At 38.0% G+C, this 144,179-nt stretch overlaps 1 protein-coding gene across 1 annotated transcript; it reads right to left on the reverse strand.

Annotated features, from left to right (window-relative positions):
- Positions 1–1,841: 1,841 nt before the first annotated feature.
- GREM2 (gremlin 2, DAN family BMP antagonist) lies at positions 1,842–104,613 on the reverse strand. The gene is made up of 2 exons (XM_047076438.1): positions 104,558–104,613; positions 1,842–2,349 (listed from the first exon to the last, which is right to left on the reverse strand). The coding sequence occupies exons 1-2, from the start codon at positions 104,611–104,613 to the stop codon at positions 1,842–1,844; spliced, it is 564 nt and encodes a 187-aa protein (XP_046932394.1).
- Positions 104,614–144,179: the final 39,566 nt, after the last annotated feature.

The following is a 144,179-nucleotide window of genomic DNA, read 5'->3' on the forward strand; positions in this document are numbered from 1 at the left end:
GTTCCAGCCTTCAAGGATTTCTGTTGAGTTCTGCCTCCTGATTTAGGGCTGTGTATAACCATTTCTAAAACCAATGCCCTCTTGTGCAACAGCACATTCTGCTCAGGTCTCATGGAGTTACAGAAGTGATAGAAACGAAACCCGCAGCGTAGAGGCAGGAGATGGATTCACCGTCATGCCACAACCTTGCTCTCCGGGTGAACACCTCCAGATCCCCCATCGCGGTCAAAGGTCAGGAAGCCTCAGCTCTCCGAGCAGCTTGTAGAGGGTCTCACAAACCTGGAAATGGGTTTTTCTGAGTGCCTTTGGCAACAGCACTTGAGACTGAGTGCTCGGGGGAATTACCAATGAAAGGTCTTCAAAGTGTGCTGCTTCCCGCCAATGGCATCTAATTCACATTTACAGATTCCATAAACGTTACTCACAGGGAAATCTTTGCGGGGCAATCTAGCAGAGGGACTCAACGTAAGTATAAGTTTTCAGGATGATAAATTATGTCAACTTTCTTATGCCAAGAGTTCACAACATGAAAACCTCAATGATTCATAAAAATGAAAAATGAGTTGGTCATCTTTTTGTTTTCTCAAAAATTCCATTCTTTGAAAAGGAAGCTTCTGTAGGATAGTTTAACTAGCTTTCCGTTCTATATATTTTATTTTTTATTTCCTCCTACACCACAAAGTGAATTGACTGCTTATACTTTTAAATATTTCTTTTACCAGGAAATATCTTTTGTTTAGTGTCATGGCAGTAAAATAGTATAACTTCTCACACCACATATGCATATTAAATATCATAGGGCTTTTAAGTTCCCCCTTAATGACTTCCCAGTGAGTCCCCTCCCTACACCCTTCCATCCCGATCCACTTCCTATATTGTGCTGCAATGCTTTAGGACCTTCAGTCAAATATTATTCATTGTCAAATCACAATGTAAAATCACCTGGCGTCTCCCTGCCCAATCTAAGAATAGGTGCATGACAATGAACTGCTGACTAGGCATCATTTCCGAGTGAAACACCTTGTGGGCCTGACTCAGAATAGTGCTGCAAAGCCAGAGTCCAAACACGTGAAACAATACATGGATAGGTCTATAGTGCTTTTTAACAGCTCTTTACAATACAGGTCAATTACAAAACCAGCGTTAATATGGAGACCTTTGTGTGTAATAATATTCTAATTGCAGCAATAATAGCATGCACATCAGGGTTCATCCGAGTCCACAGATGGGGGGGGTGGGGGAAGTGAGGAAGAGGTGGTGGGGGCCGGGGGTAGGGGAGAGTGTGGCCTGCTGAGCAAGGTCCCCAGGGAAGGCCATTTCATGATCCCAGTGGCTCAAGTCGTCTTCTCAGTATTGGGTTTTTAGAAGAACCTCCCTGTGTCCGGACATTGTCCAGAACCGCATGACAGCAGCGCGAGGGCAGCCCTCCCTTCCCAAGGGAACCTCTCAGCTGGAGGGCCCTGGCCCAGCGGGAGAGGCGTGAGGGCCACATCCTTCACTTCCTGGGAAGGGGGAGCCGGAGTGTAGGGTGAGGCCAGGGAAAGACTCGCTTTTCCACATGGTGGAAACATCAATGCCGGATTGGCAGGGCAGCCCCCTCGGGCCTGAAACGCAGCCCGTTGGGGACGCATAGGAGAGGCCCGCGGTCGGTCAGGAACACATCGCAGCGAAGCTCCGCTTGTGGCCCGCGCGTGTGACAAGGGCGCCGTGGGCCCCAGGAAACGTGCTTGCTGCGGAAGGGGCCGCCGGGCAGCGCGTGCGTGGGCTCAGAGGACGGGGACGCAGGCGGCGGCGGCCCAGCCAACTGGCGCGCGGGGCGAGCTGCGTCCCGCCGCAGGTGCTCACTGCTTGTCCGAGTCGCTCAGGTTCACCGACATGCACCGACACTGCTTCACCTTCTGGATCTTTTTGAGTCGGAAGGGAGGGTCCAGCCCGGGACATTCGAGCTCCACCAGGACCGAGGTGACGCGCTGGGGCTTGCAGAAGGCGCACGACTGGAAGGACTCCTCCTCCTTGCGGACGTGGCGCGGGATGTAGAAGGAGTTGCACTGGCCGTAGCAGAAGCGGTTGAGGATCGTGCGGCTGCGGCAGCCCTCCTCGCTCACCGTCTGCCGCAGCGGCTGCGTCTTGCACCAGTCACTCTTGAGGTACTTGCGCTCGGTGACCACCAGGGCCTCCTGGCTGGAGGCCAACACCTCCTTGATCTGGTGCTGCCATCTCTCCGAGTGGTTGCTGCTGCCGTCCTTGTAGGGCGAGGGGATGGCGCCCGCCGGCCGGTTCTTCCGGGCCTCCGCCACCTTCACCAGCACGGCCACCAGGCACAAGGACAGGGAGAGCTTCCAGAACATCCTGCAACGAGAGAAGAGTTAGAGGGGGCGTCTGTGGCGGGTGCTGGCGGGCAGCCGGCCTTCGTGGTTTCATGAAGAAGGGCTGCAGTCAGGTGGGGCCGCTGGAGGGGAGAGTGCAAGGACGCTGTCCTAAATACTGCCCCGCAGGCAAGACGGGGGCGAGACAGTGCCAGTACAGTTGGAACACGAACACACGGTGGACAACTACAGAAGAATTAAAAAGCAAACGTTGTCCAAAATAGCCCAAGCCAGTTTGCTGGAGCGCCGGTAATAGTCAAGAAATGTCACTGCATGTTCACTTAGTACTTGCTCAGTGCTACCCTAGGCGCATCACGCGTCTACCTCATTTGATTCTCAAAACAACAGTGGATTGGAGGTGGCATATATTAGCCCTACTTTGTAGTGAAGGCAATTGAGGCCCATAGACATTGAGTAATTTGCCCGACGTCACACAATGACTAAGAATGTCCCAGGATTTCGAGCCAGGCATCTGCCTCCAGATCGTGAGTTCAAGCCCCCTTCGGGCTCTGTGCTGACAGTTCAGAGCCTGGAGCCTGCTTGGGATCCTGTGTCCCCATCTTTCTGCCCCTCTCCAGCTTGTGCTCTCCCCAAAATTAATATTAAATAAATAAATAAGTAAATAATGAGTACTGAACTTAGGAATGGCCACAGGTTAGGAAAACCAGTATTTGCTATGAATAAAAAAATCACATTTAACATCTGCACGAAGATATCCGAGTTAATTCAAGTGAGTCATGAGTTAGTTTCTTATAGTGGAAACCACTTCCCAGTTGTGAATTAAGAAACGAAGGCTGTATTAAAACGGCCTTAGACAAGGCAATAGATTGTATCTTCCGTCTGCATATTAGGGCCTGGTGACACAAGTATGCAGGGATGGGAGCTGGAAGAAAACTTCCTTTGAAACATGTTTTGTAGAGAGCAAACTGATGTCTCTGAAGTTTAAGTCTCAGTTTCCATTGTAATATTTACATTAATACCCTCAAGGGACAGCAATACCTCTCAGTAGAGATGATTCTTATATCCCGACACAGGTCATCCTCACCATCATACTCACATGTATTCATTGCCTCCCTGGGTATTTTAGCATTTGTCATCCTCACCATCATACTCACATGTATTCATTGCCTCCCTGGGTATTTTAGCATTTGTAGAACTGCATGAGACTCTCATCCCTTTAACACGCACACCCTTTTAACATGTACAAAATGGCATGTAGTTATATGTATATAAAAATTACATAGTTGTAGAGTGTATACTAATTACATAACAGGCATAAACATCATGGCTAAAATTTATAGTAAGTATATTAACTCTCTGAAGTATTATCAACGTCTTAAATATATTTCTGCTAACAATAATAGTTGGTATTTCTTGGTGCTCAAAACCTATCACTCTTCGGGCGCCTAGGTGGCTCAGGTCATGATCTCAGGGTTCGTGAGTTGGAGCCCCGCATTGTGCTTTCCACTGTCAGCACAGAGGACAGCCCACTTCGGTTCCTGTCTCCTTTGCTCTCTACCCCTCCTCTGCTCTTGTGGGCTCTCTCTGCCTCTCCCTCAAAAATAAATAAACATTAAAAAAAACACATTGCTCTTACATTTTCCTTTCATGCATAAGCACATTTAATCATCAACATTCTACGAAATAGCTATTATTATTTCTCCCATTTTATAGATGAGGAAACTGAGGCATTGAGAGGCTTCACAACTTATCAAGATCACATGGCCAGTATGTGAAGTATTTGAATCCTGGCTCCGGGCATGCTAGCTCTAGGTGAGTATACCTATCTCATTGTTAAAAATAGTGGTGTTAAAATATCTGTGCTAAAATATTTCTTTATGTCATTATTATTAGTCTAAGTGTAAGCCACAAGAGTCTTTTGCAAATCGTCTAGCAGAGAATTCCTTCATTCATCAAGTTTTGTTGAGTATTTATTCTGGAATAAACTTCAATAAGCCTTGTGAATTCCAGCACCTCCCACAGAGACAAAGCTAAAATTCCTCCAGGGTCAGATGAGCCCTGACAAGATCTGCTGTCCCCATCGTTACCTCACGGGCCTCGTCACCTACACTGTCCCCCTTGCTCATTCTGCTCCAGCAACACTCACTCTGTTTCCAGAACATATGTGGCATTTTTCTGCTCTAAAGCCTTATGTTTTCCTTTCTCCCAGATATCTGCATGGCCTTCTCCTACAGTCTTCAAGTCTTTGCTCAATTATCGCCTCCCCAGTGAGGCCTTAATAGGTAACTTCACCATAACCCTGGCATTCATTGTCTCCTTCATCCCTGCCTTGATTTTCTCCATGGCACTTAGCATCCTATAGAATTGAATAATCTTACTGATTTTTGCATTGTCTGACTTTTCCAACTCGATTTAAGGTCCAAGAAGGAAGGACCGCCTATTTTCCATTATTATATGTCTTGCATTCAGAACAATGCCTAGTACATTATAGGTACTCAATAAATATATGCTGAAGGAACCATGAATGCCATGCATTTCATTGCCTTCAATGAGCTTGCAATTTATTTTTTTTTAATTTTTTTTAACGTTTATTTATTTTTGAGACAGAGAGAGACAGAGCATGAACGGGGGAGGGGCAGAGAGAGAGAGGGAGACACAGAATCGGAAACAGGCTCCAGGCTCCGAGCCATCAGCCCAGAGCCCGACGCGGGGCTCGAACTCACGGCCCGCGAGATCGTGACCGAGCTGAAGTCGGACGCTTAACCGACTGCGCCACCCAGGCGCCCCTGAGCTTGCAATTTAGAAGTTAGAGAAAGGCATGCAGTTGACGGTGCTATAGTTTTAGAGACACAATGGCATAGGTTTCCATGGTGGTGATCCTGGGACGGAGAACATCTGAATCACTGGGATGCTTTAGAATGTAGATTCCTCACCTCCACCCCAAAACATTCTGAATCAGTAGAGTTGAGGTGGAGTTTGAGATCTGTATTTTAAAAAAAAATGCTTTGGGTGATTTCCATTGGCACCAGTGCCCCCAGGGGGTAGGGGCACAAGGAAAGAGCATCAGTTCCTCCTGGAGAGGGAGCAGGAGATGCCCAGGAAGTAACAGGTAAATGGGTGGCTTAAATTCCAAAGAACATTCTTCCAGGCAGTGACACTGACAAGAGTGCAGAGGTAGATAAATGTAATGACAAGAGGCAAGGGAAGTAAAAACATTTAGAGCAGACCGGGGAAAAAGGGAAAGATTTTCTTTTTTTGTAAAAACATTTTGTGCAATGCAATTACTGAAATTATGAGGCCGAATTTTTAAAGGACTTTCCTCATGCCTCCTTAGTTCCAACACGAATTGTCATATTAAAATGGCCATGCTTCTAGCAGACTCATGGCAAGCAATTGAGTATTGGACTCATTCAACTTACACAGCTTATTATATTTGCAGAATGATTTGTGATCTCAATAGTCTCTTAAAAAGAAAGTATGTTGGTTCCATTTTAATAACTTCCAAAATTATTAACATTCTGAGTAAACACAACCAAAAGTTTGTAAGTCCCGGCCAGGAAAGATTTACAGAGTCACCCCTGGTCCTCCATACCTAGTTCCAGGAACAGCTTCACATGCATCTCTGATAGGCTAAAAAATGCATGCTTTCACTCAACAGGTCCTAGCTGTTGTCAGGGAGAACAGAACTAAAACATGTTCTGATCAATTTGGGGCAAAACCCCTTACAGTCACAGTATTCGATGTGATGACTAACAACATGCATTCTTTGAACACTTGGAAACATTTTCAAAACATCTGGCAATCACCCTTAGAAGTTATGCCTCATAAGAACCTAAGAAGAAAAGCAAATCTCCCATTTTCAAGACCAAGAAAAGAGGCTGATGATAGCTAGGTGACTGGGATCAGCCCAAACTCCTCTCTTTCCTTTCCTCCATCTCATATCTTTATACTCCTTCACACATAGCAACAGGAAGGTTGTCAAGGATCTGGAATCTCAGTGTCAGGACAGGTAAGTAGGCAAGAGGTATTTGCTGCAGCCACTGTTAGGCTGTATCCTCTTCACTTCAAGGGCACACTAAAGGCTGTCAGTCAGTTTTTGCTCATGGCCGATACTACAGTGGCCCTTAAGTGTGTGGGGTTCCTCAGGAGAGAACAGGCATGGCTCTTTCTTCAGTTCACTGTTTCACACACACTTGCACACACATGTCGGTGGCCCCACCAGGTCCTGAATTTAGCACTCCAGAGTCCAGCTTTGCCTTGGATCACTTTGCTACTCAGAGAAATGCATACAATTTGCCTTTCGTTGTTTGCATCGAACATCTTTCATCTTACCCTCACATCTTGTGTTTGGCTTGTCTCAGAAGAAACTCGTAAATAAATCTTGTTGGTTTTATTAACCATCCTTGCGGCCTGACAAAGTTATAAATCTGCAAGGGGTGCCAGGACCATAAATGTTGATATGCTAAGCAGCGGGGTTGGTCAAAGTAGGCTGTGGAGAGAGAGAGGTAGCAAAAGCACTTTCTTCTTTTTTTTTTTTATTTTGACTTTTAAAAAAAAATTTTAACGTTTATTTATTATTGAGAGGCAGAGAGACAGGGGAGGGGCCGAGAGATGGAGACACACAGAATCTGAAGCAGGCTTCAGGCTCCGAGCTGTCAGCACAGAGCCCGACGCTGGGCTCGAACTCACAAACCTCAAGATCATGACCTGAGCCGAAGTTGGACATTTAACCGACTGAGTCACCCAGGCGCCCCAGAAGCACTTTCTTCTTAAGTAGCACCCCCCGGGCCTGGCCTTTGTTGATATCAGAACAGGGGCTACACAGACCAGGGTAGTATGTAGGCAGCTAAAGAATAACTGGCCCCTTCTGTCAACCTTTCCTAGAAGTGTCCAGGGGTTCTACAATAAGAGCTTGAGCAATAATGCTTCCTAATTTCTAGGAAAGGCCGTGGCAGTGCTGAATCCTCCCTGCCAAAAGGTGTATGTAAGTGACCAAAGGCCAAGGGTTCAGTTAAGCTGATTAACTCACTCCCAGAGTGACCTTATTGAGTTTTAGAGGTCAAGACAGTACAGAGCTGTGCATTAGTGGAAGGTAGGATGCGGCCCGAACGTTTTCTGTGACCTGAGAATTCTAGGATATCCTTGGAAGGTTGAAGGGAAGCACCCAAGGCTGAATGTCAGCACACACATCTGAGACAAAGTTGCTCCCATGGCCCAAGTGAAAACAGAATCCAAATCAAACAGGAAACTCCAAACAAAACCCCCAACAGGGTTAGCATTTAGAGATTATTTTTGTGAGTTTTACTACTAGCACCTCAACAGCCAAATGTACTTCATCTCGACATGGATTCTTGGGCTGGGAGGCCGTGCTTGAGCTCTCCAACTAGTGGTGGATATTCCTTGGCTCAGGCCTCCTCCTCCTAGCCTAGATCGCTTGTCTGCTAAAACCACTTGCTTTCAGCAACTGTAATCTGCAGCTCACTATGGCCCGTGGGCCTACCGCAACCTGAGGTCTGTTTCTGTAAACAAGGTCACGTTGAATACACCCATGCCAATTAGCTACATTTTCTTTATGGCTGCTTTTGTGTCACAAAAACAGAGTGAGCAGTGGGGACAGAGGTGGTAGAGCCCACCAGTCAAAAATATTTACTGCCTGGCCTTTCACAGAAAAGTTTTGCCAAATCCTGTTCCAAACTTTTTCTCTCCCAATTCAGCCATTGCTTTCTTTTTATCTTTGTTCTCTTCTGCAAGAAAAGTAGCTCCGAATTTTAAAATTTCTAGCTATGAAATATTTCAAACATAGGGCAAGCTAGAACATATAATAAACTCTCTCTACCCACCACCAAGATTAAAACAATATTAATATTTCCCCTCTTTATTTTGCTATCGCTTTCAATTGCGAAAGAAATAAAGCAATATGGGTGATACTGAAGTGTTGTCCTCCTATCCTTCTACACTCATTGAAAGGACCAGCATCCTAAAGTTGGTTATATCATTCCTAGTAATGCTTTTCCATGGTTACGGGTTATGTTTTGTGTATGAGGGCATGTTTTTGTGCACATGTTTGACCTTCACATATCAAGTGTATATATATATATATATATATATATATATATATGTACTTCACATATATATAGCTATACTCTTCTTGAGCAACTTTATTTTATTTTAATTTTTAAAAATTTCTGAGCAACTTTTAAATTCAACAATAGGTGTTTGAGATTTTACACATGTAGACGTTTTTAGGAGGAATCTATTCACCTCCACTGCTGAATCTTAAATAACAGTTTATAAGTTCACCTTATTGAAGGACAGTGAGGTTGCTTCTGTTTTGTCACTATGACCAACAATGCTGCACTGAACAGTTTTATGTATGTTTATTTGTGCCCACCTGTCACAGTTTTTCTAGAGGAGACACCGAGAAATGGAGATCCTGGGTCATGGGATATGTACAACTTGAGCTTGACTAAGTTTTGCTAAGTTACTTTTCAAGTGCTTACACCAGTATTCTTTCCCCTGAGTAATATGTGAGTCCCTGCTCCTACACACACTTGCTAACACCTGGTGCTAACGATTTATTTCCTTTTGCCTATCCGAAAAATTTGAAATGATGTCTTATTATTATTTTAAGTCGCATTCTTCCAATTATAAGGGAGTTGATCACTGAGCTCAAATACTGTAGTTGTACACTGAAAGGGAGTGATTGCAACTTATTCTAAGTAAAGGAGGAAAATTAAAATTTTAGGAAAGGAAAAATAAGAAGTAGTAACTATAAATCTTCTTGTTTTGAATTTTTATTTTTTATTTATTTTTATTTTTTTAATATGAAATTTATTGTCAAATAAATCTGAACTGTCATGAGAAGAATAGGAAGTGGCTTATGATTTCAGAGCAGAATGATCAGGGAAACCCACATGACTCAGAAGTTTGAAGTCCAGGAGCACCGGGGTGGCTTTGTCAGTTAAGCGTCAGACTTTGGCTCAACAGCCCGTGAGTTCGAGTCCTGCATCGGGTTCTGTGCTGATAGCTCAGAGCCTGGAGCCTGCTTCAGATTCTGTGTCTCTCTCCATCTCTGCCCCTCCCCCGCTCACGCTCTGTCTGTCACTTTCTCTCAAAAATAAATAAAGATTAAAAAATCTTAAAAAAAAAGAAAGTTTCAAATCCAAATGGATTCATTTACTTTTCCAAGTGAAATTGCCTGAATGGAACACTGACTATCATTTTGTTCCAGGAGAAGTTTAATTTCATCTGGAAAAATTATATTATGTTTTTAAAAAAGATTTTCAACCAAAGAAGAAATGATACTATCATTACTTACTTTGACTTCTGGATAGCAAGTGTATCATTTAGGAATTTGTGATCAGGGTTCTTAATCTTTGAAAAAATTGTTGGGATGAACTCAGTCTGGGAAATGTAACACTGAGGCAAGATGGCAGCAAAGTATTAAGTTAAATAAGAAAACGGATGGGAAAGCTCTTTGAAAGCTGTAAGCTTATCCACACACGGTTGCTTTTCTCTAGAGCAGAGTCACTTGGGGATGGGAGTGAGAACATGGTTTCTGGGCCTGAGGCTGCCCATCTCATGACCTTATGTGACTCACTCCTAAGCTTCTCTGGGTTCTCCCCTGTAAAATGGTGTTAAAGGCACTTGCCACCCCCCGTTCCATGTTTCTGTTATGAGGAATGTGGAACTGAGATCCAGTCATAGTCCAAGAACTCTCTGAACGAAAAGGACCATGAGTTTTATTTGAAAGGAAGGAAGAAATTATGAGCAATCTATTAAAGATTTTATAGCCAGTGACATTATTCTCTGCAGCCGTTAAGCAGAACCTTCATCGTCATCATCATCATCATCATAGTTATTATTATTATTATTATCATTTTCAGATGAAGATTTTAGGCTGTGGTTCAAGGAATCCGTCATACTTCAGTAATTCTGCACTCCTCAAGCCCTTGTGGGACAGCCTTGTGTGTTCAGGATGAGCTTCTAGAACAACAGGCTTGCACGTCTTCGACCGCAGGGTAAAGATTTTCCATCAGCGTACACATAAAAACAGAGTGGCCTGTCCAAAATGCTTTGAGCAAAATAAAAAGCATGTTGCCCAAGCACCCCATCAACTTTTTTTGTTCGCTCTCTAATTCCAGCTACTTTGTTTCACTTGTAGTGTGACAGTGCATAACAGTGGGACATAGCATGTACCGAAGCCTCACAAAACTGTGTACCCCCTGCTCACTTCCTCTGCAATTCACGACAAGAGTATTTTTATTCTTTCTCTTTAGTCTTTTGATGTGTTTTACTGATTTTTCTCTCTCTGGCTTCCTCTTAGAGGTTAGTGTTCCCCAAGGATTTTTCCCGTTTTTTCTTTCCTCACATTCCTACTAAGAATTTCATCTGTGCCGACTCCAGCCACCAGCTGCTATCTGCTTATGATTCCCAGACCCCACCAAATATTCCCTGGATGCGCTGTAGGCACCTCAAATTTTATGTGTTCCAAATCTCATCCTATTTTCTCACTCATCTCTTCTGAAAGTTACCATCTCAGTGAAGAGCACAGCACTTATCCTTTCAGCCAGGCCAGGGAGATGAGAGTTAGGGCAGGCTCTCATTGATTTACCGCCTGAGAGCCAGAGGCACGATGCTGTTCAGGTGCTGGAGCCCAGGTTCTTCATGGATGCTTCCACATACCGTGGAGCACAGAGTTGATAGGTCTAAGTCAATGAGTAACAAAATGTGAGAAACAACCCCCTGGGAAAGAGTTTTACTCCCCAATAAAAAGAGACATGCTGCTGGAGGAACTTATTCTGGTCTGGGTTGTGGTGACACAAGGATCTGATAACTGGTGCTTCGGCAGCCACCATGAAGATACAGCATGGGATGAACGTCAAACCTTTGCCATATAAAGCACAAAATGGAAAGCTGCTGGATTCTTGATTATGTTGGAAAGCCATTGAATTAATTATCCCTAGAGCTGCTTATCTGGACTTCAATGTTGTTAGTTAATAAACTCTTTAGTATTTAAATCACTTTTATTTGGGCATGGAGAGTATCCTATCTTCTCCCATATTAAATCCATTAATAAGACCTTATTGTCTTTCTTGCCTCACTGCTAAACCTTGCTGTTACCACCTTGGTCCGGGTGCTCATCACCTGAATATTACACCAGTCTCCTCACTGGCCTCCTGCCTTCACACTCACATACACCTTCCAGAATCCTATCAGCATGAACATCCTAACATGCAGATCTGTCTACCCCTTTCAGTTAAACCCTTTTCAGATTTCCCATCATGTGCAAATTCAAAGTCTTTGGCAGAGTGTACACAACTTCTGTGATCTCTGTCTCCTCCCGTCTTATCACATTATCCCCTCACAATATGGCCTTATGCTTGAAACACACAAAACTTTGTGTCCTACCACATGCAAGGCTGTTTTCCACCTGCAAACATTTGCACAGTTATTTCTTTTGTTTCTCTGACCACCACTGGGCATTTAAGTTTCATTCAAATGCCACTTCCTTTGTGATGCCATCTGTGTTTCCTGTATTCTTCATTTCTGCCACCATCATACCTGTCTCATTACAACCACAGGGCACTGGATGGCTATTTGCTGCACACTTTCCCTCACTAGAGTGTACGTTATTGGAAGATAAGATATTTAACCTTTGTTTCCATACTGACTTGTGGTGGGTCTGCAGAATAGTTTTAAATGCCTATTTATGTATGAATGAATGAAAGATTGAATGATTTTGTAGGTTTTAGCTACACTGGTATAGATGTGAATGTTTTTATTTTGATTTTTTTTGGTGTATTTATTTTGAAAAAGAGAGAAAGGGTGGGGGGGGGTGCAGAGAAACAGAGGGGGAGAGAGAATTCCAAGCAGGTTCCAAACTGTCAGCTTAGAGCTCGACGTGGTACTGTCTCACCATCCATGGGATCAGGACCTGAGCCCAAATCAAGAGTTGGATGTTCAACCAACTGAGCCACCGATGTGTCCTTATTTTTTAAAAAATGTTTAATGTTTATTCATTTTTTGAGAGAGAGTGAGACAAATACAAAGAACAAGTTTGGGAGGGGCAGAGAGAGAGGGAGACACAGAATCTGAAGCAGGCTCCAGGCTCTGAGCTGTCAGCATGGAACCTGACGTGGGGCTCAAACTCAAGAACTACAAGATCATTACCTGAGCCAAAGTCAGATGCTTAACCGACTGAGCCACCCAGGTGCCCCAAGGTGCCCCTATTTTCAAAAACTATAAAGAAGAACTTGAAACTGGGTTAACTTTTCGGTTAACTTTTATGCAAGACTCTAATCATGATGATTTAATGCATGTTAGGCTATCAAAATCAGAAGTCAACATAACTTTTTAAAGTAGAATAATTTTTTTTTACAATCTAATAAACTGTTGCTTACATTTCAGTAGTTATATTTTTTTGGGTCCTTAGTCTCTTTTTATTTCAAGCTGTTGCCCACTTCTTTTTGTACTTTCTGCCACTGACCTAATGTTTTTGGCATCTCTCATCTTCCAACTGGCAGAAGTACAGTCTGGGGGTTACAGAAAGTCTTTCCAAGAGGTATGTGTTCAAGGGTGGCTTTGAAGGAAGCAATTTTCAAATTCTCAACCTCCATTTGTTCCTTCTCTTCTCAGAGATCTGCCCTTGAAGTTGTCTTTACACTGAAGGTGTCTGCAATGGGACAGGCAAGTCCGCTGCTTCCTGCCTCTATCAGTGTCCCTTCCCCCACTTGACAAAAGGAAATGACAGCTTTCATCCACCCTGCTTCTACTGTGTTGTATTGCTTGGGGTATAACAAAGATTCCAGGGTACAAAGTGAAAAGACAATTCCAAATATTGGTGCTCTCACTAAAAAGTAAAAGTCATTTTCATAGATCCTTTTCCATGCCAGATTGTTTCCAATAATTTGCTTTAAATCAACCCTGAAGGAAGACCTAAACTGTTGGGTGATCTGTCACCAAAAATAATTTTTTGTTGATGTGATGTTTTCCATGTAAATAAGTTTGAAAGGTTTTAAGAAATGGAGACATTGTTATTAGAAAACACATTTCTATTACAACCTTTTCTTGTGAACATATTTCTTTAGCATAAATTGTACACATAATATAACCATACACACACACACACACACACACACACACACACACACACTATGTGGTAGAAATTTTTCTGCTGATTTGCTGAATCTTGTTTCTTCCTGGCAATAACTAGTATTTATTCATGAAATTATGACTAACAATAGGAAGTCTCCATGTATGGGGCATCTTTTTAACAGAGGTAAATAATTAAAATTTACCTTTTTGTATTTAATAATTCATTTACTAATTTGTGACTTACGCTATTTTGATCAAATACTATTCTATACTCTAATGAGTAAACAATCAGCAGGAAATATCAAAATACTTAAAGCTTACAACAAGAGAATTAAAATTTGTATATATACCTTTTGGTCACAGAAAAAGAGGGACAATGTGAAAAGAAAAGACTTTTAAACGTAAAGCGTGTTATAACAGGATAAATTCTATGGGGGAAACTAGAAAGACATATGAATTCAAGGAAAAATGATGTAAAATTTCCTTTCAGGAAGTGTTTCTACATGTATTTTTTTTAAATGTGTAATAGTGGGCATAAACTATAGCTATGGTAATTAGCTATTATAGTATTTACATTCCTCTGGAGACATTAAAAAGTATTGTAACAATCTAATTTTAAAACATCAGTGTTGCAATATTCTTTAAATGATATTCCCTGCAAATTTTAGATGTCAGTTAAAGACTGTGAGAGCTTATATAGATTTAGAACTAAAAATGTTTATAGGCTGGTACACTAAGTATATTATTATATTACTACTTCTAAGCATTAGAATTGTGTTAATGATACTGGGCAAGAAGAATAAGTTATTCTTGAATTCTGTGATACATAAAAATTTTATGTCCCCAAGTAAATGTTATGAAGAAAGATCTCAGACTTTGTTTCTCTTCTATTCACACACTCAGTCTCTTGAATTCTGCAGCCTCTCTTTTCTGATGGTTTTTCAACACACTCTGTTGGCTAGTGGGTCCACAGAGGACTGGAAAGTCCCGTATTAAGTAATTTCATTGAAACAAGAAGTCTGGTTCAGTTGCTGTTAAATCTTAAGCACCTTGCCTTTTTCATGTTAGCTCCTATTGACAACTGATAGTGAATTCGGACCAATGAAAGGGTAAATTTAAGGCTTTTGACCAAAGAAAACAAACATAACCAAGACAACCAAAAGACTTATGCCAATGGATGTGGAGTCATGGGAAAAGTAAAAAAAAAAGTATGAAAAACTTATTTAAAATGACTACTAATACGCAAACCCATCTCTATACACCTATAATAGGCAATACTTTTACTAATGCTATAAACATTAATTGGTTTGTTCATTCATTGAACATTATGCATGTTCTATGCGCTTTCCTAGGGGCTGGGATATAAAGATGAATAAGATATCAATTTCATGATAGAAATGAGATAAATAAAGATAAAGTCACATTGACTCTGGAAGTAGGAGACTAGTTAGTGAGCTGTTGGAGTAATCCATGAAAGAAACCAAGTGGGACAGAACTAAGGGGCAATGAAGTTAGAAGAGAAGGAAACATTTCAGATATTTGAACTTTAGCATGTTGTCGTAATTGAATGGACATGTGGATGAGGAAGTTTGGGAAACCCAGGTATCTGCCTCAGGCAACAGGAAGATGATGAAAGGCTGCCTTTCCCATGACAGAGAATAGGAGAGGAAGAGCCGGCTGGCAATGATAAAGGAGTCTCCATGGCTCAAAAAAGCAATCTGGTAGATGGGCCTCACAGTGTAGATCTGAAGTGATATCATTATGTGGGGGTAATAAGATCACTCAGGGGTAGAGCAAGATGTGAAGTGGGCTGCGGGTGGAACTCTGGGATATAAGCTTTTCCAGACACTGAGGAGAGGAAACCTACAAAGGAGGCAGAGGAAGGGTAGAGCTAGGCTTTAAGAAGTCAGATGAGAGAAGATTGAGAAGTGTTCACTGGATTGATGTTTCATCAGTCTTGGCTGGAGGAGTTTTAGAGACTTGATAGGGTGGGAGCAAGATTGCAGTGAGGATAATAGGTAATAGATTCTGGTTTCTGTACACTGAAATGTTGTTGGTAAGCAGGAATTCATCTAACCGTCCAAATATTTAACAGTGTTCTCCAAATGGAGTAAAAGGACCAACTGGGAAAGACAGAAATTACTTTCTGAACCACATCAGCAACCCAACCAAAATCACCTGAAAAGCTGAACAAAATGAGGCAAGTGCCAAGCTGATGCCTGTGATTGAGGTTCCTGGTACTTTTCCTAAGGTTTCCTTGATGTTCAGATAATCTTCTCCCCAAACACCTAAGCTTCTAGTCCTCTTCAGTGGAAGACTCCATCAGAATATATATCAAGTCTGTTTTGATCACTACCATATCCCTGGAACTTAGCATGGGTCCTGGCATATAGAAAATGACCAATAAATATTTATTGACTAAATGAACAAATAGGTAATATTTTAGAGAAATTATAGATGTCATAATTGCTAATATTCAAACAGCCATAATACAACTGATATTTGAGAAAGAAGAAAGCCTGAGAGATTAGGAATCAGTCCTTTGCCTTTTATTTAGGAAATAAAGTAACTTTAAGTGTACCATTCAGGCAGCAAATATTTACTGAGTGCACATGTGCTCATGATATGTTTGGTGTCCATTCTGCTTTTTATAACTCTCTGTTTAGATCTTTTCTTGGATCACCCTAATTATAAATAATGTAAATAAAAAGACTTCTACTGAACTTTTGAAGTAATTCTAGAGAATGTTTCTTGTTAACGTCAAATAAAGCCAGTTATACCTTACGTCAAGCTTATCGAATATTTTCTAGTGTATTGTTTCCAAACACACGTATTGGCACATATTTCTATAGAGCAAGTTCTATTAACAATATCTACTATCTGCATTCAATACAGATTCAATGTAGGACTCTTTTTCTTTAATAAGTGGTCCTCAAACTTCACTATAAATGAGACACACCTGGGAACTCGTTAAAAATGCAGATCCCAGGACCTCATACTGCAGGAGTTCTGATTCTCAAGATTTGGGCTGGAATCTGAGAAATAGCATTTGTAATAAGCACTCCATATTCTGAAAAACACAGCCTAAGTTATTTGTCTCAAATATAATTATCTAGGTTCTGGTCCATTGCCCAGGGCAAACTTCATTAATTATATCTTCATTAATAAGGACTAGAGACTAATCCAGTGATATGGAGCAATCAGTGTTAACGTTAATTGAAATTCAGATCTAACATCTCTTCATTCTGCGAGCAATTTCCCCATGTTTAGAGTAGAGGATTTCTTTAATGGTTTGTGACAGGAAGATGTGAGGGAGATGATTTGCAAGCAATTGTGCTGTATGTTTCCATTTAGGATGCCTTTCTCTCACGCCTGTGTACTGTGGCCTCTGCAGCTCCATGGACCTTAATGTTGGGAGAAATCCCTGCATGGGGCCCAGGTGAGAGGGTCTGGACCAGGGACCCGGCCAGTGCAATTCAGATGTAGTGGATGTTGGCTTTCACGTGCATGCAGGGGCCTGCAAAGGAACCAACTCATTTGATTCTCATGACCTGCCTGCCCTTCTCTTCTACTTTTCCGTGAAGCTTGGGTCTCTTTCAGGTAACACACATGGAGTGGGAGCTTAAAAAGCTAAAGAGAATCCATAGCAGGTATCAACTATGGTAAAAAGGGCCACATAAGGAAATCTGTACATTTAATATTTAGAAAACCATAGGTATTTGGTAGAGGTACTGGCAATGGCAGTGGTGGGTGTTAAGGGAGAGTAATCCCTACGAGCTACCATCAGTATTTAGAGGGCTCCTGGCTGCTCCAAAGCAGGTAGGCCAAAGCGAAGTATTCTTACTGAATGTATGTTATTTTAAAAGATAACAACTATAGCTCTTTAAAAAGTGAACTGGTGTCCAGAATACATAAATCCACAGAGACAGAGCACAGATTGGAGGTTTCCAGAGGCTGGAAGTGGCATGGGGAATGGGGGACTAATTAATTCATGGGAACAAGATTTCTTTTCGGGGTAGTGAAAATGTTTCGAAACTAGATTGAGCTTGTGGTTGCACAACTTTGTGAATGTACTAAAATGTCATCGACTTGTGCATTTTAAAATGGTTAATTTTATAGTACGTGAATTTTGTCCTAATTTAAAAAAAATAGCAGATAAATTAAAATAAACAATGTCTTCAACAAATTCCATTCATAGTTAAAATCTAAATCCGTAAAAATCAACCATTTTTAAAAAAAGTACATGAATAGGTTTTTAGCACATTAAATACTTTATCTCTGAGGGGTGCCTGGGTGGCCCAGTCAGTTAAGCGTCCGACTTCAGCCAGGTCACGATCTCGCGGTCTGTGAGTTCGAGCCCCGCGTCGGGCTCTGGGCTGATGGCTCGGAGCCTGGAGCCTGTTTCCGATTCTGTGTCTCCCTCTCTCTCTGCCTCTCCCCCGTTCATGCTCTGTATCTCTCTGTCCCAAAAATAAATAAACGTTGAAAAAAAATAAAAAATAAATAAATACTTTATCTCTGAGAACATACGTAAATAAAAGTTCCATGATTGCTCTTCAAGGACATTATAAAAGAGATGTCTGCCTTGGGTGAAAAATAGCATTATGTATAACCCACGTTAATTTGCTTTTCTTTTTTTTTTTAAATTTTTTTTTTCAACGTTTATTTATTTTTGGGACAGAGAGAGACAGAGCATGAACGGGGGAGGGGCAGAGAGAGAGGGAGACACAGAATCGGAAACAGGCTCCAGGCTCCGAGCCATCAGCCCAGAGCCTGATGCGGGGCTCGAACCCACGGACCGCGAGATCGTGACCTGGCTGAAGTCGGACGCTTAACCGACTGCGCCACCCAGGCGCCCCTTTGCTTTTCTTTTTAAACAATGTTTTTGTCTTTAGAATAATATTTTCATATGGTGGCAAAAATTCTGTTTTATACTTCTAGAAAATTTGGATAATTCAGAAAACAGTAAAGAGAAATACAAATAAATTTCAATGACTATAGAATTTTCTAATACATATGTGTTCAGTGTAGTTAATTATTCTTCTGTTTAGATTGTGTCCCAATTTTCAACTTTGTAAGTATTACTGCTATAAGTATTTACCTGTGTATGTGAAGTTTGGAGTATCACACAGAGATCTCTGGACTCTAAAATTTAATGGGTTTGAGCATTTATTTAGGAAATCAAGTGTCTTGGTCCAGGGACAGATGGTTGAGGTAGCTGCTGCAGGCCTTGGTAAGAATGAGTGTGGAAACCAATAGTTCAGAACTCCCGACCAGTGAAAGAGCCCACAGAAGTGACAGGGGCTGAGCAGAAGCAGAGGAATGACCTTTGAGAGAGGGAATGACCTTTGATAGACTTACTATCTTCTCAGTTTACCATGCCAAAGATTTTTAAGTATAATAGACATTTTTGAAGATCCTACACAGGAGAACAGTGAGAAGAAAACATTATTTGGGGGAGGTTCTCTTCAAATAAATACAGGAGAAGACTTTCTGGTGAAGAATAAAGGAAACATGTGAGCAGAGTATCAGTATGAAGTGTCTATATGTGTGCTCAATAAATATCTAGTAATAAAAGGAGGGGTCTTGGGGTGCCTGGGTGGCTTAGTTGAGCATCTGATTAGATTTCAGCTGAGGTCATGATCCCAGGGCTATGCGATCAAGTCCTGTGACAGGCTCTGCATGAAGCCTGCTTGAGTCTCTCTCTCTCCCTCTCTCTTCTTCTCCCCTGCTCATGTTCTCTCTCTCTTTCTCTCTCAAAACTAAAACTAAAAAATAATAAAAAATAAAAGGAGGAGTCTTGACATCAAATGGGACAATATCCTTTTATATTAAAATAAATGTAAAATATTTTAAAAATGATTTCTCTGGGTAACTCAATAATAGGTTAGTAGAAGAATTCCGGAAATTATGGATAAAATTTCCTATTTTCTTCCTTAGGGCCCTTTTCCTCTTGTCACAATTAATTACAGATACATTTTGATCAGAGTTTCGTAAAATGCGGTTCCCTGATTAGCCACATTTATATCACCTGGGGATGTTCTAGAACTTGTCCCTCACTTCCATCCCCCAGATCTATTGACTCAGAAACTCTGGGGGAGGAGATGGGATGTTTTGGGGTCCAATAATCCACCTTTTAACAAGCCTTACTGATGATTCTGGTTTTTTTGTACATAAGCTTTCTATTACAAAATTTATAGGTAGAGGGCTTTAATAATAAGAATTTCTAACAATTGCAATTACTTTGCTCCTTACTAATGGCACTACATTTCTTACCTGACACATTGATTTAAAAAGCAATGCAAGTGCTGTATATAAAGTGTCTTGGGGTGCTTGGGTGGCTCAGTCGGTTAAGTGTCTGACTTCGGCTCAGGTCATGATCTCACGGTCCGTGAGTTCGAGCCCCGCATCGGGCTCTGTGCTGTCAGTTCAGAGCCTGGAGCCTGCTTCAGATTCTGTGTCTCCCTCTCTCTCTGCCCCTCCCCCACTCACTCTTTCAAAAATGAATAAACGTGAAAAGAATGTAAAAAAATAAAGTGTCTTAATCATTCCATATAAAGTTTTCATCCGAAATAGTAAAATACTCACTAAAATGCTCATCTAAAAACTCATAGTTCATTTGTTATTTCATAGTTCCACTTTTCCTGGAAGTTACATTTAGTGAAGGTGCACAGGTAAGTGCACAGTGACACAGTAAGTGACACAAAACTAAGTTGCAGATAGCAGGAGGTCCTATGAAGAATGAACACCAGAATGATGGGAGAAAAAATGGTTTGGCTGTGGTGTCCTTAGATCGAGTGGTTAGGGAAGGCCTGTCTGAGGAGGCCATACAACCTGAGCCCAAGAAGGAATGATACTCTGATTTCTGGAAAGAGGGAAGAGCTAGCATGGGAACAGCCTGGGGTGAGGACAGCTTGTCATGCTCTTGCAAGAGAAATGCCAGTGTGGCTAGTGATTAGTGAGCTGGGGGACAGTATCGAGACATGGGGAAGAGGCAAGTGGGACCAGATCATGTATGATCTTTTGGACTACAATGAATGTTTGGACTTTATTGTATGTTCGGTGAGAAGCCAGTGCAGGGTTTAAAGTAGCAAAGTGGTATGCTATAATTTCATGCCTTAAAAACTGCTCTGTGAAGACAGGAGAGTATATTAGTAAGAAAGCAATTTGGAGACCATTTGGGGGCCTACTGGGATAATCTAGATGAGAAATAATGGTGGTAGAGAAAAAGAGAAGGAAATGGTTTTGAGACATGTTTTGAGAACGAGAACAACACAACATATATTTGGCTAGATTTGAGAGTGAAGCAAATTTCTTGAAATAAAAAAAGACTAAGGGAAAACTGGTTTTAGGTCAGAAATCAAGGATTTGATTTTGGCCATGTGAAGTGAGACGTCTAGTAGACAACCAAATGGAAAGGATCAGTTAAGTTGTTAATGAGTCTAAAGGTGAGATGTGACAGTGAAGGGGAGATGGTGTTCAAAGCCAGGCACACAGGTAAGCATATTTAGGCAGAGACCAGAGAAGAGTGAGTGCTAAGAACGGCTCTGGGGCCTTCCTGCCTTACAAAGGTATGCAGAGAAGGAGAAACCAGCAAGAAAGATAGAAATGGAGCAGTCAGAGGTGAATAAAGTAAATGAGGAGTAAATGTCACATAAGCCAAGAGAAGAAGACGTTTCAAGAGGGAGTGGTTAACTCTTTGGAATGCTACTGAAATCAAGTAGGTGAAAAGAAAAACAACAACAACAACAAATGGTCCGTGGATTTGACAACATGGAGGCCACTGTCAACTGAACAAGAGCTATTTCAGTGGAGATGCTTTAAAAGGAGGCCACATTACACAGGGATGAGGAGAAAATGAGAGATGAGGAAGTAGGAACAGTGGCTACAGACAACACTTTTTGGAATTTTGCTGTGCATGAGCACATAGGAAGGAGATGGTAGTTGGAATGGGGAGGGGGGGCAGATTATGAGGTTATGGAAAGGTTATGGATTGTTTCAGTGTATGTGTGTGCAGTGATGCCATTAAGCTTGTTCTTCACTGAAACAACAACGAATGGCTCCAACTTATCCTATAAATCTTCAGGTCCAACCAACTGAATTTTAACTTTTTCTTCACTCACAGTTTTGATTATTTATTAAATGCTTTTTATTAAATGGACCTATTAGTCCGATGTCTTTTTGCCTCACTTTCCCCCTGAATAATTTAAAGTATTAATTTGTGTTACCTCCCCTTTGATAAGGTCAAAAGACATTGGTATAAGATAATATCTCAGAAGCGCTTTAAGTCCCTTGGAGGTACTCTATATCAGCAAGGCTTTTATTATTTTTCCTCATTTACTCATTTCCTTTCTCTCTCTGGGAGGGCACTTTTGAGATTATACGAGGTTGGGATTTATGAGTTAAACAACACAAATACTTAACAACACAACTACTAGCACTTAAAGAAAAAGGGATAGGGGTCATTGCATAATATTGTAAATTTTGGGACTAACAATTTTGTTTTGTGGGTTTTCTTCCTGAGGCTGTGTTCCAGAGAGGGCAATAAAGGGTAAAACTCATTAGTGCATCATTATCTTTTGTCTGAAGGAAACAATGTGTGGTTTCTGGGCAGCCCACTTGGTGTTTGCATTGGTCCTGGATGTATTTCAAACCAACTATATTGTTTGAACAATTCCCCCTCTTAAACATGAAAAAGACCACCACTAAACCACAGAGTTGATGCTAAATTACTAGGTGATGACTCTTCTGGCTCCTAAAGGTTTCTAGATCTCAGTCACTGAAATCATGGATCTTTCTTCTAATGAGAAAGATCTAAGCCTTTATGGTAGACCTCCCATGCAGTCTCCCCACTGCTGCCCCCAGTGTGCTCCATGGACTTCTGAGAAGTTTGCTTTAGAATCAAGGTCGTTGAGTTCTCTCCAACCCTGACTCTTAATAGCAATTCTTTGGGAGCTACAAAGTATTCCCAGGTCAAATCTGCAAATTCACAATTATCAGCAATTGTATAATAAATCAATATGTTTGATAACGAAAATCTAGCCTGTTTTCTCATTATCAAAATGAGGCATTAAGTGGATAGTGGTGATTTTATTTTTATACTGTTGTTCCCTAAGTTTACCTATCTTCCTTAGGGATTTCATTGGACTTGATTTTTGTTTTTATTTTTTAAAATGGTGGCATCAGAAGAGCATCTATGAAGAAATTGAAAAATACATTTGGGGTCATCTTGGCAGAAAATATTTTTCATAAGGATTTCAATTAGATACAGTACCATCTACTGTGCTCAAAAGATTTGTTGGTTAATTTGTTTGATTTGCTTATTGATTGATCTATTTATTTTATTTATTGCTTTAATTGCTTCTAGGAATCATATGTCTAGACTTAAGCAACAAAAATAAAAACAATTGGTTTATATTATTTTCCAAAAATGCAAAAGTTTCAAGGTTTGAATGTCAGAGACCTAGAAAACTGTAGGTATAGAAGAGTCATCGTATAGTGACTGAGCCTCAAATCTGGGCCTGAATTGTGGGTTTTATTTTTGTTCTTATGATGATCAAGTGTCCAATATGATCCAGTTGTGCAACATATATGGGAAGATGATGGTTAAGCAGTGATACGGTTGCCCTGGAACCAAGCTGTCTGGGTTGCAATGCCATTGCCAACACTTTCCATTGGTAAGATCTTGAGCAAGTTTTGAACTCTCCTTGTACCACGGTTTCTTCATCTATGACCAGCTAAGGAAACTGAAACTCCATCATTATTAAGAGCCAGGGTTCAAATTTATGTCTGACAAAATGTTCCTTGCTCTTTCCAAATATACCACAATTACTAAAAAATGAAAATTTCCTTTACCTATGTATAGTTTAACAATGTGTCCTTCTAATTCTATCATTTAGATATAAAAAAAAACCACAAAGTGATATTTAAAAATGGAAGGAACTTATTGTGCTATTTTGAAATTCTTAGTAAATTTTGTATAAGGAGACCCATATTTGAGTGTTCACACTTAGAGGCAGAGAATTCAGGAACTGTCTGCTTCAGGCCTCTCCTGGCTGCCCTCTATTTCCAAGGGGATTATTCCAGCACATTTATAATCTGCTGGGGCCCATTTGTGTGCCCTTGGTTAACACTGGATGGCAACTGTTTCTTCAAGATAATTCTTTGATTTATTTTTAATTATGAATTTGTTGAAAGCAATTTAAATCCTGAAATACCACATTATAGCTAGGAATATACCTAGTGCCAGCAGAAAATAAGAGTCCTGTGACATAGACCCACTACATAAACCCTTACCTTAAGAAACCCAAATCCTATGTAGCATCATTCAAAGATAACTTCAGAGATGCCAAGACAGTGAAGGTGATACCTTATGAAACAGCAGGTTTTGTCATCAATGTTTTTTCTATTCCCTTTCACAGTGTTGAGAACAAAATATCATCATTCCTGCAAAACATGCCTGTTAAACTCCTTTCACATAAGCCAAAGAGTTGTTTTTCACGTATCTAAAGATGTCAGTTTTTCCCAGTTAATTCAGGCGGTAGTTGACTTACTTGTGCTTTTCAAAGGACCATACATTCTTGGAAGGCAAGGGAATAGAGAGATGCTCTTGAAGAAATGAAAACTGCAGTTTTGAAGTATTATCACCTGTCAAATTCAGCCATCAGAGAGACATGGCTAATTAACTCATGGTGAAAAATGTGAATAATTTTGCTAGATGTACTTGCTTTTTCTCTAAAGGTTCGGCAACAATTCTGAAAGGTCTATGTTATGTAGACAGAAATGTGTCCTTTCCTTTTTTTCACTTTTAGCTATTAATTCTTCCCATGTCTGAAGGCCAACGTCAACTATTGAAGTGTAAGAGTTTCTAGATTGCTAACTAGATGAATTTATAAGAACTAGCTCTGTTCAAAAATTATGTTTTGACCAAAGAAGTATATCATATTCAGAAACATCCACTTCACGAAGAGAAACATCCTTCTGTGTAGCAACATATTTCACTCCGATCCTGCCCCAAATTTGTGCTTTTGGTCAAAAGAGTCTTTGGATTAAAAAAAAAAAAAAAATTGCATGGATTGCACAGCATTACTGGATGGCAACTGGAAAATAAAAACTCTCAAAGTAGAGACTGTCTTTATGTTAGGACAGCATGTTTTTATTTCTTGATTAATTTACCTTTTTTTTTTTAACATTTATTTATTTATTTATTTTTGAGAGAGAGAGAGCACAAGTGGGGGAGGGACAAAAAGAGAAGCGGGGAAAGACACAGGATCCGAAGTAGGCTCCAGGTTCTGAGCGGTCAGCACAGAGCCCAATGCGGGGCTTGAACTCACCAACTATGAGATCGTGACCTGAGCCGAAGTCAGACACCCAACTGACTGAGCCACCCAGGTGCCCCCCTGATTAATTTATTTCTTGATAGAATGTCAGCTACTTCTAAAGACCAGTGTTGTTGTGGGTTTTCGGAGTACAATAAAGTGGCGGTGTTGATGGTGTTTTGCTTTTTCAAGTTTCCTGAGTTTGGGGAAGGAAGAGAACTGGTTGTCAGCTTCAAGAGATAATTGTCTTGGTCGAAACCACATTTTAGAAATTGATTCATTTTAAATGTATTAAAGCTAAAAGTTCATCACTACATGAAAGACTCTTGCAATCCATTCTTTTAAATTTTTTTTTTTAACGTTTATTTATTTTTGAGACAGAGAGAGACAGAGCATGAACGGGGCAGGGTCAGAGAGAGAGGGAGACACAGAATCTGAAACAGGCTCCAGGCTCTGAGCCATCTGCCCAGAGCCCGATGCGGGGCTCGAACTCACGGACCGTGAGATCGTGACCTGAGCTGAAGTCGGACGCCTAACTGACTAAGCCACCCAGGCGCCCCTGTAATGCATTCTTTTAAAAAGCAGATATTTTTGGAAATTGAAGGACCACCCTTTAAGTTTTCCAAAGGTACATTTCACATATTAGGAGTATGTGTAAAACAAAAGTTAGTGATGTGAATAAGGTCATTTGCTCATACACTCAATGCTCTTAGGTTGGGGCTATAATTGTAATTGGTATTTTTTTCTCTCCCTGACCAAAATAATAGCTTATTGCTTGTGTCACTATCTGGATGGATTCTTCTATCATGTCTCTCTTCTAGATTCTTCATTTTTTATTTTCCTTCCTTTTCATTTTAGTTGCCATCTTTATTTTCTCACTTTCTTATTTTTCCTCGTAATAGGACCTAGCTTTTATGATCACCATTTCCAAAAATAGAATTTCTTTGTTCTCATTGGTAAACCAACCAATCATACTAAGTTTCATTATTTTTGGACTTTAGGCCAAGATAAGCTGGGTATTAGCATATATGGTATTCACTTGACACTTAAAAAAAAGTGAAGCCACATTTGGTCTTTCTTCCTTTACCTTTCAATTTCTCTTGGTCTCCTAAAGTTAATCCTAGTGTTTGTCTAGTACGTTCTGGAAACAGAAAGGCACACTTCTTGTTTTTGATGATATAATCGAAGTATTTCCATTTTCCCATAAAATAAATTTAAAGCAAAATGAAAAAGACTTAAAAATGTTTTATGAAAAGGTCATCAACAGGTTGTCAGAAGTTGCTTTCTAATTTGTAAAAGCCAGCTCGAACTCACCTACTTCTGAAAACATTGTTTGTGTATATCCCAAGATCATGGTTCTCCTACTCTCTTTTTTTGGAGGGGGGGCAACTCATCTCATCACCATTTCTGCATTTTCCTTATGTTCAGTTTCCCTAATTTACTCTTAAAGTCTTTGAGTATAGGTGTCGTGTCTTAAAACTGGAAAGGGTCCTAGTGGTCTTCTTGTTCATTCTTCAGACACAGGAATCCAAGCTGCAGAATACCTACCTTGCTTTTGACTTTGTTTTCAAAAGCAGTGACACTCAGGTGAGACTCTGGGACAGAGTGAAATGCACACTCTGCTTGCAGATTAGCTGCTTCGAGGTACAGCCATGAAGCAGATATTTCATGGATGGATATTTAGATGGAAAACAAAACACTTTCATGAAAGCGTTTTGTTTTGTTTTTCCATCTAGATTTTAAATTCATTGAGAGGAGGAATTATTTTTTCACATATATATTTCTTTTAAAAGTTTTTTTTGTATAATATTTTGTATGAGTGAACAAAAAAGTTTTTTTTTTCAATTTAGCTTAGAATCAACAATCTTCTTCAGCATCCTGTCTTTCATATTTTTTTTGGAAAGCAGGAAAAGTAGAATAAAGTACCAAAATAGACTCCTAATATAACTGTAGTTTGGGTAAACTTTGTTTATGATCCCACTAAGTTCTGTCTTTGAGTCCCTTAGTCTCTTCTGGTTTCTCTGCTCTGAGTTACAAAGGCTTCATATTTTCCTGACTCGGTATTGTGAGTGATGGAAGCAGTTTATAAATGTCATTTATTTTCAATATGAAACAGAAAAAGACAGGAAGTATCCCAAAGGAAGCACAAATGACAGGATATCATGGATTAATGACATCTGTTAGAATATTATCTATTCACAATGGAGAGCTTTCTTTAGATCTCTCATATTGTGCTTACAATGGCCAACTCTTTCTATCCTCAAGGATAGAAGATATATCCTTAAGGAAGTATATATATTGCAATTCAATCAGGTTTCTTACAAATAAAAGTGGAGGACTGGATTTTTAAAATTGAAGTTTAGTTGGCATATAGTATTATTTTAGTTTCAGGTGTACAACTATTGATTCAACAATTCTATACATTATGAAATTCTCACCACAATAAGTATAGTCATATCTTCACCATATAAAGATATTTACAATATTATTGACTATATCCCCTATGCTATACTTTTCATCTTTGTGATTTATTTATTGTATAGCTGGAAGTTTGTAACTCTTAACCCCTTCTGAACAAATAAACCAACAAAACCAGAAATAGACTCATAAATACAGAAAACAAACTGATAAGACTGGTAATATTTATTATACCTTGGGTTGTTCATATAAGTGATATATATATTTGTGTGTGATATGTGTTTTTAAATATAATTTTAATCCTACAACAATAATTGAAATGTCACAGAAAATCCTGAGGTGGGGAGAGAGAGATTGAGAAAGTGTTGAAACTAAAATAAAAAGTAAATATAAAGCACAGACTTGTGGAACATCTTTGTCAAGGAAAGCCATAAATAATACTCTGGGCAGAGTCTTACCTTGATCACAGTGAATTTGGCTTCTGACACATTCAAGGCTCTGTTGAATGCTTTACTTTGATAAAGCAGTTTTGGAACAGTAGTAATTAAAATGGGAAGGTAGAGTTTTAATGGGAAATACAATTTTAACACCTTTCTGTCAGTATCTAGCAGTGACATGGAGCGGGAATGACTACTAATGAAAATTTACAGTAGATTTATGAAATCATTCCAGAGAAAATTTTATAGGTCCTTTAACCTCTAAAGGCACCATTGTCAGGAGTTCTAATCAAAAGGCACCTCTGCCCTATCAGTTCCCTTGTATAGGAATGTTTGTCCTTGCCCCTGAGAAAACATTGACTTACACATTTGTAACTTCTAGTAATTTAGGTTACAATTTTCTCTGGTGTTTGCTAAGACCAGAGCCTGTTTGGCCAGATACAATACACTGTAACTTCATTCTCCTGTTTTACTCTATTGTTTGAAGTACCTTTCCAGGAGTGAACATTCCATCTGTGTTGAAACAATCAATACATATGTCCTTGAAACTTTCCAAGGGACAAGAGGACTCAAGAACAAAACACCAAATGAGTAAAATCAAAAATTTTTTCACACCCCCTACAGATTTTTTTTTTGGAGATCCAACAATGACTTTTTTTTTTTTTAACAATGACTTTTAAAATAAATAGTACGTATACAAGCATGTAATAAAATGGAACAGAGTGGAGAGTTTCTGTCATCCCTCTCTTAGCCTAATAGGCATATAATATCATCAGTTTCTGATCGTTATTCTAGAGCAGGATTTCTCCTTCTTGGCGCTATTGACATTTTAGACTGGATAACTCTGTGCGGGGGGAAGTTATCCTGTATATTGTAGGATGTTTAGTAGCATCCCTGGCTTCTACCCACTGGATACGAGTTGCAGCCCTTCTCTCCCTCACAGACACAACACCAAAAAATGTCCCCCAGATAGTCCCAAATGTTCTTTGGGGAGACATTTAACAATATACCTAAAAAAACCTCTATAACGGTAACTCTCCATAAAGAGAGGTCTCACTATTTGGGAGATCCACACCATAATTCATTAAGTGCATTATGAGAATTTATTTAACTAGTAACTTATTGATATTCCTTTAGATTTTTTTTTATATAAAAAAGGTGCCAGTGAAACGTTATATGCAGGGTGCATATATATTCGGGATGCCAGTGAAAAGTTTCACACATGGATTATTTCAATATATGTAATTTCACCTTTAATATAAATTGCTAGAAGTAAATTGCTGGGTCAAAGGTTATGTGTGTTTTTAATTTTGATAGGTATTTCTAAACAGCCCCTTTTAGAGGCCAATCAACTTGCATTCTTGGTGACGAGATTTTTTTGCGAACATAGTGTGTTGTTAACATTTAGTTTTTTGCCAATGTCATAGGTTAAAAAGTGGTGTTCCAATGTGCTTCTAATTGTCATTCCCATATTAGGAGAGAGATTAAGTAGCTTTTCATTTATTTGAAGATCTATTTATATATCCCCTTTTACGAATGTCTGTTCATATCCTTCACTTATTTTAAATGACTTTTAGAAATCCTTTACATACATTCTTTGTGATATGTATTGCAATATTTTTTTTTATCCAGTTCTTTGTTTTTTGATTGGCTTATAGGACAGAATATAGGGTTTGGAAAAAGACTCAGATACGTATGGATATTTAGAAAGTGATTATGTTGGTATTTTGAATAAGTGAGGAATTAATAGGCTATACAATAAATGGTGTTGGGACCACTGAAAAGTCATGTGTGAAATATAAAGTTGAGCCAATAGCTTACATTGTACCAGTATAAATTCCCATGGATCAAAGATTTAACTAAACGAGTAAAGAATCAGAAGAAGCCAGAGAAGTGTTTTTTAATAATCTAGGTATAGAGAAGGTGTTCCCAAGTATCACAAAACAAACAAACAAACAAACAAAACATACTAGGTTGAAATACATTTCCTTTTTGAGGCCCTTTCTTTTGTCCCCTTTTTTCCTACCATAATTTTCTGAACTCGTTCCAAGACCAAAACAGACATATCAGCAGGGCCTCAGCCCCTTTAGAACAAGCCTCAAGTGACCTCAGGATAATGATGTTGAAGCATTGGGCGTTAACAGCCACACCACGAGCAGCTCAGGACTGTGGAGAGTCCGTGGGCTTTTGGACCAGGCACACCTGGTTCTCACCTTGCGTTCCTGCTGTGGAGAGACTCTATAGAACCTTGGGCAATTCACACAACTGCTCTGAGTCTTAGTTGTCTTCACTTCCTCATAACCTCAGCTGAATTAAATGTTATAAGGCATGTGAAGCGCCTAGAGGTGCTAAATGCTTGATGCTCATTCCCCTACTCTCCCTTCTCCCTGTAACACCAGATTCTGTACAAGCTTCTTCCTATATCCCCATGTCATCTCCAATTACACACTTACTGAGTAGGAAATGTCATGATTTCTTGGCTCAAGATTACTTAGCTGTACCCTGGTGCTGAGTCTCCCTTTAGAGGCAGTGTTGCAGGTAGGACTATGGCTCCTCGTCTTCTCTCCAAAGTACCTCCTTTGGAGAGATGAACAGCAAGCCCCAAGTATGTTTCTTAAGGCTCTCCTGGCTGTGAGCCTGGGGCTACAGGGGAATTTTTGAGATTGAAAGGACAGGGGGAGGATCCTGCCCTGGAACCTGTAATCCTCCTGTATTCATTTTCTACGGTCATAGCAAAGTACCACACATTTGATGCCTTAAATCAACACAGATTTATTATCTTACACTTCTGTAGACATGGAATTCAGTAGACTGAAATAAAGGTGTCTACGGGGATATGTTCCTTTCTGGAGGCTCTAGGAAGGAATCCACTTCCTGCCCTTTCCAGGTTCCAGAGGCTGCCCACATTCATTGGCTCATGGTTCCCTTTCTCCATCTTGAAAGCCAGCAAGGTTGCATCTCTTTGACTATTGTTTTGTACTCACATATCCTTCTGACCCAATCTGGAGGGGTTCTCCTCTAAGTACCCTTGTGTTTATTGTGGGCCCACCTAGATCACCTCCCCATCTCAAGATCATTAACTTAATTACCACTGCAAAGCTCCTTTGCCACGTGAGGTAACTTATTCACAGGTTCCAGAAATTAGGTTGTACACACCCTTGAGAAGACATTATTTGGTCCACCATACCTTTATAACATGATCTGGATGCTGTGCACGATCTGGGTGGTGGGCAAACCATCCAGGAGACGTTGGGAATCATATTTTATAATTACGTCATCACGATAAATACATTGGCTGGGTCGTTGGGGTGATGATTTTATCAAAATGAAGGCCCTTTGTATAACCAGCACATGACTTTAATATGCTGGTTTCTGTAGAAATCAAAGCAACTCAATCTCCTCTCTGCCTCTAGCATTAATCCAGCAAGCATTTAAACCCGTGTTCTCCCTGGCTTGCTTGGCCATCCAGGCAAGCAGTCCGAAAGGCCCTGGGTGCAGCTGCTCAGGCTGTCATCCGTGCCATGGCCTGGATCAGGTTACTTTGGCCTTCTTCTCTAACTTGGCTCCCTCCCAAGAAGTACTTTGATTTAAATATTCTATTACTGATCTACCAGGCACTCTCTGACCCCCGTCCATCTTTTTGGCAATTCCAAATTTCCATGCTTATATGAACGTGTCTTTAAGGGCATCTACTGGGCAGATGCACACTTCTTTCATTGCTTCCAAAAAACTGGACTATAATGAAAGTCTCTTAATATTGACACACAGCACAAAAAGTTAATGTTGCCAGGTTAAAAATTGCATTTCTAAACTGTTTTTCTGGGCCTATGAAGAGATGGCCTAAGTGCACTGGCTGGAGAGAAACTTGAGCCCCTAGGATGGGGTCAGTTATCTTGTTACCTTTTAACCCTATTAGCTGATGTTCCACTAGCTAAGCAGTACTCACTAACAGCGATCCTCAAAGCCCAGACTAGTGACAAGACAGTTTGAGAAGTCAAGGAAGGGAAACAGAAAGCGAGCTGGTGCACCGGAAGCCCGAATTAAGTCAACTCTGGGGAGAGGGTACTTCTTCAATACATTCATTGGTATCCACGGCATGTTGATTAACCTTGTTCAAAGTCTGTTGGCATTTTCTACCACTGTCTCAGGAGCCCATATACGAATTGGCGTGAATTTTTATTAAAGAAAGGGAAATTTTATCTTGATAGGTTTAACAATATGTACAGTTGTTTATCTTCGTAGATCACTCTCTATTTGTAACTTGAAGCCATTTATAGGTGTCACTAAGAGTCTTTAAAATAAAGATAATTGCAGCGGTTTTAAATCATTAAAGAACATTAGAATTAATTTTAGTGCTTTTGGTTTTGGACCAACTTCTTAGGGCATACTCAGATTTTACAGAAAATACCTTGTTTACGACAACCCAATAGAACTAGAAAGAAAATAAAAATATTTTATAATGCCATTTCTGCTGTTGACAGTAGGAAGTGTTTTGAATATGTGTGTTGGTGGGTTTGGGAAAGCCATTTAGAAGGTGAAAGAAAAAGGAGTAAGGTGTGGCAGAAAAGGAAGAGGAGAAGGACTCTAGCTGCACCAAACTGTCATTTAGTTAGTGCTTATTGTACAGGTGGAATAAATATTTATAATCTCTCATCCTTAATGCAGGCCCCCACATGTGATACTGTTTTCCCAACCTCATAGATACACAGAGGAAGGCCTTAATTACTTGTCCGAGATCACATAGCCACTAAGATGTGGAGACAAAAGCAAATCCACTAGTGTCTGAATTCTGTCTTTGCGTATCCTATCATGCAATATGTAAGATTATAGAAATCACCCATGACTGATTCTGCTTTCTTAGCAGAGGAATATGAAATTATAGAAAGTGGGTTAATGTGGAAATGCCCAAAAATAATTTTCAGACAGATACAGAAAAAAAATAGGTATTTAAAAAATGCACTTATTACAGAATCCTTGATGGTATGTTCCAGGTAATGAACACACATCTTATTTAGTCCCTCCAGGGACCTTTAGGGGCATAGTAGGCTCCTTACTCCTCCTCTGTTATATTTGAGGAAGCAGAGGCTCCTAGAAGTTGGAACTCTATTTAAAAATTTATTTGAATATTAAATTTTACTCAGAAGGATACAATTGCCTTTTAAATAATGAGATTTCCTACGGGATTTTGAAATTTCTGATATTGGATCTACTATGTGAATTTAGGGAAGTAGGTGCTCAACAATGTTTGTTCAGTTGGTAAATTCTAAGTCCCAATTAACCATGATTCTCACTGGCTACTCACTCTTTCTTTATTCATCTATCTCCAATTCCTAAAATTTCAGAAACATAATTGGCCATAAGGAGAAAGCTGTATCTGGATTGAAAAAGAAATATTTTGGAAATGGTGAGAATTGTTTTCTTTACAAAAAACAAACAAAAAAACAAACAAACAAACAAAAAACCCAACCTAGAACCACAAAACAACTACATCAAGTTAATTAAATAAATAATTAGTACTAAACCCATTCTCAACATGTTCGGTGAGTTCCTTAGGCAAGTCTGACTTGAAAACACATCTCACAGGCCCCCTCCATGCATGTCCGAGTGTTCTGGCTCCGCAGTTCCAACATTACCCAGGGCCTTGCCAGGGAAATGATAAACAGCCTGCCTGCTGGGGTTTTATGACTTTCTAGCCTTAGAACAGCTCTTTATATCCAAGTAGAGCTTTAGATTTAGCATCAAGTTTTGCCAAAGCCACATCAAGGAGAATCATTTAACTTGAATTGTTTTACATCTCTGATTCTTACACCCCAGTGAAAGGGCTCTTGGGGATTTTTTAAAGGGAGCATTTGATGAATCCCTATATCAGCAGCTAGAGTTGCCCTAAGGTGAAACAGGACCAAAACTGTCTGGATTCAGTTTCCTTTATTATCTGACCACTTAAGATGACAAGAAGCTTTTAGCCTTAGTTCAGTAGGTATGTGAGGGTGTTGGGGAAGACATTATTCTGCAGGACTTTCTTGTGAGGTGAGGGAAGTCAAAATGGATGGGTTCTCGTGTCCCAGAGATGGCATGGTCATTTGTATTGTGCCTTTTTGATTGACTCATTTGAGCCACTGGATAGGCTTCTCCTTAAAAATTGCCTATGACTTTGGTTTTCTTACAGTTTGTTAAGCTTGTGACAGCATGCTGGCATCAAAGAATTTAGGAAATAACAACAAGGCATAGAAAGTCAGAACCAGAATGAACATAGGAAAGTGACAGCTCATTTAGCAAAATGGCATATCCTCCCAAATTGCTGATCTCATGGCCCAGGGTGAAAGAACTTCCTCATCTTGACATGACTTCCCAGCAGCCTAACCCACGGGGCTTCTACCCTAAAGCAAGCTAGTGTAAATATCTACCTGATATGTCTATCATACAATATGGTTAGAAATGAAAATATCAGATAAATAAAAAACAAAGAAAAACAAAAAAAACAGAAACAACTTAAGTCTGCTCGCAGCTCTGTTTTATTCACTAAATTCCAGGATTGTCAAAAAGTCCCAAATATATTTAATGACTTAGAAAAATGGTAGTGCAGTGAGTATATTAAGTTGTATACATTTCCCTAAGCTCCTGGAGAGTAGATGCTTTGGTGATGTACTTCCCAAATGATGTCAGTGTACTATTGATCCCCCTTAGGCTGGGCTTTCTCAGGTTCCTTTCCACAGACACTAAGACACTGACCATACCGTTGTTGCTTAGATAAAAACAATGTATTTTATTAATAAGCAAACACAAAGCAAGTCCTTACATTTACTACCCAAGGACTTTGATAAAGTAATCTTAGAACATAGGTTATCTCTAAATGCTAGTTAATGTTTCAGTTCCAAGATTCTGGTTTTAGATAATAACTGACCACTGACAACGTGATTGGGCCCCAAGTTTCTTAAGAAAAGGGAGTAGTTCAATGTTTCCTAAAACATGAATCTCAGAATGTTCATTCCATGGAATAATAGAGTTCTGTGACCAAATGAATTATGGAGACTAGGGTTAACATGGCTATACAGCCTCCTTTTCTGAAAGACTTAAATGTGACTAATGTGATATGTGAGTCTCTAAAAGAGAGTTATAGTGTGAAGTATTTCCTGACTTCTCAGACAATGGAAACTTTGGAGAAGTATCTCACCGGACTAGTGTTACAAGCTAGGGACATACTTTGGGACCTTCCAGACAAGATGATTTCTAAAAGTTTTTCCTGCTCTAAATTCTCTGATAATCTTTGGTTCACACGAAAAACCAAGCTATTCTCCAGATACTTCCTATACGCCCAGCTCTCAACATTCCTTTCTAAAATATATGACTCCTTTAGAGTGTAAGGATCAAAAGGATCACATGTGGCTTCCATGAAAAGAAAGGTATTTTGAAATTGCAGTGCATAAAAAAAACATACAATTCAAGGGGAACTTTACACATAGTTTTAAATAATGTTATCATCACTAACCATTCTGACATGGAACAATACTAAATGAAATCACTCTTTTAAAAAATGAAAAGATCAACGTATACCAGGCAATGAAATGATAAGCTCTATGGAGAGCAGCTATTACCAAAAAGCCAGAGAGGCTTTCTGCAGTGGACATGTATGTATAAAGGACTCCAAGTTGAATGTTATGTCTCTCATATTTTTCCTTGCATATAAATTATAAAAATTGGGCCTCACACTTTGAGGGAATCATCCATTTTGTCTAACAACCAAATGCTTGTGAACAATAGCACAAAGTGAACCCATAAGCTGGACGGAGAGACAGTTGTTCCTAGAGCTAACTTTTGCTGTTTTAAAGAAATTCCAGAAGACAAATAGACAATCCTGTACACTTTGAAATGCAGACAGACATGTAGAAGCCTGTGCTGTTAAGGGCTTTATTTTATTCTATTGAGTTCTCAATCAGATTTGTTGACAAATAATTTGGATAACTGAACTTATTCCCAAGAAGTTTGTGGGATTAAGAAACTTGCTTAACCAAGGAAGAGTCATTTAAAAGCTCCCGTTTAGATTCCCACAAGAGGAAGAAATAGTCTCAGCTATTTAGCAATTTTTTTTCTCTTTCTGGCACAAACTGATATTTTTCTTGTATGTTCTCTCAATCTCCATTTATAGAGATTTTCTTTCTTTACCCTATCCTTCTGGAGTACCTCAAACAAATTGATGGTATAATTAAAATTTTGATTTTTCTGGGAGATAAGTTAATAGGGGAAGGCAACATAGTTAGAGCTAGACAGAAGTGGTGAGATTAAACATGATCAGATCTGCGTGCCAGCCCTGGGGAATGTGTCCATCTCAACTCATGGTTTACAGTCACTGGAGTTTTAATCAGATTTGTATATAATAGCATTTCATAATTTTCCACAGAGCTCTTTTTCCTTTCTTTGGAAAAAAAAACCCCTCCCAAACAAAGGAAATAAAGAAACAGAATAGTATAGTTGGTGTGTTGTTATGCAGCAAGGCCAGTCACTTTTCCACCCTTTTGACATCTTCTCCTCCCTGACATTGACTCAAGAATCTTAAGGTGCTCTCATTGTTCTTCAGATCTAACAGTCACAAATTTCATCAATCCAAACAACTGGGAATAATAGGCATTGATATATGCTTTGGTTCTAGTCCTGGATCTTCACTAACTAGCCTCTAACAAGCCATGTGATCGATCTATTAGTTCTTCATCTTTTTTAGCCCCTATTTCCTGTTATAAAAAATGAGGGTTTTGAACTAAATGGTCTTTATCGTCCCTTCCATCCCAAACATCTATGAGTCTTGAACTTAAAGAAAATTTTCCAAAATAAACCAGAGTTATACAATTTATTTTCATTCTTACAACAAATTTTAATTAAAGGACTAATAAATTAAAAAGTACAATTTAAAGCAAATTGCCAGACACAAGTAATAAAAATGGTAAATGACATTTGTTAAGGGCCAATCTATGTCAGGTACTGTAATAACCATATCATAGAAGTTACATGAATTGATCCGTGCAAGAACCTCACTGTTACCACTTTACAGGTAAGGAATAATGCTTTGAGAGTTGAAGTACCTATCAAAAATAGATAGCTAGTGACTAGCCAAAGTGGAATTCAAACCCAGGTTCTTTATCCTCCAAAGTCATGCTCACAACCAATGCAGTTTACTGCCCCTAGAATTCTGCTTTGAATTGTACACTGGTTCCCTCATACTTTTCAAGCTTTTTAACTTTTCTGAATTTTATTTGTATTGGTGCATTCATTCATTCAACCAGCAGCAATCGAGTGCTTATATACCATAGGTATTATGATTGATATTACAATACAGGGGTGACTACAGCATTAAACCTATGTAGGAAGAGTTCTAGTTTTGTTAAGGAGTTGGGCAAGAAAGGTTGTGTTTAAAATAAAATGTAGTAGGTACTATGAGATATATGAGACAGGTGTGCATGGTACCTGAAAGTAGAGATCAGGGAAATAAGAATCAGTTCTTCAGAGAACGAGAAGTGAAGGGATATCTGAATTGGCACGTTAAGAACCAATAGAAATGTGCTAGCTGAAAAGGCTAGGAAAGGGAAAGGCATTCCAGGCAAAGAGAACAGATGAGTTCAAGGGTTTGTGAGGGTATCACATTTTCTGAAGACTGTATTTATCATACACACAGTGCCTCTCCATAACTGAGGCACTGTGTGTATGATAAATACCGGGAGATGACTCCGTAAAACTCTATGACTATATGGAACTCCATCCTGAAAACATTAGAGAGTCCCTCTAGAATTTTAAATATATTTAATAGGGAAGTCTCTTCAGAAGCAGCGATAAGGCATGAGTAGGATGGAGGGTGTGGGTGGCCCTGTCTAGAGGTAGGAAGAAGATTTTAAAATGTTTCAGAATATGCAGCCCCCACCCAAAACTCAAACAAAGGATTCAACTGGTGGAATATAGAGAAGCAGTTGAATATGAGTGATGTTTGGAGGCGGGGAAGCAGGATGGAAAGGATTTTGGTGATGGCACAGATATTGGAAGTAGAAGAGAAGGAGATACTAGTGGCTGTGTCTCCAAATTTCTGGTTTGGCTGACAAAATGGATGGTAGCTGGCTCTATTCTTGGGAAACTAGTCAGCAGAAGGAGGAAAGACTTGAAGAGACACACAGTTGAGTCTGGAACATGATATTTTTGAGTTGCCTGTGAAGTTTCACTCAGGTAGGTAAATGTTCCTACCACATACCAAATAAGACATGGTGTGCTTACCTTGGGTCATATATATTTGAGAAAAGGACAGATTATAAACAAATAACAGTGTCAAATGTGTATTAGGCATAGGTATTAGTTAAAAATTATTATAATGGCAATAATATTAATAAAACTATAAAACTATAATTTTAATCACTATGTACAGGAATTGAGTAGTGTATACTTTATATTGATGCATACATTACCCCATTAATACCCTGATAACAGTTTGGATGTAAACATCTGGATACGAATCCTTTTTATAGAGATGAGAAATATGGATAAGATAATGTAACTTATCCAGGGTTATGCTGTTAGTGAAATTAAGTGTAAGAGCTGACACTTACAAACTCAGGTTTGTCTCTGTCTTCAAAACCAGTGTTTTGTTTGTTTTCTTAGCCACAACACTTCTTTGAGTTTGTAAAGAGGGATGATTATAAAAAGGAGAGATCATAAAAAGAACAAAGAGCCAAGAATGACGACGTCTAAAGAACAAATGTGAAAAAGAAGCATTTGTACAGCAAATTTTGGGTAAGAAGATAGAAAGCAAGTTCAGCCAAGGCTTTCATATAAACCAACAGAAAGATAATATCAATAAATAGGCAGTAATGTACCATGTTAGCTCCGGCCAGGAGGAATAAGATAAGGATTCAAGTGAATCCTTTGAATTTGGAGACATGCAAGGTATGAATGATATTTGTCAGCGCAATTTTACTGTGGCAGGTGTCACAGTGACCAAATTGCATAAGGCTGAAAACTGACAAGGATGTGAGAACTTGGCACCACAGTGCAGACTATTTGCTCTTCGTTTTAGGTAAAATTGGTTTATAACATTGTAGAAGTTTCAGGTGTCAAATATTATTATCCAATATTTGTATGCACTACCGAGTGTTCAGTCTTAAAATCCAGCTACCATTCATCACCATACAATTGACCCCTTCACCCGTTTAACCCATTCCCCACCCCGCTTCCCTTCTGGTAACCACCAATCTATTTTCTGTACCCATAAGTTTGTTTTTATTTGTTTTTTAGATTCTACATATAAGACAATACAGTATGTGTTTTTCTCCAACATATTTAATTTAGCATATCTTCAAGGTACATCAATATTGTAAATGACAAGATTTCATTCTTTTTAGTGGCTGTGTAATATTCCAGTGTGTGTGTGTGTGTATGTGTGTGTGTGTGACATCTTTATCATTCATTCATCCATCAATGGCTATTTAAGGTTGTTTCCATTTTTCCATTTCTTGGCCATTGTAATAATGCTGCAATAAATATTGGAATGCATGTATCTTTTTGAATTAGCATTTTTGTATTCTTTGGAATACACCCAGAAGTGAAATAGCTGTGTCATATGGTAGTTTTATTCTTAATTTTCTGAGGAATCTTCATACTGTTTTCCGTAGTGGCTTAACCAATTTACATTCTCACCAACAATGTGTAGGTTTCCCTTTTCTCCGTATCTTCTCCAATACTTGTTATTTCTTGTCTTTTGATATAACCATTCTAACAGCTATGGGGTGATATATCATCGTGGTTTTGATTTTGGTATTTCCATAATTAGTGGTGCTGAGCATCTTTTCATGTGCTTGATGGCCATCTGTATGTCTTTGGAAAAAGAACTGTCTATTCAGATCTTTTGCTCATTTTTAATTGGGTGTTTTATTGTTGTTGACTGGTATGAATTGTTCATATATTTTGGAATTGATCCCTTCTCAGATAAATGATTTGCAAAACACTTTTCCCATTTAATAGGTCTCCTTTTTTTTTTATTTTTAAATTTTTTTTAACGTTTATTTATTTTTGAGACAGAGAGAGACAGCATGAACGGGGGAGGGGCAGAGAGAGAGGGAGACACAGAATCGGAAGCAGGCTCCAGGCTCTGAGCCATCAGCCCAGAGCCTGACGCGGGGCTCGAACTCACGGACTGTGAGATCGTGACCTGAGCCGAAGTCGGACGCCCAACCGACTGAGCCACCCAGGCGCCCCAGGTCTCCTTTTGTTTTGACAATGGTTTCTTTCACTTGTGCAGAAGCTTTTTAGTTTGATGCAATCCTCCTTGTTTTCTTTGCTTGAGGAAGCATGATCCCTTGCCTTTGTAGTCATATCCATAAAAGTATTGCTGAGACCAATATAAAGATTACTACCTATATTTTCTTCTAGGAATTTTACGGTTTCAGGTTTTACATTCAAGTCTTTAATACATTTTGAGTTAATTTTTGTGTATATTGTAAGATAGTGGTCTGGTTTCATTCTTTTGCATGTGGTTGCACACTTTCACCATCACCTTTTATTGAGAGACTGTACTTTGGATGTTCTGGGTTCCTTTGTCATAAATTAACTGTCCATATATGTGTGGATTTAACTCTGGGCTCTCACTTTTATTCCACTGATATGTGTGTCTTTTTTTATGACAATGTCATGCTGTTTTGATTACCATAGCTTTGTAGTATCGTTTGAAATCAGGAAGCATGATACCCCCAGATCTGTTATCCTTTCTGAAGATTTCTTTGACTCTTCAAGATCTTTTGTGGTTCCATAAAAATTTTGGAATTGTTTGCTCTACTTCTTTGAAAAATGTCATTGGAATTTTGATAGAGATTGCATTAAATCTATAGATTTCTTTGGGTAGTATGGACAATTTTAATAATATTAATTCTTCCAATCCCTGAGCATAGAATATATTTCCATTTATTTATGTCTTCTTCAATTCCTTTCATCAGTGTCATAATTTTCAGATCTTTCTCTTCCTTGATTAAATCTATTCCTAGGTATTTTATTCTTTTTGATGTAATTTTAAATGAAATTATTTCTTTAATTTCTCTTTCTGACAGTTTATTAGTGTATGGAAAGCCACAGATTTCTGTATGTTGATTATGCATGCTGCTACTTTGTTGAATTCATTTATTAGTTCTAACAGTTTTTTGGTGGAGTCTTCTGGGTTTTCTATATTTGTCATCTGCAAATAGTGACAGTTTTACTGCTTCCTTTCTGATGTTGATTCACTTTATTTCTTTTTCTCCCTGAATATTTTGCATTTTTTATTTTTATATTTTTTAATTCAAGTATAATTAACATACGGTATTACATTAGTTTCAGGGGTACCATGTAATGATTCAATAATTCTGTACACTTGTTGGTGCTCACTAAGTGTACTCTTAATCCCCTTTATCTCTTTTACCCATCCTCCACCTGCCTCTCCTCTGGTAACCATGTTTGTTCTCTGTATTTAACAGTCTGTTGTTGTTTGTCTCTTTTTGTTTGTTTGTTTGTTTCTCAAATTCCACCAGGAGCCCTCCTGCACTGCTGATGGAAATGCAAATTTGTACAATCACTGTGGAAAAAAGTATGGAAGTTCCTCAAAAAATTAAAAATCGAATTACCATCTGATCCAGTAATTTCACTACTGGGTATTTAACTAAAGAAAATAAAAACACTAATTAAAAAAATATATGCACCTTTATGTTTATTGCAGTATTATTTACAATGACCAAGATATGGAAGCAACCCAAGTGTCTATTGATAGATGAATCCATGTTTTGCCTTTTTGTTGTCACACTTCAAATTTTCTTATCTTATGCATCTTTTAAATAATTATTGCATTTTTAATTATTTTTACGATTCTTACTATTTTACTATGAAGATTAAACTAGTTGCTTTAAAAGTGCATACCGTTACTATGCATTTACCTTTTCCAGTGAGATTTTTACTTTTGTATGTTTTCTGTTATTAATTAGTGTCATTTCAGTTTAGAGAGGTTCCTATAATATTTCTTATAAGGACGATGTAGTTTCATGAACTTAGCTTACTTAGCTTTTGATTATCTTAGCTTTTGATTATCTAAAAAAACTCAATCTTTCCTGCAATAATGAATGATAATCTTACTGGGTAGAAGTCTTCGTTGCACTTTTTTTTTTCCTTTCAGGACTTTACATATGTTGTGCCACTCTGTCTTGCAAAGAAAGATTTCTGCTGAGAAATCTACTGTTAGCCTTGTAGGGTTTTTCTTCTGTGTATTTGCTGTTTTTCTCTTGCTGAGAAAAACAAGTTCTTCAAGTAAGTTTTCTGGCTTTTTCCTCTTTCTTTTCTCTTTCTGGGACCTCTATAATGCCAATGTCTTTCCACTTGATGTTGTCCAAGAGAGTCCTTTAAGTTATCTTCATTTTTAAAACTCTTTTTTCCTTTTGTGTCTCTACCTGGGTGAATTCTATTACTTTGTTTTTCCAGGTCACTAATCTGATCTTGAGATTCTCCAGTCTGTTGTTGAACCCCTCTACTATATTTTTCAATTCAGTTGTTTTATTCTTCAGCTCTGTAACTTCTGTTTGGATCTTTCTTATATTTTCTGTTTCACTGTATTCATCCATTCTTCTTGTGAGTTTAGTGAGCATCTTTATGGCCATTGCTTTGAACTCAATCAGATAGATTGCTTATTCCAATTTCACTAATGTCTTTTTCTGTTTTTTTCTTTTGTTTGGAATGTATTCCTCTGTCTCCTCACTTTGTCTGACTCTCTGTATTAGGTAAATCAACTAACTTTCCCAGTCTTGAAGGAGTGGCTGTTTGTAAGAGATATCATGTGGAGCTCAAAGCACAATTCCCTCTGACTACTAGAGCTAGGGCTCAAGCGTCATCCCTGTGTGAGATGCATACATGCATTTGTTGTTTTGAGGCCACATCCATGGTGCAAGGGTGGGTAGGGCTGGTGCCTAGCCTGGCTGCCAGTACAGACTAGTCTTTCAAGAAAAGTGATTAAGAAGGGAAGGCAAAAGTGGCTACACTGAGACACAGGTTATGTTTCCATCACAGCAGTGACAATAAGACCTGTAACAATTTTTGCTAGGTTCATGAGTAAAGAGTGGATGCAACTAGACTTTTCAATATTAGAAACTATTAAGGAATAATGTATCTTGGATGATTTGCCAAAATAGCAATCAATGTATTTCCTACAATTTGCCTTCTAGGGCCCTAAAGTAAATTGCTTGAAGAAATTGGATCTTAAAGATTGCAGATAGAGAATTTTTGAAGTATATCCATATTCAAGCAGAGATCAAAGAAGCCCAAACCAACCAAGGGAATTTTGGGCTAACGATGATGACTGGGGATTGAGTAAAAATTCTTAAAAGAAACCTTTTTAACATTTATTTATTGTTGAGAGACAGAGACAGAGCACAAGCAGGGGAGGGGCAGAGAGAAGGAGACATAGAATCTGAAACAGGCTCCAGGCTCTGAGTTGTGAGCATAGAGCCTGACTTGGGGCTCAAACCCACAAATTGTGAGATCATGACCTGAGCTGAAGTTGGACGCTTAACCAAGTCACCCAGGTGCCCCTGAAGAGTTATTTTTAAAGGAGCTCTCTTGAGGTGTCTGGGTGGCTCATCAATTAAGTATCCTACTATTGCTCTTGGCTCATGTTATGATCTAACAGTTCATGATTTCAAGCCCCACATCAGGCTCTGCACTTAGAGTCCAGAAGCTGCTTGGGATTCTCTCTCTCCCTCTCTCTCTGCCCCTTCCCTGCTCATGCTCTCTCTCTCTCTCTCTCTCTCTCTCTCAAAATAAACATTAAAAAAATGAAAGTGCTACCTTGAAGATTATGACTCAGATTTTTGAGGAACTAAGGTATTTGGCAGTGGAAGAAATCACATGTGAAATTCCTTAAATAAAAAATTGACTTTAAAACATAAGAGAGAGAAAGAGAGAGAGAGAGAGAGAAGGCAAAAGATCAGCACTCAACTAGAGTGGTTAAAAGAAAGGCAGCTCCAAAGGAGGTAGTTTATTATTTATCCATTAATTTATTTTGCTAGATTATAAGTACATGTATTTTCAAAGCTGAAAGGGAAAAAGTAGAAGGAAGCAAGAGGTTTAAATTATAATCGTCATAGCCAAATCATATAGTAAGAGACTATAATGAATCCTGGAACAAGATCTGTAATGAAATGAGAATGAAGGGGCATTCAGCCAAATGCACAGGTAGATGTGCTGACCTTGAAATGATCAATGGGTAATTTGCCTTTGACTCCAGGGAAAATATGTAATGATGGAAGAGCAAATTGGTACATTTGTATAAAGAGGAGTGAGAAGTTGATGCTTGTGCCTGAGCCATTTAATTTTCTCAATCCAGGAGGGGGTATGACAATTTTTTCCTAGTATGAAATATTGAAAATATGGGTTTCATGTATAACACAAAGTTCCAGCATGGGTTGTAGATCTGGAAGCCATCTGTTATGTGCATGAGGATAAGATCTTCCAGGAGTGATGTGAGGTTTAAAATAGGTAAACATTGAACCTTGGAGAAAAATGATATCTGGGACGAGCAGAGGATAAAATTCCTTCAAAGGAGATGGAGGAGTTTGGAAGGAGCATCACGCAGAATCCAAGAAAGGCAAGAGTACCAAAGAGCTGAGTGCTGAACAAAGCATACTGCCACACCATGTTAGAGAAGATAGGATGGAAATGACCAGTTAATTCCTAACAAAGTAGGTACCTTAGTTAAAGCAGTTTTGTTTATGCTGTGGGAGAGAAAATAAATATAGAACTAGAACAGACCTCAGAAATTACAACCTTCCTTCCTCCCTCCCTTCTTCTCTTCTGGTTCCTTCCTTCCTTTCTTCCTTCCTCCTTTCTTTCTTTACTCTTTTTTAAATTTCAATTTTAAGTGGAAGCTATTTCAATATATTTTAAATTGAGAGCAAAAAATGGAGTGTGAAAATAGAGGAAATAGAGAAAAGACTGGGCAAGATGGGACATTGCATTCTCTAAGATGGAAGGTAGGGAGAAAAGAGTGGTGACTTGTGGATGGAAGTAAGTTCTCTAGGTGAGGAGATTCATGTCTGGTAGCCTCTCCATTCTGTGAAGCTGTCTACTGTGTTGACATGACTGTGAACATGGGATGACTTGGGAAAATGACTTTGCTGCCAATTATCTTATACTGTTCATTATAAAAATGAAAAAAATCAATGATATAAATTCTGAAAAATACACACGATTTATGCAATAACTTCCATAAAGTCCTATGGAACTTTGTGTCAGACATTGAGCCCTGAAATGATCGAAAGACTCCATTTCCTCCAATAAAAAGACTGAGTTCTGCCTTATTAAAACTAAAGAAACATTAAACCTCAATAGATTTCATATATTTGAAACATTAGAATTTAAAACTAACAAAAGTCAATAGAGAGAGGAAAAAGTCAAATAAGATTGTCTAGAAAGTAAAATTTCTTGGCCACAGGGGCTTTAAATTTAACTACTCCTATTACCTCTGTACTAACTTAAAATGTCCAGGGGTTAAGCTTTAGTGTGTCCCCAAATGCCAAGGTCTGTGCCTATGTCTTGACTGTCTTAATTAAAAGAGATTTTTTAAAAATCATCTTGAGAATGGTTTTTCTTAGCTCTTTCTTGATTTATTATTCCCCTAACAATGTCAACCCATTTAAGTAGAAATAACATAAAGTAGCTTCCTTAACTTCAATAACCTGGGAAAAGGTTTACAGGAGTATGGAATCAGCAAATTATCCTTCCATCCACGTCTGTATTAAGGACATGTAAGAACTTTTTAGAACAAAGTTTGGCAGCCAGCATATACTCAATTAATATTGCCTATTTATAAAATATTAAATTCAGTGAAATACTATGTGTATGTGTCTCTCCCCAAATGAATCTGAAACTTGGCACACTGGCTAAAAATGCTTTGAAACATCTCTCAAATGAACAATTTTTAGATATTACATTTTAGAAATGAAATAACAGTATCAGATAATTGGCAGCAAAGTCATTTTCCCAAGTACCGATGCCAAGCACATGGCAGACATCCATTATGGGTTGATGTAGATCAAAAGGGGCTGAGACACCATCTCATGCTTATAGAATTTCAGAATTAGAGACATTTGGAAGGGAAAAGTTAGCATCATTTGCCACGTGAAAGCCAAGCCATGTGCACTGAGCTGCATTTCCTCACTAGGCAGGACCCATTCCTTCCATCCTTATTTACCACCCCCTCTGGGTTTCTTATAATAGCCAGTGAATCCAGAATTAGTCAAAACTAAATGCCTCACTCCAGTTACAACAAAGGCTGACTTAGGGTCTTCCTGTTGGTGATAGGTCTCCTCTCTATGTGCCTGATAAGCCAGAATCTTTCCCCCTCTCCAGATAAGCGTGCATGAGTGAACCATCTAAAACTACTTAGAAAAAAAAAAAAACAACTCTAATACTTCTAGAGAAGGGAAAAGTCAAACACCGCTCTCCTTTCCTGGACCCCCACCCAAGGGCCTAATTTTCTTCTATTAGACCACATTCTCTGGTCACTCTTTCACATCAGGCTCTTTAACAAAATAAATTTATGAATTGATGCATAGTTTTAAAATGTGCTTGAATACTTCCAGGACTTTGAAAGACCTCCTGAAATAATGTAGTCAGACTCGCTGGAACACATAATCCATACACACATGATGAAGAAATGACTTGGAGCTAACAGTAGGCTTTGGAGGGTAGAAGGAGGAAAAGGGCAATTGACTTGTCATGTTAAACTCCGTGTAACACGGATGAAGTGGAGATTTTAAACTGCAATGTTATTGTAAATTTTCCAGTAATCTAGATTTCTGAATTGCAAATACTGGAAACCAGTTCTGCTTTCCTGCTTCACACTGACAGCGACACTTTGCTTACCCACATCTGAGATCTTGTGGCTTTCGATTCATTCTGTTGTTGATGCCTCCTCTTCTGTTTTCTCAAAATGTAAATATTTGTTCTGTCTGCATCCTAATTGCTAGTCTTGGTGTCTTATTGTGTATGAGGGCTGTGGTAACTCAGATGCCTCGGGGTCTCTTGCTATGTGCTGGGATTTCATGTCTTATGACATTAGCTTGGCATAGTAGTCAGCTACCCTGTTCCATGCCCCTGACTAAACTGCACTTATGTCTCTAATTGAAAGCCAAAATTATTTGAGTCCTCTCTACAGAGAGGAAACCCAGAACTATTATTCTGTACACACACCAAACCACAGGAGCCTGGGTGAGGGTCTGTAATGACAGGGCCTCCTACACAGCACATTTGCAAGCTTTCTACTAATTACCTTAATTTTCTTTGTCTAGACTAACTTATTGCATTGAAAAGCTCCTTTTCTAAAGGAGTGGGGGTGGGAGTGAAAGGGACATCGTTAGTCCTTCAATTCCTGCCAAGTAAAGAGGAGAGAAAGACATGAATAGAACCAAGAAAACAAATAGAACAGAACCAGAAGATTTGCCCTTGAATGGACTGTTTCCTAGAGCACATGCTGATTTAAAATTGATCTGGGAGTCTGTGATCTAGGAAGACTGGAATCACTACATCAGAAAACACATTAAACAATATATAAACCCAAAGAAGAAAGGTGTTTCATAAGAGAAAACAGTCACTAAGCAGGAAAATGACACTCTGATGAGTGTCAATTCCTACATCCCCAGCAATAATGAAAATTCTGTTTTGGTCTGCTTTCTTGACATTTGCCCAGTTTGTCTTTTCAGACTGAAAGTAAATGGGTTTGTGTGGAATAACCTGGCTTCTCTTTGGCTCATTCTTGTGGTGAACACTAAGAGAAATTTAATGTCTCAGCTATAAGCCATTTTGAAAACTTTTTTTCGTAGATAAAGCGGTTGGATCAGCTCAAGTAACTCGGGCTGCATTTTCACCATCCTTAAAAGCTAGAGATGAAAACAAATATTGATATTTACAGACTGTATGGCTTTAAGGCTAGGAAGAGGAGCACGAGAGGTGCTCATAGATTGCCACAGTGAACTGAAAGGCCAAAGGGCAAGGCTGGCTCTTCCTGGGCTGCAGCTGCCCCTTTGGTTGTCAACAGGCCAAGGCCATGGGAACATTAGTCCTGGCTGGGAGCCCTAGAAACTCCTTTCCTGTGAGACATTCTCTTTAGCCAAATTCTTAAGGCCTGCTGGTTAACTGACTTCCCACCTCTCCTCTGTTGGGAACATTACATGTATTTCCATTTGCCATAAGCAAAGACTTATTGGTTTCCTAGGATATGATGATGGGTTTCATTTTACTGCTATCTTGTGTCTCCATTATGTTTCCCTTGATTGATCTACTTTTGAGTTAGGTTAAATGAACTCTCAGTGGACCAAAAATTCAGTTTTTATTTTTGTTTTCAGAGGTTTGTTTTTGCATCTTCATAAATTGTGCATGATAAAGATATTTTTCTGGATTAAATATACTGATAAATCCTCAAACTAGGTGTAAATTGAAGAACCGATGCTGTGTTTTTCCTAGCAGAACAAGGAAATAGCTTGAGTTTCTCTTTCTAAGTCTGAGGGCACCATTGTTGTGAAGGTCCCAGATGTGTCTTGGGTCACTGGCTCTAGGATAGGCGTAGGTAATTTGGGCTGGGCAGCTACACACTTGGAAGTGAACGGTGCTGCTGCGGGCTTTGTCACTCATATATCCAGAGTAATTTATTACAGACTAATTTATTACATTTATTATAGAGTAATCTCTGTGTCCCATTTCTAGGAGTGATAATTAGATATTGATTAGATTGGTGGTTTTTAGCCAGACGTGACTTTGCTCCCCAGGGGATGTCTGTCAATGTTTGGAGTCATTTTTGGTTGTCACTACTGCGGAGTGGAGTGTTACTGGAATCTAGAAGGATAGGCTCCAGGGATAATGCTAAACATCCTACGGTGCTCAGGACCATCCTCCACAAGAAAGAATTATCTTGTCCCTGATGTCAATAGTATCAAGAAATTTAATTCATGAGAAATCATGAATTAAACTGACAATTTTCTATTCTCTCACATCTTTCCAGATTGACAAACCTTTCCAATTGACAAATTGACAATTTGCTGCTCTCTCACATCTTTCCAGATGCGATGGAATTTAGAGCTATCGCTCGTCACTCTATGGCAACTGATTCAGCATTTTACTTTCTTAGGAGCTGATCCGTTTTTTCTATAATGCTGGATAACTCTTTGGATTTTTTCACTCAGTTTTAATGGAACTGGAATCATAAGAAGCTTTGGCATAAGAAATTAACACCAAGCTAATCTGCTATAAAACTTTGCTAATGCTTCTGATTTGGGATAAAGGTGTCATATTTTTTTATGTCTGGTAGATTTTTATCTAGATTTTTTCCTAGTAAATTAGAGGTTCTTCTAAAATTATTCACCACCAACTGGAAGAAAAAGTTCCTTCCATTTATACAAATTCTATAAAATCCCACAAAAAAATCACCTTCTTTTTGAAGCCTCCTACTTTCTTTCCAGCACATTCTCAAGATCTCATTAAAACATCAATTCCTCTGTGAAGCATCCCTAAATGTCCTAGGCTGAATTTTCTAGATCACTATATCATGTTTATTTGTCTGTAATTTTATCCCCCCATCAGATTATGAATTACCTAAGGTTGGGGCCAAGCTTGCTTCACGTTAGGATGACTCTACAACCCAGCAGAGTAAACAGAGAAAGTGCTCAGTAAAATGTGTCAGATAATTAGTCTAGAAATTATCACAAATATTTCATGTTAGTTTTAGGAACAGAGTACACCTTTAAAAAATATTTGACATAAACACAAAATATGTCATCAAAGGTAACTTGCTATAATAGTAAACCTACCTTGACATTGATCTTTCCTAGCAATAAGTAAATAATTACATTTTAAAAGGGTTGATACATAGGCTTAGCACTATTTCTGAAATTTGACATTTTAAGAGAAAAACTATATATGAGACTATTATAATTTTAAAAGCATATTATATCCTTTGCTATGGAACCAAGAATAGAACTAAGGTTCATATATTCAAAATGCCCCAACTGTGACTTGAAAAACTTTGTATCAATCACAGCTATGTGGTTTCTATTATTATTAGAAAAATGATTCCACTCCTATGTTTTTAAGCATTTTCAAGTTCATCTATGCCCTTTCACACATCTCTTTTATTTTGTTTTATGATCTTTGTAGTTTGAAATATGTGATTTTGGCATACTGAATGCTATACTCTTTTCCTTTTCTTATCTTAGTTGCTAATGTTGTTTTATGTATGATTTGTGTATGTGTTGTAAAGAACTAAACTATCAGACCACTCTAAATCTTCTCATCCCTCTGGCCCACGAAAAGTTTTACAATTCTCAAAATTCAAGACTTCACATTACCCACACCAATTCATTTCATAGACAAAATTAGATTGAATATTACAGATCACTAAAACATAATACAATCAAAAGACAGTTTTGCATAAAACTATACAAAAAAAACCAATGACGGTTGCTTAATTAACCAAGAAATAGTTATTAATTAGTTATCACTTAAGTCAAAATATATGTTATTATTTATTTTTAAGATTTTATTTTTAAGTAATCTCTATGCCCAACATGGAGCTTGAACTCACAACCCTGAGATCATGAGTTGCATGTCCTATAGGGGCGCCTGGGTGGCTCAGTCAGTTAAGCGTCCGACTTCGGCTCAGTTCATGATCTCATGGTTCCTGGGTTCGAGCCCCACATCGGACTCTGTGCTGACAGCTCAGCGCCTGGAGTCTGTTTCAGATTCTGTGTCTCCCTCTCTCTGTGCCCCTCCCCAACTCGCACTCTGTCTCCCTCTGTCTCAAAAGTAAAATAAATATTAAAAAAAAAAAATTAAGAGTTGCATGCCCTACTGACTGAGCCAGCCAGGTAGGTGCCCCATAAATAATGGTTAAAACAAAACTAACTAATTAACTACTCCCAACTTATCCCCATCTCTTCACAGTTGTTTCCAATTTCTCTAGGAAGAATTTGTCACTTCATAATTTGTCCACTTTATGTATGTCTCACAAAACCGCCCACTGCCAGAGCCAAAAGGTAGGGACATGTGCATGTGTCTCATCACATTTATCTTGTCCTCCCACAGTACCTATCACAGAGTTCTGCACATAACTCACTAAATTCAATGGAGGTATGCACTACAGAGAAGCTTGCAAACAATACTCCTTGCATCTGCGCTTCAAAGGTAGGCTTCTCAGAAATTAGTAAAATGTACTGCAATGTGTTGGCACTGTCCATGGTATCTTTTGGAAATGAGAGATAAAATAAGATTTGTATTTAATTGAAAGAAGTAGTTGTCAGCTCATAAATATTAATCACCTGCCTTGTCTGCTTAATATTTTAAAGTACCATTTTAGATGCTGGCAACACAAAGAAGCAACTTGTCCTTTGTGGGTTTATAATAAATACAATTAGGAAAGTAAAATGCCACACACAATGTCAAAAAATGCATAGCAACACAGGTTATCATGTAGAAAATGCCAATGGAAGGAAGGAAATAGTGACACCAGAGTTCACAAGAGAGAAGACACTGAACAGTAAGGTCCCTGTAGATGCCCTAATGAAGGAGGTGAAAATTGGCCTGACCTTAAAAGGAAGAAAGAGATTTAAAGGGGAGGGGATTGGGGCACCTGGGTGGCTCAGTGAGTTGAACATCCTACCTCGGCTCAGGCCATGATCTCATGGTCTGTGAGTTCAAGCCCCGTGTCGGGCACTGTGCTGACAACTCAGAGCCTGGAGCCTGCTTCAGATTCTGTGTCTCCCTCTCTCTCTGCCCCTCCCCCCTCATGCTCTGTCTCTCTCTCTCTCTGCCAAAAATAAATAAACATTAAAAAATTTTTGTAAATAAAAAATAAAGGGCAGGGAATGATGAAAGGTATTCTTGGCAAAAAAATGTGAAGAAATGCCTTGGAAGCTGGAATGCATCTAGCACGGTTACAAAGGAGAGATGGGAGAGGAGTATTTTTATGTGAAAGAAGGTTAAGAAGGTGTCTCTAAGAAGACCGAGTGGTGCATTAGACTAAGAATGTCAGATACCAAAGAAATTTAGATTGGTCTTGATAACTGAAAAGATCTTTAACAAAGTAGTCAATGAATTAAGGGTTGTTTTTGGAGGATTAACATGGCACTTAAAGGAAAATTCTGGGAATAGGAAGTCTTTGGGAGAAAATTATAATCATCTACTTATTATATTAAAAAAAAACCCAAGAAGTCAGGTTATGGCACCTTAAATGCTGACTGACAAGTTATTGAATAAATGAGTAAATAGATTTGAGAATCACAAATACGTTATGTGATAGGAGAAAGAGAAGGGACTGTTAAGTTACTGTAAAGAAAGACAATAAGATTTAGTGATAAACATTTGCTTTTTTAAAAAGGGAAGATTTTATATGGATTTTTTTATGTTTATATAAAAAAACATAGAAATAGGATTTAGGTTATTTAATCTCATAAAATATCTAAGACTTTCTTTTGAAACTTCCGAATCTTTCCCAATTGCTCAGATTTAATTTCTCCATTCTCGTCCTTAGAACTTTGTAAGCAGTTCTCTTAAAGCTCTCATACTATGGTCTATATTGTATTATTTTAGTACAAGACTCAAAAGCTTTGGGTTTGGGTTGATAAGAAAACAGTGTTTCCAATAACTTATAAAGAATAACCAGTTTTGCCAAAAAAAAAAAAATACATGAGTCTAGTTTAAGATATTGAGAGTTTGAAGTAATTGTAGGACTTTTAGTAAGGGGTGTCTAATCGATAGGCAAAGATAAAGAGTTCAAAACTGAGGATTTGACAAAAGTGTCCCTCTGAGCCATGAAAATATTCAGTTGAGATTCCTGAGAGACAAGGAAAAAGGTTATACAAAATGAATGTCCACGTTCAGGGAGGGAATGAAGAAAAATGAAGCCAGTGAATTTCCTTTAAAAGAAAATTTCTAAAGTAAAATAAGAACTAGGCCCATGTGGAATCACAGAAACTAAAGGAGGAAAGGAATTTTGGAAGAAGATAAGAGTAATCCAGGAGAATAATGACTGAAAGAAAGATCTTTGGTTTTGGTATTTAAAAGGTCACTGTTAACTGTTGAAAAAAAAGAAGACCCAGTCCAAGTAGCAACCAAAGTCGGATCAGACTTAAGAAGTAAAGCAAGAAGTAGAGATAGAAAATGGAAGGAGCTTGAAGGTAATATGTTAATTACTGAGTCAAATTTAGAAAGAGATAAGTTACCATAGGGTTAAAAAAGAAGTTAGTGTGTGCCTAGGTGTTAGGAGATCTGAGCAGATTTACAAGGTAAAGAATCCATAAGGAGTAAAAGATTAAAGATGGAACAGGAAATACTGTGCATCAGAGCAGCAGAATGTTCAAGAGGATATGGGAATTTATGGTACAGAATGACTAGAGGGGGACTACTCTTGTAAAAGAGGAGATGCGGCTCTTTCTCTGAGATAAGATGGTCTGGCAAGCTATGAATATGTGCTCTGAGCCTGTGAAAAAGATGTGGCTCTGAGCTGTGCAGAGGTGGCAAGGAATAAAAAGAAAGGTAGAGTTCCATTTATGGAAAGAAGTTAGCCCTTGAGAAGGATAGAACTGTGAGAAAAGACTCTGGAGGCAAGATAAAACAGGATTAGGGGCAAATTTAAACCATGAAGACCTTATAATGAGCTTATAAATGAGTAAGTTTTAAACTCATGGCACAATTTTTTGCTTTCTCCAGCAATGCTCAGAAGACTGAGTGAATGTGGATGTGACTCAGGATGTGGGGGGGCAGCATAATTAAAGGCCCCAGTGAGATTTGGTGTGGGGGGTTGGGGAGTAAGAGGAAATGGAATAAGGCCAAAAATGGCATTAACTCAAAAGCTAGAAAGGATTGCTTTCTGTTAAAATGAAAGATGAAAATAGAATTCTTTTAAACATTGTCAACACCCAGTTTCTAATCTTTAATTTTCTAGCTTTATAATGGCATTTCCTTTTTGGTCAGTCTGAAAAGATTTTAATGATACTTTTGTTATATGCTAATTAAAATGGTTTTCATTGCAAATTGCAATGTTTTGATTGATCAAAAGCAGATATTGTGCTGACGTATGCAATAAATGGGCATTTTCAAACATTCCCAGACTATATTCTTTAAATTAGGTCTTTCATATATCTGGACATATTGCAAATAGTATGACAAGACCATGAAGATCAATTAGAATGGAAACTTAGGATTTAAAATACTGATTTTGAAAAAAATAATCTTCCATGGCCTCAAGAACCTACTAAAAGTGTTCTATAATGAGCTAAATATTGCAAAATGTTCTTCCATTTGATTTATTCTGTTGTATTCTGAATTGGGCTGGTTTCTCATCTTCCCCATGCTTTCAGTGGAGCTGATCCAAGCACAGAGTCTTCTTTAACATTGGAAGGGACTTTGCATTTGGATCTCATCCACAAGGATTCAAAGCTAGATGGAACACTGGTTCTTTGAAATGAAATGACTGTGGATCTTAAGTCCCTGACATTTGAAAAAAAATCTGGTTGATTCGTGTTGAGATCTGAGTTCAGTGACGAATACATATTTTGAGTATTGGGATCTCCTTGTCATTAAACATTTTTTTAAATGAACAGTTGAATGAGGTGCAAAGTTTAAGCACAAATAAGAATGAAAACAACACATAGAAATCAGATGTGTGTTCTCTTTCTTTTTCCCTCCTTGAATGCTGAGTTCAGACTAGTTGAGGCTATTGAAGACAAATCTTTGTTGAATTAATGGAGACAGGAGGAAGAATCATTTAGAAAATCAGAGGTTCTTAGAGCCAGAAAGGATCCTACAGATTATGTCACCATTCCTTATGAATTTTGTATATCAGGAAAATAACATGATATGTCTAGGTTTACACACCTATTTACTGAATAATCCAGGACAATCCACCAGAACTGTCAGTTTAGTTAGCTCACTTTCCATTGCATCATGCTGCCTCTTAGGTTTCTCTTAACCCAAATAATTTATTAATTGGATAACTTTCCATAGAGAGTATAGATTTTTCTTGTAGCAATAGCATCAGGATTCTAGGGTAATTTATTTCTCTCCCTATAGGAATCAGCTACATTTAAAGTATTCAACTAAAATAATTTCTAATAGTTATCTTTGAAAGTGATTCCAGTTTTTCATAGTCTTCATAGTTTTAAAAGAGATTTTTATGTTTTTAGAGAAGTTTTAGGTTGACAAAATTTTTGAGAGGAAGGTAGAAAGATTTTCCATATGCCACCTGTCCCCACACACTCATAGCCTCTCCCATTATTAACATCACTCACCAGAATGGTACCTTTTTATTTTAGATAAAGATGAACCAACATGAACATATCATAATCACCCAAAGTCCATAGTTTACCATAAGGTTCACTCTTGGTGATGTAAATCATGTGGGTTTGGAGAAATGTATAATGATGTGTCTCTTATCATTATAATATCATACAGAGTATTTTCAGTGCCCTAAAAATCCTCTGTGTTCTGCCTGTTTATACCCCCACCCCCACCCTTTGTTGGCAACCACTGATCTTTTTATTGTCTTCCTGGCTTTGTGTTTTTCAGAATGTCATATAGTTGTAACCACATGGTCTGTAGCCTTTTTAGTTTGGCTTTTATCACTTCATAATGTGCATTAAGGTTCCTCTATATCTTTTAATGGTCCGTTAGCTCATTTCTTTCCAGTGCTGAAAAATACTCTATTGTTTAGATATATCACAGTTTATTTATCCATTAATCTATTAAATGACATCTTACTTGCTCCCAAGTTTGGGCAATTAAGAATAAAGCTACTGTAAACATCCTTATGCAGGTTTTTGTATAGGTATAACTTTTCAATTCCTTTGGGTAAATACCGAGGAGTATGATTGCTGGATCATAAGGTAACAGTATGTTAAGTTTTGTAAGAAACTGCTAAACTTGTTTCCAAGGTGGCTGTGCCATGTTGCACTCCCACCAGCAGTGAATGGGCATTCCTGTTGCTCCACATCCTCTCCAGCATTTGGTGTCATCCGTGCTCTGGGTTGTGGCCATTCTTATAGGTGTGTGGTATCTTATCATTGTTTTAATTTGCATTTCCTTGATGATCTATCATGTGGAGCATCTTTTCATATGCTTATTTGCCATTTGTATGTCTTCTTTGGCAGTAGGCTTTATTTAAAAAAAAAAATGTATTTGTACATAGGAAAACAGTTTTTGGTGGAGCATAGAGTCCCAGGACAGGCATCAGTAGATTTGGTCTTGTCATGGATCTGCTGTCTACAAGCTGTGTGATGCAAGATCCAGCCTTCTTGAGCTCATGTTCATTGGCTGTAAATGAAGAATGACAAAGTTCTTCTAGCCCACTTTGATGTAGGGATGGATCTCATAAGATATTATATTTTAAAGTTCTTGAAAAATGCCTATGTAAACTGATAACACCTTTTCCTAATTACTAAGCTCTTCTCTTATGTAGTATTCCATGGATAGTAAGAGTAGTTGGTGACCACTTTCTATATATTTGAAGATTCTCAATCTCATTTTAAACATTTCTCTTCTATCAATTGCATTCTTGTCTAGGTACCTGGAAAACATCTTATAAGAAAGAAATTCAGTGATATTTCTGCAAGAGACTCTGTATGGGAAATAGTATATGGCAACCTGATTTCAGCATGCTGAGATGCCAAAGAATATTAGAAGTCTACGGGGAATCACAGAGGCTTTGAAGTGTCTGTATCCTGACCACTGAGCTAAAGTGACCCCTGAATCAAAATCTTGTCACTTGTGACAATGTGGATGGACCTTGAAGGCAAATGTTAAGTGACATAAGTCAGACAGAGGACAAATACTATACGATCTCACTTATTTGTAGAATCTAAAAAGACCATATTCATTAGAAGCAAAGATCAGACTTGTGGTTGTCAGAGGTGGAGGTGGAAGGGGTGGAGGGGTGAGGCGGTGGGAGAATTTTGTAAAGATGGGCAAAAGGCACAAATTTATGCTAATTAGATAATTAATTTATGGGGAGATAATGTGCAACATGATAATTACAATTAATAATAATGTGTTGTATATTTGATAGTTTCTAAGTAAGTATATACTAAAAATTCTTATCACACGGAAAAAATTGTAACTAGATGAGGTGACGAATGTTAACTAATTGTGATAATTCGTTTATAATATATGCATATAAAACATTATGTTGTACATCTTAAGCTTATACATTGTGAAAGTAAAGGTACTTTCCATCTTGACCATGATAGGGCCTAAAAGGAGAATCTAGCCAGAGGGTGGAAGGCTAAACTATGTTTCAATTCTCTTGCAGTTGGTATGTTGCAGCTTTCATGGCCACAGGGCAAATGGCACATGCAATTTTTATTGTCATTTCCCCATTCTCTAGGAGTTAAATTACATGGTTTTCTTTTGATGTCTTCACTAGGGCTCTCTACATACTGGCCCATCTGTCAGATGTGTAAAAATCCCCTAAATTCAACACGAAATATGGACATTGACACAATCTGACAGGACTCCACATTTAATTAGGCACACGTTCCCAATGAACAATCATAAAGGAGCTCACACACTTTAAACAGTTAACACTTCATGTTTAAGGCAGTATGAGGTCTCAGGCTTGCCACCGTTTATTTACACAATGAATACTTTTGAGACCAATTGAAATGAGATGTATATGGAGAAGTATAAAGAAATGCTGTGCACAGGTCTATAAATAATCTAAGTAGAATTCAGTTCCTCAACAGATAACATCTGAACTCTTACAGACTTTGGTTTTCTTAATTCCTCTCCTAAAATTCCATGGAAAATACTCCACAGATTTACAGACAATGTGAATCTGCTTTAAAATACACTGACCTAGAGAAAAAAAGTGAAGAAAAACAAATTCCAGGTATAGGTGGATGAACTCTTCTCCAAGAATGAACAATCATCCCTGGTTGAGGGGCTTGCCAGTGTCCCATGAGTCTAGAAAGTCCCCAGTCTCTAGAGTTGCTTGAATCATCAACTCCAGACTTGGATGCTAAATGCATTAATGTCTTGTCTTCCTTTTTGCATCATTTCTTTCTTCTTTATCCTGGAAGAAAGCAGTGACCTATGATCTATCACTTTCCAGGTTTTTTGGAACAGTTTCTAGAGTCAGCACCTCTTTCTCAAATACTACTTATAACCCAAGAAGGAAGGAGATGTTCTTTGCAACTAGTGACAAATAACTTCTTGAGCAGAGGACTATCACTGCCTTTAACTCTGCCTACACATTCAGGAAAGCCACATAACACAGTAAAATGGAGTTGTGAGTTGGAAATTTAAAAATTCATTTATTCCAATTCAAATTAAATTGAGAAAAAAGTAATGTGTTCGTTTGATTTTCACTTTGAAAATGAGGAAGGTAGAAAATGAAAAAAAATTTTTTTTGCTCTAACATGAGTCTTCAAAGACACTTGACATATAAGTTAGAGTTAGAAATAAATGCATAAATACGGAAATAATCTAAAGTAAAATTATACATTAGGGAAGCTGTCTTTTAGGTGTTTTCTCTTTGAAGTCACTATCTAAAATCCTCCTTTCAAAAAAATATAATTTATTGGACACCTAGAGTTGCACCCTGCAGTAATCCTTGGAGCTTAAACTTTTGATAAACAGACCAAAAATAAACCAACTCATGAATGCCTATCTGATTCTGCTGCCATCTTCCCTTCCCTTTTCCAAATAAAAATCAATCTGCCCAGGTCCCTTTGGGGTAGATCATTCCCTTCTGCTAAGTGTGTCCTTTTTGGTAGCACACTTAGATTTTTAAAAATAATTCCTTGGGATGCCTGGGTGATTCAGTCGGTTGAGCGTCCGATTTTGGCTCAGGTCATGATCTCGCTGTCTGTGAGTTCCAGCCCCGCGTTGGGCTCTGTGCTGACAGTTCGGAGCCTGGAGCCCGCTTCGGATTCTGTGTCTCCTTCTCCCTCTGCCCTTACCCCACTCATGCTCTGTCTCTCTCTGTCTCAGAAATATTAGAAAAAATTTAAAAAAATAATTCTTTGACGTTAAAAAATGAGAATTTAATGACTCTGGAAGAGCAGTGGGGAAGATACAAAAGACTGAATGGATTAATAAAAAAATGAATGAATTGGCAAATTCAAAACATATTTTTTGAACATCTTCTATGTTCCAGGCACTGGAACTACTAAAAAGAACAAAGCATATATGGCTCATAGATTCATGACACACAGTCTATTGATGACCAATAATGCCAGGATAGCAAAATATTTCTCTGCCCTGAGTAGCCCATGGAAATTAGAGATAATTGCCTCCTCTCCAGTCACATAAGCGATTCTCTTGCACTGTCCATCTCATTTGAAGTAGATCATCTCATGCTTCTTGTTATAATAATTTATAAACATGTTTTAGCCATTCTCCACTTTATTTTTCTTTCACTTGGTTTTAGGTTCTTTTGAGAACAGAAACAGGGTCTTATTTGTCTTTACATTATTTACAATAACTATAGCTCCATAGAATATTTTTAAGAAATTTAATTTGTTTTCTTCTGGTTCAGAAGAATGATCAAGAACAAATAGAAGGCAGAATTTTTTTTTTTATTTACCGTCTTTATTTTTTTCATTTTCTTTTTTAAAATGAGAATACTTAAGTTCTACTCTCTCAGCAAATGTCAATTACACAATACAGCGTTATCAACTATAGTCACCATGCTATATATTCAGTTTCAGACCTTATCACAGAAAGCTTGTATCCTTTTACCAACTTCTCCATTTCCCTCACTCTCCAGCTCCTGGCAACCACCATTCTACTCTTCTTTCTACAGATTTGACTTTTTTTTTTTAATACTAGGCATTATTTGTCTTTGCCTGGCTCATTTCACTTAGCATAATGCCCTCTAGGTTCATCCAGGTTGTTGCAAATAGCAGCATTTCCTTCTTTTTAAGGGTTGAATAATATTCCACCGTGTACATATATACCATATTTCCTTCCTTCATTCATCTGCTGACCAACCCTTAGGCTGAGATGATCATGTGATTTTTATGCTTCATTTTGTGAATGTGGTGTATCACATGTATTAATTTGTGTATGGTGAAACATCTTTGCATCCCAGGAGTAAAACTCACTTAATTGTGGTGTATGATCCTTTTAATGTATGGTTAAATTTGGTGTGCTAATGTTTTGTTGATGATTTTTACATCTATATTCATCAGGGGTGTTAGCCTATAATTTCTAGAAAAAGTGTGTTTTTTAATTTGGAAGCTTTCAGCACCTAAACTTAAAGTTCAGATTTTAGAAATCCCTAATTAGTTTCAAAAGAAAAGTTAGAACTGAATAAGCTGAAATGTTTCATGGTGTATAATTTTCAGATACTACATAGTTCCTGAGTTGTACTTATTTAATTCTGATATTCCTTTTGGCATAATGCTAAAATTTTCAGACTTCAGCCCAGGAATCCTAGACAGAAAAGCTGGTAAATACACAAATGTTGCATTAGTTCAGAGTGCTTAAATCTATTCCAGAATGGTACCACCAGGAACACAGGTACAGTATGAGATTTTTTTTTCCCATAGAGCCAATAGTATTTGGTTGCAGTTGTGATATCTCCTAACCACAGCTGTCCAAGTAAGCACTGATGTCCACGAGTAAATGTTGACATGGACAAACACATTTGCATAAGCAGAGCAGCAGTGATTACTAAATTGTTATAAAAATTTCACGTTGTCACAGAAAACAGAATCGGGATTTAAGTTTCATTGTTTGTGCCTTGCATTTCCTTTATTCTTCACAGTTTTATCTCATTCCCATAACCACAGCATGTTTTCCCCTTTTATTTATTTTTTTTTTTTTTGTTTTCCCCTTTTAGAGTTGGAGTTGGCGTATCTTGTCCCCTCCCTCTCACTTCCTTCCGTGCTGTCAGTGCAGAGCCCAATGTGGGGCTCAATCCCACAAACTGTGCCATCATGACCTGAACTGAAATCAAGAGTCAGTCACTAACTGACTGAGCCACCCAGGCACCCCTAAAATAGAATTACAAAATTTTAAAAAAGGAATCAATCATAATTTAAGAATTACGGCCACATAACTAGGAGGCCATATTTTGTCATGTTAAATAATGCAGAATCTGTATCCAAGTTCAGGCCTCACTGTGCTTTGGTTTTACATTTATAATAATGAGTTGTTATAAGGACTGGATACAGTTTCTATGTGTAAAACATAGCCTAAAAAGCATTAGAAATAGCTACGATTGGGGATCCTGGTTGGCTTGGTTAAGTGCCCTATTCTTGATTTAGGCTCAGTTCATGATCTTGTGATTCATGAGATCAAGCCTCTCCTCGATCGGCACTAGCAGTACAGAGCCTGCTTGGGATTCTCTCTCTCCCATTCTCTCTCTCTCTCTCTCTCTCTCTCTCTCAAAATGAATAAAGTTTTAAAAAAGGAAGAAATAGCTATGATTATTGCCAATGTGAAAATGAGTACATGCTGGTTTCTAAAGTGGGGTGTATACCTCAAATATCATTTTAAATAAAGAGGATTAGTACCAAGATCAAACAGAAATGAATGATGCAAAATGACACTGTGACAGTATTTGGTGTGCCCTCCTACCATCTCTGAGGATGGAAAAGAAAGCTGTACATAAACTAGGATTGAGTGTATATACCTCAGGGAATGTTGATGTCACCCTTATTTTGGTTGCAGATGATCTTTTTAGGAGTAATTTATCGGCAGATCAAGAGATAAGTACAAAATAGATCTTCAATGATTTGAGTTTAAGATATTTGTACTGGGAAGATATTCAAAGCATGTTATTCATTAACTACTCACCCCAGCTATTCCTTGGAGAATAATGTTATTTGAAACAGATGCAAAACCTGAAGTCAATTCATAATTCCCACAGAATAGATAGATTTTAGTTGCCAGGACATTTTAGTCACCTTTGATTTAATAGTCCTTGGGTTTTCTTTTCTCTGTCAAATTTATTTTTCCAAGGTGGGACAAAAATTAGCTTTGTGACATCTCTTTACAGTTTATATGAGTTTCTAGTAGAACATATCTTAAAAGTGTTTATTCAACAAATACTTGTTGCAAATGCTGAGAGACTGACTTTAGTCACCATTTATTAATGAGCTACAGTTTTCTCTGTCATCAGATTCCAGTATCTGTATGCGGCTTTATATACTATATTCATTTAAGTTATGTTTGATGTTTGAAAATGAATAAATCTTCAGTTAGTGTTAGAAATTAGTTCAAAATTTAACAAAATCTTTAAAATTTTCTTAGTCTTTGCAAATCCTGGAATATAAAATCTCTGACAAGTTTGGGAAATTTTGCTGAGCAATAAGTAATAAAAATCAAAGTAGGCTTTTATTTAAAGGTAGCAAGTTGAACACATACAAAAACTGCCAATGCCTCCCAAAAAAACTGCTTAAATGACAGGATATTAAGAAAAGGATGAAGGGTGGATAAAAACTGCTTAAATGACAGGATATTAAGAAAAGGATGAAGGATGAGCACCTGGGTGGCTCAGTCGGTTAAATGTCCAATTTTGGCTCAGGTCATGATCCCACAGTTTGTGAGGTTTGAGTCCTGCATCGGGCTCTGTGCTGACAACTCAGCGTCTGGAGCCTGCTTAAGATTCTGTGTCTCCCTCTCTCTCTGCCCTATCCTGCTTGCATTCTGTTTCTCTCTCCCCAAAATAAATAAACATTAAAAAATTTTTAAAGAAAAGGATGAAGGTATTAGGTTAAAAAAGCGATACAAATCAAAATGCATACAAATCCAAACAGGAGAACAGACAATAGCAACAAAATGTTGGAGGCTGGAAGGATGGGGTTGGTAATTCTCTAAAGACCATAAGCCAGCAGGGAAGCAGTCAAAAAGTAATTAAGTACACAAGGGATCTCACAAATAGGGGCGAATTGGGGGCTAAAAACAGGAAAGTTGGTTTAAGGTCTGTTTAGGACAGAGTTAGACTTTAGCACCTCTACTGCTCTATGTAGAAAGAGATTATCTTGCCCCAGAGTGTGATGTATATGTTTATTTTTTGAATACACACATGTACATTCATTCTTTGGAGATGGTCAAAGCAGAAGGTCTCTGGACTAAAAGACAGCTATAAAGTGAGGACACTTGTTAAAAAGAGGGTGATTGAGGGAATGTTGGAACAGGAAGTCTCCAGACATCCTCCTAACTCAGCAACCAGAACTCTGGCAGCCATCTCCTAGACAGGATAGGAAGAGCCTTCCCAGGGAAATCTGTTAACCCAATGTGCAATGGAAAAGGCCTAGTGATATTGCCTTTGGGGTCTCCCCAAATAAAGAACTAACATAGATCACTCATAGTACATTTTACTATTAGCAAGTCTATTCAGCAGTACTGCACTGCCAATCAGTTTTCTAGTTCAATTTTAAATTTGTACCAAAAACTGCGAGGATGTGTGGTAGGCATGTGAGGAAAGCCTTTAGTATTAAAGAAAGCCCCAAATCAGCCAACCAATGAGCAGAAACAGTTCAGAGGAAAGAACTATTCGGGGAGAAAAAATCTTGACATCCTCAAGGAAGACACCTTCAATGGAACCTTTGGGAAAAAAGAAAACACCACCAAGAAAGGACTCTTCAGGGAATAAAAGAGAGCTCTTGGAAGCTAAGGAATTCTATAGCAAAATAATTAATAACAATAATAATAATAATGACGCAAAAATTAGAAAAACGTAATAAAATGGGGAGATAAAGTTGAGGGAATCTTTACAAACTGAAAACAAAACAATAAAAAATGGAAAACAGGAGAGAGATGATTAAAAAAAATTAAAGGACCTGTCCAAGATTTATCTGAATAAAAGGAATTTCAGAAGGAGTAGAAGGGAAGAAATTATCAAGAAAATAATTGAAGAAAATGTTCAAGCAATAGAAGAATCCACCATTATCTATCATAATGAATGAAAACTACATACCTAAATACATTGTTAAGAATTTTCAAAAGTGAGGCAAGGTGAAAATCCCAAATTCTTCCAGAAAGGAAAACAAACAAACAACAAGAATAGTTTTTACATAAATAACCAAGGATGAAAATAGCATTGGAATTCTCAACAGCTCTACTAAAAAACAGAGCATAATGGAACAAGGGTTTCAAAATTCTGAGGCAAAATGATTTTCAAACTGCAATTCTCTTTCAAATTAATAAACCTATTTTTATTTATTCATTAACAATTAAATTAATACATGTATGTTCAAACATGCACATTGTAGGAAGTTCAATCTCCCATGTGTCTTTTTTGATGAAGTTACCAGACTGTGCCACACCAAATTAAGGAGGAACATAATAAAGGGAAAGACATGGGCTCAGAAACAGATGCAGTATTTGGTGAGCTGTGCTGGTGTGAGAGATCCCAAAGATGGCTGCTGTGCAGCTGGCCCCACAGCAGCTTCCGGACTGGACCAGGTCAGAGGGCGCTCACAAACACTACCTCAGTAGATGAAAATCAGAGAACAGCTAATGTGATTAAAATATCAACAGGAGATGATGCAACTATGGAAAGTTTGTGGCTGGAGAAGCAATAAATAGAAAGAATATAAAAATAACAACCAGTTATTAACTCAGGGAAAAGAAAAGATGCAGGAAAGGGAAATTAATACTAGCGCACTGCATAGCTCCAGAGTGAATTGTGTTTACATATTTATAATGGTAGATGGAGTTAATATTTTACCTAACCAAATCTTTAGTATTAGGAGGATGTGTATTAGGGAACACGTGTGTGTATGTGGGAGATGGCAGTGATGGTTTTGGTGCCATGAGGTGACAAATCTCAAGCCTCATCTTCCAAGGATGCTAACGGCTGAAAAATTAAGATCTCAAAACATAAGCAAGTTATATACAGAAATAGAGGTAAATACCCAAAAGGTTAGCTGTTGACATTGGAAATAATTGCCTTTCAAAAGTTGAAAATTTGGTGATGGACTAGCATCTGAGGGGTTTCTGATTTCTTAATTAAGCTTTGTAGAAAAATTTGCCTCCAAACTATGAGAATGCAACTTTGATGAATTAAAAAAAATAAGCTCAAGAAGAAAAAAAGCCTAAAAGTATATAAAGCATTCCAATAAATAAATAAATAAAATAGTAACTATGGAAAGAAAATACATAACAAGTAAAAGCAGATCGAAGAAGTTCAGCAAGTCCTGAATTATAATTTAAACTCTGATAATTAGTGAAGTACTTTGATTTCTTTTTCTTTTTTTCTACACTGATTTCTACTAATTGAAAAGATAAGGGAACAACTGAAAAGTGGATAAAGTCTTCCTTGGACACTCCACAACTGGCTACTCCAGCAATTCTTGAACTTGGTCTTAGAACCTTTTTTACTCTTAAAAAAATCATTGAGAATCATGAAGAGCTTTTGTTTCTGTGGGTTGTATCTATCATATTAATCGTATTAGCAAGTAAAACTTAGAAATTTTTAAATTAACTTATTAATTCATTTACAAATAATTATAATAGATTCACTACGTGTTTTATGAAAAGTATATTTGTCAATAGGGAGAAGAGTAACATTCTTTTAGATCTTTGGTAAATCTCTTTAATATCTGGCTTAACAGAAAACAGCTGGATTTTCATATCTGCTCCTGCATTCAAACTGTCGTGTTGAAGTACATGAAGAAAATCTGGCCTTACAAAGATATGTAATTATGTACCCTTTCTAGATACTTATTGTGAATGTTCTTTGGTAGTGCACCAAAACCTGACATAAAATTGTTTCTAAGGGTTAGTTGAAATGTGGAATTTAAAATGATATCAATTAACTTCCTGAACTCTGTTACATTAAAACTCATCGGTCTACCATTCACTTCAAATGGATCTTGTATTCAAACAGGATTTCATCAACATCATGCACTGGCTTCCTGAAATGCAAAGATCCTGAAAATGCTGACACACTTATACAATATGAAAGAAATCAGCCATTATATCACTGCCAGTCTCATCAAGAAAGTCTTTGACAAGCTGTCAAACTACTGTAGCAGATAAAATTTTCCAAACTTCTAGTATTTTCTTGGAAGCTCGGAGTTTTCCATTGGCAATAAATACTGTCAGTTGCTCTCCTTGAAGTGACAGACTCATTTGGTTCCATTTTGTTAAATTCTTCCAGATATACATGTTGGAGTAACCCTAGTTTTCCTGATGTTTGTTGGTGCTCAATGGTGTTCAACTCAGTCACCCAAGTGCTTTGCCTTGAAACAGTCGTGGTGTTTCAGTGTGCAGCAAGAAAGTTTTTTGTGTGCTTCTCATTTGCCACATACAGTATTAAAAAGACATCTACTCAAGGGTTGATATTTAATAAAATTAGGAATTTTTACCACTCTGTTGAGAATGTCCTTAGGTGAAACTGAAACTGGCAGGGTTCTTTTTTTTTTTTTTTTTTTTTTTTTTTTTTTTTCTGTGATTGCATGGTCAAATACGACTATGATACAGTTTGGAGACACTGCCCTGACTGGTGCTGAGACACTTTAAGTTTTAGCCGCCACTGCTTTTGTACCATAATTGCCAATGTCAACCCAGTTAAAAAGACCAATAATGTCTTAGTATTATTATGACCTTTTGGACTGCCAGAAACTGTTTCAGGGACTCATTCTGGGCTAAATAGTACGCTCCTGGAAAGTGGTGATTAATCCTTACTTACTCTTCTTTGTTTCTATAATATATGGTCAAAAATATAATGACTTGAATGAAGATAGTTGAATGCAACATTTATGTGGAAAATAGTAAATTAATGGGAGAATGTGACAAGAGGCAGACCCTCAAATAACAAATTTAAACTTCTGTATGATATTACTGCTTACTATTTTCCTTAAACCTTGCCCTCCACTCATCCTCCACCTCCCCTACTGCTTCCCAACTGGCACTATATTGGCCTCTAGAACAAATCAGCATTACGCCAAGCCTTGCATCCAAGACTTCTCCATCCAGCTGAAACCAATGCCTTTATAGCTTCTTTTCCCTGATCCCTAATAAATTACTTGGTTTCTTTCCAAGAGCTGATTGTTCTGTCCCCCTACAGGCAATATCCTTCTACTATTTCCTAACTTCTCTACGTTTTCCCTGGTCTTTCATATCTGGCTAAAATCCAAACATTTTTATGATGTATTTCCTGGTCACCTGACCCTAGTGACATATGCCATCCCTGGCCAATGATTTAGGTTAGGTTTAGATCACATGACTTAAGATTTTATAAGTAAGCAATTTCTTGCTAATTGATTCATGGGTATTAATCTTATCTCCCTAGACATCAAGCTCTTGAAGTGTGGAAATCATCTCTTTCAAGATGAGCCCAAGAAGGAAGGAGACAAGTTCAATGAGTGGCTTGTGAAACAATAATTATTACATAATCTGTCATCATTTATTTTTCTTGCAGACTCCATAGTGTTAATATGATACAGGCTTATTATAGGTCTTCAATAAATACTTGTAGATTAATTGAATGCAGAAAGCAAGGGTTGCTATTTGGGAGAAAGATTATCCACAAGGGAGTTAAAAGACTTGAAGGGTTGTATGTGGTAAGTTTGAACGCAGCAAAACCAGGTAAAGTTGATAGATTCCAGTTTTCCAATTGATTTTCATTATATTTTATTTGTCCACCATAATAGGCCCAGGCAAGAGTGGAAAAGAAGAATGCAGTTAAAAAGAATAAAGCCTTTTGGTTCTATAAATAGATTACTTTACATAAAATAGCTCTTTCAATAATAGTAAGATAAAATTTTCACAGAATCAGTCATTTTTGTGTCCTGATACAAGGTTTTTGCTGAAAAAATTTTCTTGAGACACTTGCTTAAAACTGAGATTTGGTCATCAATCTCACAAAATAATGCAGCACTTAAAAAAAACACCAAAGAAACTGTGAAATGGAAATATTTATTGTATATTTATTATTTGTCAGATACGTGGATATCACTTATTTAGTCCTCCCACCAAGTCTTCAAAATAGGTATTTTTATCCTCATTTAGAGAAAAAGTCACTGACACTTAGAAAGAGTAAGAAACTTGACCAAAGTCACAGAATGTCTAAGTGTGGGTTCAGTGTTGGGCACTATAGTCTGAACCCATGTTCTTTTCTCTCTATCCCATAAAGGGATTTCTTGTTTTAATAAGATGTAAAATAGCCTGATGAAATATTGACTAATTAAATGTATTATAAGCTACTCTGTGACTACTAAATGCAATACTATGCTTCTTCTTGCTAGTTGAAAGATGCCCTACCAAAAGAAAAAAAAACATAAACTTTTTTGGATGAGGTGTGCATTTGGGGTGATGGTAGTTGTTTAGAGGCAGGTGATGCAATCGCCTGCTTGTTGCTGACTCAGAAGGGCAAAGCGATTGTAAACATAAACAGATGGTCCCAAGGTCCCATTCCTTTTGTGAACTATGTGACGCCAGCTCAACAAATCTCCAGTTGTGGCACTGGATGCCCTTCTACTACATCATTTTACCTTGTCAGTCTAATGAAATAACTGAAATTGAAAAATGACAGAGCTGCTGTAACCTTTAGAAGCAGCCCTGCCTCTGAGACACAGCCATTTTGTGCTCTGAGGGATTACGATTCCTACGCTAACAGGTGGTGTCAGAAAGCAGAACCTAATCCTCCAGGGGCTGCCCTGGTGTTCAGTTTCGCCTTTCACTGTAGGTGTAATCCATGCCATTAGTTTAATATTTCTCTGTGGGAAAGACACCAAGAGACAGGATCCTGGAGAATGTCCCAGGATTTCCAATATCTCTAGAGGAAATTATTTATATCTGACGTAGGGCTTTCCCTTTAGAATTTCCTATATAGACATTTGTAGAACTATAGCGTTTGTAGTGTATGTGTGCAGAAACATATTTGTTTTGAATTTAACATCTCTTTACACACCCACTGCATAGGCCAAAAAGTATGAAGTCCTGTGTCTGGAGAACACAATGCTCCTTGGGCTAAATTCAGGGAGGATGCACTTCTGTTTGTTGCTGTACATTAAAGGGTAAGAAGCAAGTTAGCAAAGTTCCCTGTATGAATACATTCTGTCGTATAATGGCATAACAAATTGATTTAGACAAGAACAAAATAGCTGAGGATGGAAAAAATGTTCTGTGCCCAGCTATTAATCCAAGTATGGGATAGGATTGCTACCTTTTGTCTGAGTTTCCCAGGATGTTAGTCAAGGGGACCCATGTGTAACTTAGGCAGTCTCCATAGCAACTGCTAGCATGATCAGGGCAACCTGGAATCCCGCATCATTTTGCAAATGTCTGTGTTGGCAGGACCACATTATCTAGATGGCCTTGCCTCGCCCACCTTCCCATCCCTTACCCACTTTTTTCCATTAACCTTCCTTCCACTTTATGTTCCTGGCCAAATAAAAAAATAAGACAGACTCGTTCCCAATGGCTTTTGAACTTTCAGTGTTTAGGGATATATAAAAAGAAGATCCATAGGAGCACCCAGAGTTGAGTTTTCTAAAACTACTTTGGAGAGAGGTGAAGGTGTGTACTACTGCCATGTCTCTTGCCCTTCCTTCTCTGAGCTGAATCTAGGATAAAGCTAATGACATGTGACCTCAGGGTCCCCTAGAGGCTAGCAATATACTCACATGGTCATATGGTTTTGTAACATTTGCAAAGGTAAGGTCTATTAGCTGCAATTGGTTAATACTGAAAATCTTTCCATTTCAACCTGCCCTTCTGCATACTTTCCCTCGTCAGGTAATACTGGCATGGCCAGGGGCCTACTTTGCACTTTTCATCTCTAGGAGAAGCAGAGTTGGAAATATATTCATTCTGGGTTTGGTAGGATGTATTTATGTGGTTCACAGTCACTTCACTCCCGTACATGGCTGAATGAACTTCCAGTAACTGATGCCTTTTAGGAATAGTGCATTGACTTTCTTTTTGTCAGAGCTATATAGTTGTAATTTGAGATTCTGTTCCTTGAAGAGGTTCCTCAAATTAATTTTTAAGCCCCACAAAACCTGGATCTTCCCTTGACTTTCTTTTATACGTCTCTTGGTGTTTGCCTTATGTTAATATTTTATTCTATATGGATAGAAGACTTCCTGTTGTTAAACGTATGATTGTGGAATCCTTATTACACTTTTAAAAATTTAGTTCAGGACAGTGTTCTATTCAGGGTTATGCATAGCCTCTATATGTTCTAATGCCATAGTGTGTTTACTTTTGAGAAAGGTTTGAGATATGAATATTTTACATATGGCTTTGTGGACTATGTTTTTACTAATTGCAGTGAGTGTCATCGATTAAAGCAATGTTTTAGGGAGTACATACCTAACGTTTACCTGTTGGTTACCTGAAGTTATTTCTATTTATTGTTTCCTCCATAAACTTAATGTCACTGAATTATTTGACATTGTAGGGAATAGTCATCTTTAACTCTGAATGCTCATGTAAGATTTTTTATTTGCAGTGTTTTGCATCAAAGCCACAGATGGACACTAAATCATTTAATCTTTGAGCTTTTGTGTTTTTCTTTGAAACCGGGGGACATTTTTTACTTTGATATTTCAGCATCAAACTTTAAAGTATTAGTTAAAGATTCTGAGAAATATAAAAACACAACATCCTTCAAAAGAAAATGTAGATTTGTTTTATAACAGGTTACAAATTAAATTGAGGACCTCTGTTTCTGGCCAAGTTAGAAAAGAGGGGACTGAATTTGTGCTCCTGCCTCAAATAACCAAACCCCAAAACCAAAATCAAACCAAATAAAACAGACAAAATATTTGAAACTGTGGTTTTCAAAACAATGAACCCAAGGAAACAAAAGACACTGATCCTTGAGAGATGGAGAACAAGAAAGGTGAACCTTATGATTGCCCCAGCTTACTGCTTTGAGAGTTTCTAGGTTGTACTGCAGGGAGAGGGAGCACAGGGGGAGCCCTATAGACCTCCTGAATTGAAGAGATAAAGCTGAAAGTCTGGGGAGATCAAGGTAGCTGGAGTTCTCAAAAGAGAGTCTATAAGTGGAAAGAACAGCACAGGGAGAGAATTTCAGATGTCTTTCGTGGGTCCTCTTATAGCGTTCAGCTGACAGAATTCATGTTGAAGAAACTACCCAGGGCCAGGAAAAGAATTATCTAAATGGATTAGAGATCCAAAAGGATCAAACTGCTTCCACGTAACTTGACCACTCCCCAGAACAAAACCCAAGAATTTTTAAAGCATTATAGAATTATCCAGTGCCCAACAAGGTAAAATTCACAATGTCTGGCATCCAATCCAAGATTACCAGGAATGCAAAGAATTGGGAAACTATAAACCACAATGAAGAGGAAAAGCAATTAATTGAAACCAACTAAGAATGGACACAAACAATAAAATTAGCAAAGAATTATACTAAAAGGTTATTATATTATAGCTATATGTTCAGAAAGTTGAGACACAAAAAATATAAAAAGACCCAAACAACTTCGAGAAATGGAAACTACAATATCTGAGATTAAAAATACACTGGGTAAGGATTAATGAAAGATTATATATTGCAGAATAAAAGATTAATGAACTTGAAGACACAGCAATAGAAACTACAGTTGACACTTGAACAACACAGGAATTAAAGGTGCTGACCCCTTGTGTAGTCAAAAATCCACACATAACTTCTGGATCCTCAAAAACTTTACTAACAGCCTACTGCTGACCAGAAGCTTTACCAATAACATGAGCAGTTGATCAAAACATATTGTGTATGTTATATGTATCATATACTATATTCTTATAGCATAGCTAGAGAAAAGAAAATGCTGTTAAGGAAATCATTAAGAAGAGAAAATACATTTACAGTAGTGTATTGTGTTTATTATAAAAAAAAAAAACCCTATGTAAGTGGACCTGTGCCATTCAAACTTGTGTTGTCCAAGAGTCACCTTAAAAAAAGAACTTAAAAAATGAAAAGAGCATCAGTGAACTGAGGCATAACTTCATTTGGTCTAATATATGTACAGCTGAAATCCCCAAGTGAGGGGCTGAAATAGAAAAAAAATATTTGAAAAAAAATAGTCTAAATTTCCCAAATTTGGTGAAAACTATAAACCAACAGACCTGAGAATTTCAGTGAACACCAAGCAAAGAAATATGAGAAAATTATGTCAAGGACCATCATAATTGAATTGCTCAAAAACAGTGAGGAAATACAAAAATTACGAAAGCAGCAATACAAAAGAGACATATGTACAAAGAAACAAAGGTAAGGATAGGAAGAGATTTCACTTCTGAAAGAATGCAAACGAGAAGACAGGGGAACATCTTTAAACTATTAAAAGAAAATGTTAAAGCAAACACTAAAATAACAACAAAGAATTACAGATATAAGCCAACAAAGCATTTATGTAAGATATATTCATAAAAATTTCTTTTTCAAAAGAAGGCAAAAAAGAAGTAAAGGAGAACAGATATAAAATAAATTGTTAGATGACGGACTTAAACCTAACGATATCAATAATTGCATTAAGTGTAAATGGTTTAAACAATCCATTAAAGGAAAATATTGCCAGATTGGATGAAAAAGCAGCTATATCTATAATAAAGACCCTTTAAATATGAAGTTAGATTAAAATAAATAAGAAAGTAGATTAAAAGTAAATGGGTGCAAAATGGTACACCATGCTAACACTAATCAAAAGAAAGCTAGAGAAGGTTCCAGATGGAAAGGAAGGAGTAGCATTGTCTTTATTCTCAAATGACATAACTGTCTATGTAGAAAATCTGATGGAATCTATTAAAAGGTACTAGAACTAACACGTGAGCTTAGAAAGATTACAGAATACAAGGTGAATATATAAAATCATTTTTACTTTTATATAGTGGGAACAAACATTTGTAAATTGAAATTAAAAAGTGATATCACAATAATAACAAAAATATGAAATATTTAGGAATAAAACTAACAAAAGGTACACTATACACTACAGAACATTGCTGACATAAACTAAAGAAGACTTAAGTGAATGGAGAGACATCTTGTCTATGGATTAAAATACTCAATATTGTTAGGATGATAACTATGCTTAAGTAGATCCAATGATTTAATTCAATTTCAATAAAAACCCAAACAGGCTATTTTTTGTAGATACTGAGCTGAGTCTAAAGTTCAAATGAAAATGAAAAGAACCTGGAATAGCCAAAACAATTTTGAAAAAGAAGAACAATATTTGTAGGTGAACACTTCCTGACATTAAAACCTTTTATGAATTTATTGTAATCAAGATAGTGTAGGGGTGCCTGAGTGGCTCAGTTGGTTAAGCATCCCACTCTTGATTTCAACTTGGGTCATGATCTCACGGTTTGTGAGATCAAGCCCCGCATTGAGCTCTGTGCTGACAGCATGTAGCTTGCTTGGGATTCTCTCCCTCTCCCTCTCTGCTCTGCCTTCCCTCCTTCTCTCTCTCTGTCAAAATAAATAAATAAACTTAAAAAAAAAAAAGATAGTGTGGTGTAGCATCAAGATAGACAAATTAATCAAAGAAAAAGAATAGATTGTCCAGAAATAGATCCACACATGTATCCACACATGATTTTTGACAAGCATGTAAGGGTAATTCAGTGGAGAAAGGACAAACTATTCAGCAAATGGTGCTGAAGCAACCGAATATCTATATTTGAAAAAGTGGACTTTGATCCATACTTTTGCACTGTGTGCAAAAATTTTGTGATAGATATAAAATCACATATAAAATCACAAATTTGTGATAGATATAAATGTATTTGTGATATATTTATTTGTGATAGATATAAATGTAAAACTTAAAAACTCCTTTAAGAAAACAGAAGAAATCTTTGTGACTGTAGGCTAGGCAAATAGTTCTTAGCTATGGCACCCAAGGTAAAATGTATTTTTTAAAAAGCCTGATAAATTGGATTTTATCATCAAAATTTAAAATGTCTGCTCTTCAAAATAAACTGTGAAAGATGTTATTTAAAAAATGAAGACAAGAGCCACAGACTTGGAAACAATATTTGTAGCACAGATATCAGATAAGGGACTTGTATCTAGATGCAGTATATCCTAACGTCTCCAAATTCATTAATAAGAAAATAAACTAATACATGGGCAAAAGAACGGAGTCACCACTTCATTAAAGAAGATATACAGATGGCAAATAAGCACATGAAAAGATACTCAACATCATTAGTCATTAGGGAAATGCAAATTAAGCTCATAATAATACTGCTGCATACTTGTGAAAATGCTAAAAAGGGTGACCATATCAAGTGTTAGCAACTGGAACTATTTCACTGTTGGTGCAAATGTAAAATGGTACATCCACTTTAAAAGACAGTTTGGCAGTTAAAATAAAAAACTTAAACCTGCACCTACCATTTGATACAGTCTTTCCATTTCTAGGCTTTAACCAAGTGAAAAGAAAGTATTTCTGTATCTAGACTTGCACAAAAATGTTTGTAGTAGCTGTATTTATAACAACTCAAATGCACATCAACAAAGTAAATGGATAAACAAATTGTGGTAGAGCCAAACAGAGGGAAAAAAGACTGAACATAAGGATACATTGAACAAAAGGATACATACAACAACATAGATGAATATCAAAACAATCACCCAAATTAAAAGCCAGACACACTTAATGTTTCCATTTATACAAAACTCTAGAAAATGCACTGGGTGGTAGAGGGATTCCAAAGGGCTAGAGGAAGCTTCTGAGGGTGATGGACAGCTCACTGTCCTGATGGTGGTGATATATGTCAAAATCCTACATTTTAACTAAGCTTAGTTTATTGTACAATTATACCTTCCTAAAGCTTTCTAAAAATGAAATTGAAAATATGTGTTAATTCTGTATTGGCTGTTGTTTGCTTCCCGCTGGTTTCCTGGTGGTCGTGTGGACTTCTGATCCATTATGTTCTTACAATTTGGTTGGAAATCTCTTGTATTCTTCAGAAGCTTCAAGTTGCAGATGTACAGATGGAATTGCTTGTTTGATTTTCATAGGCATTGAAATACTTTCCCTGGGCTTAGTGTTAGGTCTCTGATACTACCTTTTTAAAGCTAAATTAATTAGGATATGAAGGTTTTGTGAATAAGTTGCAGAAAGTTGAGGAAGCTCTAGTAAAGGACAAATATGCCTCATTTTAATAAAATGCCTGAAACACATTGTCTAGACAGCAATACTCTACTGATGGAATTGGGTTCTATATCAGGGATTTTCAAAGTGTCTTCCTGGAAAAGTCAATGTAGTACTGATAATTCTGTTTTGTAGTTTCACTTCTTCATTTATTACCACCAATAAAGTCATTCCAAAAATGACAGTGCCGGGTAACCTAAGTAATCATGTATTTGTAGGTCATGTGCCACATTGTTTTTGAGTGAGTATATTAGTAAAATGTACAAGATGTAATCATCTGCATATAATTCTATGTTAAATTCCTTGCTCTTTTGATATTAATCATTACTGTTCTGAGCCAAGTGCCCCATACCCTATGGGCATACAATTAGTGAATCTTACGATTTAAGTAGGAAACAGTGCATATAGGAGAGACCTGGCCTATCTAGGTTAAACATCTGCGTATTACCAATTTCATTCATATAATATTTCAACATTTGGAACACCTTTAAAATGTTATCATTAATTTTGATATAGAACCAGTACATCTAAAAAAAAAAAAAAGAACTAGTATGTCTATAAAAGAAACATCCAGATTTTTTAAACTGAAATTTCACGTGAATGTATTTTTCTACTTTGTGAAAAAAGTTGATTCTACTCCATGATATTCTAATTATATTCAACTTAAAACCGGCAATCCTTATGAGCAAGCAGAACTGACTAGTAGAAGGAACATTGGATAACAAATTCCATAAATCTGTATTCTATTCTAAAAGGTGGGTAGCCTTGAAGAAGTTTTATCACCTGTAGAATGAGAGCTGTTTGGATTGACTGATTTCCAAGACCCCTCCCAGTGTTACATACCTGATTAGGACATATCTTTAGAGAAGTATTCAGGTCAGTTTCATATCTGGTATTTATGGTAGTCTCTGCCATGCAATGAACTTTTTAGGGGTGCTACATGGGTCCTCAAGTTCCACTACCAATTACTTCTCAGTTTTCTAATTGAAGAATTTGAATTACTGTGTTTGAGCACTGAGGAAATAATGAAGCCAAATGCAAGTGCTGGGTTCATCATCAATTCTCTAGTTCCTGAGACATTCTGACTGCCAGAATCAGGCATCTACGTCAGCATCACCAGTGAGAATTGGCTGATTCCAAGAGGGAGTCTAATTACACCCACAGGGCCCCATGAGAATTTTGGCACCTTTTGATCCAAGATGTAATTGATGCCGGAGTAATGATAAATAAGCTTATTCTTCCCCTTCTCTTGTCTTCTCTAGTTTTAAGTACAGCTGGAATATTCCAATAAATTTATTAGGAGTCTTTTATTTTATAACTTAAAAAGATATTTGTGTTCTGGTGCATCCAGACAAATCTTTTACATTGCACATAGTTTGTAGAAGAATTTCAAGCAGTAGCTGATGAGGAAATTGAGTTTATCGCACTGGTGTGTTCCCATCGCTTTAACTGTCTATAAGGTAATAGAATGAATCAGTAGCACTGGAACAATAACGAAAGTACTTGACAGATGAGACATAGAATGACTTTTGTAAACCTTATTTTTCTATATAATTAGACACACCACCATTAACTCAAATTACCTTAAAGAGTTAAGTCTTCTCCAGCAGCTGACAAGTTACATCCCTATGTCAACAAAGGAGAGACATTGACAACATCTGGTTTATTTTATCCCCAGGTGGACTTTGCCTTTGACTAATGATTATAGAGAGTTAAAAATCAATTTTCTTACAGTTTTGAAGTAATCTCCCATAAGTCTTGTTTCATATAGATAAGGCCCTGTTTTTCTTGGTGGATTGGTTGTATGGGATATCATCAATTCAAAAATGTTGACTGAAAACCCTAACTATTTCAGGCAAGCAGTCAAATAGGGTGACTAGTTGCATAATCATTAAATTAAGCATTTGTTTTACCCAAGTGTCTAGACTGGCACCACACATTGAGGTATAAGGAGGGAAATGATATGAAAAAGGAGTTTTGTTGTGATAACACAGCTGACACTAATTCTCAACTTGCTTTACTGGCAAAATAAAATGATGTATCTTTCATTTGAATCATAGAGTCTTTAATCTTGTATTAGAGTTAAGTCACCTGCCTTTGGAAGTGAATCTATCAAAATAGTGCTAACGTGGGCAGAGCTGGGACTAGGGTGAAGCAAGTAAGGTGCTTCCCTCAAATCAAAATTTAAGTAGAAGCAAAAAAACTCAGTAATTAAGATAAACAACATTTTTAAAAGATGCTAAAAAAAAAACACCCAAAACCAAGACAAACACCAAGTCCATGCAAAACTATCCATGATGAATAAAAATATCAAAATTTTAATAAAGATAAGATCAATATTATTTGGATTTTTATCCCTTGTGGTTTGAGCTTTGTATATATAACTTCACACAGTATCATTGCTGACACCATCTATATTTAAACCTTTGATATTTTGTTCATCACGGATTTTTTGCACTAATTTTGATTATTTAAAATATTGCATTAAAATATTATTTATCTTCATTACTTAGGTTTTTGGCACCCTCTTGAATGTTGTACCAGAGGTGTTCTTGTCTTGCCCTTGTCCCAGCCCTGGCTTTCTACCTCAATGCCCAAGGTCAGGGATTGATATTCCAAGGTCACACAGTCAATAAGTGGTGAAGTCTGGATTCAACATTAGGCCTCATCAGGCCTTCTGTTGAGGACTGTGGTCTAATACTTCCTAAAGTGGCTGCGCAGTCTAACGGCTCTGGAGAAACCAGCTTTGTTTCTTTCCAGACTGGGATAGTAAATCCAGAGCTAACAATCTCAGAGATGAGATTGAACTTTGACAGGCATCCAGGAATGAGTTAAGAACCAATTATCTCATGTCAGAGGAATCTTTACATTTTTTTTTATTGTTATTGGACAGGATTCAACCCTAAAAAGACAAAAAAAAAAAGGAACTGGTAATGCAAAATGGTAACATCTAAGGAGTAATTTCTCAGAGAAGAATCTAGTTTTATATAGCCTAATGATGAAACAATAACTTCTCTAACATAGTCCTGGTGCTTTTCTGATGTTACCTCACCTGTGCATTTATTTCATGCAAGCAAGAGCTCTGGTACACAAAAGTAAGCCCTTGGAAGAGGAAGGGGTGCTTTCCTCCGAGATAGGACAGAAGATGTCAATGGCTAAAAATAAGGGAAAATGCTTACTTGCAGAACAGAAGACGAATATCAGATATTTGCAGGTAGAACTAGTAAAGTTAAAGTTGCTCCAGACAGCCAGCTTGGAAGTCAGTGAAGTAGAACACTGGAACTATTGGTGGGCAGATGGGGGTGGTGAGAATGTGGAAGGAGAGGGCAAAGAGGTAGACAGTTTTGGAAGACTCTTTGTGGTAAGTGTGGTGAGAGCTATTCTAATTTTTTCACAAAAAATAAGACCACAAGATCATACTCCAATGGGAACAAATCTAAGATTACACGGTGGAAGAGAATATGAACCTAAGATTTACTTAACTGAAACTTAGTTTTCAATAACATTTCATTTTTCATTTAGGAAATTTTCCTAAAGGGTAACTCTTCACTTCCATTTAGTGTGTTGTTGCATTTATATTATTAACATGTTGTTCATTCCAAGTACCATCACAGCAAGATTGTTCATTAAAACAAAAAAAAGATTATACAGAAGGAGAATGAATAACATGGGTGATACATGCTATACTGGGAAAAAAAAGGAAAGAACAAAATCACTTCTGTAAAATCATAGAGCATTATCAATGGTAAACCCAAGAAAGAAAGGCTATTTTCCCAAAGTAAGAAGCAAAATTAATCAAATTGCTATGTGTCCCATGGAAGTAACTTTTAAAAACATTTCTTCCAACTCCTCATGGCAAACAACCGCATATCTTATAGAAATGAATTCTCTGGAGAAAACAGACAATGAAGAAAGAAAACCTATGAGCTCAATGATGTACACCAGCTAATCCATAAAGGCAAGCATGAAAGCTGAACTAGAAGTCTGAATTCACAGATTACTCACTTTGAATTACTGGGGCCAGCAATAGAATTGGCTATGTTGTCTCTGCACCTTGGTTTAGCTCCTCCACCCCCCTCCTCCCAAATGTAGTGTTTTTCCAATCTTGTAAATGGATCTGCCTTCCCTTTCTTGACTGAGTTTCCTGATTTCTTCTAGAGAATGTAATGCAGCATTTGTGACAGCTGGTCACATTACTAGCATCACCCTTCCATATTTTCTGTTCAGATACCAGGCAAGCCACAAATTCTGGAGAATCATAGCTTTGGTTTGGTTTGGTTACAAAATATTTTTTAAGAAACCGTGAAACCACACGAGTCCATAGCCCCAAAGGCTTCCAAGCATCCCTGGTTGACTTAGTTAGTACCGTAGTGGAAATGGGGGAGGGGTGAAACTTAAAGAATACAACTCTAATTAAAATATTCAGAAGGCTTTCAAAAATTTTAAACTGAACTCTTTAGAGTAAAAACAACTAAGCATTTGGATGTGATAAAGAATGTATCAGAAATTATAACATTTTTTTCTAAAAATTTCAAGTATCCCAACGGGAACTATATTGCACTCAATAAACTGAGATTCATTGAGCTCTGCTAGTTCTTTTTACGTTTGCTTCCAGTATTTTATTTTTAAAACAACCACATAATCAATATTTCAGAAAAGAATACATAAGAATACTTGGTAATATTTTTTATTCTGTTTCTGATGTATATTTCTTAGTAAAGTGCTACATGGTTTCCTTGCTCAGTCTCAGTACTCATCTAATAAACAAATCAACAGATTTATATTTGAAATATTTATACAAAATTTCCAAATGAATTATTTTGTCTCTATTTATAGTAGGCTTCAAAATTCGTCTTTGGCTTATAGTGGGTCTTTCTTATTTTCCTTTACAAAGTCATGCAAAGCCAGGATCTCTTCTTTAAGTGAGTTTTAAAAACATTCCTGGCAGTGTCAGTATCAAAATAAATAGAAGTTCCATTCCTGAAAACTAACATGGAACTGAGTCGGCTATAAAAGTGATGTTGTCGCAACTTATTTCAACAAAGAGAAGTTCTAAAATTAAAAACATGTTTCTTCTGTCATGTGTCATACAAGAAAAAAATTGGAAATAAAGGAAAACTCAGTGTGTTCTTAATTTAGATTCCTCTTCTCTACTATAAACATAACTTTCTCCGACAACGACACACAAATATGTTGTGCTACTCTTGAGTATTGAAGGAATTTCTTTTTTTATGTTTGGTTCCCACCATTTGGACACAGCATTAAAAAATAAAGTTTATATACATGGATGATAATGAGAGGTGGGTCTACTATTTATTTACACGTATGTTTTTTTAACTAGGGTGTTAGTCCTAACTTGAAAACCAGAGCATCATGAAACATATTTCTTTGAGAAATTACAGTTTGGGATGTTAGTCTGAATGCCAAGTTTTTAGATAGTTTGATTAATTCACAAATTATTAAATTACCTGATTAATGATATTAGCAATTTCTAAATCATAAGCTTATGGTTACCTATGTGTATGTTCTATATAAAATATTTAGCTATAGGTTTATGGAAAAAAAACCTATAGGTTTAAACCTATAGGTTATTTAGCTATAGGTTTATGGAAAATTCACAATGAATATTAATCAAGTACAAATAAAATCCATGCAAGCAAATCTACATTTTTTAGAATAATTGAGCTGACTAAACAACTTATTTTCTAAAAAATAAAATATCCAAGAATTTGAGGCCATCATTTCTTGAGAGCAAGTCATGAATCTTTGTATACATGTGGCATTAAATTCAAAGAGCAGGAAGCTGAAGGTGTGTGGTCTGAAGACTGTAGGGTGTTGGCTTATTCTTTTCTTTCTGGTTTCTCACTCCATGACCCTTGGCAAAGCAATTCTCTTTCTCCAGTGTGCTCTTCTAAACAATGGGTATAAAAGCACTTGCTACTCTACTATTTAGCCTGACAGAGGCTTTCTGAACAATGCTTCTGGTTTGTATGTCATATTTCCCAATTATTTTGTTTTTATTTGTTTCCAACCTGCCTCCACCCAGGTTCTGAGATCTCAAATTCACTGATGGTAAAATAAATGAAATTGGAATTCTTAACAGATGCTTCGCCATAAATTCTTACGGGTTTCAGCCAAATGCATGGCAAGCTTTACGGCTGCTTATGAGGGTTAATAAGATTAACATCTATGAAGGGCTCTTGGGAGGAAACAGCAAGTTAAAATGATCACACAAGTAATCCACATGCTGGACTCACAGGGGCACATTATATTCCCTTGTTTCCCAAATTGTGATCTACTAATCACTTTTATTAGAATTACGTTAAGGGGCGCCTGGGTGGCGCAGTCGGTTAAGCGTCCGACTTCAGCCAGGTCACGATCTCGCAGTCCGTGAGTTCGAGCCCCGCGTCAGACTCTGGGCTGATGGCTCGGAGCCTGGAGCCTGTTTCCGATTCTGTGTCTCCCTCTCTCTCTGCCCCTCCCCCGTTCATGCTCTGTCTCTCTCTGTCCCAAAAATAAATAAACGTTGAAAAAAAAATTAAAAAAAAAGAATTACATTAAAACGTAGATTACAAGACTTTGGTAGACACTAATGAATCAGAAGTCCTAGAGCAGAGATTGAAATTCTGCATTCTTAAAAAATCTCAAGATTAGGGAGTTGGTGAATCTTATTTGAGAATTTTATATCTCAGGCTTTCTTTACACAATGGGGCATGGAGAACAAGCTTGAGCTGAATATCAGCTGAAATCAGGGCGGCTGCTGTCATTCACTGTTACTCTCAGCTTCCTCCTTCCCCTGGTTAGACTCCTAGTTTACAGTTCTCATTGAGATACCCAACTGAAATGATTTGGAAGGGATGGTAGGCAATTGTTTACTGGAGTGATACTTATCCAGAATACAATAAATAGTATATATTGAGTCTCATAAGAAGGAAATTGATTGACAGGGAACAATCTTCACACTCAGGTAGGAATTCATCTGGTATTTGGCACTTTTGAGACTAGAAGATCTTCTCCCTCCTGTTCAGACACTTGTTGTGAGGGCATTTCTCGAAAACCTTCAGGGAGGAGAGATGAATTCCCTAAGCCATAGCTGCCAGATTCCACATAGCAATTACATCCATACCAAATTCTCTCTGCCACTACTCTCTGTGGAGAAACGTAGAGATTTGTAGAGAAGTCTACAAATTGTGGGAAAGCAATGGAAGGCCGTAACATCAACTTTACAGGAGGATCCCAACTACCCCAGAATTGATTAATTTATTTTTAAACTCGTCAGTTCATTCAACAAATATTTGAGGACAGATGTGCATTAGAAGGAGCACAGAGTCAGAGTGAAACCAAGCCGAATACTTTCTATTACTCTCAGATTCATCATGTACCGTAAGAGAATCATGATTATGCCTACTTTACAGGGTAGATGTGAGGAGGAAGTGGTATCTGGGGTGAAGGCACCTTATAAATAAGCTCTAATGCAGAGCAAGCATTCTTTTTCCCATGTGCAAGATGCTGCAGTAGAGGTTACAGGAATGCAAGGATGTTGAAGACATGTTTTCTCCCCCCTCAGAGTAACTGCAGTGTCATAAGGTGTTGACATCTACACGAGCAGCTATAGTGTGAATGTCATGGGAGTGGATGAAATGCTAAAGTTCTGAAGGATTTTGTCTGGGATCACATGGAAAGTTTTGTTGCAGTGCATAATGGCATATTATTTGGGCTCTGAAGTGTGGTTAGGATCTCAAATGACGGGCATTTCTCAGAAAGGGAAGGACATGAGGAACAGTGTAGGCTTTCAAGGATGGAAGATGTGCTTGGGAGAAGATACACTTTGCCTCTAAGTCCATCTCCACCTTGGGACCATACTCTTCCCTGTGGCAGTACAGAGAACAGCTATAAAAGTAGAGTAGCTAGGGTCAGCCATATATGCGTTGCTCTTCATGAGACTCAAAGAAACCTAAGCCAGTATGTCTCTAAAAATGGAGATTTCTCTCCAAGATGTTCGAAATTTGGGCAACTGTAAAACATTATCAAAAGTTCATGTCACTGCTAAAATGGTTCACAGTAATATGTATGCAAGGGTGGAACATGAATAGATAAATTAGGCTTTTGTTAAATTTCTCTTCTTAGCCTATTGAAAATAAAAATTGAATTTTCACAAGCTTTCTCTTCATACTAATCATTAACAAGTATTTTCATTTGTTGGCATGCTTAATCAATATATAGTTCTTGTTTAAAAAATTGGTAACTCTCTTTGACAAAATGTTTATGGAGACACTTGTCTTAACTTGTTAATTACTACTACATGCTTCATCTTCTATGCAAAATTTAGTTGTAAAATATTCAAGATGTTGTATATATTATATAAATATTTGCATTTAAAAACCTGAAATAATGGAGGGGGTAGCCAGCTAGTTAAGAGCATGAACTCTGGGACAACTGAGTGATTTGGTTGGTTAAGCATCTGACTCTCGATTTTGACTCAGGTCATGATATCATAGTTTGTGAGTTTGAGTCCTGCGTTGGGCCCCATGCTGACAGCATGGAGCCTGCTTGGGATTCTCTCTCCTTCTCTCTCTGCCCCTTCCCTGCTAGTACCCTCTTTCTCAAAATAAATAAATAAACATTAAAAAAAAAAAAGGAGCATCAACTTGGAGTCAGACAGCCTGAGTTTGTAACACAGCTCTGAGATTTCAGTAGCCCTCTGATCTCAAGCCAGTTACTCAGCCTCTAGCTGTCAGTTACCATATGCAAAATACTGCTAATAGTATCCATCTTTTACAATTGCTATAAAGACTAGGAGGACACTATATGTAGTAAATTCTGAATGGATTGTAGCTAATATTAAGTCCAAATATTTTAAATCAAATTGACTCTTATCAAAAAGCTTAAAGAGAGTTTTATAGCCTCATAAAAATGTTAATAAAATATATTAAGTCAAATAACATTTTAGTTAAATTAAGTTATAAAAATTAATAATTTTACTTAATTTACGTTTTTATTATTTACAAAAGTAATGCATCTTATAATAATGTAATATATAACACATATATAATATATTATATGTGATTTATATAATTATATTTTACATTAATGTGAATATATACAGTGATATTATAATAAATATAACATAAATAAAAATAAATATAAACATAAACATAAATATAATATATGTAAGTGTTACATATTATTTATATAATTATATTAATGTATTATATAATAAATAATATGTATATAAAAGAATAATTCATTGATATTTTATTAAAAATGAATTCTCTTTCTCAATTGTATTGCTTTAGATTTCCAGAAGCATTTTTGGGCATGAAATATTTTCTAGATAAAGAATTAAACTGGGAATTGAGCATTTCTAATGCCTGTTAATTTACATATATAAATAGCTATTGACTAAATAAGGGTTCTGACATCAAATTGTCAATACAAAGATTTCTGCCATTAATTTTTAAAAAGGTATTAATTACAAAATAAACTAATATGAATATATAATTGATTATGGTGGTTCACCAAAGTAAAGCATTAATATTAATAATTCAAGTAAACTCTTCAATAGATATCTATTTGGAACCTGTAAGGAGATTCTGTAATAAAGTGGTCCTCAAACTTCAGAATCATGTGAAGGCTCATTAAAGCACTGATTTCTGGGCTTTATCCCCAGATCTCTGATTCAGGAGGTCTGGGTGGAGGTGAGAATTGCCTTTATAACAAGTTTTCAGGTGATACTGATGATGCTGGTCAGAGAACCACACTTTGAAAACCACGGCTATAATCCATTCCAAGAATTAAAAATGTTGGATTCTTATTGTCTCATATGAACAAAACTTTATTAAGAAATCTGTTATATTATTTTTCTCTTCTTTGAACCAAGGACCAATTATTTGTATGTTTTTCTTTTGCCTTTCTTTTTTTTTCTCTTTAGATTTTTTTTTTCTTTGAGTACAGTTGACACACAATGTTACATTAGTTTCAGGTGCACAACATAGTGATTCAACTTCTCTATATATTTGTTCTTGAATTCAAAGAGTAAATAAAATCTAGGAAAATCTGTTTCTTGGAAAACGATTTCTGGATTCCATTGCTGACATTTTTTTTCCACTTTAGATATGCTCTACTAAGACCTCTTTGTATTTTATTTCTCCTCCTCACCATACTTTATTTTAGTGATAATGACAATCTCCCTTTATGGGATTTTAGGATTTTTCTTTGCCTAAGTCCTAAAAAAAATATTTCCGTGTATCTACCTGTACATTGTCTTATAATCTATAGTTACGTTGAATTACCACCTGGAAGTACAATTTCTGGAATGTGACACTTTGGAAATAATCCTGAATTGCAGAAAATGTTGCTTATTCAGCATAATGTGCATTAACTTCATGGAGGATAAAGGGGCAAAAGAGGATAAGAATATGTTCAAGCTTGAGTAAACATCAGAAGTATCCAACCACAAAAAATGCAGATGTCATTTAGGAAAAATAAAAAGATGCGACAAATAGCTAATCAGAAGTTGCCAATTTTCCTATTTCACCAAACATTCATACCAGGAACTTTCCTTGCAGGTGCTGCACCAAATATGCCTGAAGCCGGTGCCTTTTTTTGAGGCAAGTGCTCCATTCAAACAACAGGGCTTGAATTGCCTTCTATAATTTTGCTCTGATGACCAAAATATGCTCTACATGAATTCAGACTTCTAAATCACCTTCTTCTATCCCCTTCTTCCTGCTTTCTTCCCTCATCCTGTTTTTGTCCATTTGATTCTGCATCACATCTAGTTTTGAACCTGAATCTTCTAGACACACGGCTATCTCCTTCCCTTCCTGGTGCCTGAACAAGAATGTGCAAGGAGTACTGCAGAGTTGGTCACTGCTGCCACCCTCCCATTTTTGTAGTTTCCTTTCCATTTGGAAAAAAGAGTGTGGTTTAGTACACACAGTGTGGCATTAAAATGAAGCTGTAGGCTCCAGTCTATCCATTAACTGCAATACCTTCACCTACAAATTTAGGTTCCTTATCATATTTGTTTGATTTCATGAGATGGTAGTGAGAATCAAACTAGATAATCCAGGTAAGTTTCTTTGTATGCTATGTAAGCATAACCTACATGACAGGGCTGGGACTAGGGTAAAGCAGGTGAATTGCCTGGGTGCAACATTTAGGGAGGTGCTCACTCTCAGGGTTGTGCCAACGCAGAGTGTGAAGGCTGCCTGCAATTTTCCACCCTTAACTGTTGTTGTCACATGCAACTCAGCTGTGATTAAGGGGTTAAAATCAGAATGAAAAACTGGCATTAAATACTATTCTTTTTCCCAGGGGAGATGTAATTAACAGAGACAACAGTTTGGGGATTAAAGAAAAAGAAATAAAGCTCCTAGCTGGTGAAAGACCCCTCAAAAATTCGCAATGGATACATGGCAACATACTCTACCCACGAATAAGGCTAATCCTGGGTTTCAAGAACACTGATTTAAGAGTACTAGCCGGGAGGAAGCTTGCACTTTTAAAAAGAATTTGCATTGACTGAGTGCCTTCTCAGAACAATTTTCCCACTTGGGTCCTCAAAGAAAAGAATTTAGAAGAATTTTACTATATTTAATTCAGAACCCACATTAAAAACAAACAAAACCTACACATAATTAGAGCAGGAAGCCCTCTCTCTGACTTATCCTAGAAACTGTTATGCTTCACAAGCAGACTGAAGGGAAATTTCTCCCTGCCTCAACATAACATTAAGACAAAGATTACTACATAGTGACAAAGCTAAATCATCTCAGGAGGATAGAGTTCCTTGCTCACTAATGATTATCATGTGCCAAGAACTAGCATGCTATTAATACTTGCAAAGTTCTCTGGACTAGGAATCCGTTACTAGCAAAAGTACAAGTCCATTTTTATTCTAGGTAATTAATCTAATTTGACTTTCTCCTGATTGCTGCTTAGCAGAAATGGATGCTGACTCCCTTCTCTGTAAAGAGCAAGTAGATCTTGACACTTCTCGCCGAGTAACCTTACAGCATAGTTCTCTCTATCGTACCCTGTCTATGTTCAGTGAGTTCTCCAAGTGCAGAAAATTGTCCAGGGCTATGATTATTAGCATAAAAGATATCTAGTGCCCAATGGCTGGCATGTAAGGAAGGAGGGGGGCCTGGGGAGAAAGGCCCAGGAAAGACCCACAATCCAGGCCCCCAATCCCAAAGGAAAATAATAACTAAACCCTACACATTCAAGGCGATTTTCCAGAGAATACAGAGTTAGGCAGCCTTCAACCTTCATATGTTGCCTCCTTCAAAGAGAGCTGAAAAAGCATTTACCTCACTATAAATAAGATGGCTTTTAAAGAATGAAGTTCAAAAGTGTTGATTTCAGGGATTTACTCAATCTCTAAAGATGCTTCAGGCAAAGAAACACGTTTGAAGATATCCTCCCAGGGTTCCATGCAACCCACTCTTCTACTGAAAGTGAATTAAATTGGACAAAATCAGAGACTGCAGAAAAGGGCTGAATACATATCAGTCATTAAAGCAGTCAGTGGAGAATTCTGGAAATAGATATGACATATATTATAGATATTTCTCAATTAAATTGATTTTACTCTCTCTAATCTGATTATTTGACCTACTCTTGGGTATGATTAATTTTGCTATTCTAAAGTTAAATTGTTCTAAGCAACATGTCAGAGAAAAATAAAAAGGCAGAGATAAATGGAGAATAAAATCTCTGAGAAACCTGCCACCCAAAAATAATCTCTGCTAAAATGTACACTGTGTATAAATATTTCCTTCCAGACTTTTACGCATACTTATATACATATGCATATGTTCATACATATGTTCAAAAATTTTTAACTTGTCACTTTAATGAGCATTTTTTCATGTAAATAAATAAGCTTTCATACATTATTCTTACCCACTGAATTGTGTTCCACTGTGTAGATATCATAGAAGTTATGAATGCTAAATTTAGATTAGACTGAAACATACTATAATGAATGGCATCCTCATTAGTCCAGATAGACCACAAATGCTTGGTTTTCTTTTTTCTTTTTTTTTAATTATGAAAAAAACCCCTATGTTAGATACGGTCTTTACTAGGAACTCACTTATGTGGTGTCATCTCTAATCTTTGACCTGATGTGCAGGCCACAAGAGTAAAGCCTGCCAGAGCCCCACCATGTTCCCTCAGTCTCCTTACCACTTCTGTGCACTCCAACCTGGTTCTCAGGAACTAACGCCTTCCTCTTTGATGGAAGACTGCCATCACAACGCCACACCGAGCTCACTGTGCCTGCATGCACAGGCAGCTGGCAGTGCCTGGGAGCCCATGTTCTCCCTGGGGCAACCCTCAACCGGTAATTGATTGACAGATGTAGATGTATTAATATCTCAGCTCTTTCACTTCTGGGCAAAGATAATTCTGAGGCTGAATTTTGCACTGTACTTTGGTGTTGTCCCACAGGATTTAGAGCCAACTGCTCACCATGGTTGCTGGTTTAAAATGCACTCCTTACTGACTGCCTTGCTTTCCCTGGTCACTTCTGTGCACTTCCCAATATACTGCTTGCACTTGAATCCTTGGCCCAGGGTCTGCTTCTGGGATTACCCAAACTAAGACACCTGTTATGGTCTCTTCACCAGGAGGGTGCTGAAGGCACCCCCTCTGTGTCGTTGCAGAAGTAATGTAGGAATTCACCCAGTCACCAGACAGGAATACTCTCCTCACTGCACATCCGTATAGCATTTGATGTATTCACAGAAAAGCAAAGCAGTGAAGGCCACGTTTACTTTTCATATTGAAAAACTGTAGACTCTGAGGTTAAGAATATTTTGTACAAGGTCATGCAGCTAGTTACCAGAGGATCTGTTTTCTTATCAGACAATTGTATCTTTACTAAGTAGCAGTTGTGTTTCAACAGTGAGGTTAGCTTGGGATGGATATGTTGCCTGAATATCTTTTATGAAGTCTCAACCTTGAAATGTACAGTCTATTCAGAGTATTTTAAAAGCATAGTTATTTGCTTTTATTCCTGATCATAATCTCCGCTTCCCATCCTCTTTATGTTACGTCTGCAGCACCTCTTTCACTTCCTTTGTCACCTAAGGGTAAACTGTCTCTGCCATGCACTCTATGGGGTCATAAACTCATAAGTGCCATTTAGCTGAACCTTAGTAGGTTGGACTCAAGGGGGGACAGTGATGTGCATAGTTATAGTTCAAGGCAGTGTGCGGTAAGCACTCTAAGAGAGGTGGAAGGTCCTTTGGGAGGACAGAGGAAGGAAAGATAAATTCTGGCCGAGGGAGCAGGGAAGGCTTGATGGAACAGGTGGCCTTTAAGCTGGACTTGGCAGGATGGGTAGGATTTCAACAGGCGGATGTCAGGGTGGGGAGGGGCAAGGAGAAAAGAGCAGCATGAGCAAAGAAAAATGAAATATGTGCTCAGGGAATGTCAAGTGGAGCGGGGTAACGGGTTCACAGAGCACATCGTCAGAGATGGGAGAGACGTGTTTAACATTACATGCCGAAGGACTCCACTCTTAGTGCCTGGGGGGTATCATTTTATTTGGTGAGCAGCAGATCTGTGAGCAAGGAAGTGTCTTACTTAGTGTGTATTTCAAGAATATTTATCTGAAGACACTTTTTTTTTAATTAAATGCTACTGTGTTGTACTCAGTCATCTTTTTGCTATAGAATAAAGTTCACACAGAATAACATCAGTCTTCTGCCATGACTCTGACACTGTATAGTACCTGGCTTTGCCTGCTTTTCCACCTCAAATCGTGCCACTGCCATTGGTACACTTAGCTCTGAGCACATTTGCTTCTAGAAGTTCCTGGAAGTTCCTTCTGCTCATCTCTGGCCCAGGGATTCCACACTGCTCCTCCTTCCAGCCTCCACTGGCTTCCTTCCCCCACCCCCCAAGTTTTATTGAGGTATGACTGACATAGATCATTGCATAAATTTAAGGTATACAGCATAATGGTGTGACCTACATATATTGGGAAGTGGTTACCACAGTAGGTTTAGTGAGCATCCATCATCTATATAGAAACAATAAAAAGAGAAAGAAAAAAAAGAAAGAGACATTTTTCCCTGTGAGGAGAACTCTTAGGATCTACTTTCTTCACAACTTTCCTGTACATCCTGTAGCAGCGTCAGCTGTCGTCACCGTGGTGCATGTCACATCCTGGTGCTTACTTGTCTTGTACCACAGGTTTATACCTTCTGACCCCCTTCCTCCAATTCTGCGCTGGCTTCTTCTTAACTGACATTTTTTCAAAGAAAATCCCCTTGCCCACCCAATCTAAAGTAACATTTGTGCAATTTTCTACATAGAAACTAACAAAGTTATTTATGATTTGTTTGTTGTACCCTCTCTGCCTCTGTAATTGGCTCGTGAGGGCACGGATCCTATAGTCACGGTCTTTCGGGGCATCCCCAGAGCTCGGCAGGGTGACTAACACATACAAGAATCTAAAAAAAAAAATCGTTGAATGAATAAATTGAATGAAGTAGGATTAATATTGTTAGAAAACTGTAAAGACATTACACTGCTTTGAGATATCTCTAAATAAGGTATTCAGCATCTGATTATGGAGGTTTGTATCAAGGTCTCTGAAACATACTGGCTCAAGTGTGTAGAATATCATACAGTTTTGGATTTCCTTGCTAGCTGATGCATCGTTTCTAGGTGGAATTTCCTTTCACTACATTTGTTCCTTCTTCCCCACATTTCCCACCTCCAGCATTTTCTGGCCATTATTTCAACTAAGTGCTAGGCTTGGTAATTTTCCTAATGATCTGGAAATGGATTGCTCTCTTGCAGATGGCCATCGATTGAGTTGCCCAAGACCTGGTCATAAGTCATGACTTGCTGAAAAGAAAGGGAGTTTTTTGAAGTGGAGGGGGCCTTTGGAGGTCATCCGGCAGCTTTTGAAACAGCTTCAGCATCCAAACTAGTAGACCCAGTACCTTCCCTGGCAATCTGGTTTCCTGATTTACTATGAGGTACGGAGCTGTTTATGATGCTTTTGATAGAAAATAAATGACTCTTAATTCCACTGTATGATGAAGTTCATATTTGAAATGTTTGAATAGGTTTTTCAGACCATGGTTCTACAATTGGCTATAAAATTTTACAGTCTTGTTTCAAGGATATAAAAATCTGTGATTGGAGCCTCTACTCCAGGCTACAACTGGAAGAATCATAAAGCTGAGGCTACAGCTGAGAGACACTTCTTCCTGGCTTTCGAATAAAAAAATGCATCAAACTAAAGAATCAATGTATAAAGGTTGGTAAGCCTGATTTAAGACTACTTCTAAAATTAAGTTTCACCTGGAGGCTGAATGAAAGAACATTAATTAACACACCCAATGATCTCTAGAGTGAAAGGCAATCAGAACTGTAAGACACAGTTTATTCCTAAACTGAGTTCACATGGAAAGAAATTACTTGTTTTATAATTATTTTTATTGTGCCAATAAATGGACACAATGAGATATCATCACAATAGTGGCATTTTTGATATTTAAAGGGAAGCCCTACCTTTGTTTATCATGTGGAATTTCTTCCTCTTCAAGCACATGATTTCTTGCTGTAGCTCTACAAACATAACACAACTCATTCTCAACATTTCAACGTTAGAATTACCCAAGGAACATATGTATATGAATTGCCCGAAGTTATGTTGTAGGTAAGTATCCATGGCTCGAATAGAAGTTAAAAGTTTGTATTTCCTAGAGCTGTATGATTAAAGTGGCTCCTCATATACGTAAATATTATTTATCTCACATCTTTGAATGCAGTCAAGAACTGGAAACCAAGTTAAAGTGATCTCTGAATAGCAAAAACAGGTGGTGCAAAATTCATGCACAAAATCTTCTACATTTTTTTAGAAGACCATCTTCCACAAGCTGGTGTACCTTTATTTAATACTTAATTTTACTAAGCTCTGTTATTTGGCTTTCTGTTGCTAATAAAACAAATTCACCGTGGTTAAAAGTAAGGAATAAGAAACCACAGATTGGAAGGAGGAAAAGGAATAGACTTCTTATGTGATTCAGTACACAGCATACAGATGAGAAATGTCTCAGCCTCATAAAGATGACAGGACTTAGTTATAAAGCATTTGGAACAGTACCTGGCACATAGCAAGCACACTATAGATACTTATTAAATTAATATAAATAAATGTGTGCTTAATAAAACATGAGGGCCTACGGCACAATTGATGTTCTCTAGGACGATAATGATTTTACAAAGGAGGGTTTTATCGCTTTTAGTACATTATGTTTAATAGGGCAGGAAAATAAACAATTTTGAAAATATTTCCATCAGGGAAAACAAAACATTTAAACTTAAAAAAAATAGCAGTTAGAGTGGTACATTGTGATTAATTTCAAAACTCACATAGGATGGAAGTCCAACACCTGATGTCATCTGACAAATAGGGTTTTCCGAAGTCTTTCTGTTCTTGATTTATTCCTTGATTTACTGTGTAACATGGAGTCTATCACAATTCTGAGATGTGACAGAAACTACTTTCTAGTGACAGCAGTATATTTGGAGTCAGTTTGTCATGTGAAAGGAAGTGCTCGAGGTACAGTGGGGACCGAGGTTCTGCATCCATCTCTGGCCTTAACAGTGATCTCCAACTTACAGAAAACTGCCTAAAATCATACGCTTATGCACCTTCAAAATGTTGTCAACTTTGGGCCTTCTGCTCTCCACCACAGAGACAAGCACTCTGAAGACACAGGGCCTGTCACTGCCCCTTACACCATGATGCTGAACGGGAGAAATTTGCTTCCCTGGCTGGCCCTTTGCCTGGAACGTCTCCATCCCACTCCTCTACCCTCTGATGAAATCCCAGGATTTCTTCAAGGCCCATCGCAAATGCTACCTCCTTTGTGATGCTTCCCCTCCCCACATGCTCCACATGCACCACAGGAAATGGGAGGCTTCTTTGTGCTCCACCATCACTCGGCATCTACGTCCACCATGACCTCTGTCTTAGTGTCCTCCACTGGGAAGCAGAAAAGCATGGTGGCTATGAGCTGAGGCCTGGAACCTGCACTCATCGAGGCTTGTAACCCGTTTCCGCCAGTTGTATGTTGACAGACCTTGGACATGTTCTCCTTGCTGAGTCTCAGTATCCCAGTTTGAAAGGCCAGCATAAATATACTACTTAGTTTATAGGACTGAGTGAGAATTACACGGGATAATGAACAAAAAATCAATTAACAGAGAGGGTGTCATGTGGACAGTTCTCAGGGAATGCTGGCTGGCACTGTTACTAACATAAGTCATGCATGTATCTTTTTTCACTAGATTGTGAGTGTCAACAGTGATTTCTTTTTTTTTAATTTTGTTTAATGTTTATTTATTTTTGACAGAGACAGAGAGAAAGAGCATGAGTGGGGAGGGGCAGAGAGAGAGGGAGACACAGAATCCGAAGCAGGCTCCGGGCTCCAAGCTGTCAGCACAGAGCCCGACGCGGGGCTCAAACTCCCGGATCGCAAGATCATGACCTGAGCCGAAGTCGGATGCTCAACTGACTGAGCCACCCAGGTGCCCCAATAGTGATTTCTTAACAGTGCCAGCCCCACCCTGGCACACAGGAGGTTCTTAGTACTTGTCAATGAATATATGTGATTGCCTTCAGTGTCACATGTGATTTTCCAGGACTGTGTTTTCCTGAAGGGCTTACACTCCCCGAGGGGCCAGACCACTCTTCTTCCATGCCCTTGTTTGCCTGTAATGGCCTGCCTTCTGCCTGTTGTCCCAGAATATTTATTAACAGCATCCACTTAACCTCTGAAAAATGTCTGGTTTGGACAATAAATTTTATGGTCACCTAGTTTTGAGAGGCATCTCATCAGCTCTACTCCCAGAAACTAAGTTCCTTGATGTACAGAACACATACTACATTTGACATTGTGGGGAACAGTCAATCAGTTGCTTTCTGGAGCTAAAGTCCTTCCTACAGAGGAAATATTCAATAAATAGTTGATAAAAATGAATGGATGAAAATTGAGTCATTATTTTCCTTTTTTGGGGGGAAATAAAATAGGGTGAAATACAGGATATGAGTCTAGGAAGATAGGAATATTGGACTGAGAAACTCTTTCTGCCATTTAGAATTAGAAGTGGCATCACCCTACATGGGTAGAACATGAGAGCATTTAATAATAAATCCATAATGAGATATAAGGGCAAGACCAAAGAAAAACCCAAGTTAAGGGTAGATATGCTTATATATATGTTTGGCCTCAGATCTACTTATGAATAATATTTTCAGGGAATACTACTATGAAATTTAAAGAAAAAAACTTAGTTCAGAGTTTTCTGGGTGTTTGCTTGTTTGTTTTTTGATTCTAGGCAGTGTGATTCACTGGCCTAGCCCTCAGGAAAATGGTGCAGTACTTGCTTCCTCATTAATCCTCTGGTTCCTTTTCCTAACTTATTTTTCTCTCTCAGCACTAGGCCCCCATCCCCTCCCTGTGTACCCTGTTTCCTGTGTCTCTCTCCCCCTGTGCACCTGTATACTGGCCTTGGCAATCCAGAGTTCTTTGGTCAATCTTCAAATACCCCAGCAGTGTTTTTCTTTCCAAGTCACTTTCCAAATTATGGAATGGAAGGTGTTATTTCCTATTAAGGGAATTTCAGGCACCAGAAAACCCACTGGGAGGAAAGGCAATCTGAGGATGAGGATAGCATCCTGGAACACGTCTGGAGGCAGCATATTGAGTGGATGGAAAGCATGGGCTTTGGAGTTCGGCCGAGTTGGGTCTGAATTCTGGCTCCTTGCTACTGGAAGTGTGGCTTTGGGTCTTCATTTGTGTGAAAGGAATAACAATAAGACTTGACTCTAAGGTTGCTTTGAAAATTAAATGGGATTGTCTTTGTAAAACACCTAATAATACGTGTGTAGGTTGTAATCTTGCTGAAGGTTATGAGTTAGAGCTTTGGAAGTAGATAGACAGAGGGCTTACCTTTTGCTTAAGGGGAAATAACTTGACACCCATGCTTCTGAAGCACAGAGATAGTGGTGCTTTTCTCAGGATTGTTATTAAGGCTTAAGTGCATGTAGAAAAGACTGACTCCAGTCCTTGAAACATAGTAAGTCCTAAATGAGGTGTGGCTATTATAATAACAGTTATAATTAGATTGCTCTACTATGGACGGGCCCAATGAGTGATAGAGATTATTTTTCTTGTCATTGTTATTATCAAATCTTTGGCATTTCTGAGTTCGCTTGAGAGATGGGTATCTTCCTTATTTCAACATAAGGTAGAACCCTGAATCTAATCAATCATTTTATATAATAACATTTCTTATGTAGGGGCAACTTAGTCAGTGTTTGAAATCCATTATGTTTTTCCAGGGAGAAGCTAAGGAAATGCAAAAGTACATACAGATCACTTGTTATTTTCTGTCCCCCATCGCCACTTACCACAGTCATTTGCATGCACCCACCCGATATGACAAGGTGACTGGACCTATTTTTAATGCCATCTTGGGCTGCGGAGAGCGGTTTAGAGCACTCCAGGTAAGCCGCTGTTATGAAACAGGATTCCAGGTCAGCTGCCTCTAGTCACGTAGATGTACCCAAACTTATGCTCTGACAGAAAAACAAACATTTGGTTATCTCCTTGTGCGTACTTGGGGGAGAGGGGGAAAAAAAAGAAAAAAAAAAGAAAAGGATCTGACCTTTTGATATTCACTTTCTCCATCCTGCGTTCTGGCCAGTGGACAAGTAAATAAAGGCTGGAAACTACAAGCCTACCGTGCCATTCTTCGTCATGAACTAAAATCTAGCCAACGCCAGATATGAAACCAGAAACAAGGAGCATTACTACTCTACTGAGGCACATTGCCTTCCTCGGATCATGTTTTTCCAAAGAGCTACACCTGAATGTGACTTGCTGGGATTCCAATAATCCTTTTTTATGATCGTGGTTATGATCCTTTCGGAAAAAGCCAGTAATGAGACCCCTGTCTCTGGTGTGCAGCAAAACCCAGAAGCCAGAGCATTCCGAGAGCAGAGTGCCGAGGGAGCCTCCTGAGCCACGGGCAGGCAGACCAGCAGGACATTTTAGATGCCACGGACTGTCTGCATCTACTCTTAGTTCAAAGAACTAGGAAAAAGTTGCACAGCACATCTATTGTACTCTCACAAAAACAGAACAACAACAAAAACGAAACTGCTAAGCAGATGATGCGTGGGAGTTGTAAACTGCTTAGCATACCAGGCACACGCTCTCCACCAGTACGATGTGTGCTTCCTAGTCTCTACAAAGCAAAACTAGTGATTCGCATTTGCCCCTTTCGCCCCGTTCCCACTTCACTTAGCTCAGAGGTAGCCCTCCCTATTGAATGCTGCTGTTATCTGGTTGGCGTGTGTCTCCCCTGCTGGACCGGGTGCTGTAGGAGGCCCGGAGCACAGCTTAGTCCTTTTTTACATTCCTAGTGCCTGGCACACTGTAAACACTCAATAATGTGTGTTGATCGTATGTGTGTAAATCAGAACCCTGACGAAACAGGGCAGAAGTTCTAAACTGATGGCCAATTTGCTAATATTACCTGTGACTTTTTCTACATTTAAACAGTTATAGATCCTTACTTTCAACTCCACATGCTCCAAGTTACTCGTTTTTTCACGCACCCTAAAAACATTTTCAATGCACCTACCCTTCAGGCCAGCTACTGAAGGGGTTTACACAGATGGAAAAAATCTTTTCCCGTCCTTTAATGAGATTATTGAGTCTGTGTCATGAGCCACAGTCTATATATTCAGAAGCCTCCCTAATAAATATTTTTGGGTTTATTTGATAGTCTTGGCTGTCATTTGAAACAGAAAATCAGTTCAACACCACAGCAGTTACTATTGACTAAACAGCTCCAAACCTCAATTGGCCAATGTTTTAATCATATGGAGACAATCTGAATTTTACTGCCATTGAGAAACAACAGGAATATCTAATGCAGGAATTAGGAATGCATATCAATTTTCACAGTGCAGTGTGGCAATTATGAGAGTACACTTTCTTGTTGTCATTAAAAGGGCTTTCTGGTAGCCAAACTATTGTTCTGGTGTGTGGTGAGTCTAAAGACTCCAATGGCCTCTCTGCCTTTGATCTTTTGAGTTTCTAAAGTTGTGGGATTTTGCATGCTACACTGATAATCTGGGAAAATGTACAATCGCTATAAAAGGAAATTTTCCTATTAGTCCAAGAATAATCGTTTATAGCAAAACCACCTGACAGAAACATGTGGGTGCATATCACCCTGGTGAAGACCAAAGATATTTTTACAACTGAGGATTATTTTCTTCCCTTTGTACAAATCCATATGGTGCCTATTCAGACATCAGTCATCAGCAATACTGTCTAATTCAACCCCAAGAATAGAGTTCACAATTTTTGCTCCAAATATGGATAAAAAGAAATTTTATGAAGAGTTAGCTGTTTCATCTTCCACAGCCCAATTACTTGAGGTCAATGGCATGTAAACTCAACTGGAGTAGGGAAGCAAACATGAATGAAGTAGCCAAGGAGTATGGCTTTCCTGCCTTGAACAGACCCTGCTTCATCTATGCCCTGCTTCCTGCTGCTTTCTCTCCTGGAGTAAAACATCTTCCTGACTTTGCAAAGGATAATGCTTCTCCCACACTGGACAGTCCATCTGTTGCCAACTCTCATGGTAATCTGGGGGCACCACAGTAAGGACTGCTGAGCCTCATTCATTCATTCAATAGAGAGTAAAGGAGGGAGGTGCCCACTATTTACTGGGGGATCTGTCCCAGGTGGACGTCTGGTTGTGCATGTCTGGTTCCAGAAATAAAAGGAAAGAGGAAGGAAAAAAAGCACTGTGCCAACATGACTTGGCTAAGGAAGAGCAGAATGTTTTCCTCCTGAGAGTGACCTTCCTCTGACAAACAAGAGGGAGAAGGTTCTGGATGGACTCTGACACCAACTCTTTTCTTTTCCCAAATCCTGTCCAGAGGCTGCATTTGTTGGTTAAAGTAATTCTAAGTATGACCAAGTGAACCAGTCTAACTAGGGCATTTGAACCAGAGAAGACACTAGTTGTTGGGGATGAGGAAAAACCTGACTACATACATCATAAGAAAGATGCATCCTTGATCCAAACAGAAGGAAAGGAAAGTCATTGCCATTATTTCAGTAAGCCAAAATGTACTATGACACTTGGAGACCTGCGAAGAAGAATTTAAGGCTACTTTACTCCTCCTCCTACTTTATTCCATTTTCTATCTGTTCATCACTTGCATTGAAGACACTGTTGGACTTCTAAAAATGACTGGGACTATTTCAATGGACCTCAGCCTTGGAGAGTTCAAGCTCTGGGATTATTCAGTATTACAGAGAGCAGGAGAAAAGTTCATCCAAATTAAACAACAACAAACTCCACTGCATTTATACAAAATCCTTCCACTGTCCCCAAAGCAAAGTGATTTCTCCCCCACTTTGGCACATATCCTGAAGGCTGCACCTTGGACCTTTGTGAAATCTCCTACAGCACTTCATGTACTGTTGATTTAGGCTTAGCGTAGTGGTGGAGGTCCACTGGGGAACGTGGTGTAGTAGAAAGAGGAATAGACAGGGAGATAGGGAACATGGATTCTACTACCAGTTCTACAAAAAGCTAGTTAACTGTCTTTTAAAAAATTTTTTTTTGAAAAAGGTTTATTTATTTTTGAGAGAAAGAGAGAGACAGAGTGCAAGAGACAGAGGGGCAGAGAGAGAGGGAGACACAGAATCCAAAGCAGACTCTGAGTTGTCAGCACAGAGCCCAATGTGGGGCTCGAACCCACAAACTGTGAGATCATGACCTGAGCTGAAGTCAGACGCTGAACCCATTGAGCCACCCGGCGGGGGGGGGGGGGCCCAGTGAGCAGTCTTAAAAATCACATGACTTTCTGGGCTATCAGTTCCTTATCTGTAAAATGAGAAGATTAAATGAATTGTTTCTTTGTATCTCTAAAACCGTAAGTTAGAAGACTAATACATAACACAGGTCATAGGGTGGAGAAAACAGAAAGGTAATAATGAAAAACGGCACACGGTATGATTTGCCCAGGCCTAAAGCATCAAAAATTCTTCAATGGAAGTGACATCTCAATCCTCCAACACCCTTGGCACCTTATCTGCCCACATCCTTACCAATTATATCCAGTTTTCATCTTGTGTTTTTATTATTGAAATATATGTTCTGTCTTCCCCATTAGCTATAAGTTCCTTGAAAATATAGTCCATCTCTGATATTCTGCCATTTCTAGCTCTGGACCCATAAATAATCATCCAAAGAATCAATGGTTTGGATTTAATGTTTAATTCTTTAATTAACTTTAATTCTTCTACAAGTTATTACATTTGAAAGATAAAATTAAGACTCAAACATTGATCTCAGTTTATAAAATTGGATTTGAACGCTCAATTCTAAAGTACTCACAGAAATGAGTTGTTCTTTGATTAAACATTCACAGGTACTCATTCTGAGAACCTTTGCTTTTTTGCCCCAATGCACTAATACCAGAAGCCTGCTAAATACATACATACATACATACATACATACATACATACATAAAAACAAGAGTTACATTTTCGTGCCTGGGTTGAACATATTATCTTAAATAATTCTTAGAACAACACTATAGAATTTTAAATGAGGAATATTGCTACTAAGTAGCTACTAAGTCATAGTGCCACTCAGACAGGAATGGAGCCTGGTTTATCTGATTCCAAAGTTCATGCTTACCAGTGCATGCTCCCTCTGTGTTTGATTATCCACCCAACACAACCTACCTAGACTGTTGTCTCTGTGAGTCTTTAGTAGGAACCCTACATCAATGTGAGGCAATACAGCTAAAATTATTGAAGAAAAAGGCAGTATGTAAGAGCTTTGTTGTAGTGAAAAGGCAGTGAATTTTATTTGGAGTTCTTAATTTAACGCTTACTTAGCCCCCTGATGGCTTCACAATGTTAGGAAGTTTACTGAAGCTTAATAAGCTTCAGTTCTTTGTCAGTAAGATGTGGACAATAGCACTTATCTCAATACGTTTTTATAAAAAATTCAATGAGATATTGTATGTTGAAATACCTGAAATGCATAGTATGTGCTCGATAAGTCCTTCTTTGTCCCCCTCCCGAATCTGCCTTTCAGCATAGGCACTGCCTTCCCAAACAAAGTCTGTAACAATAAAAAATGCTTTACCTCCCTAGAAGTTACCGGAAGCCACCAAGGCTCCAGCCATCCTGAAAGCCATTTGCTATCAACACTTCCATTGAGTTGAATGGAAGTTGCTCATCCTGCCATATACAGGATTCTTTTTTGGGCCTTATTTGAGTACTTCGTGGTCCAGAACTATGTTCTCCATGAGCCAATCTCACAATGATACTTATATTGAGTAAAATCACAAGTATCTTTTCTCATATGTTCCTCCTTAATTTATTTTTTAAAAATGCGGCCACTGGTTCTGCAACAACAGTGACCTCTACAGGGGCATTCATCGATTCATTTGCCAAACATTAAGTATCTTGGACTAGAGATGTAAAGATGAAAATACATGGCCCCTTAGATATCTCACAGGACAGCAGGGGAGAAAAGAAATGAAAAGACAGAATGCAGCACAGAGCTATCTCTGACTGACTGGGAAAGCCATGCAGAGAGTCTCTGACTCTTTAGGGCACTCGCCAGACCCGATCAGCAACTGTGGCCTTCAGCCATCCAATTCACTCATCCAACAAGTCCTTCCTGATGTTTGAGACTAGCCTAGAAACACTCGCAAAGATATGTGGCATGAGGCATGACTTTCAGGACTCTTCTCTCCTTATAGAAGCTGGTTGGCTCAAACCCTTGCAAATCCAAATTGAATAAAGCAACGTCTTTGTCTTTTGGTCTTGACCATGTAGCCTCAGTGTTATGTGGAAGCATCAAGGGCCAACTCCGTATCTGATGTATGACTCCCCTCAACTGAACTCAATCCAGTGCCCCCCTGACTGCCACCTGCCAGCAAAGCTTCCTTGGTTCACAGGGTGGCTCATTCCAGTTGAAGCAACTTCAGCTGATAGAAAGTCTGCCAAATTTACCATCCTATAGAGTGAGGTGTCTTACATTTTTGTCCCCCATGGACTTCCTTTGGGTCCGATGAATCTCCTTTTCAGGATAATGTTTCTAAGTTCAGAAATGTATACTCTTAATAGAAGACTGTGTGTGTGTGTAATATAATAAAATATAACAACATATATTAAAAACAAAGTGTGATATAGATTCATGTGGTCTTTTTTATAACCTATTAATAATAAGATCTAGAAATAGGTATAATAATTACCATAATTTTGAAGTAGTGATATGTGTGATATTTTGAGACATCTGTATCAACTGTAATGTGATATGAAAATAGCTCTGGGGGTGCCTGGGTGGCTCAGTCGGTTAAGCGTCCGACTTCAGCTCAGGTCACGATCTCGCGGTCCGCGAGTTCGAGCCCCACGTCGGGCTCTGGGCTGATGGCTCAGAGCCTGGAGCCTGCTTCCGATTCTGTGTCTCCCTCTCTCTCTCTGCCCCTCCCCCATTCATGCTGTGTCTCTCTCTGTCTCAAAAATAAATAAACGTTAAAAAAAAGAAAAGAAAATAGCTCTGATCTCTATTGGTGACAAAGTGATGGTTCTGCTAACACTACTGTGGTTTGTTGCTCACATTCATAACTAAAAGAAATGGGAAATTACAATCACAGGGTAGTGGAAACAAGGATGCAGTTTTTTTCCACCCAAATTCACAGACTCCCCTGAGTTCTCACAGACTACCCCAGAGTAAGAGTAAGTAAGAGTAAGTAAGTAAGTAAGTAAGTAAGAGTAAGTAAGAATTCTTTCACAGAGATTTTTAAAAAACTCTTCCTTGCAACCACAGAGAGCAAATAAGTCCTCTTGAACTCTCCTGCTTCTCCTAAATTAAGCCCTCCAATTCAAAAACTGACATTGTTTCCATATTCTTCAGTAACCTTATCACTTTGTCTGTATGAGATAGTTTGCTAATTCCTAATTAAAGCACTGAGACCAGAAAGTCAGCAAGTATTCCAGTGTGTTACAACTAGCCCACAAAACCCCAAAGGGATGAAGGATAAACTTGCACTGGCACTCTCTCATAATGAAGTTGTCTCTCACAGGAGAAAAATCTGTCAAAATGGTTATTAAGCATTTTAAAGTCAAAGCAATACTTTTTTAAAAAGAGGAGTCATTGACTTTTAATGACAGTTGATTTTCTTACTGAAATGATCATTTTAAACAAATGTGTAACACAAGGCATCAGTAACACAAAGCAAATAATGAAAGTTTTTTCCCAAGATGACTGAATTTGTCATTTTTTTTTGGCCTATGCTACATGTGTGTATTTACAGGTTTTTGAAGACTGCACCTTTCAACAGATAATAAGCAGGAGTCTCTGATCCTAGCCATAAACTAGATATAATTGGATCTCAATAGAGGTACAATTAATTAAGCACCAATTCTGCTCTGGGAAATAAAAAGATGAATAAGAAATGGCTTCTGTCCACAAGGGAACCTAAAATTTATTGAAAGATGTAAACATATGACAAAAACAATTATACAAGGGAGACTAAAACCATCGTTTATTGGAGGGGAAGAAATAGCCAAATAATGTAAAGAAAAGATAATAATCAGTAGACTTATAATATTATTGTCAATCAAATGGTTTTGTTAACAAGGCAAAATGATACCATAGACTTTCAAGGCATCCTGTATTATAATACTATGCAAACACCATTATAATTACTTGGATATTCTTTGTCTTTCCCACTTGTTTGAGCTCTTCACAATTATCCCATATAACCTTAAAGCACCTCCCACATGGTATCCTCTCCACACATAATATAAATAAGTGAATGAAGGTGTAACATACTATGCGAAAGGTGGAGGACAGGGGTTTGAAACCCAGTTCTGCAATTTGCTTGGCTGTGTTAAATTTGAAAGCTCTTAATCTCTCTCTAAACCTTAGTTATCTCACCTGTAAAACGGGGATAATAACAAGAATACTAGGATTTCGGTATAGATTATACAATACCTATAAACTGTTTAACAAACAATCATCCTTCAAGGAATGTCAGCTATCGTCACAGAAGGAAGCATGTAGAACTGATGCTCAGAGCTGAATGAAATATGATGATCCACTTCCACTTTTTCCTTTTAAAGAGTGAACTCAAGAGATTGTAGGTTGTCCCTAAGGCCATACTTCCAGTGTGAAAAACAGGAACAGGTGAAATCCCAGTTCTCCTGAGCTTCCTAGCTTAGTAAGTTTTAATAATAACCAGATAACACTCTTCTAGGTCAAAAGAGTCTTAATACCATTTGGTTCTCTAAAACAAAGTAATGCTATTGTGTGTTTACTCCAAAGTTTACATTCTCTGAATTCATAAAAGTGAGATACCTTAAGTACCTTTCCCATATTATTTGTCAAGTTGAAGTCTTGGATATATATACCTGAAGCATTTCTATTGCTCCAAATATTTAATGAGGAACAATGAGGCAAGCTCTCTGCAGGCTAGAGGAATTGGCCCTGAGACACGAGCACATCCTTAGCAAAAGTGTTAAAATTGACACCTATCTATTTTTTCTCAGATAGTAGGCTTGAGGATTAATATTTTTCATTTGTTTATAGTCTATCAAATGAGACACTCCTATGACTACAGATATAAATCAAGCCACAGTCAATCAAGATTATTTCCTATATGTAATTTTAATCATTTAGTGATGAGTTGGTGATACAGAAAGAAGTTTGCGGATGTTGCTTTTAACCGAATGATTAAATGGCTTATACAGGAATTAAATGCAACAATGTATGTGGAAATATAAAGGGTCATGCTGGTGATAATAACCATATTATTTTATTACTGTTGCTGTTGTTACTGCTATACAAACAAGAAACTCAAGAGCTATTTGTTGAACGAATGCTTGCATACTGGCCACGTTCTTAGCTATCAAATGTTGTGGTTATCATCAACTGCCTTAATCAATAAAACTTGCAGAAGATAAATCCTTGAGGTTGTAGTAAAGATTAAATTACATAATATGCAGGAATGTGCCTGGTATAATCTGGTAAGTGTTAAGCATTCAAGAAATGTTAGCTGAATCTTAACTTGTAAAGTGATTAATAAGGAAAAATTAAAGATAGCTTGAAAATTTGATGAAACTTAGATTCCTAGAAAAAGCAGTTGGCAATGAAATCTCATTACAGAGCTGCTGGATTGAAACGAACTCTAAGTACCATATCACACATTTATCAACTTTCCCCAAATGCCGCTACTGCAATTAGAAAATATAATGCATTACTCAGGGTTTGTGTTGTAATTGCATAAAAGCAGAGCGAAGGTGGCAAGTTTCCCACAGGTGATAAGATTAGCTTCCTCCAGCTTTTAGAATCATGGTCATAGAACCAGGTGGAATGATTTTTAATGCAGACAGTATTTGTACTAGACAAAGTCAATTTGGCTTAGCATTTCACATGAGCCAGTCAAGTGTTCGCCTGCTCAGTGTGTGCTCTTTTTCCGCTCTCTTGCTGTTTAAATAAATTATAGGAGAGGAGAATTTTAGCTTGGAACTGCCACTAATCCATAACATGAAAGTCATGTTTGCGAATATTTGTGCTCTTGGCATCATATCCTTCAAAAACTCTATTTCAGGAGAATTTTTCCATTAAGTCATGTATTTCCTTTGTTTCTAATTCCCTTGCATTCATAATTCAGAAATGTTTTCTTAGCGTAACATACCCTCAAGTATGTCTTTTCCTGAGGGTTCCTGCATCTGCCAGAACACTATGATGTTACTTACCCTGTTTTGCCTCTCAAACAGGTAAGTACCTTCAAAGAGATTTCTCCTTCAGCCATGGGATTCCTTTATTGCAAAGTAATCTAAAAAAAAGAGACGGAAACCAGAGTTTCTCTGACTGAAAGGAGCTTCGAAGCGATACAATAACTGAAAAGCCACGGTGGAGATTCTCAGCCTCTAGGATTTATCTCTTCCTCCCTTGTTGCTAACACCCCACTATTAAAGCATTGTGTTTGGTTCTGTGATGACCCTGGATGAATCCTCCCCTTTCGTCCAAGCTTTCTCAGCATTGGGGCACTGCATAGTTCCAGACGGTACATGGGAGTGCTCCAGAGGCTAATCTGACTGCAAATGCAGAGGACACACAGTGACCTCCCTTTCTTCCCAGACACCAAGAAATCTTTACTTTGTCCTTGAAAAAACCTTTTTCTCTGATTCAAGGACACCATACCTCCTAGCACAGTAGAGTGGCACCAGAGAGAAGCAGCGATCAGAGCCTCCAAGGCCTCATTCGTACACACAAATTGAGCCTTGCTGGGCAGCCCCTGAAGGTCCCAGGGTTCACTTTCCTGAATTAGCCTCAGAATCATCCTTTCTTGACACAGAGGTCATGGCTTCCCTCACCCTCATGTGCCTGTCCCCAGCCCAATGTCCCTTCTGCCTCCTCTTCTCCCAGGAGGAACCTCAGCTTTTCACCGAGAATGTTTTTTTCTGGGCCTCTCAGACTTTGTTTTAAAGCCCCCTCCTGAGCTGCCTCCTAGGGCCTTCATACTTAGTAGCAAGTTGTGTGGCATTTGAACTAAAGAGGGCAAAGAGACAAAAGTACCCTGTAGCTAAAATCACCAACCTAGCTAAATTGAGACGAAATGTGCAGAAATTACCACTGCCAGTTACAGGCTTCCCACTTTAAGAGTGATTATCTCTCCTATGCACATTTATACTTTGCCCCCACGATTTGGCTGATCCGTGAAAGAGACAACAGTGCGAGGCTTATGAGCCTTGAGTTTTTAAAAGGCTGGACCAGGTGTGCTAAGGACGAGGTTTGACCATCTCTGAGATTCTAAGAGGTGGATGCATAATTCTTATTTTTTAGCACATGGTCTTAAACTCTGGCACACTAAGAGACGCTATTCCAGCCCTTCTGTTTTGAAACCAAATGCGCGAGGATTCTAGACACACTGCTGATTGCCAGCACATAAAATGTATTCTTGTGGCCTTGAACCTGCCTTTGACACATGCTTAATGTAAAGGCTAGGTTTATGGCCAAAGCAGCTCATAAGCCTTTCCCCTGGAGAACCAACTCAAGAAACCTTATTCTTTTTTTATCTCTTATTCTCTGCATTCTACTTCCCTCTTCCCCACCCACCTGCGGGCAGAGCAAAGATAAAGACTGAATAGCTTCAAAGAGTGAAGTTAATTCAAAGCAAGAGAATTTGAGTTCTCTCTTAACTATGTTGCTTTCCTTATTTTGCCAGGCGGCACCAAGTCTGGAGGCAAAAGTGGAAACAAACCTTTCTGAATGTGGTATCCCTTGTTAAGTAAGGCCCTAGACCCTGCTTTCCAAAAGAAGGAAGGTGCAGACAATTAGGGAGACAGGTTTAGCTATTTGGAGATTGGAGTCTCCCGCTGGTCAATAGGAGGCAACACTTTTCGGAGTTTGTATGCTGCCCTCTCCTGGCCTGTGTATACAGGAGTGTTAACAGCTCATCAAGTGTATCGATTTTCATCCCATACCTGTGTGCAAGGTACCTGTGTACACATGAGACTGTTTAGAATACTCAGAAAATCTCACTAAATTTTATACTTGAAGCTTATTTGAGGAAATAAACTCATTATTGCTTTGACTCTTGGATTCCAAGAGTCATATTTAAGGATGCCAATCTTTATGCCATCTTCTCTCATAGCCTAGTGCTTTGACCCTCTCCTTATTCGTCCTCTTACTGCCATGTGGGACTCTGCTCTGCAAATCAGTGTTCCACATGAGCTGGGTCCTGTGGATGTGCTGGCCAAAGACACCTTCCCAACTAAAAGTGGTGGCCATGGGAAATATCTGTATTTAGATTAGTGGTTTGAGGACCATACTGCAGCCTGACATGTGAACAAGATTAATTCTATGCATTATTAGTCAGCACGTCCAATTCATATAAAGGAGTACTGTGTCGTAGGAAGAGAAACAGCTAAGTGAACACAGGAATAGATGGCACCGGAGGCCGAATTTATACTTGCATGTTTTCCCCTTCGAAACAATTTGTCTTATTTGTGCTGGTCCTTTGTGTGACTTGTTTTAAGCCCAGTACTTGGCACGTTTGGTTGCAATAATTCATTACTTTCTCCTAAATACTTAAAGGACCCTGATACTGAGAAAATGCTTACAATCTGGCATGATTGCTGTAGCGACCCTGGGGTACAAACATGGCTGGTCTAATCAGTTGTGTGCCTGTGACTGCGCAGCCTCTCAATGTTTGTCCTTGACCTAGGCCGGCCAGGCCTCTCCATATCAATAGGAACTCGGGCGCCCAGACTGGAAGCCTGATTCCATTCCTTTGCTTTAGAAGAAGAGGGCTAAGGAAGAGGTGTTTACTCTAAAGAGATTTAAAGGCATGTACCTTGTTTAAACTTTACCAGACGGGTAACTTGCGGGCATCTAAAGCTCTGGCTGGCTATACTAAAATGCACAGGGAATGAACTTTTGATTACTTCTCTCAGTGAAGAATGATAGCACAAAACAATGAGTAATCACAGCATCGTTTACATTTATCGTCAAAAAGCCATCGTGTCTCTTAGTTCAGACAAAGTGTGTATATACATTCAGTCTCAAATTTACTTTGTCGCCACCAACATGACCAAAGTTGCTTTAGGGTTTGAATGGCAAGAGGGAAATGGGCCTCAATTTATTTCAGATATTATATTTATAGATTGAAAATGTTTATAGTGACACAAGACTACACTTTTAACTGTAAATAGAATTTAGTTGGGTCAATTAATTAGTATTTATTTAAATAGGTGAATTCTTCACAGTCAATTTCCTTTGTGATGTAAAAAGAGAAAAGTATTCATCTATAAAATAAAAATGCTCTCTCCTAAATAAAATATTCATTTGCCATGTATATTCTTTGACATGATTTCAAAAATACCCTGTTAAATCATTCAAACTTGGCAATGGGCAAAAATATGGACGTTTTCATGACTACATGCATGCATTTTCCTTAATGACAAAAGAACATGTTCATTTGATAAAAAAAAAAAAAAAAACACGGGTCAATGTAAATTCTCCATTGTGATATGTAAAACAAATACCTTTCTTATAACTTCCTTATCTACCTTGGGCAGGCACATGTCTTGGATAAGGAGTGCCCTGAAAACCAGCCATGACAGAATGGGGAATTGATTGCGAATTACCAACGGATGGTTTGAATATGTTCCACCAAGAATCCACAGAGAACGGTGCTAGTAAGATAAGGTATTCTATTGCTCCTGCACCTGCTACAGTGACATTCTCTTGTTGAACTAGAGCCTCAATCCGAATATGTTCTTCACTGCAGGAAAAGCTGGTTTTCCAGGCATTCAGAGCAGTTATACACCAGTTATTTGAGGATCGCCCAAAGCAAGACTAATCTTTTAACTCAGGCTTCATTCAATCTCTATCGGCTTTTCGAAGGGCAAGACTGAACTCATTAAGCAATGTTAATTTAATCACCAGTAATCAACAGGAAAAAAAAAGTTATATAACCATCTTCAAATTTTGAAATCAAACATGGTAAAAACCCAGGGAATAGATTTTTTTTTAAAAACAAAACTCATGCCTCAAAATGAAATGAAGAAAAAATGGAAAAGAAATGGCCAGATGTCTACCGAATTTAGCATCAAATAAAATCAAACCAAAAATGGGCATTTCCTCACAAGTATCACATTTATAATACATTTCCAATTCACGACTTTTTCATGTAGTAATATATGAGGTCTTGAAACTCATCCTGCCTGAGGGTGCAGAATACAAATGCATTTTCCACTCATAAGACGATGTAAAAATAAATCAGGTACACAAGAAGAGTCACTGACCATTACACTGAGAAATCCCTTTCTCCCTTCTCGCTTCTTCTTCAACCACAGCAAAGCGATACAGAGATATTTCACTCAAGAGCTTAGTCCACGTTGGCCATTCGCTTTAAAGATCAAAACCATGCTCAAGTCCGCTCTGGTTCCTGTTCCTCTGGGGAGGCTATTAACCTGATAGGTAGGTGGGAACGCTCAAAGCCTGCTTTCTAACAATCAGATAGTGTTTGAGTTGCTGTAGGTCACAGTTACAACGGAGGTCACCGAGATACAGAAGTGGGCAGCATGGCAACATGCAGGTACTGATGTTATTTTAAAGGAAGAGATGACGGTCAAGTTGGAAGGTCCTTGTTTTACACTCTCGGATAATTCGATAGGTGAATACACCCTGTGGCCCCCAAACACATGTTAACAGCTTTGATTATCCAGGGTGAATCAAGCGAGCCACTCACTCAGTGCTTTCTACTCTGACCGGCAGTGGAACCAACGATGTCCATTACTTTTAAGTGCCTGGCGAACGTAGAAACCAGAAACCTTGTCTGTGCCACATTAGTCGTGACAAGCTGCATACCTGCAATGACGTGACGGAAGCCTCCTCCTCGGGTCCCTCTCCTCTGAGCTATATAGTCCACTGCCGGCCGCGCGCTGGCTCTCCCTCTGCCGCCTTCGGGGGCCGGAGTGCCGCGGACGCGCATGCGGAGGCGCGCGGGGCTGGGGGCCGCGGGCAGCCGGCTCCGCGGGGCGCGCTGGGCTGCGGCTCGCAGATGTGCACGGGCGCGAGACTCAGCTCTGACTCGGCGCGGCGCTGCACCGGGATATCACCGCGGTCTGGGATTTCTATTGGCTCCGCGCACCAAACAAATCACACCCGCCACCCCCCTTCTCGGTTTCACTCAGCGCTTGTTTCTCATCTAACCCACAAACGTTGCAGCCACACACACTTCACTCGCTTGCAGTGTTTCTCTTTTTCTCCTTCCAGTCTGGATTTACAACCCTGTGGTCAGCTGTAACATTTTTTTTAGCAGACTTCCAATCCAAACCTTCTTGTTTATGTAGAGAAATTCTCCATCCTCCAAACCCGCAAAAACCACTCATTCCCCTCAGATCTTCCTCCTTTTGTTGATGGGTTTGCAATGTGAAGAATGTACAGAGCCTGTGTGTGTGTGTGTGTGTGTGTGTGTGCGCGCGTGTGTGATGCGTCCGTGTGTGTGCGCGCGCGAACACACACACGCACACACACGCACACACTCACACACACACACCAGACTCCTTTTGTTTTGAATAACTGAGGTCAGTGAAATTAAAGGCAAGCTGAGCCCAATAACCTAAGTGAGAGCTCAACTAATAAAATCTTGAATGAATTCAGTGGAAAACACTCATTGCTTGAGTTTGTTTTCTGCTCCAAATAGAGCTTTGGTCATTATCCCTATTTTTGTTTATTGAATGCAGAGGTTTTTAATGCAAATCAGACTCTTACAGCATCCAGTGAACATGGAACAATGACGCCAGACCAATTCTTGTGCTGCGTGGGCTCCGTGTGTTGTATCAGAAGGCTCCAGTGACGCCTGCATGCTTTCTCGGATTATTTTTTGGTCTTCGGTCCACTGATGGTCTCAAGACAGACACTCTCTTAGTGTGATTCACTGGCCAAAGAAAGCTGGTGAGACTCTGCTGATAAAGTTTCCTGAATTAAAAATTTCAATCTGTATATGCCAATAGTGAGGAAATGGGCCCCTCAGCAGAGAAGGAGCCCAAGAAGAATTTTCTGAGTCTGACAAACTTGGCTTGGAAAATTAAGAATAAAATAAAATTTCACTGTGTTTTCTCAAACAGACCTTCCCTTAGCTTCCGTCCCCCCTAAAATCATTTTTACTTGTGCCTGTGAAAATTTTAATGACAGTTATTTTTGATAAGAAACATTGCTTCTGAAATACTGAGTGAGCTCTATTTTGATTTTCGACTTGAGATTTTTTCCCAATGTTATGACTTTTGTATACTATTTTAGTATTTGATATTCTGGTTTCAGCCCAGCTCGCAACACATTTTGTTGCAAAGTCACAGGAAATAAAAATTAGTTTTGAAATTTATTATCACCAAACAAACTACCTGCTTGTTTTTCTTGCTTGGACATGTTCCAAGAAGCCTTATTTTCAGAAGAGGCCAACCTGAAACCAGCCGAAATTGACAAAAGAAATACAAAACAAAACCACATTTATCCACATTGGTTTCTGTCAACCACAATCCAACTTGAAATGGCATCTCCTTATTACTTTTACAACTCCAGTCCGTTCCTTTTCCTTAGTTAAAAAAAATAACACTGTCATAAATCTTTGAATGTGTGAAGTGTATTTCCTCTAAAGGTCTCAACATGTGTAGAAAGAAAGGAGGTATAGGTAAGACTTTCCAGATTTTCCAGGTGGAGAAACAGAGTCAGAGAGTGATAATGTGATTTGCCTTAGGTTATGAAGGTAGACAGCAAACAGAGCTGGGGGCTTCAATGATTGCTTTCCTTCTTATCTTTTGAGATTACTGTTCTATACAAATTATTCAACTCAAAGGAAAGGAAAGTGTTAATACAGCAGATTTTGGATTCCCATGTGCCTTTGCAAAGAAGAGCTAACAATTCGTGAAATCATATGATCAACTTGGTAAATAGTTATTTTACACATTATTCCAGGACATGTCATGATATGTTCTGATAAATTGCCAATAATTTGTAGTTTCTTAGAGTTGTCTTTCTAGAAAGAAAGAATTGACTGATAAAAACAAGCAGGTTATTATATTTTCTGCTTGTTATTGGGGGTTCACTATCACTCTTTGTATCCCTGAAAAGACAGTGTAAATAAAATCATGGATAACTTAAAGTCGCAGGGAAATCTTAAACTTTATTCTAGGTGATAATTCAAGCCTTCTTTCTTTTCATTAATGAGGAGCAAAACTGGATGGTTAAGAGACACCTCTTCTAACCAATTAGTCACGTGATTAAGAGAAAATAAATTAGTATTTATTTTTCTACATTTTATTCTTTTGATCATTTTGCTACTTTTAAAAGATAGTTTTCGAATACCTTTCTCAAATGCTGCAATCCAATTTGCTCTTTGTACGTGACATAGGTGGCAGTAATAAGAAAAACTGCATCTCAGAATGCGCTACATTAGACAGGCAAGCAGATTAATGGCAGAACAATCCTATTTTATTTTCCACTCATTCAGCCACATCAGGATCATCCTGTTAAGGTCACTGTGTGTGGCACTTTTTACAGGAGACGCTCACAAATTGGCATGTATCCAGATGATGGAGAGAATTGGGAAGTTCGTCTTGGAGAAAGGACTTGAGGTGAACATGATAACAATTTTCAAATCATATATGTGAAAAAGGAAATATATTTATCATCCATATATGCTTCACATGTATTGTCATTTTCACAAATATTTTCTTGAATCTTTTAAGAGCCCTATGAGGAATATAGGATAAGTAGTATTAGCCTGATTTTACAGATAAAGTCTGTATAGAAAAGGATAGTAAACTAACATGACTTAGTTACGGTTAAGCCAGTAAAGGATGGGAAAAACTTGAAAAACATTCCAAGCCCAGTGCTCTTCTGGGGAGAAGGTAAAGAAGGTGAACTAAGTTCCAAATAGGGTAAGATTTCTCATAATAAGGGGATGCAATTAATTGTGAGGATTTCCTGGCAAACTGATGCTTTGCCAAGGACTGAAGTAGTCAAGAAAGGGCTCACATTCATTGAAAGAGATGATTAAAGCATCGCAGAAAGGGTCAAACCGGATGATCCATGGTCTATTTCAGTTTGACAGCATCTTTGATTCTGTTATGGGCCTTTAGATATTATAAAAGAACTTGTAGTTTCACCACATGATCTTCATGATATATTATTAAGTTTAAAAAGGCTTTGATTATGATCTAAGTATATTTCTGGACTAAAAATGACTACAGGCAGTCTTGTAACGTTTTACAGGTATTATAATATGTATAGTTTGTAATAGGAAAAAAATAAAAAATGATATATGGGGAAAAATAAAAGAGGTTGCAATTTTTCTCTACTATTCAAAGATATGAGATTTCCACATAAGTAGCATACTGAAGACTGATTGCATTCCTAATAATATAAGCATCATGCTTGATGTTTCCCATACCTCTTTATCGTTTTCTTTCCAATTTATATTAGATACCTTTTTAATGCTGATATTTTTTCTTGCTTATCTCATATTCATCTTAGTAGCTTTCTTTTAACCTCTCAATTTATTGATAAATGTATAAATAAATGCTTGTTTAGTCCTTTTATTGCTATAATAATTTTCCTTAGGTTATTATGACAGTTTAAATTTGAAATTATTAAAATGATTTTTATATGTGAAAAATTTTAATTCTTCAATTTAAATTTATAGTCATACATCAGATAAAAATCTTCATTTTTATAGAAGGTAGAAACTGTTTATTAATGTTGTATACTCTCATCAAAATCTCCAAGTGAAATAATATTTATGATTCCCTGATATATATGAATCTACAGTTTTACCACTCACACATTTCTACTGTTTACATGTATGGAATAACGTTTATCTCTCTTGTGTCACAATCTTCCTGCTCCAAATGCATACAAGTGATTCATAAGATTTATATGAGTTTTATAGCAAAAAATACAGCCCTTACTGGGTTGCAGAACAAACTCCTTGAGCATGAGAGTGCCATCTGTCATGTTTGTGTCACCCCAATGGAGCAGAGAGCACAACCCACAGAGGAGCTTGGGAAATTAACAGGAAAGGGAATGACCACATATTCAGCTCAAGCTCTATATTTTCCCTTAAGACCCAGGGGGCAGGTGGCTGTGGGTGTTTTTGATTCATTAGTTCCTGTTCATTAGCTGTCAGCAAGGCCTCTGCACTGTACTCTTAGTTCTGAGATATGTATGGAAAGGAGCTAAGAGGGCAGATTCAGAGTAAAGGGAAGATAGAACCACCTCTGACTTCAGTGTGCTTATGACACGGCAAATACAGGAGATAGTTAAAATAGGATTTCGTAATGACAAACGTAGTTGAGATAATGGCCAGGACAGTCTCAATTATAGTGCCTGCCACCCCACAGCTCTTTCCCCAACCTCACATCCCAGTTAAGGAAGTACTAGATAGTTTCATAGATGAGTGTACATGCATCAAACTCATGTCCCTATCGCTACAGATATCAGACTGGACTAGGCTCAATGGCAGCCAATCTATGCAAAGATAATGGTGGTAAACCGTCAAGGAGATTTCCTCTTTTGAGAATCTTGAACTAAGGCGATTTATGTATCTCTCTCTCTGTCTACCTACCTATTTATCCATCTGTCTATATCTTTCCATCTATCCACTTATAGTTGGCAATTGATAGCAATAACATAAGCTTAAAAAGTCTGAAAATCAGAGAAAAGAGAATATCCTACTTATGATCACGCTAAAAATGGTCATTTATGAAGTTTTGGCTAAGAATGCAGCGCTAAGAATGCAAGCCAAGATGAGGTCCAGTTGTTCAATCTTTCTTAGCTTCCACTGGCTCTATTTATATTTCTCTTGTTTGTATGCATTCTTATACTAAATCTCCCAATGCTTGAGGTAAGTTTTGTGAGTTTCTCCTCCTTGGAAATGAGACTACAAGAGGAAAAGAATGCGGTGAAATATGGGGGAAGCTCCCATAATCTGAAAAGTTTAGATTAACCGCAGGCTGAGTTTCGGACGATGGACATTACTGCACTATCATTTGGTATGTGGACTTTGATGTCAACACAGGGGTGAATGCTGAGTCACTTACTGTTTGTGATGTCTGCTTTTCTTCTTGGGTTTTGGTTTTTACATATATAAAATAAGGTTAAAATACCCACAGTGTAGACTTCAAGGAAGATTAAAGTAGATTTTGCTTCAGAGAGATTGTACAATGCTTGGTCCAGAGAAAATACTTAATAAGATAAGGAATCCAAACTCAATAGAGCAGACATTTCATATGCTATGGATAGCAAGAGCTGCAGAAATTCACTAATCAGCATTTGAATGTGAATGGGAGAATCTATGTTCAAAATGAATTGGGAAGAGGTTGTCCTCTCTGGGATTGCCTTTAACACCCACAATATAGTCTACTGATTTGATTTTTAGAGATAATCCCAAATCACTCAGAGCTGTACCATATGGGAAGAGACTAGGCTGCCTATTTCTATTTTAGAATAAATTAAGACAGTACAATTATATGATGCGTCTCTCTACACTCCCTAAGGGCAGGGACTATGTCTCATTTGATTTTTTATATCCAGTGCCTACCAGTGTTCCTGGTACATAGCTGGCACTCATTAGAGTTTAGTTGAATGACTTATTTTATAAATAATTTTATGAGAAAATTGACCGATTGATGAGTTGGTTTGTTAATGGAACGATAACTTCTTTATATGGATTGTAAATTGGCTTGTAATGTAATTCTAAAAAAAGGGGTTCCAATCTGTTTTGTCCAAGAGAAATACTGTTTGAAGTAAGTGGTTAATGGTGCTTGATTGTATTACTGTTCAAAATACTAATTTCCCCACTCTATTGTACCCATCCCTAAGAGAGAGTTATATAAGTCCTCTTCCTTGATTAAGACTTGGCAATTTGGCTTACTCTGGTCATAGGTTACATTTTATTTCCCCAACAGAGCTTTTAGAGCTATGCATGGCTCCCAGTTCCCCACCGGCTCTCATTTTCTTCCAGGAGACCAGCAAGGTCCTTGGGTCTCTGAATCAGGACAGCATGAGAACAGCCGAATTGATACAGATATGAGGATGAGAAATAAACTTTAGTTGTCATAAACCACTGTGATATTGTGGTCACTTAGTGACTGTAACAGAACATAGTTTCAGCTGACTGATACCACACACTTTTAAGTCACTTAAGATACCAGAACTCTTTTGCTTAGATAAGATCCAGTATGCTTGTTAATAGGCAAATATCCACTTGTCTTACTTACATTGGATATTACACTAATATAAATGCTATGTAATGAAATGCTAATAAAGAAGTATCAGATTTGGCACCTAATTCTCCCTTCTGTGTTCAAGCTTTGTTCACCCCAGTGCCATATACTTTCTGAATACAAGGCTCATGTGTAATCAGGAATCATTTGGTGAATATTTCTGAAGCTCATTTCCTGACATGAGGCCACAGAGGACACATTGGGTTGACAACTGTGATGCTCCAGAAGGGGCCCGTGCTGGAATGAATATCCACACCAACAGGACCTCTGAATGTGTCTTGATCACTCCTTCCCTTCTTCAGTGACTCTCCTAGGAAGGACAATAGCAAAGGGGGGGGGTTTGTTCTAATTCTTACCAGACTTACTGATCTATCACATTTTGTTATAGAAGTCAGTTTCCACATCTGTAAGATGGGAATGTTAAGACTTATCACCCGACATTGTGTAAAAACCATCCATAATATAAGCAAAGTGTTGAGCAAACAGTGATGTGTGTTTACACCTCTGTGGATTTTCACGTGCACTTTCTTCTTTTTGAAATAGTTTTTCACCTTGAAAATTCCTGCCATTCCTTGTAGACTCAGCCTGATGCCACCTTGTCCTTCAGCATCCTTTTTTTGTAGTGGATCAGACATTCCTTTCCTTCTAAAATTCCCATTATAGAAAGTCTCCCTTTGTCTTGTTATTCTTAGTGAATATGATATGTTGCCCATATTTTACTGCAAACTGCCCAGACAGATTAACTTCACAATTAAGACAAAGAATTTGGGAGTCAGACAGCCCAGGTTCAAGCCTTCACTCCATCAGTGTCTCAATCTCTCTCTGACTCAGTTTCCCATGTATAAGAGGGATATCAATAACCCTTCTTCATGTATGTATCTGGTAGACTTATTGGCAGTAAACATACAAATAAGCTTTGTTAAATGAACAAGACGCTGCTTGTGCCATTGTGGAAAGAAACTCTACTTTTCCCTCTCTTCTAGTCTATTCTATTTAATAGACACGTTCCATGACTGCTGTGTAACATCCATTGGTTACATCTCAGAAAAATTTCTGGAGGAACAGCCAGAACTTAAATACTCTGAAGTGATTTTCTTTGGTTGTGCTTATAATAGTAGAAGGTATTAATTTTTAATTAATTTCTGTTAAGAACGGCAATACACAATATTATTATTTCTTTAAACTCTAGTCTGGGTTATTTAAAATGTACATTGATCGGGTCACCCCTCTCCAGTTCAGAGCCAGAATTAAAATAAAACAGTCATCACTGTCGCTTCTGTTCTCCCACACACACATTCCTGCTGTCTGAAAGGACCCAAAGCAAATGTTCCTGATATATTTGGAAGGGAACAAAAATTAGTACGGAACAGCATTTGACCTCTGTCTTATATTAATGTGAATCTTAGGCTGCCCTACACGAATTTCCGAAAGTGACATATCTCCCTGTGGGATCAGTGACAGGGGGACAGCTGGCCAGCCTCAGAACAAGCTTGGCCCCATAAGGGCTGCAGGGCTGTCCTGTTAGAAAAGCAAGGGTAACAGACTCCTCCCCAGCTGGTGCCTTTGTATGGACTTTCTCATCAAGGGTAGTTACAGAACCAGGGTCAAGGAGTCACAGATCTATGGGGATTTGGTAACAATAGGATTATGTTCTGTTAGTCTTAAGAATTCAGAAATTCATGAATATTGAAGAAATGCATGTGGTCACCATAAGAAAATATTGATTAAACTTCTGTACCCAAGTGTCAGCATATTAGGAGTTAATAAAGTGAACCAAATTGATTGGTAACATTGATCTCTAACTCAGGCAGTGGAATTAGACCTTGGGTGGGTAAAGAAATCAAAACCAGTAGACATACCCTGTGTCTTTGCAAATAGGTCTAAAGTTTATTCTTTGGTTCCATATTATCAAAAATATTCTTTAATTTAATATTTATGTATGTGTGCGTGTGTGTGCCTGCATATATGCATGTATGTATGCGTGTATGTATTGACAGTCACTTGTAGACAGGATGCAAGACAGAGTTGAGTTTAGTGTGAGACCCCAAGGCATTCACATAAATCACATTACAAACAGAAGTACCTTGTCCCTCTGTTCTCCTCTTGAATGCTTGGTTGCACTACTGAATAACTCCTTACCACATCTTCACTCAAATTGGGATAAATTAAAAGAACCAACATCTCTTATGGGTATATTAAGCTTTATGTACTTTCAGTGGTTTAATTCATTTAAGCTTAACTATAATACTTTAATTTAAATAGCATTGTTCTCATTTTACAGGTAAAAAAATCAGAGGCTTCCCCAGCCAGCAAATTTAAGACCTCAAATATGAATTTGAATCTTCCATACTCCACAACTTATGCTTTCTGTCTTGCAGTAAATATTTTCCCATAAGAAAAATAACGCATTCTTACTGTAAAGCTCTAATGTAAAGCTCTAAATGCACGGTTAAAAGAAAGCATATCAACCATAATTCCATCACTAACTTTTTAGTATTCTGTTTTCTGACTGTTCATTTTTTTTGCCCAGTTGAGATCATACTATATATTAAACTTCCATATTGCGTTTCTATTTAGTATTATATTTGAACATTTGAAATCTGAAACAAGATTATTTAAAAAAAATTTAAATGTTTATTTATTTTAGAGAGAGAGAGACAGAATGTGAGCAGGGGAGCAGCAGAGAGAGAGGGAGACACAGAATCTGAAGCAGGCTCCAGGTTCTGAGCTGTTAGCACAGAGCATGATGTAGGGCTTCAACCCACGAACCATGAGATCATGACCTGAGCTGAAGTCAGATGTTTAACTGACTGAGCTACTCAGGCGCCCCATGAAACAAAATTATTTATAAAGCATGTTGTGGTTACATAATATTCTAGGTTATGAATACATTAAACCAACTTTTCTTATCAGACGTTTGAATTATTATCAGATTTGCTATTATAAATAAATTTGTAAATAAATTTTATTATATAAAAATAGCTATACATTGTGGATATCGTAAAAGATACATTCTGAGAGATGGTTCTGGGTTTTTGTATATTCAGCTTTTTTTTTTAAGTTTATTTATTTTGAGAGAGAGAGAGAGAGAATGCGAGTGGGGAGTAGCAGAGAGAGAGAGAGAGAGAGAGAGAGAGAGAATCCCAAGCAGGCTCCGCACTTTTCAGCATAGAGCCCAATGCAGGGCTCAAACCCATAAACTGTGAGATCGTGACCTGAGCGAAACCAAGAATCACACTTAACCGACTAAGCCACCCAGGTGCCCTATGTACATTTAACTTTTAAGTAACACTAATTTTCTCATTGTGACATCCTTAGCCACCTATTCTTGCTAAATTTGGAATTCTGTGCATTAACGAACAAATATTTCAAGCTCTTCAATTCTGACAATATCTTCCTTAATTTAATATTTGTTTGCGCACTTATTTATTGGTGATTAACACCCCTCAGAGAGGATTCCAGACAGAGCCAATTTCATGTGAACCGCAAGGAATTCATATAAATCACATTCTAAGCCTGAGTACCTTGGTCCTCTATGGTTGGTGCATCAGTCTCCATCTTGTTTTCCCAGAAAAGAAATTCCAGGTATTTTCCAGGTTCCAGTACATTTCTAAGTGAACTTTTATTTGTTTCTATGACACCAGGTATTTGTCAATCATCTTAATATTTTATAGTATTTATCCTATTTATTTTACAAAAACTAATGACTATTGATCGTGGAGGTAGAAAATGGAAATTATCATGTATAGCCAAAGTGGCAAATTTTTATCCTCATTTGACCCTCACCAGCCTTCAGTTATTTGACTAGGTGTATGTTCAGTAATGAAAACACAATTAAGAAACATATGAAATGTTGAAAATGCATGTAAAAGATAGTGCTTAAACAGTGAGGTGAAATTAGGGATATTAGAATGACTTTAGCAATTTGGTGATTGAAACTTCTCTTTAGAACTATTTCTTAGTTTGTGGCCTGTGGATGGTCTGTGGCAGAATAACCTGGGGTCCTTTTGAAGAATGTAAATTCCTGCTTCCACCAGGAGTGAGAGGTGGAATAAGAAATGGCATTTTAATACATTTCTCAGGAGAATCTTCACCACTTTAAATTTTGAAAACAATTGCCCTTAAAACTTCTTTTTCCACTGGTCAGCGTTTCCATGTTTGGCATTTGAGTGGGTTTTCAGAAATATGTGATAAATTCAAGGAATGGCTATAGTACATAATACTGGTAAAGGCTACTCATACACATATCTAAAATTGCTTGAAAACTTTCTATGCTCTGCTGTTCCATAATCTATGAAATTGCTAGTTTCTTATTACAGGTATCAATCATTTTTTTCTCATTTGTCCAATCTTGGATTTGTCCTTTGTTGTTTCCTGTTTTTAATGACAGGACAATTAGGTGTGTGTGTGTGTCTTAAATTATCAGTGTGTGCTAACCAATTTATTTGCTTACAGTTGCCTCTTGCCATCCACTCTTGGCATCCAGGAGACAGTAGAGCATGGTGGCCAAGTGTGAGTCTGGGTTCAGATGAACTGGCAGACCCTGACCAAGGAGAAGACCCTGGGCAAGTCAACCCAAATTAGGTGTTATTTTCATCTGCACTGTAGGAGCCAGTGTTTACAACAGCCATGTGCCTTGGTATTCTGTAAACTGTTTCTTTGTATATGCTGTATTCCTTTAACTTTTAAGATCTTAGTATGTATTTTTCTGAATCTATGAAGTAGTTCTTTATATAGCAACGGTCTTAATCATCTGCCATGTTTACCATAAATATTTCCACAGTATATTGTTTCCCTACACATTTACCCATGCTATTTTAGAAATATAGCATAAAAGTTTTAAAGTATATTCTGTCAATATATTAGTATATTTCTTTGTTATGTCTTTCATTATTTGGCAACATTTGAAATCTATTTCCCATCCAAGGATGAAGTCAATTTTTGCCTATATTTGCTTTTATTTATATTTGAATTATAAAATTTGACAAAGAATAATATATTAATACAGGTTAATTTTAAGTAATATGAAGTAAATTAAATTTAAGTTAGGTAAAATATATTTCATTACATAGTGTAAGGTGACATGGTTGGTGAATAACTAATACTTCTAATTTATATTAGACTAGATATTTGTATGTATGTTAGATTATATATGTTTTATATATTGATTATATTTTGTATAAATGATATACCCATTTCTCTGCTTAAACAGCCCTTAGCTAACAAAATAATGGTCCTGATCCTATTGGCTATGGGAATTTTCATAGTAACATGGATACTAATCAACAGAATGGTTGTTTTTCTCCTGATTTGAATGGTAATAAGTGAAAGTTTTACTGTTTCCCCATTAGGTATAAAGTGGGTGATTAATATGTATAAATATTTGTCATAAATATAATATTTGTTATATGTTATTTTATATTGGTTAATTATGATAGGGAAACGTTCTTCTGCAGTAAGAGAATATTTTGAAAATGTAGTTAGTGTGCACTCCTCCTTACGCTCATTTTGTGTATAGCTAACTGTGCTTTAGGGTAGGGACCTAACAGCAAGAGGAGAGAAAGCATTTATTCAATGCTCAGCTTTCGAGTTTCAAAACAGACCTTCTATCTTCCACATCAGGACACTTTTGATTGTGAAAAGAGGCATGTTTAATTATGTTAGGACAACAGGGTAGGCCCAGACTGTCCCCAGCTACATTGAGAGAGTCACAGTCATTCCAATCACAAAGGATAGAGTTGGAATAATGCATGCAAATGTAAGAGGAATAAAAATCCTCAGAGCTGGTGAGACACCAGACAGTCGAAGAAAATGCAATGGATTTGGAAATTGTTTAATGTCCCTCAGAAGGGATTCTGAGCAGATACTCCAATTCCCTTCTGGGTCTAAATCCCCTGAAGGCAGAAGGAACCTGTGAAGTCCTAGTTATTCTTATCCTGCTAGTGTGAAGCTGACATGGCTGAGGGTCAGTTTAGGTACAGGCGGCTCAGTCAGGCTCATAGGACCATGCCCAAACAGGGTGGCTGGGGAGCAGCCAAAGGAGTGAGGCACGTACATGGGGAGCCAGTGAACCTGGCAAAGCCCCTTGATAGGGACCAGAAGGATGAAGGAGCAGATGTTGACGTCGACAGACACCTGGAGTGAGCAGGAAAACTAGTTTCAAGAAATGACAACGGGAGGGGGAATGACCGCTAAGGACCATGGAGCAAGGATGTGTGTGACAAGATCGCGCTCTATATTTGGAAGATAATTCTGACAAAGTTATAGAAGATGTACAAGGGGAGAGATGTAGATGGAATCTGTAAACACCCAGCCACCAATACCGGAAATCATCCAGTCATCTTTGCTTTCCTCTCTCCCTCAGCCAAGCTTCCTGTATAGCTGAAGACCAAGTCCCATTGTGATCTTGAATCTTCTTGCTCTAACTCAGATCTTCTTTACATAATTCATGTACTTTGAAACGACTTTTTTTCTGCCACTCCTTCCACATTTCACTAGCTCTTACTCTTAGGAGGTAAGCCCTGGACCTCGCTGAGAGTCTATTAAAATGTATAGACCTACTCAGTCCAATATGGTAGCCAGTAGTAACACGTGGCTATGGAGCACTTGCATGGTGTTGGCTAGTCCTAATTAAGATGTGCTGTCAGTGTAAAAGTCATACCTGATTTCAAAGATTTCATATTTTGAAAGGATGTAAAACATATCATAATTCATTTTTTATTATATTTTGAAATGATAATATTTTGGATATATTGGGTTAAATAAATTAAACTTTCTATTAAAAATAATTTTACCTGTTCCTTTTATTTTTTATGTGAATTCTAGAAGATTAAAGTTACATGTATGGCTCACATTACATTTCACTGGGCAGTCCCAGTATAGATACTTGCTTTAGAAAAATACACATAGCCACGTGAGCAATTTATTTTTTTTCAATATATGAAGTTTATTGTCAACTTGGTTTCCATACAACACCCAGTGCTCATCCCAAAAGGTGCCCTCCTCAATACCCATCACCCACCCTCCCCTCCCTCCCACCCCCCATCAACCCTCAGTTTGTTCTCAGTTTTTAAGAGTCTCTTATGCTTTGGCTCTCTTCCACTCTAACCTCTTTTTTTTTTTTCCTTCCCCTCCCCCATGGGTTTCTGTTAAGTTTCTCACATAAGAGTTTAACTCTTATGTGGATCCTGAGAAACGTGAACAATTTAAACGCATATTTAATTCTGGCATCTATAATCCTATGTAGGATTGGTAGAATCCAGGTAGAAAATCGTAGACCCAGGGGTGCCTGGGTGGCTCAGTCGGTTGAGCGTCCAACTTTGGCTCAGGTCATGATCTTGCAATGTGAGTTTGAGCCCCGCATCGGGCTCTGTGCTGACAGCTCAGAGCCTGGAACCTGCTTCGGATTCTGTCTCCCCCTCTCTTTGCCCCTCTCCCGCTCATGCTCTGTCTCTCTCTCTCTCTGTCAAAAATAAAAATAAACATTAAAAAAATTAAAAAAAAAAAAGAAAATTGTAGACCTAATCTATTCTCCAGAATGCTCTCTGATGGAGCTTTCAAATAACAGGTATAAAAATGTCATGGCTGGATCTCTCATTACCTACAACATGAGATACGAATTGCTGTAATATGAATTTCTGTATAATATTTACTTTTCCAGTCCTTTTTCCGGACACATCCTGAGCACACACATCCTGTCCTTCAGTTTCTCCAAACAATTTGACCTTCTCCCAAACAGATATGTATACAGCTTTTTTCCTTTTCTCAGCCTCTTCCCTCAGCCTAGGTATTGCCTCCTTCCTAGTTTTCCTGTCTAAATATTCCTCATTCAACAAGTTTCCATTCAGGTATCATTTTCTCTGTTAATCATTTTCTGGCATCAAAGTTTGAGGTAGTTACTGCTATAGAGTCATTCTGTCCAATTGCAGTGTATTCACATTACTATTATGTCAATGTACTTCATGTTGCAATTATATATACACATAATTAAGGGTATTACACATAGATATATGTATCTATCTTCCATACTGCAATATGAACTCTTTTAATCAATGGCCTTAGTCATTAATAGTAACAAAACCTAACAACACAAATAAACAAGAAAACCACCTAGTGAAAGAGAAAGTTGACCACAAGTTTCATATGAATTGACCTCTTTCTTAGCATATTGTGGGTGCACCATAAAAGTTCGTAATGAATGAAAAAGAAATCTTAGAGAAAAAATCACGTATTAGATTTCTGTTTATGTTAATAAAGGCTCAAACTATGTGAATACAATTGTGGAAATAGAAGAGAGATAAAAGAGATCTATCCCATGTTTGGATAGAGAAAATAAGAGAAAAAAGAGGCCAAAGAGTACTTTGAGCCCACGTGGTGGAAATGAATGATGATGGCATTACTGGAAATGGTGGGAGGCTGGGAAAAACCAAAATGACAGAAAGGTTAAGATAGAGCACAGAAAGCTAGGTGCTGAGCTCAACTGGGTGTCCGGTAACAGCAGGGTATATTATGAGGAGATTCCAGCAGTTACAAAACATTTGACTAGAGAGTTTGGGTGACACTTGAAAATTATCTGCTTAAAATTTGTAAACACAGCCATGGGAGATGTGATCAAGGGAGAATATGTGGAAGAGAAAGAAGAGAATCAAGGCCAGAGTCCTGGGTGATAACACTTAAGGGTGGGAAAGAAGAAGTGAACCCAACAAATGAGATAAAGACAAAGAAATTAGAGATGGAGAAAGAGAGGGAGAAAGTTATGCCAGAAAAAAAAAAAAAAGAATGGAACAAAATAAAATATATGTAAACTTAGGCAAAAATAAGTATCAAGATGATGAGGAAGTTGTGAGTGTTAAATGTCACAGAAATCAAGTGTGATGAGGACAGAGAAGAATCTATTAGATTCTATGTATGTGAGTACAATTTCTTTGCAAGGAATAGAAATTGTTTGGGAACTTCAAGCAGAAAGGGATTTATTATATGAAATTAGGTGTTTATGAAGTTGTTGACAGGGAAGGAATAGTGAAAATCAGGGGCTGATGATTGGTTTCAAATTCACATGGTCCTCGTGGAAATCGGTGGTCAGCATGGTTCTGCTTTTGTTCCTGCTGGTGTCACCACACCCCTACACCCAGGGAGCTGACCACACTTGTCCACTTCAGGAGGAAGATGGTGATCACCTCGCTTCAGACTTCTGAGTCTCACGGGGATGCATCTCATTGGTGAAACCCAACCGTGCCTGGAACTGTACTTGCAATGGAGTCTGAAAACTGTTGTTTTTATCGTTTCATCCCCTTCGACCTTGAGTAGGAGGATGAGGATTGAGGAAAAATAGATACCAAATATCAGTTCACCTTATCCAATATTTTGGGATGAACAAGTTACATGTGACCCGTGAAAGAATGGTTTTTGCAAAGCGGTAAGATCTGAACACAGATCTGAATAGGTAAGAAATGCAGAGTAAAATGGAAGAGCGGCAGTTGAAGCAAAACTGCCCTTTTGAGATGATCCACTATTTTCTTGCAGGTTCGAAAACACCTCGCGTTTGTTAGGAGAATAGCCTCTGGACTAAATCTCAGCTATTCCACTTACTAGTTTTGAAATTCAGAGCAAGTAGCATAAACTCTAACTATCCACTTGCTTATTTGTAGGATGAGGGTAATAGTAATACTTGCAGGATTCACTCTGAGGGTGAAATTATTCAATCCTTACCAAGTGCTCACAATAGCACTGGGCACAATGCAGCATACAAGGCTCTGGTACTCTTGTTAGTTGGGCCCCATGCCCTTTTGAGTAGGACCCCTAGCTACCATAACACGAATTTCCTAATTTTTATCAAGTGTTACATTAGTTTGCTAAGGCTACTATATCAAAGTACACAGAACGGGAGGCTTTACCAACAGAACTTTCTCACAGTTCTGGAGGTTGGAAGTCCAAAATGAAAATGACAGCAGAATTAGGCTTTCCTGGAGCCCCTCTCCTTGGCTTATAAATGGCTGTCTTTTCCCTGTGTCTTCAAATGGTTTTTCTACTGTGTGACTGAGTCTAAATTCTCTCTTATAAGGAGGCCAGTAAGACTGGAGTAGGGCTCAACCTAATGACTTCATTTTAACTTTAACTCTTAAAAGATCCTATCTCAAATATAGTTATATTCTGAGGTACTTGGGGTTAGGATTTCAACGTATGAATTTTGGAGTGACAAAATTTAGCCCATAATAGGTGTATCTGACTGAAAAAACTTTACATTTTATCCTGTGGGGAGGGAAATTTGGAAGCGTGTTAAAGGACTAAGTCAGATACAATTTTTCACCAGAGGAAGAACTAAAAAACTCAGTCATTAATTGGTTTGCTTGAATTCACACAGCTGATAAGTGGCAACAAATTCTGCCAAGTTCTAACACAATGTTGTTGTACACTTGACCCTCCTCTGTTCCTCAGCGCCTCTTATTTATGTCATCTAAGCCTGAATACTTCTATATATATAAGAACAATTCTTATAGCTCCCGTTATTTAGATATTGGATTAAGTAGTGCTGTTATTCCATTAGGGTGGAAAAGGCAGAGAACTAGACGCTTTTACAACAGAGATTGAGTAAAAGACAAAAATACGAAAAAGCCCTTGGGTAGGGCCGTCCCAAGAAGGCAACTTGCTACTGTGTGGCTACATGAAGTCTCCACCAACTCCGTGTAAAACCTGTTACTGGAATCCTCTAGCTCAGGCCCCATGGCTGCTTTTAAGGCAGTCTGTGCCACATATGTATCTGACTGATGTGGTCAGTGTGGTCATATCCAGCTTATTAATAAACTCTTTTGGCCTTGCAGATTGCCTAGAAGATTCCAGATTTCCCCAACTACTCTGTTTGCTGGACAACTATCATCAAGTCTCAAGTAGCACAGCCATCTCTGTCCTACTATTTAATGATTGGGCATTCTAATAGTATAATGTACTCACTTTGAACAGGTGAGCTATTCTTTTTTTTTTTTTAATGTTTATGTATTATTGAGAGACAGAGGATGAGCATGGGAGAGGCAGAGAGAGGGAGAGACACAGAATCCGAAGCAGGCTCCAGGCTCTGAGCTGTCAGCACAGAAATCCACGCGGGACTCGAACACACAGATTGTGAGATCGTGACCTGAGCCGAAGTCGGACGCCCAACCGACTGAGCCACCCAGGCAGCCCACAGGTGATCTTTTCTAATCAGGAATTAAACAGTATATCAACTCTTCCTTCATCGTCCTCTGTGAGGCGTAGGCTTTAGAGGTTAAGGAAATACACTTGAATTTGATCCTAGCTCTGTCTGCCCGTTAATGGTTTTGTAACTTGGGGCAGATTTTAATCTTCCTAACCCTATTTTTCTTACCTATACAGAGGTAATAGTAGTGACTTCCCTTAAAGGTTATTGTGAGTATTAAGAAAATGCAGGTAGCACGAGTTGCATAGTCTATGGTATATAATATGTACTCAATAAATATTAGCTATTATTAACATATATAACTAGTTATGTTACATATAATATATAATATATATAATATATAATTACATGTAATATATAATAAGTCTTGGAGGAGGAAAAAATGCACATGGAGAAAATAGCTGAAAAATAAGCTTCTAGTTCATATTAAGCAACTGCTATTTGGGGGCTAAGTTTCCAAATTTATATGTCACATATAAAATTTTTGTTCAGAGATCTAATCCCCTTTTCACAGCTCACTCTTATTGATATTTCCAATTTTTGCCATCTATTTTGTTATTATAAAATAATTCTGTGATGTAAAAAGTACGGAGAATAATACAATGAATAAGCACATACCTACAATCCAACGTGACTTCACACATGACAAAGCACGAGTGGAGCCTATTGTAAGTTTTTATACAATGCCCTTAACCTCTCTCTCCCTCTAGATCTTCAATCTTAAATCAGTATTCAACCTTAAATCTTAAATTTTGAATCATTATTCCACATTAAAATGGGCACGAAATAATAGTTCTTCCCCCAAATAATAGTTCTACTTGATAGCTAGTGAAGGAGCAAGGATAGAAACATCTATAACTGGGTGCCAGACTCTGAAAACTGTGTTTTCCTAGTGAACATTGTTCTATTTGTTAACTTACAGAGAAAACTGCCACCACCATCCTTTTCTCACCCACCGTATTTAGAGGAATGGGTTTTATTTTTTTTTAATTTTTTTTTTTTATTTATTTTTGGGACAGAGAGAGACAGAGCATGAACGGGGGAGGGGCAGAGAGAGAGGGAGACACAGAATCGGAAACAGGCTCCAGGCTCTGAGCCATCAGCCCAGAGCCTGACGCGGGGCTCGAACTCACGGACCGCGAGATCGTGACCTGGCTGAAGTCGGACGCTTAACCGACTGCGCCACCCAGGCGCCCCGAGGAATGGGTTTTAAATTCTATGCCCTTACTCATTAGTGAGTCATGAAATCAAGTTAGTGGGTTGTGGCCCGCATGATTAAAAATAATAAAATAAGACAAAAGAGAAAAGAGAAATGAGGAGAAAATATCAAAGTGCACGTAATAAGGACAAATTTTCTTATGTGAACTTTTTGTTTCACTTGTTTCAGACTTGTACCTGATTACATATTTATATATGTATACACAGTCGCTATGTGAATTATGCTTATGTATTATAATTCAGAACATTAGATTTCTTCCCATGATTTCTATTGAAAAAATCCTAAAAATGGCTGAGGTGGAAGATTTGGAAATGCTGCAACGACCTGCTGTCCAGTCTTCAGCATCTGAGTGAAGAGGAAGCAATGAGATGATAGTGCAATATCAAGGCAGTGCTTCAAGACCAAGGCTTCCATCCAGAAACTTGAGACAGGAAATGTACCCTCAGTCCTTCTTCTCCCATGTAAACCATTCACTGCCTAGGAGTGTGTATGGACAAGAGTGCACCTCCATCCTGAACACCAATACCTCTGAGAGCCAAGGTGGGGTCTTACTCTTCCTTGTGTTCTCCATCCCGCCCACTACCCAGTGACTTTCAAAGTAATATGCATGAAGTAGGCTTTTCACTAAATGTTTGTTTTTTATGGGGACCTGGGATTTATATTTATTATAAATGGTAAGATATGTGGACACAGAAAAGACTGTCATGAAGAAAGAAGTGTTTTACACTCACAGATTCTGGAAACAAGAACCACAGCATGCCATGCAGGGCCACATGGGGAAACACCGAGGTCAGTCAGGAGGTAGAGAAAGTGAGGCAAGAGCATGGGCCTTTACTATGATTTCTATGGGAAGGAATGGATGAAACAAGCTAAGTGAGTTTTGGATCAGTTATTTTGAATTATTTCAGTGGCCTCTGAGGCCAAGGAGCTGTCCCGAGTTGTCTGGTACCTGACCCTCGGGTGATTAGGGCAGGTGGATAGTGGCCCAGAGTGTGAGAGCCCACGAAGCAGGTGGTTGGGTATATGGGCTCAGAATTGTTGGTTTGCAAATGAAAGGCATACTGAAAGATGAACTGTTTGCTATCTCTAGGAATTGGCTGGTCAGAACCAGCATCAGCAAGACCTCAAGATATCAAAGCATCAAAAATACAGAAAATAAAGAGATATGATTAATGATTAACACAGTTCGAGAAATGGACATAGACTGAGTAATAAAGTTGTTTTGTAATAGTTGTGCTGTGAAGCATACAGCAGAATATATGTGTATAATTTTATGTTGTTCTCTCTCTCTCTTTCTCTCTTTGTCCCCTATTAATACGTCTAGTTTGGTGCGTGGTATTCATTTTTCTTTTTATATTTAAATATAATAATAATCTTGAGTTAGTAGATATAAATTAGTTTCTGCATGAAAGGAGATTCATTAGAACATCACTTTGCATCAAACCAGGAGTTATAATATATTAAATGAATGTATCTAGTCATATGGAATCCTACTTTTTTGGCATAATAAAGCAAAGAAAGAGTGATAATAGTGGTTTATATTTGTTAAGATTTCCAGGTAAGATACAGAATGCCCAATGAAACTTGAATTTCAGATAAACAACAAAAATTTTTAGTATAAGTATGTTTCTCATACTTTAGTATAAGTACGAGATAGACTAAAGAAATATATTGTTGTTTTCCTAAAATTCAGTTTAACTGGGTATTCTATACTTTATTTTTTATTTTTTTTTCCTTTGGCTAAGTCTAATACCTTAATGTGGTAGACAGAATTCTAAAAATGGCTCTCTAGGACTCCACACCCTAATCTCTGGAAACTGTGAGCACGAGGAATTTCCACTCCCATGATTATATGATGATATATACAGTTCTATAGAACACAACTGACCTTAAGATTGGAAGGTTTTCCAGTGAGCCTGATGTAAGCAAATAAGCTTTTATAAGCAGAGAGCTTTCCCTGGCTGATGGAGGAAGAGGGAACAGAAAAGAGGGCAGAAGAAGAAATCAGAGAGATTCAAAGTGGGGACAAAGTGAAGACTCTACACTCCATGGCTGACTTTGAAGATGGAGGGGGACCACATGATAAGGAGTATGGGCAGCTTAGAAGATGGGAAAATTGCAAGGACCTGAATTCTGCCCAAACGTGAATGAGCTTGGCAATGGATTTTTTTCCTAGATGCTCCAAATAAGAACTCAGCCCATCTAATACCTTGATTTTGGCTTTGTGGCAAACTGCACATCATACCCAGATGAGCCCATCTAGACTTTGGATCTACAGAATAGTGAACTTATATTATGGATATTGTGATTAGCGTCTATGTTTGTAGTACTTATGCAGCAGGAGAAAATAGATATAGCCTTTATATACATTTGTTTTCAATACACTTCACATATATTTTAAAACTTGATTTTCAAATGGAAGATAGACACAAGATGAGTTTTACTGCAAAGTTTAAGGTCCCCTGGTTTTGCAGATATAATTAAAAATCAAATTGCCAGGAAGGTTTTGTTTTGTTTTGTTTTGTTTTGTTTTTGTTTTAAACAAGTGTTATAATAAAATACTTGAAATAAGGCATGGATGTTTGTGAAAACCTAGATTGTTTGTTCTTTGCTTTTTTTTTTTTTTTTAATCTCTCCCTTAATTTTCCAGATATTAAAGCCATCCTTTTGGAGAGGATTTGCCACGTTTGGTACCATGGAAGAGTTTTTAAAAGAAGTGAGCTTTAATGGGATTGAAAACTAAAGAAGGAGTCAGTTTGGGGGCCTAAAGTAGAAGATATAGAGAGGATTAAGGGCCTACATATAAGGTACCAAGGGAGTAGCTCCAAAATTATTCTGTCACTTTGGTTGTAGAGATAATCCAAGGCTTTGTGTGTGTTCTACAGACCCCTAGCCAAGTATTAAGTTCAAAAGCAGCCTGCTCCGTTTTTCATTCCACATCTGAGCATGGCCAAGGAATAGGATTAGAAAGCAGTGAGCTGGGGCTCATACTCTGGCCCATGGGGCTTTGAGAACATGATCCATGTTTTCACAAAGAATGAAGACTGACAGTACGGAAGCTTGCCTGTTCTGGCCTAAGGATTCACACTGCTGAGAGATAGCCTGTCCTGAGCTATACCAGGTGTTTATTGTAAGGCCGACCCCAAACAGCTCCACAGAAGGAGATTCACACCATTTTCTTCACCCCAGCTTTCTCTGACTATACACACAAATTCTCTCTTCTTTCCATTGTCTGTAAGGTCAATAGCCCTTTCCCTTTAACCTAATAGTTAAGATCGTAAGCCCTAGAGGCAAATCAACTTGGGTTCAAATACTGGATGTAGAAAAAACTCTGATTTTCAGCCAATTACTTAACTTCTCCAAGCCTCAATTTCCACATCTGTAAAGTTGGAATAATAATAATCAAACTCATAGGGCGTGATAAGAATGAAATAATATGTAAATGAAGTTATCATTATGCTTGGCGTATGTTATACATTTTTAATAATTAATACCACTGACTTTATTCATTATTTGTACTATAATTAACTCTTCATTTATGTTCATCTCTTACCAGATTATGAGTAAGTTTGGAGAGTAGTGGCCGTATCTTACTTCTATTAATTTCCCTGAACGTCTACCATGATGTTTGGCACATAATAGATACTCAATAAATGCTTGCTGAATGAATGGATCGATGAGTCAGAAATTGCTTTGAAGTGTCCCTGCTAGAAAATGTGTTTGGCTGCTTTTTTAAAAAATGAAAAGTATGCAGTGGGTTTGGGTAAAGACAGAAGTTTTTCCTTACCAGGTCTGGGACAACACATTGTCCGCATCCCTGTAAACGTGGAAAGAAAGAATTGGATGGCATGCTTTCCAGATATATCACATTAAGTGACAGGCCAGCTAAGTTTCGGTCTTGTCCCCATGTACTTTTTTAATTGACCAGCCATGGCAACTACCCAATCCAATGGCTTGCCTTCTCTCTGCCCATAGTCTGTTTCCCTAAATTTATCCCCATTATCAAAGTGAGAAAACTGCTCCCAAACTCACTGCCATGTGGACATACCAGCCTGGTGTTAGTTCATATTTTGCCTGAGGTGTTAGAGCCATGTGGATGCACTTGAAAAACAGGAAAGCCAAAACGATTCCCAAAGGATTCCAGAAATTACTTTTGGAAGCACATTTAAAAAAATTCCAAGTGGATGTGTCTGGAGTAAGAAAAGCCTGCAAATGTGTATGTCCACCTTCAAAGTTAAAGTTTCTCTAACTCAATTGCATACTTATGGGTTTGTTGTTTCTAAATGTCTGGTAAGATGCCCTGAACTATTTGTGTACTATCACATACATCTCCATATTTCAGTGCAATTTTCCATCTAAAAACTTTCCACATTTTTCCATGGAGATAATGCAGTTTTCTTAAATCCACACATACTCCTTATGAGTCAAGTAACCTACATCATTATTCTCAGAAAGGAAGTTTGTCTGTGTGTTTGTGTATGTGTGTATAGGCACACACGTGTGTGTGAGGTGGAAAAGTAATGTTTATGTTTGACTATTCAAAAGATTTCACTGATTTCCATCCTCATTTCTAGAATATGGTCCTCTTTCATAAGATATGTTTCTGTTGGAGAGATTCATTTGGTTCCTAAAACCAATCACTTATACCTATAAGAGTGTTTGTTCAACAAACATTTTTGAGCACTATGTGCATAAGGCTCTGATAAGAATTCTGGAAAATGCAAAGTGATACAACAAAGCTCTGGATAAATAAGAGTCTGGTTGTATACAATTATACAAAATGCAAGCAAAAGCAGAAAATGGAGTTCAACTCTTATGGAGTTCAACAAAGAGTGATCATTTCTGGCTCTAGTGAGCTGGAAAGACTTTAGAGGAGGTGAAATTTGAACTCAACCTTGAAGTATGGGCAGAATTTTTGTCAATGCAGTAAAAGAAATATGGTGGGAGAAACTTCCCAAAAGGTAGATGAATAAGGAACAAAGAGAGCTAACAGATTATAGGAATGTGTCAGGAATGCACACAGGCTTGTTTATCCACAACAGAGCTTTTATGTTGAGAAGGAATAGGAGGAATATTTGCAAGGTAGACAAAAGTCACTAGAAAGGTCAAGAATGGCAGCTGTATCAGGACTCATTAGTTTGTAAATAACAAAATACAAGATAAATAAATGACTTAGAACTCTTCAGGAAAACAAATAAACAAAAGAACCCAAAATGGATACAATTCCAGGCTTCAGGAAAATAAGGTGTTGGAAATACCCTGTGGCACTTCAAAGAATCAAGAGAAGACTATAGGAACAATAAGTATACTTTTAGTTTTCTTTTTTTTTTTATATATATATGAAATTTATTGACAAATTGGTTTCCAAGAAGAAGGGATATAACCAGCAATCAGTGACTCCAGGACTCCAAATCCCCCTTCCATTTGTTTTATTTTATCCCTTTTGTTTAGTTGTATTCTTTTCTGTTATACAAATCTTTGCAGAATAGAGTTAAAAACAATGGCCACCTATAAACCCCCACTTCACATACCTCTACTGTCATGCTGTTAGAGGCAAAGCTGCCTCTTCTTCTGCTCTAAATCAGGAAACAAAGTGATTGGACTCTAATTTACTTAACTTCAGTAACATGACCACCCTAGTCCAATCACATAACAATGGGAATTGCCATTATGATTGCCAGGCCTGTATCACATGCCCACCCTGTCATCCTATGAGAAATGAGCAAGCTTTCTGGAAAAAACAAGTACAGTAACAGCCACAATTTATTGCACCATGCTAAGAGTTTTATTCTTTTTGAGTTAATTCACTCATTTATACATTTATTTCTTTGATTTTCATCATATAGACAAAGGGGAATCATTAAAGGTGTTTTATCTAGTAAATAAACCAATCAAAGTAGAGATCATAGTGTTCTCCAGGGTAGACTGGAATGAAGAAGAGAAAGCTATTTGATTATCATACAAAAAGTGACACAGCTGGAACCAGGGAGGGGTCATGTGAATGAAGAGAAAGGAAGTGACAAATTGGATAGTTAAGAGGTAGATCATTATGGAAGAGACAAGAAGACTGCAATTTAAAATATGAATAATATAGGAGTCAAAAATGACTATTTACTGACCAGAGTAAGGGAGACAATTAAGGCAATACTAATTGAAATTGGAAAGTCAGAATGAAAATTAGACTGAATAAGAAAAGAATATTCCATAATAATAACATTCTGGAAATAATGGGTTTGAAGTGATAGGGAGTCATCCGGGTGATATTTCTTGCAGGTAGTTACAAAGTGCTCCAGAGGGAAGTTGAGCTAAGGATTCACACTGGGATCATCTGAATCAAGATGCAGTTTGAAGTTATGGGAGGGGACCAAAATTCCATAGGAAAGGATATAGAAAGACAAAAACCAAGAAAGCATATAGGATGATGGGGCAGGAGGAAGAAATCTTTAACCAATGATGGTTCTTATTATGAACAGAATTGTGTCCCCCTAAAAAGATATTTTGAAGTTCTAACCCTGGGTACCTGTGAATGTAACCTTATTTGGAAATGAGGTCTCTAGATAAAATCAGGTTAAGATGAGGTCATTGGCATGGACCTTTAATCCAATATGAGAGATATCCTTACAAGAAGGGGGAGATTTAGAGACAGACATAGACACAGAGAGAATACAGCTATGTGAAGGTAGAGACAGAGACTAGACTTCTGCTGCCCCAAGGCCAGGAGTGCCTGGGACCATGAGAATCTGGAAGAGATGAGGAAGGATCCTTTCTGAGAGGCGTCAGGGGAAGTACAACTCTGCTGACATCTTGATTTTGGAAGTTGTGAAAAAGGGCACACAGATCCTATTATTGAGAGTTTGGAGCTCTTCAGGTTTGGGAGTGAGTTTTCATCTACTCTGAATAGAAACAGTCCGCGCTGTAGACTCTTCCACAGCTGAGCCATTAGGGAAATTCAGAAAAGAGAAAGTTTTAGGTTGGGAGGAAACATTTTGGGACTGCTATGTATTCCCAGGCAATAAACTATAAATGGAAGGAAAGGAGAATCACCTGATCTCCTATTTCCGGAGTTGTGAACACTCCTGGATAATATCACAGGCAAAATTAGGAGACAGAAGACATCTTTTAAAAAGGGCCCAGTGTTTGGGATACATATTTACTAAATTTTGTTAATATTTTAAAATTCCCTTTAGGCCCATGGGTTCTCTGTGTTTAAAACTAGGGGATTAATGTAGCCAACTGGACCATCCACTGGAGAGATTAGCCCATATTCTTGTGAAAAGCTTGAACTAAGAAAATCTGCCAGCTGCATAACAAGCTAGTCCTCTGACAAAAGGGCTACACATATTTTCACTCTGCTTTGTGTGTTCACGAAATGATCCAATAGCTTTTTTGTCAGTGAAGACCCAATGGATTGCTTAAGATTACTGGAGACTTTCACCGACCTTCAAAATTTGATCGCTGTACTAAGTTGTTTTAGGGCCCAACGTATTATGTAGCAAGAAATGGCTAATGTTTTATAACAAATCCTTTAAAAAATATGTCTATAAACATCCGGTGTTGTAATACAAATGCAGTAAATGTTATTCCTGGTAGCCAGAATAGGTTCCTATACCAGGAGCAGGCTCAGTCCTGCTTAGTGCACCAAGCTGAAATTCACCATCCTCAGGGTGGCCAGGATTATGAGTTTTACTTAAGATGAGGCCAATATCATGGTCAAATCAGAACGTTTCCTCCCCTATACATGAAATTCCTTTAGGAATGAAGAAATGCTTCTAGAACTCAAACCTTGGGAAACAATACTCTCTTCGAAGTGTTTTCCTTCAGTTTTTGCACAAGTAGCTTAAGAATTGCCTGACTGAGACGTGAAAACTTTCTCCCGAGTTTTCTGCTGAAAGGAACATTTTGGCTACTGTTTGGAATGAAAAGCATTCTTCTCATATAGGAAATCTCAGTTAAAGTACCACTAAATATATTAGCTATGTGACTTAGGGCAAGTCACTTCACTGCTCCAGGCCACAAGTTTCTCTTCTGTAAAATGGACAATAGATTATTTCTGAGTAGGTTGATCCTATAATTTACTTTCTCAAGTGACTTATACTAGCCACAGGAATGCACTGGAACTATCCTGGGGAAACTAGAATGTGTACTCATTCCTCTCTCAGGAGTTTTGAAGCCCTGTAACCATATGGTTCTCAGGTTTACTGTCTGTACCCAAATCTAATCGCTGGGCTGGTCTTTATGGTACAACTTTCCTCTGGGCAGGATGTGTCTATTCTGCTTTGGAGAATAGTTCAACTTAATGGAAGTGTTTATGTCTCTTAGGTACAGCAGAGGTAAATGTTAGGGCTTGGGTTGCTGCTGGGGAATAGTCAGGTCTCTTATGTCTTATCTGAGCAAAACCCAACTCCAGACTCACTCTTCTCCCACATGGGTTGATATCCAGGTCCCAAGAGAGAATGTTTTATTCCTACAACCTGGGATCTGGGTAACCATGAGCCAGTACTAATACTTTGCTGTTCTGAGAGTGATATTAAAAACCATTGCGGTGAAGACTGTGCATAGGTTACCGTCTTTCATTTGTGGTGACAATAGCCATGATTCTTACGTTGGAGGAGGTAATAGAGTCTAAAGGAACCTAGGAGTAGCCCATCTTTTTATCATTGGCAGATTGGAGACTAGAGATACGATAGTCAGTTTAGAACTAACCTACTTCACTTATGTAATAATTAATTCACCCAGCAAAAACTTCATGATTATAACTATGCACCAAACATTGTAGAGGAGACTCAGCTTATCGGCTGGGAAACTGATAATTACAATACATTACAAAATTGATGGAATAGAAATCTCAACAAAACATTAAAAAACCACATACTTTGTGAGGTGGTTCTTATTTCTCTCCTTAATATGCTTTTCCAGTCTACATTACTTAAATTACTTCAACTTACTAAAATGCAGGAATTTAGTTAACCCTTTTGTCATCCAATTCTACCACCCTGTTCAGCCCAGAGGAGTTTAATGTTGGTTTAAAATGGATTTCTTGTCAGCTTATCTCTAATTTTTTTAAAAAATAGTATTAAAAACATATTTCATATTATTAAATGTGCATTTAGGAATAATTTATTTTGGGGACATTTACTTTGGCACCCATTTTAAATTTATTTCTCCTTTGTTATTTTAAGAGATTAAAGGTAATTCATGATATAAAAAATAATAAAATAAAAAAAATAAAATAAAATGGATTTCTTGTTAATGACATTGAATTGACATCCAATGCAGTTATACTAGAGTGACATTGTATTTACACAAATTCCCTCTTGCTGGAAAGAATCTAGTTTCATCCACGTTTTTTCTTTCTTCTCATTTCTTTCATTTATTTTCCTTCTCTGTTCTTTCACACAGACACTTAGTCACACATATGGTGCTTCTGTGACACATATTCATCTTTGCCTTCTTCACTCTGTCACACGCTCACTGTCCTGGGCACATACACATCCCTATCACTCATCCTGTCGAAGCCTCTTACACACTGAGTTTCTCACTCTTAACTACACATGATCTCAAGTTTGTAATTTCCTACAGATGCTCTCTGTCCCTGGAGACACATTCTCTCTCCTTTGAGCACACATCTTTTCTCCAACAGCTTTGCTCTCATATGCACACACCCACATCTGCAGGCACTCATGCTTTTGCGCCCCCCCCCCCCCCACACCTCAGGCTTCTCACTGGTGATCAGAGTAGGGATAGGAGACAGGAAGGGTGGAGGAGATACCAGTAAGTCATCTGCCTTCCACCCACATTTTCTTTAATTTTTTTTCTTCCTTTCTGGTAAGCAAAGAGAAAACTTCCTGTCGTATGGTATGGCTTTTTCCAAGCATAGCTGTGGTGCTAAGGATTAATGTAATAAGAAGGCATTTGAGAAACCTTCAGAGTGATGTCTTTACAGGGGACAAGGAATATTTTACTGTCCCCAAAGAGAAAAACCTATCTCATTAAACAGCTATTCTTCTAAGAATTGTGACCACTGGGAGTAGTTCATTAAATAAGGCACTGTGCCTCTACCACAAATATTAGAATTCTAGAAGAGACAGTACATGAAATAATCAGAAGTTATTATTGAATATTGATCTATATCAGGAATTGGCAAACTTTTATGTAGCAGAAGCCATATAGTAAATATTTTTCGGCTTTTAGGCTACAACTATTCAACGGTGCCATCATAGAATGAAGGCAGCCATAGGTAATACATCAGTGAATATGTGTGCCTGTGTTCCAATAAAACTTTATTTATAAACACAGGTAGTGGGCTGGATTTGAACCATTGTCCCTAGTTTGTAGACTCCTTATCTACATAAAACACGATGTTTAATTATACTTTTTCTTTTTTCTTCCTCCCCCCCCCCCCCGTTTCTCTTACCATTTGATTTGAAAATGGTTGGATGAAATTCTCAGCAAATTTGGAAGATTCATTTAGAATGGTCAGATGTAAAGAAATCAGCTTTGTACTTCATGAAAAGTTCTCATTTGCTGGATCTAGAATCATGCTAAAAAGATAAGAATCATTTTCTGAAGTAGTAACTGTATCATGCAATGAGAGCAGATAAGTAAACAACTGTTTCAAGTATAAGCCCCAATTAGATTTTTACCATGGGGCACCTGGGTGGCGCAGTCGTTAAGCGCCCGGCTTCAGCCAGGTCACGATCTCGCGGTCCGTGAGTTCGAGCCCCGCGTCGGGCTCTGGGCTGATGGCTCGGAGCCTGGAGCCTGCTTCCGATGCTGTGTCTCCCTCTCTCTCTGCCCCTCCCCCGTTCATGCTCTGTCTCTCTCTGTCCCAAAAATAAAAAAAAACAAAAAAAACGTTGAATTAGATTTTTACCAGAATCAGGCTGCTGCATATGTAGCCACCTCTCTCTCTATCTCTTAGGATATTCCTGGTGTGTAAGGGAATAACATACAAGAGGAATGAGCCCTAGTACAGAGAAGCTGAGTCAGTGGGAGTGAGCAAGACCTTGCTAATGGGCATGTTGAGGAAGGTTACGTCCACACAAGGGAAGCTGGGGAGAAGGGTGACATGATCACCTTGGGGACTAGTTGACTCCAGTAATTCATAGTCCAATTAAGGTTTTTAATTTTTTTTCTCCTCCAGTAAAATCTCATCTGAAAGTATTTTGTCCTTTCTTTTTTATATATATATATATATATATATATATATATATATATATATATTTGAAAGACAGAAATATTGAGAGCATAATCAAGGGAGGGATAGAGAGAGAGGCAGAAAAAGAGAGAATCCCAAGCAGGCTCCAGGCCACTAGCACAGAGCCCAAGGTGGAGCTCAAACTCATGAACCGTGAGATCGTGACCCGAACTGAAATCAATGATCCGATGCTTAACAGAATGAGCCATCCAGGCCTCCCTGAAAGTATCTTGGTTCTTGAGCCAAACTAGCTAGAAAGTAGTTGTAGATTTGCATGCTGCACTCTTTATTAGTTTTCCTTTGTTCTTGAAATGCTATTTAAATTTGGCAACCATTTCTGAATAGTAGAATATGGTGAAGATATGTGCATATTAAGATATTTATACAGTATATTGTTAAATGAAAGAGAAGAGCAGATTTTAGTGAGGTCCTTAGAGGAAAATCTCACATTTTGTGTGCATGCGTATAGACATAGACACACATACACATATATACACTCTTGTCTAGAAAAGTTCATACAAATATGTACAAATTTTTAACATGGTCATTTCTGGGCAGCATGGCACTACTAAGGTACTATACTTTCTCCTTATCTATTTCAGTCTCTTTGTCTTCGTCTTTCTAACCACAAGCAAATATTAGGCTTATAATTCAAAAGAGCAATGAGGATATTTTCACTTAGAATATTTTTTAAAGTTGAACAGTCATGACTTCAATTCTAGAAGGAGGGTTATTCTTATGTTGAGACTGGGGAGGAGAAAGCCTCCCTCTTATTTACCTTGCCAGGTCTTCTTGGCCCTTCCTACATGAGTTGTTGGAGTAAAGTTACTTCCCATATGATTCAAGAACGTGCTTTATGAAGTGAAAGGATAACTTTGTCCTTGCATTTAACATTATCTATGAGTCAACAGTTGAGCCATATTAAAGAAAAAAGAAGATTTTGAATGCAGTGTTCTTTGTAGATTTGGGCAAATTACTTCTCTGAAACTCTATTTCCTTATTTCTATAAAAAGAATTAATAACACATCTTACAAGTATATGAAGATTAAGTGATGGGGCAACTGGGTGGCTCAGTTGGGGAAGCGTCTGACTTGATTTCCGCTCAGGTCATGATCTCACAGTTCATCAGCTCGAGTCCCACATCTGGCTCTGCAGTGACAATGTGGAGCCTGCTTAGGATTCTCTCTCTCCCCTCTCTGTGTGCCCTACCCTGCTTGCTGTCTCTCTCAATATAAATATATACATTTAAAATAATAATAAAAAAGATTAAGTGACCAAACAGAAAACACTTAGCAGACCCTAACCCATGATAATCACTTAAAAACAAAAAAAAACAAACAAAAAAACCTAACTTCTTTCTCTTTCTCACATTTTCCTTATCCTCCAGCAACAGCTTTTCCAAATGAAAGGAAAAAAAAATGGGTTATACCGCCATGTTTAATAAGTCCCATTGCATGTTCTCTAAATTCCAAGCCATTTGCTTTCTCTTTCATTCTCTGAGAAGGCAAATACCCAGACAGCAAGAAAATACTGGCGGAAGAAACAGATGCCAATCCAATCTGTGCTTTGAATGGTCAATATAATTTCATTTCATAATGAAAGTCTAGAAACAACATTTGAAATAATCCAATTATTCTTGATAATATCATTTTTGGAAAAAAAAATCTTGATTCAGGCAGGTTTTATTTTAAACCAGAGATTTAGTTTACTGCATGTGATACCATTTCCCCAGATTCCCCAGTTCACCACTGAATCACCAACCCCTTTCCCTGATTCCTTGTGACCCAAAGACCACCAAAATTTACATAACATCCAGTTTCTTCCTGTTAGTGGAAGACTGTCATTCAAATGTGTGCATATTTCTTGATTTTTCACTATTCTACACATCACTACCTCATGGTATGAACTGGCATGTCATGCCTCCCTATCAGGAATGCTGGGGTTTTCATTGTAGACAAAGATATTAATACCGATTATGTGATTTTTCATATAAGGGAGAAACAGTGTCAGCCTCAGCATATACCAAGGTGAACTCACAAATGTTCTCTACAATGTCCTTCTCTTGCACACACTTTCTCTCATAATAGTATCACATTTAACCACATCATCCAATTTGAAGGTATCCTCCTTTGTTCCTCCTTTGTTTTTCTTTAACCATCTAGTCCTCTCTATCCCTGCCACCAATGCCAAATTCAGGCCCCTATCATCTTATCTGACAACCGCAAGATGGCCTTCCCATCTAGTGTACTTGCCCTCAGTTCCTTTTCCCTCAAATCCATTCTCCACATCTGTGTCATTACCAACGTTAATTTGATGGGACACTTTTTTGTTTACAAATACTCATTGGTCCTCAAGACCTACAGAAAAAACTCCATATTTTCTAACATGGCATTCAGGACCCTTTGTAATCTTGGGTCAGCATCCCTGGCTAGATACATGGGTACATATCTTGCCATTTTCTGCTTCCAGTATTTCATTCCAACAGCATAAAACGGATTCCAAATTCCCATATACATCATCCTATCTCATGAATTCTGTTTTTGGCGCATGTCTTCTCCTTTTGAAATGTATTTTTTCCCTATTGGCTAACTTCTAGATGTTCTTTGAGATATAATTCAAGTATAAAAATTCTATGAAGCTTTGCCAAACTCTCCTGGATAGATTAAGTCCCTCTTTTTGTGTGTGTTTTTATGTAACTTTTTCATTGCACTTATCAACTTGAACTAAAACTATTTGTGTATCCGTATTTCAAATGGTTCTATTAGCTCTTTGAGAGCAGATAGCTTGTTTTACTGTGTCTCTGAAGTGTATCATAAAGATTGAAAGACTGTAGATGTCTACAGATACCTACTGAATAAATTGATTAATCCATAGGTATGTATTAGTTATCTGTTGCTTCATTACCTCAACATTTAGAGGCTTTAAATAACAGATATTTGTTATGTCTCATACTTTCTGAGAGACAAGAATCCAGGAGTAGCTTAGCTGGATGGGTCTAGCACAGGTCTCTCATGAAGTCAAGATGTCATCTGAGGTTGTAGTAACCTGAGGGTTTGGATATGGTTAGAGCATCCACTTCCAAGCTCATTCACATGGCTGTTGTCAGGGACACTTCATTTAACCTCTCCATGGGCATCTCCACAGAATTACTCATGACATGCTAGCTGGTTTCCCCCCTAGTGAGTGATCTGAGAGAGAAAGAGAGACCATAATCTAGATGAAGTCACACTGCTTTTATAACTTAATTTCAGAAGTGCTGTAGCATTACTTCACGGTATTCTACTGGACACAAAAATCAACACTGATTCAATGTGATGTGGATATCAGAAGGCAGGGATCACTGGGTCATCTTGGAGGCTGACTACAACTGGCAAAATTTGTCACATTCCTAAAATCCTCCTAAGTAGATATTCTCTCATTGCCTACTTATAGGTCATTTCTGGACATAGAAATTACTCACAAAGCAATGGAAATAAAAACAAAAATAATAGTCCAGTTGGGTTCCTAAACAAATGGTACTCAATTCAGGGCAGAAAAGCATTCGGACAAGAACAAATACAATGGATGCAGTTTGTATTGAGCTCTGTAGACAACAGCTCAGCTAGCCAAACTCTTTGAGCCCTTTTGTTTGCTTGTTTAAAGAATGAGTGTACTGATTCACATATAAATATATTTTTCTAAAGAAAGACATACTCACTCATAGACAACCGTTTTTTAAAGAGGTGAGATGGCAGCTAGCCCTGCACAGAGGTTGCTTCCTCCCTGGCTGGATGCATAGTTTCCATGCCTCACATTTCTAACATGGGGTAGAGTTCTTGCCTCCCAGGAGGGAATGATTTTTTTCATTCAGTTGTTTTCCATATTCCTTACTGACTTCCTTCCAGAGGAGGAGTAACTTACCTGGCTGGAAACTGGGAAAACAGTGCAGATCTCCATTTTTGTTTGTTTGTTTGTTTGTTTGTTTGTTTGTTTGTTTTGGCTGTATCTCATATTTCTGGCCACTCATGACTATATGGACTATACCTATTCTCAGGCAGTCCATTTTGTCATTGGGTCCAAGCCACTTTCTCTGAACCTGTTTATTGTTAAATAAAGTTGTTACGTTGAACTTCTATGATTTCCATATCTGTCCCTCAGCTGGTTCCAATACACTACAGAATCCCAGGTTCAGTTAGATTTCCCATGTATACATTCTCATTACACTCTAATTTTTCATGGCACTCCTTACACGTGCAATGTATTTTTTCCTCTTCAGACAGACATGCGTTATGCCATAGCAGTTACAGTATGCACATGGAAGTCATATCTTCTGGGTTTACATTCCAGCTGTAATATTTATTATTTATATGCAGTTTAGCAGGTTACTTAACCTTAAGAAAATAGTTCACAGAAAAATTGAATTCTGAAAAAACAGAGTTCTCATATACTCCTTCTCCCCTTCACCACAATTTTCCCTATTCTTAACATCTTGCTTTGATGTGATACATTTTTTTTACAATTGATGATCCAATATTGGTACATAATTATTAACTTAAAGTCCAGAGTTGAATTTAGGGCTCATTCTTTGTGTTGTGCGGTTCTCCAGTTTTTGTCAAGTACATGATATTGTGTATCCACCATTATTACAGTATCATACAAAATAGTGTCGCTGTCTTAAAAATCCTTGTGTTCATCCCATTCATCCCTCCGGCCCCCCAGTCTCTATGAGACCAATTAATAAAAAAATAAGATATTGGATTTTACCTTTATTTATTCTTCCTTTAATGTTTTCTCTTTCATTATGTAGATCCGTGTTTGTGACCTATATCACTTTCCTTCTCTCTGAAGCTTCTTTTAACATTTACTGCAGTACTGGTCTACAGGCAACACATTTCTTCAATCTATATTTGTCTAGATCCTTATTTTCTGTGTTATTTTTGAAAGATAGTTTTGCTGGATATAGAATTCTAGATTTTTCTTTCAAGATTTTTATTTTCCTTTG

The sequence above is a fragment of the Lynx rufus genome, unplaced genomic scaffold, assembly GCF_022079265.1.
Source record: "Lynx rufus isolate CCGP_SWC_20201006 ecotype Redwood Valley unplaced genomic scaffold, mLynRuf1.p SCAF_15, whole genome shotgun sequence".
NCBI classification, from domain to species: Eukaryota; Metazoa; Chordata; class Mammalia; order Carnivora; family Felidae; genus Lynx; species Lynx rufus.

Coding starts and splice junctions, on each gene's coding strand:
- GREM2 (XM_047076438.1), bottom strand. CDS start 104,613: ATGGCTGAAGGAGAAATCTCTTTGAAGGTACTTACCTGTTTGAGAGGC. Junction 2,350..104,557: donor TGTTTGAGAGGCAAAACAGG/GTAAGTAACATC, acceptor CTCTCGTTGCAG/GATGTTCTGGAAGCTCTCCC.